The 116,743-nt window shown below is 41.9% G+C and overlaps 1 protein-coding gene across 2 annotated transcripts; it reads left to right on the top strand.

Annotated features, from left to right (window-relative positions):
* The first annotated feature begins 14,732 nt into the window (after window positions 1–14,732).
* Window positions 14,733–103,847, top strand: PTBP3 (polypyrimidine tract binding protein 3). 2 transcript variants are annotated; one of them, XM_032214686.1, is made up of 15 exons: window positions 14,800–14,864; window positions 45,077–45,110; window positions 72,714–72,789; window positions 75,825–75,994; window positions 79,874–80,020; window positions 82,225–82,389; window positions 83,602–83,712; window positions 85,919–86,093; window positions 88,641–88,718; window positions 89,322–89,461; window positions 91,413–91,446; window positions 91,780–91,872; window positions 92,606–92,822; window positions 97,753–97,830; window positions 98,256–103,847. In XM_032214686.1, the coding sequence occupies exons 1-15, from the start codon at window positions 14,857–14,859 to the stop codon at window positions 98,386–98,388; spliced, it is 1,659 nt and encodes a 552-aa protein (XP_032070577.1). In that variant the 5' UTR covers window positions 14,800–14,856; the 3' UTR covers window positions 98,389–103,847. The 2 variants fall into 2 exon arrangements, with proteins under 2 accessions (XP_032070576.1, XP_032070577.1); XM_032214685.1 differs by lacking the exon at window positions 45,077–45,110 and having other exon boundaries at window positions 14,733–14,864.
* The last annotated feature ends 12,896 nt before the right edge of the window (window positions 103,848–116,743 follow it).

Below are 116,743 nucleotides of genomic sequence, written 5' to 3' on the forward strand. Positions count from 1 at the left end.
TAGTAGTCTTGATGTAGTCAACATATATAAGATCAAAGTTCCAATTTTTTTACCCAAGTCTTTTTTCATTAAACACAAAAGAAAAGTTTCTGGTTTCATCTTTATCTTCATTTTAAGAATTTTCTGTATTAAAATATGAATCTTACTCCAAAATTTATTTGCTTTATTACATATCCACCATAAATGATAAAAGTCCCTCCTTTACTTTTACACTTCTAACATTCATTTGAAATATCTTTATACATTTTAGAGAACTTACCTGATGTTAGATACCAGTGATACATCATCTTATAACATTTTTCTTTACATGTTATTTAATTCAGTTTAGAGTCTATTTGACTTCTTGAGCATTGTTTTGAATTGTTTGTTTGTTTTTTAAAGAAAAAAATGAACTTTCAAATATAAGTTTCAGTCAAGCACGTTTGACCCTTTGGGGGCAAAAGCACAGATACCATATTCAAAACACATAAAGTAAATATTTTATTTTTCAAAATTTTTAGTGAAATGGCATGTTCCAAAAGTATTAATGTAAACTATAACTATCTCAGAAGATAAAAATGTACATATCCCTTCTAGAGTTCCATAATAATATTAAAAAAGATCATCTGCAGGTTATTTTTTTCCTCTCAGGAAGGTTACGGCCTATTGACTGGATCATAGAGAAGAATGAAGGAGAAATGCAGCTGAAGGAATCGTGGCACCTCAAGCCAATTTGCAAAAGGGTGTAGGGCCTGAACAAGTCTAGTAGAAAAAAGCTGAATTTTCTGTCAGTTCCTAATCTACATTTATCTCACTGCAGGTCTTTGGTGAACTAATAATTAACTGTTACTTGAAGGCATTAGGGATGTAGGGAACTTTTAAATTCAGTTCAGGTAATAGGAAATAGAAGGAAATTGCTGCTCATCTAATGAAGATTTTTTAACAAGAATGTAAAATGTGTAAAAATATGCTAAAAGACGGATATATATATATATATAATGGGTTCCTAGCTAATTAAATATATGGTAGAGTCCTGATAAATACTCACTTCTATGAAGAAGAATTTGAAGAGTGTGCCGCACAATCTAAGAAAACATCATCTGCTAGGGTTTACTATACTATATTTATGGAAAACTGCAGGTGGGGGTGGGTGGGCATCAGTGGCGGGTTGCAGGAGGTACACCCGGGTACAAGTGTACCGAAACCTGCCCGGAGCACCGGGTAGCATTCCAGTACGGTGCTCTGGAGGGCCCACCCGCCCACCCGAGCACCTTATGGTGGTTTAAAGCTGTCGTACCAGTTGGAACGGAATCCGGAACCCACCAGTGGTGGGCAGCCTAATGCTCCTGTATGCTACTCCAAATACTATTGTTCCCAAGCAAGCATGGGCAATAATCAAGGAAGATGAAAGTTATAGTCCAATAATATATGGAGGGACATAGATTCTCTGCTTCCCTTTACTAACTAGATTTCCTAGGATATATTTAGATAGTGGGGTACAAGTAGCTCTTGACTTACAACAGTTTGTTTAGTGACTGCTCAAAGTTACAACGGCACTAAAACAAGTGACTTATGACTGTTTTTCACACTTATGACAGTTGCAGCATTCCCATCGTCAATGATTGAAATTTGGATGTTTGGCAGTTGGTTCATATTCATGACAGTTGCAGTGTCCAGGGGTCATGTAATCACTTTATGACAAGCAAAATTAATAGGGAAGCCAGACTCACTTAACAACTGTACTAACTTAACAACTGCAGTGATTCAGTTAACAAATGTGGCAAGAAAGGTCATAAAATGGAGCAAAGTTTTCTTAACAAATGTCTCACTTAATAATATAAATTTTGGGTTCAGTTGTGGTCATAAGTCAAAGACTACCTGTATTGAACTTTTGATATATTGTTCCTTCAGAAGAAATTTTTTGAATAAAGCAAAGGATCCATATTAAAAGAGAATAGAATTAAGCTAAATATAGCATAACTATTTTTTTATGGCTGCAATGAACAAATTGATGGTCAAATGGGAAAATGTTTTGCACATGGATTTAAATATTAGGAATCCATATAGAAAAATCTCTTTATTTGGCTAACTAAAATTCATAAAATATAGAGTAAGCTTTTGAGTTTTCTTGGTCTCAGAATTATAAATCAAGCATGGAAAGAGGTAAAACAACTGGCTTTCGGATTATTACATTTTCATTTGTATGAAGTTGAAGGATGGAACTCATGTAGATTACAGACATTTAGTTTAGGCTTTAATGTATTTGGTGCTGAAATATTTTCGCCTTACACAGAAGCTTCAATTATTAAGAAACAAATAAAAGCACAGGCGTTGTTTTACAATATGTAATCTGATTGCTAACTTAGATCTTAGACCTTAGACTCTACGAGAACTGAAAACATGATAGTAAAACTAGACAGTTTTCATCTTAATAAAATTTGAAATAGATTTAAATAGTGAATAAATATTTAAAAGACACATGGTTTTATCTAATAGCTGGAGAATAGTGAGTGTAAAAAAATCTCTCCTTCCATTCATGGATACTGTTTTTGAATGCTTGCATATTATTTTCTTCTGCATCAAGGCATTAGTGGCTTACTAAAAAACATCTTCAGTCTGTATTGGGTCAACTTTAAAATTAAATTATTATATTCTTTTCACTTTATCTTATACCTTATCTACCATGATCAGAAAAACAACTCAGTTTTGCAACTCCTATACTTTCTATGAGATAAGTGGAACAAGTTGCACAGTAAGCATAGAGGGCTAACAAGAAAAGTGGGTAGCAAAATAGAATAGAGGAAACCTCTATTGCTTGCTCACTTACTTGTTTGCATGCTAATTTTGCCATACCAATTCTTCCATACAAATGTGAGGTTGGCAACATGCATTTTTAAAAGTGACAAGTACTTATATCTGAGTGGCGAACACCTTGCATAAATTATTTATTTAATGCAAAGTCTCACATTAGCCTACCCTCTTATAGTTAATTGTAAATGACTAAAACAGTTGGAAATTAACCATTTGTACAGATAATTTTGGGTTGGGGTGCTTTTTTGTTTTTTTCCCCTGTTAAATACTATATTCTGTACAGCAGAAACTCGGGATTTCTTTCTTTTGATGCTTCATTTAAATATTCTAGACCAGCTGCTCTATGTCAGCTTAATGAAGATAACTCTTAAATTAGCATTGCGAATTACAGCTTTAACATATCCTCCTTCGTTGTAAGCACACATATTGCATATACTTGCCATATTTTAGCAGATTAACATACATAATGTAAATCAGAGACATCTAACAAGGACAACCAAATATTCTCCTGTACAGGGCTAGAAAGCTAAACCAGTGTTTTTCAACCACTGTGCCGCGGCACACTAGTGTGCCGTGACATAGTGTAAGGTGTGCCGTGGGAAAAACACCCACCTATAGTCAATATAGGCACAGAGTTAAATTTTCTAATGGTGGTGTGCCTCGTGATTTTTTCATGAAAAAAGTGTGCCTTTGCACAAAAAAGGTTGAAAAACACTGAGCTAAACAATATTGTATTGGTACTATGTGCATTCTTTTGCACTGCAGAAATTAAGCCCCATGCTAAAAAAATTTACACCCACTGAGGAAAATATAATAGTGTTTTCAGATAAATAATACATTGGAACAACTGTCAATAAGGAAGACAAAATAGTCTAATAATGGATGTGGCCTGGAGACAGCAAAATAGGAGAGTCAGAAGTCAGAATTACAAGAGTTGAAAGGAACCTTGGAGGTCTTCTAATCCAGGGGTCCCCAATCCCCAGGCCGCAGCCCCTACCAGCTTGAGCTTATTGGAACTGGGCTGCAAAAGTGGTAGGCAAGAGCATCCCCACAAACACGAACAGCGGGTGAGTGCGTGCAATGCATGCTCCATTTGTGTGAGTAGTGACATGTATGCCCACTGTTCACGCAAATGAAGCATCACACGTGTGCGCTTGCCTGCCGTACATATGGAACCATCCCCTCTCCTCCCCCTGCTGGTTGAAAAGGTTGGGGAACTCTGTTCTAGTCCAACCCACTGCTCAAGCAGGAGACCCTACTGTTCCAGACAAGTGAATTTCCCCAAAGCTTGGGCTTCAGCTAGCATTTTTGAGAGCACTGAAGCCAGTATAAAATATGTATAATTATACACATGCATAAGGTGACCAGATTTTCAGATTGGTAAAGAAGGACACCTTTGACCGGGGCAGTGGGGGGGGGGGGCTTGATTAAAAATTTTATATGGAGCAACAAAAATTTTCATATAACGCAAAAATAGTATTGTAATTTTTTTATTTCAATATAACTACAATTTACAAATATAAATTGTAACTCTTGCCAAACATCAACATTTTGATCACGTGACCATGAGGATGCTGCAAAGGTCGCTAAGTGTGAAAATGGTCACTAAGTGTGAAAAATGGTCATCAGTCACTTTTTTCAATGCCATTGTAACTTTGGTCACTATACCACCTTTCTTGCCACAATTCTTAAGTAAATAACTGCAGCTGATAAGTTAGTAACATAAGTGAATCTGGTTTCCCCATTTGACGTTGTCAAAAGGCAATTAAAATGACCCTGGGACACTGAAACCATCATAAATACGAATCTGTTGCCAAACATCAAAATTTTGATTGCGTGACCATGAGGATGCTGCAATGGTCGCTAAATGTGAAAATGGTCGCTAAGTGTGAAAAATGGTCATCAGTCACTTTTTTCAATGCCATTGTAACTTTGGTCACTATACCACCTTTCTTGCCACAGTTCTTAAGTGAATAACTGCAGCTGATAAGTTAGTAATATAAGTGAATCGGGTTTCCCAAATTGCCTTTGTCAAAAGGCAATTAAAATGACCCCGGGACACTGAAACCATCATAAATACCAATCTGTTGCCAAACATCAAAATTTTGATCGCGTGACCATGAGGATGCTGCAACGGTCACTAAGTGTGAAAATGGTCGCTAAGTGTGAAAAATGGTCATCAGCCACTTTTTTCAATGCCATTGTAACTTTAGTCACTATACCACCTTTCTTGCCACAGTTCTTAAGTGAATAACTGCAGCTGGTATTTTGTATTTTGGATAGAATCTTTTTTTAAATAGTCTAAGACAATTTAAAAAAAAGAATCCACACAGAATAAATTGAAGTAAAACATTTCAAAGTATTGTGCATAGAATTTTTAAAAATGGTTTCACTTCAATTTATTTTGGATAGAATCTTTTTTTAAATAGTCTAAGACAATTTAAAAAAGAATCCACACAGAATAAATTGAAGTAAAACATTTCAAAGTATTGTGCATAGAATTTTTAAAAATGGTTTCACTTCAATTTATTTTGGATAGAATCTTTTTTTAAATAGTCTAAGACAATTTAAAAAAAGAATCCACACAGAATAAAACTTTTAAAAAATCCTATGCACAATAAATAAAATATTATTTTAAAATACATTAAAAAATAAAAGAAAAAAACCCAGTTCACTTACCAGCAGCACAAGTGAGCACTCCAAGTCAATCCAGAATGATATAGATGTTAATACAAAGAACTGAGCAAATTAAAATGGTGAAATTAGTCAGGGAAATATTTTTCAAAGAAACTTTTTTTTCACATGAGCCGACCTCCAACCTCCGTGCCCCTCCCCTTCGGAAAATCCAGGAAGTAACACTCGTGGCTTCTCTAGCTAAGCATTTCCTGGAGCTCTATGGTACTTGGTCATTTTTTCTTATAAAATGAGGTTAAAGGGGCACCGGGGGGGGGTCCGTTTTGTTGCTTTAACATTTAAATATCTTCAATGAAAGTACTGAGACAGAGAGAGAGGTTAGACAGGGTGTCTTTTGTCTTGCCCCGGTTAGGATTTCTTAAGCAAATCCACTGGGCTTTCAACATGAAGACAGAAAATCGGGACTTTTTAAAAACTCCCCGGGACATGGGACAAATTGTTATAAATCGTGACTGTCCCGCTGAAATCGGGACATCTGGTCACCTTACACATGCATAATAGCAGTAGCAGTTAGACTTATATACCGCTTCATAGGGCTTTCAGCCCTCTCTAAGCGGTTTACAGAGTCAGCATATCGCCCCCACAGTCTGGGTCCTCATTTCACCCACTTCGGAAGGATGGAAGGCTGAGTCAACCTTGAGCCGGTGAGATTAGAACCGCTGAACTGCAGATAACAGTCAACTGAAGTGGCCTGCAGTACTGCATCCTAACCACTGCGCCACCTCGGCTATTTTTTAATCATAAAAAATATTCATATTTTGCATGTTAAAACTCTTGAATTATTTTGGTTCTGAGTGGGTTACACAAAAATGTGGATAATGTACAGGTAGATCTCTACTTATGCCCACAATTGAGCCCAACATTTCTATTGTTAAGTGAGACATTTATTAAGTGAATTTTGCCCCATTTTACGTTCTTTTTGCCACAGTTATTAATTGAATCACTTGGTCATCTCATGGCTGCTTCGCCCCTGAGGCTGTGCCCGGCTCTTCGGGAGCCAGTTCTCAAGGGAGCAGCCGCCCAGCAACTCCCCCCTCTGGCCAGGCAGAATGCCACTCCCCAACCTAGTGGTATCCCGAAGGCGCCAAGCAATGTGAGCGCCTTTCTCCCCCCGGCTCCTGTGGCTTGGCGCCTTCAGGATACCACTATGTCGGTGAGCAGTGCTCTGCCTGGCCAGAGGGGGAGTTGTCCAGGAGGTTTATTTTTAGGGGTGGGCTTATATTTTTGCCCACGAGAAAAATGTGGAAAGGCTTTAGTTTCAGGACAGGTCGTATTTTCAGGAAAACACGGTATAACTATGGCTATTGAGAAATATTATCCAGCTGGGCAGAGCTCCATGCACTGACCTAGCGGGTATCCCTAATATGCCAAGCCGCGGGAGCTGGGGAGTGGGCAGAGCGCCACGTGGCTTGGCATTTTAGTGATACCCCCTTGGTCACCTCATGGCTGCTTTGCCCCTGAGGTTGTGCCCGGCTCTTTGGGAGCCAGTTTGCAAGGGAACAGCCATCTGGCAACCCCAAAACAATAAGCCCTCCCCTATAATAAGCCCAAGGCCATATTTTGTAAGTAAAAAGAAAATAAGACCCTATTGTATTTTCAGGGAACCACGGTAGTTACTTAGCAAGTATTTTCTTATAGTTATAGCTATACAGTAAGTACCAAAAGGAAATAACAATTAATCTGGCTTCTTTGCTAGAGAGCATTGACAACTTCTTTTTGTATACCAAATATAGAAATATTATTCACATTATTTTAAGTCATATTTTAAATTTAGCCTTAATAAAAAACATATGTGTTCTGTTTAAAAAAAAAACCCGAGGTCTATTTGCTAAACTTGTAAGGGAGATATTTTTAAAGATACAGAGATGTAATATATTTCTCTTTTTTTTGTGCGCTAGTGTCAAAAGCTTATTTTTTTACAAGGGGCCTCCTGAAGTGCAAGAACAAAACTAGTACCAATTACTGCTTCACCTCTCTCTATCATGAGTTTTATAAATATAAATTATAAATGCAAATTTACACATTCTTGAGGAAACATCTAAAGGGAAATTATGCTACAGTCCATCACAGCAGTTTAATCCTATGTATTAATAATTCTGAAGCTCTGATTTAGAATTTATAGCCTGATAATTGACCCAGATAATTAGCCAGATAGTTCTACCAGGTTAGTTACTTTTATTTCCTTTTCCAGACCATCCCTTACCAGGAAAAGAAAGCCAATGTTTATTTTCTAATACCCTGTTTTAATTAATCTTATCTTTGTTAAAACAAACAAATAAACCAACCTCTTTTTAATATGTTTAAATTTGGGTTGTACAAGCATATGTGCAACACCAGAAGATTAGAGAATATTCACATAAACATTGTAACAGAAAAGATGCAAAGTGTATTTACAAATATTTGTTAAATATAAAATGAAATACATCAAATTTGGCTTCTACAGTGTGCTTAATTTTGTTTCTGTTTCTACACAGGCCTTATTTTGTACTGATATTGAGTGTATTTTCATTCCCAGTTTGTATTTATCTGCTTTTGGAAAACAGTGTGATAACAAATGAGTATGACAAAAAATGAGTATGTTAATATTTAACAGTCTAATTAATTTTTAATACAGTAATATTATTAATTAATTTTGTACTCCCCATTTTTTATTCATCTGAAAAAACTAAGGAAATGTCTAACATAGTTAGTGGTTGGATGGGAAACAGCCAAAAAATCCCAGGGCTTCAAATTAGGAAGAAATAATAACAACAACAACCATAATAAAAAGTGTTTAGACAAAGGCCAAATATAGTCATATAGTCACTGCAGTTGAGTTTGACCAAAAAATTATCTTATTTTCCCCTGCTTTCTTTTGCAGTGCAGTGCCTGCTTTCTATTCAAAGACTGGTGTGGTCCAATTAAAATTGTGTTCCTTGATTAATGGTTTAAGCATTAGTGTTTTTAATTTCTAAAATGTGTTATGTTTTTTTCTACATGTTACTGTTGAACTGGTCCCATTTGGAAAAGAATAAACAATTTTTTGTCAAGAAATATTACCATTCAGCATCTCTGCTTCTATGTTTTATTCCAGGTTTGTTTATGCTTTTAAATATGGGGAAAAGAAAGTAGATACTGGCATACCCAGCTACTACCTTAGCTTGAGTGCCAGATTCTGGCACTCAAGGGGTGTGTTCCGGATTCTTTTATTGCTGGTTTGCTCAGGGATGTGCTTCGTGTGCGCGCTATGCGCACATTCGCAGTAGGCAAAAAATTTGCTGCTTTGCATGCGCAGAAGCAAAAAATAAGATGGTGTCACCTATGGCACCGCCGATAGAACTGGTTTGGATGCATTGGCGGCCGAATTACTACCTATTTGTCTGAACCGGTCCAAACCGGTAGGAACCCACCTCTGCTTGAGTCTGATTGTTGTTCAGAATGTCCTTTATGTGCCATAGTTTGAAAAGATTAAGAATATTGCCCATCTGACGATGCTAAAACCCTCAGAATATTTGGTTTGTTTGTGCACATGAACTTATGCCTTGCTTTGCATTCTTCCCACTCCACAAGTGCAAGTAAATAACAGTTTAAAAATGATTGCCATATATTTATAGCTATTGCTGTAACTATGTACACACCTTATAATCAAGCCTACATTGGCTCATGTATTATTGTTTAACAAATCACTAAAACAAATCCTAGCTTAGCATGGTGTATGAACTACATATATGAATGCTTCATTGGACTTTTATCACTCATTGGTATAAAAAAGAACTATGCCAGCAAATATTCTGAATACTAACTGAAAACTAAAAAAATTGTGATTCAGATTTTAAAACTCTAAAAAGGCTGGCAATTCTGAGAACTAAACAATCTGGTGGGAAACATTCTATACAAATATATTTTGCGATGGAAGAAATTCAAGGCCCCATTCTTCCTCTCTTACATAAAAGGTTAGGCATCTCTAATCAAAACAAACAGAGTTGGCAGCTTCAACAACAGTTTCAGACTGAAGCACCTATCTCCTTCTGTTTTCTAGGTTTAATTGTGATTTTTTTTTCATAATCCAAGAATGGATTCCTAAAACATACTAAAGCATAAACTGAAGTATGCATTATAAATGGCAATGCCTGGATTCTCATAAACAGTGTCACAGTGTGTGAATCCATTCTAAAAGTCTGTGTAAATGTCAGGAGGATAGACTTAGCATCTAGGGAGTCCGTCATAACTTTGAACGGTTACTAAGAGACCGTTCATAAATCAAAGATTAGGATATGTACTTGTTTACATATAAGTGTCCAATGAGATTAAGGTGGTGTAAAAAAATTCATAAACTAATAAAAAACGATGTTGTATAAATCAGACAAGGATGATTTGCAAACCACTAATATTATATCTTACCAAAGCATTGAAGGAACACAGCTGAAATGTCTTGTATTCTTCTTCTAGAATTTCCAGCCAATGTAGCCATACAGAAACAAATGTTTTAATAGAATAACAGAGTTGGAAGGGACCTTGGAGGTCTTCTAGTCCAGCCTTCTTCTCAAAAAGGAGACTCTATACCATTTCAGACAAGTGGCTCCAGTGATGGCGCACCATAACCTCTGAAGGAAAGCTGTTTCACTAGATAACTGTTCTGTTAGGAAATTTCTCCTTAGTTCTAGGTTGTTTCTCTCCTTAATTAGTTTCTATCATTGTTGCTTGTCTTGTCTTTTGGTGCTTTGGAAAACAGGCGGTCTCCCTCTTCTTTGTGGCAGCCCCTCAAATATTGGAACACTGCTATCATGTCACCCCGAGTTCTTCTTTTCACTACAGCTATTTCCCTGATAAATATTAGACTACACTATTAAACTGCATGCAGTTGTTGGAAGAAATGTCCATCTGGGTTCAGTTCCAAGTGGGAAGAAAGACACCGGAAACATGGAAGCTGTTTGGAAAGATAGTTTAATGGTGGACAGGACCAAATGGCTTGAGGTCCTGGGGTGATGATGTAATTAAGAGGGTTTGGGGCAATTCCTATTATGGCTGAGGGCTAATCCTATTTTTGTTGGATCTTGGGTGAGGGTATTTGTTTATGAATAGACCTAGCTATCTCTTTATTTCTTAAGTGCTGACATCTGCTGTGGGCTATTGAGGAGAGTGGGGCCTATTAAGAGTGTGTCTGCTTCATGCCTAAAAAACATGCTTCTCCATTTCTCATCCAGGGAAATATAATATTCTGCCTTTTAATATTCCCTAGAATATTTCATTCTTCAAGGAGAATGGTGGGGGCTAACTTTCTACAGTCATACTGCATACATATGTCACAGTGGTGGGGTTCAAATAATTTAACAACCGGTTCTCTGCCCTAATGAATGGCTGAATGGGTGTGGGTCAGTGGTCATGTGACTGGGTGGCCAACTCAACGTCACTCAAGTCAATGGGTGCTTCGCCTTAGCAGTTACAATGTAATAAGGGTTAACGGGAAAGGCAGTTTCTGTAAGCAGGGCAATAAAGAATAGACTAGAAATAAAACCAGAATGTTTCCTTCCTGCCTTCCTTACAGTGTAAAGTGGAAAGAAACAAAAGATTTTTTCCAACAACCGGTTCTCCGAATTGTTTAAAAAGTTAACAACCGGTTCTCCCAAATAGGTGCACACTGGTTGAATCCCACCACTGATATGTCACTATTTGCCCATTGAAATACAATACATAAATTTAACCTCTTAATCTGAGAAAGATGCCTTTTTTATTTTTTTCAAATTTTTATCCTGTCTTTTTTCATATAGAACCCATGGTAATGAACATACTAATACTAATACTACTTTTTAAAATATATATATATATATATATATATTTATTATTTATATATAAGTATATTGAACACAGTGTGACTGTCTTGGCATTTCATTCGCCATAGAAACCAAAGTGAAAGACAAATAACATATACACTACATACACAATTATACAATTATTTTTGATCAACGTATTCATTCTAATACATATATATCTCATTTCAGGTCTACTTAGCCTATTTTTCATATAGAATTCATGGTAATGAACATACTAATACAACTACTTCTATTTTCCCTAACAAGAACAACCCCACAGGATCAGCTGGGCTGAGCGAGAAAAACTGGCTCAACCAGTCACCAAGCTGCTTTTCATCTCAAGGCAGGACTAAAACTTAGTCTCCTGCTGCCTAGGTCAGCTCCCTAACAATTACACTTAACTGGGCTCTCATTTCAGTATCTTATCATTTTATCACACCTTTACTGTTATCATTTATTTATATGTATTTAATGTATTTAATCTTAAATGTAAAAATTAAAATTCTGATACCTTTTAGAAGATAATATTTTAGTGATCGTAACAAAGTAACTCCTAGATTAGTGAATTGTCCTACTCACAGCTGATAAATGGGCAGATGAAGTCCTTGATCAGAAGTGATTTTGCCTAGCTTTCATGTGCCAACAGCAGCCAGTCCTAGAGCAGCAGGATTTGGCTAGTGACTCATGTCTGAATCATTACTTGATTAAACGTGTTGCGTGCTTTTGGATGGGTTGCCTCTGTAAACCATTTGGAAACTGCAATTGGTTCAAACTGCTTCTTGTTGACTAGTGTAAGCATATTACTTGCAAAATAAATATATTGCAGCTGCTTTCCAGGAATAGTTTCAGTTTCAGTTTCACTTTATTTGTATGCCGCCCTTTTCCCTGCGGGGACTCAGGGCGGCTCACAGTTCAAAGGAGGGGGGAAGGACAAACAATTTACAACATAAAGGCACTACATCATTTAAGAACTCAACAGTCATACAATTCGAGTAGGGGTTAGAGTCTTTAACACCAGGCCAGCCGGGACAGCCAGATTTTTAGGGCGGTGCGGAAGGTCTGGAGGGTGGTGAGGGTCCGGATCTCCACGGGGAGTTCGTTCCAGAGGGTCGGAGCAGCCACCGAGAAGGCTCTCCTCCGGGTAGTTGCCAGTCTACACTGGCTGGCTGATGGAATTCGGAGGAGGCCTAATCTATGCGATCTTATCGGTCTAGTGGAGGTAATTGGCAGTAGGCGGTCTCTCAAGTACCCAGATCCAATACCATGAAGGGCTTTGTAGGTGACAAGTAGCACCTTGAAGCGCACCCGGAGATCAACAGGCAGCCAGTGCAGCTCGCGGAGGATAGGTGTTACGTGGGTGAATCGAGGTGCACCCACGATCGCTCGCGTGGCTGCATTCTGGACCAGCTGAAGTCGTCGAATACTCTTCAAGGGCAGCCCCATGTAGAGCACATTGCAGTACTCCAGCCTAGAGGTCACAAGGGCACGAGTGACTGTTGTGAGGGCCTCCCGGTTCAGGTAGGGACGCAACTGGTGCACCAGGCGAACCTGGGCAAATGCCCCCCTGGTTACAGCTGACAAATGGTGTTCAAAAGTCAGCTGAGGGTCCAGGAGGACTCCCAAGTTGCGAACCCTATCTGAGGGGCATACAATTTGACCCCCCAGCCTGAGAGATGGAACACTTGGCCAATTCGTGGGAGGGAAGCACAACAGCCACTTGGTCTTTTCTGGATTGAGCACAAGCTTGTTAACCCCCATCCAGTCTCTAACAGCCTCAAGACCCTGGCTCATCACGTCCATCGCTTCATTGAGTTGGCACGGGGCGGACAGATACAACTGTGTATCGTCCGCATACTGATGGTATTTTATCCCGTGCCGTCGGATGATCTCACCCAGCGGTTTCATGTAGATATTGAAAAGAAGGGGGGACAGGACCGAACCCTGCGGCACCCCATACGTTAGGGGCCTAGGGGTCGATCTCTGCCCTCCGACTAACACTGACTGCGACCTGTCCGAGAGGTAAGAGGAGAACCACCGTAAAACAGTGCCTCCCACCCCCACCTCCCGCAGTTGTCGCAGAAGGATATGGTCGATGGTATCGAAAGCCGTTGAGAGGTCAAGGAGCACCAGGATGGAGGCATGGCCTCCATCCCTGGCTCTCCAGAGATCATCAGTCAATGCGACCAAAGCGGTTTCTGTGCTGTAGCCAGGTCTGAAGCCGGACTGGAATGGATCAAGATAACTGGCTTCCTCCAAGGATCGCTGGAGCTGAAAGGCCACCACCTTCTCAACAACCTTCCCCACAAAGGGGAGGTTGGAGACTGGACGATAGTTGTTTAAAACAGCTGGATCCAAGGATGGTTTCTTCAGGAGGGGTCTCACCACCGCCGCCTTTAAAGCGGGGGGAAAGACCCCCTCCCGTAGGGAGGCGGTAACAACCGCCTGGATCCAGCCTCGTGTCACCTCTCTGCTGTTTACAACTAGCCAGGAGGGGCACGGGTCCAGCACACATGTGGAGGCGCCAACAGCTCTCATCGCCTTGTCCACGTCCAACAGGGTAACAGAATAACGGGGTCCCCTCTCCAATAGCCAACCAGAAATCTCTAAAGACCCAGCTTTTGCAGAATTAGGCTTTTCAAGAATTAGGAGAATTGGACGTCTTTTAAAATAGTGATCATTGTGTACTATAATTATTATGAGAACGTACTGTGCTTTGAGGTTTTATTTTAAGATTCTGTTGCCTTCCATACTGTATCAAATATTCTGTTGCATTTTACTATTCGAACTATACGGGGCATTTTTAACGTATTCCAATGTGTAGTTTTACTGTGAGGTGAAGATTTGACAGCATACAAACATGAGAAAATTGCTTACGCATATTTATACTCATTTTTTTAAAAAAAATTACTCAGTCAGGATATAAGTGCAACGAAACCGTGGAAAAACTTTCAAGATAAATGTTGCGCCACAACTTAAACTCTGTACTCGGAAGAATGTGTTTCCCTGTAGTTTACATTTCTGCCCTCATTGGTGAGGATCGATTTATCTATCCGTCGAAAAGAGCAATGACTCGCACTCCCCCTCCCCCCTCCCCCGCTGCTCTGGTTGCCGCCTGTTGTTGCTGCCTCCGAATAGCTCAGGCGAAGCGACCTCCCAGGCAGCCGCGCGCATCTTCTTGCATTTTTTTCTCTTTCCCCACATTCTCGGCACGTTCAGTCACGCGCCCAGGGCACGAGCGCTGTTCGACCAAGTCTCCAACGGCCGGGTCAAAGCCAGCTGCGCGCATTTCTCTTTGCGTGCTTCCTCATCTCTCTCTCTCTCTCTCTCTCTCTCCCCCCCCCCTCCCCCGCAACGCTCTCACGCAGATCCCGAATGCCCAGCGGAGGGGCGGGGAAAGAAGAGGCGGAGGAGAAGCAGGGCGTGGAACGCCTTGTCACGCATGCGCGTGGCCGGCAACCCCGCCCTCCGTCCGCCCCTCCTTTTTCTCGTTTTCTTCCTGAGAGAGCGGCTGTTCGGCTCCCTTTCCCTTCCCTTCCCCCTCACCCTGTCCCGTCCCTCGCCGCTTCCTTCCTCCTGTCTTGCCATGGATGGGTGAGTACCTGCCTCGCCCCGGCCGTTGCGGATTCTCCCCGCCGCTCGCTGAGGAGGAGGAGGAACAGGAGGCGAAAAGACCCCCCCCTCCTCCTTCCTTCCCCTTCAGTTTCGCGTGGCCGTCCTGCATTCGGTGGCGGCTAATCGAGGCTCCGGACGATGCACAGCTTGAGGGGTCTGCTAGGCGACGGGGCAAGGCGGAGTAAGACGCCAAGGGAAGAGGGCGAGGGAGCAAATGAGACCTCGGCTATTAGGCGAGGAAGTAAAACCCGTGGGGCGGGGGCGTCGTTCCCCCTGCCCTTGGACTACCATGCCCATCGTCCACTCCCCCAAAGGCGCGGGTGACGGAAGCTGTAGTCTTGGGAGTCCTCACCCGGACTAGGACTTTAGTGGAATCGTCGAGAATCGAGTCCCACCGCCCCTCCTTGTTTTCTTCCGCCTCCCTTCCTCGGAACTCGGGCAGCGAGCGATCCCCAGAGTTTGTTTTATTATTTTTTTAACCTCGCTCCCCGGTAGGCGTGGGAAGGCGAGGAAGGAAAAAAGAAATCCGGGTTTATAAACGGCGGTGTGAGTTTTTCCACCCCCTCCTTTGATGAGGGCGAGGCGAACATGAAGACGCGATCTTAACTTTCCTCAGGTGTGGTCGGCCGGCGCCCAGAAACCCAGCCCTTAAACTTATCGCGCAATTTGGAATTAGGTCCCTCGGTGACCTTTTGTCTCCGTAGAAGAAAAAAACTAGGGGGGGGGGTGGGGTGGAGAAATAAATGAAAAGCAAGTAAAAAGCAGGCGATCTCTCTCTCTCTCTCTCTTCCTTCCCACTCCGCTTCCTCTTCCTCTTCGATTGCGACAATAAAAGGGCGAAAGAGTTCTCTGGCTTTTTCTTCTTCCTCTTTTCCTTCCTTCCTTCCTCCTTTCCCCACCCCTCCACCCGCGATTGTCAGGTGTGGCTTTTCGACTTCATAGAGTTCTGCTTATAGGAGTTGCCGCCGGTTGGATCGTTTTCAGAGTTGTGCCCTTTGGCCCAGAGGTGCAAACAAATGTTGGTGTGTGTATAAGTAAGGGAACAGTTTGCGAAGCAGGCGAACGTGGTCTGGAGGATGGGAGGTCCCCCACCGAGAGTGAGGAGAGTTGTTGTCGAAGCATGTCACGCCTTTCCAACCACCGAAGAAAAACGCAATCAGGAAATCGAGAGCGCCGCCTTAAAGTTAAAAGGTGGCAGACAGGCCCGAGAAAATACGGCAAAACTCAACTCTTTTTCCAAGTGTGTGTGGTGGTTTTCTTCCCCTCTCCCCCCCCCCCCCCCCGAGCAGCAGCTTTCCATAGTATATTGCACTGCCGGCGGGGACGGCTGATAAAGCTTGCAAGTGTGAGCTTGATTTTTGAGCTGATGAAGTCTGTTAACTAGGAGTTGATTGGAACTCTCTCATAGCCATGAAAGTTAGACCTTTTTGGGGGGCTGATAAAATGTTTAAATACAGTAATGGCTGAAAGATAGCTGCTCGTACCTTGGTCTTTGTGCTTCTGTCTTGAGACTCCAGTGTTTTATTTATTCCTAAAGCTCCTCATCTAAGCCAAGCAACTCAGGTGGCTGACAGTTCTAAAACTATAAAACAGCTAACACAATACAACAATAAAAGCATCCAAAAAATAGCTTCTGCTCTATTGACTGTTTTTATCATTCATTGAAGTATGTATTTTAAGTTTTGAGAAGCAATATTAATTAGGTATCTCTTTCCGAGATAGGATTTCTAGTATTCTGAACATAATTTTCACACTAATTATTTGAATGTTGCTTGCCTGAGGTGTCACAGTTTTGGTAAGAAAATAGGATTAGAAACATTTGTGTAGGTGTTCTGTTCTGATTTAGTAATACAACAATCTCTCTTCACATTTATCTAAGCAAGGAAGTATCTTAAGTATAATGAATTTAATTTATTGGTAATGACCATTATTAATGGTCTAAACAAATGTGAAAATTTATTTTCAAGCCTTACTGAATGTAGGAATATTGCAAATGGTATTACTACTTTTTGTTTTAAGACTGCATTGCTATAACAATTTACTTGAAGAAATAATTAGGTATGTAATATGATAATAGGAGGAGGTAGGTATATAATTTTAGTATAGTTTAACTCCAAAACTTATTAAATTTATGTTCTTAATCTGTAATTCTTATATAGAAATTCAATGGCAGCTTGAAATTACTGGGTTATCTTTATTGCACATTAATTTCTTTTAATTGAGCATGTTGAACATTGTATTGTAAACGCATAATATTTCATATTCTATTATGAGAAGCTGGACATATAACATACCATCTTGGAAATTTTAAGGAGGTATATCTATTATATGATTAGATCATGTTGAACTTTATTTCTAAAAAGATACCAAACATTTTTTTTTGAAATATGGCATTTCCCTTTGTCATCTGGGTTTGGTATTAATGCAAACATTTTCTTTAGGAAATAGAAAACACTAATACAATTAGCTCACACTTCTTTCCTTGTTTTTTTACTCTTATCTTTCTTGCATTTCATACATGTAATATGGCAAAAAATAATACCATGCATGTTTTAATTATGCTCTGTGAGACACCCAGAGGCTACTTGACAGGGAAGTTATATTAAATCTAATAAATAATATATTTAAAGCAAAGGAAACTGGGATACTTGCAATCTGCGTGTGTAGTGCACACTCCTTGGGGAGGGGTTTTCTAATGGATTAGAATATGTTGCTTGTGCCTTTATATATAGATACACTGTCTGGTCCATGCAAAGAGGAATTGGCTGGAAGCAGGAAATGCTTAAAATGGTACTAGTTTTGCTTAGATGGCTCATTCTAAAATGTGGAATAACAACGTGACCACATAGAACTTTTTGATAATAATGATTAAACATGATTTATTAAGAATATATATTTATTTTACTAACTCTGGTACCCCGACAATCAATTTGAGACTCTGTATTTCCTGAAAATTCTAAATAAGTATACAAGCCCCACCTATATGACTGAGCAGATAGATTTTAAATATTTTCCTTTTATGAATGTGTTTTAAGATTTGTATGAGGAGTTTTAATTTCTATGATTTGGGACGCTTTTGTGGATATACAAGAAACAAGATTTTTAGTGGCTACTCACGGGTTTTGCAAATTCCTTGTCAAGGAATTCACATGTTACATTCAAATTAAATCAATTATAAAATATTTATATTTGATATAACATGAATTTGATATTTTTCACTTAGAAAAATATGTCATTTCAAATCTAAGATAAACATACTTTTTTTAGAAGTTCTGTCAACCTGTCTGAGTAAGCTTGGGTTTTGTAAAACTAAAACCCAGAATGTTTTTGGGGTGCTTTTTGTTTTAGGCCAAACAAAATCTGAAATCTTACAGAGTGAATAGAATAAGACTACTGTACCTTGCCCTTCCTCCCTGCCATTGCTGTGCCATTTGCTAATATTCTCAGTGCTTCTCTCCCCCCCCCCTCTCTTTTAACAACTGGTAACTTGACACTTTCTCTTCTGCACATCCTATGTAGTGGATTGGCCATTAGCCTTCCACCACTTAGCTGCCATTGTTAGCTTTTTTACTTCCTCCAAAACACTTTTGCCGGAATAGACATTAGTCTATATGTGGAATGCTTCATAGATTGTTTTAATGATGGTAATGTAGTTACAAACTCTACTTTCCTTTTTATATTTTCAAAGTTACATAACTTTCACACCATCTGAAATAAAACATATTTTTCTTTATACTATTCAAGGCTATAGAAATAGGTATGGTATTGTTATCAAATGTTCAGTTGATTCGATCTGTATTAAGAATTTTGCTCCTCTTATTTTCAGTTATTCACAAACTCATTTACAAATTTTCATTACATTACGTTAGTTTTTGGTAATAGCATTTCAAGCAATCCACTAATGTGTCCTATTGAGCATCTTCTGGGAAAATAAATTCTCTGTGCTCTCTGCTGAACAGCTGCTACAAAATGATTATTGTGACAGTTCTTTTCAATGTATGCCACATTGTCTTTTATTTCTAGAGCATTGAGGTGTAGGAGGTATATCACTTGAGGTATAGGAGATGCCTAATATAAGCACTGCAAATAGGGATACACAAAACATTCTGTGCATGCATTGTTCTGTATACAGAACAACTGCTTTTGGGTGCTTTGTGGCCCACCATTTTAAGTGTGCTTCAGTTATGAGGAGTAAAATAGTGTGTTGTTGTTTTTCTGGAAGATCAAAATACAATTGATCCAGGCAGAAGAGTTTGTTTTGGATTGGGGGGGGGAGGAAAGGGCCAAAGCTTGAGGGGTTTCTTTGGCAATCATATGTGTGGAGATCAGTAGCAACAATAGATTAGTAGCAAAGAGAAGGAAGGGAAGGCACTGGGTAGATTTGATAAGTAATGCATGGGACATCAGTGGTGTCTTGAGAGGTAGGAAAGGAAGAGGCCTGGAAATCGGTGGACAGGGCAGGAAGGTGTATGTGTAGCGTACAGCCTTGTTTTTACCCTTTCCATAAAATCACTGGGAACTGTCTCGATTTTGGCCAAAACGTGGAACAATCAAAACATTTGGATTTCATTTCTTTGCCATGGCTGAGTAATACTGGCTGTGCAGTACTTCTGGAATGTAATTTCCCCTTTTAAATGACCTATAACCCCATGTATATTCTTTTAGCCTGAATATTAGTTTCCTAATGCTAAATTTCTTCTGATCTTTTGTACACTGGCAATATACTCCATAGCAAACTTTTTATTAGGTGTTGAAAATTATTCTGAAACTTTGTGATAGTCTTTTCTATAAATATTCAGCAACGTACATTTCCTGATAGTATCAGTAAAGAAGAAACTGGTTCTTTCTTTGATAGACAGATATGTCGCAATGGATATTGCTCTAGCCATCCAGATATAGGTTAACTATTATCCACTAGATATTTGACTTTTTAAATTTCTTCCTTACATTTATCTAATGATTATTCTGCAATATATACTCTGTTGGGTGAATTGTATCCTGATAAGAAATGACTGAACCCTATCAATGAGATCTGCAATTTCAACTATCTGGAGAGTTGGTAAATAATCACACTAAGCAGTATTTATGAATTACAGTCCATGCTGCAATTTTATTACAAAGTTATTCATACTTGCTTCTTGTAGGATGGACTTTGTTTGCAGTGGAAGGATAAACTGCATCATCTGACATAGATGATGTAGCTGGAACACTGCTATCAGATGACTTTGAAATAGAAAACAAGCTCCATTTCACTGAAGCAGCAGTTCCAGTAGAAAGATTTTCATGCACACATGTGCTCAGAAGGTGAATGTGGCTTCAGAGAAGCCATGCTGGACCTCCAAAGAGCTTTAGCGGCAGGTTTGGAGGGGAATGCAGCCCTAATAAAAATTGATTAATATTAGAAAGTGGTGTGGGGATAATCAAGATAATGCCATATGTAGGCTCATCCAAACAAAAGAAAGCAATGTAACGATGGTACTGCTTTTTCAGTATTAAAAAGTACATACACAGATCAAACTGGAATCGTAAAATTCTTGTTTCTGTTAGATTTAAACAAAATAAATTACTACCAGAAAAGATACTCATTAAAAATAGGAGCATGTAAGATGCTTAGTAAGTTGAACGTAGACCTTGATTCTTTTCAACATTTTTGGGCTAAGGTACTTCATTCAAGCATCCAGGCCTACTATTTTATTGCTGCATTATTTGCTTTTTTTGTGCAGTTCCCTGTGTTTCCGCATAAGTAGCATATTTATTACAATTTCCTAAAAGTGATTGCTTTTATGATCTGCTACTTTGATTTGGTTTTAGTCAGTAGAAAGCTACCTTCAAGGCTACGAACTTCTTTTTCAAATCTTCTGCACTGCAGGCAAATGTATACGTCATATTTCACTTTCTATTCTTCTCATCCCTTTCATAAATCCAAAGTGTATTTCCATTCGAAATGATTTGTACCAATTTTATACCATTCTGAGTTTTCTGCATGGCCTGTATAGTGTTCTACTAATCGATCTTCAAGCAGTTTCCTTTCACTGCTGTTCCTTAGCTGATACCAATGTCCTTGACTTCAAGAATAACCAGACTGCCCCCCCCCCCCCAAATCACTTTAATGTTTCCTTTTCTCTACCTGACAATGACAGTGCTGCAACCAGTCAGGTTTTTTCCCTGGCTCTTCATTGAGCCTGCTGCCCCAAATACTAATGGACATAAATGTCCATTTGTCTGGACACAGATCACCCCAAAACATCTATTCTGAGCATGGACTGGTTCATGCATAGAACATCGTAAAAATATATAATACAGGTAGTCCTCAACTTACAACCACAATTGAGGCCAAAATTTTTATTGCTGAGCAAAACATTTGTTAAATGAATTTTGTCCCAATTTATGACCTTTTGTGCCACAGTTGTTAAATGGATCTGGCTTCCTCATTGACTTTGCTTGTCGGAAGGTCACAAAAAGTGAGCATGTGACACTGGGGCACTGCAACTGTTATAAATATGAGTCAGTTGCTAAGCATCAATTTTTCATCATATGACTATGTGGATACTGCAATGGTTGTAAGTGTGAAAAACGATGATGAATCTCTTCAGTGCTGTTGTAACTTTGAATGGTCACTAAGTGAACTGTTGTAAGTTGAGGATTACATGTATTTTCAAATATTATGCAGTGTTTTTTTTAACACAATCCTTGCTTTGAGCCTATAATCCAACAGTAAAAATACTAAAGCAAGCAAATCCAGATATGAGTTCTTAAAATTCTTTAACTGATTTTACAGTGGTCTAGTACATTATTCCTATGAAAGTCATTCGGGGAAAAAGAAAAACCAAAATGTCCGTTGATTCTAACTGATCTAGAAAAACAGGTTTTGCAGTTTGCCTTGCTCAGATGCAGCTAGGTGGAAAAGATGAGCAGCTTGAGGATACATCTGCTTCTTATAAGATTGTAAAACTAACCATATTGCAAAATGTTTAGTGTACTGTCAGTTCAATTTTGCTATCTAATTTGAAAATGAATTCCACTGAATATATTGGCATGCTAAATATGACAACTTACTTTAAATATCATTTCATTTTTCATAACTATATTTTGCTTTTATATAATCACTTTAATGTGCAATATTGAGATATATTTAATTTTATAGAGCTATAATTATGAGGCTCTTGGTAGTGTACAAAAAGCTATAAAACAATCAATGAAATATAATGGCATGTTAAAGCCAGCGTACACTTTAAAATTGGATTCCTCATAAAAGAAAACAGTCACAAGATAGTTCCATCTTAACAATAAATAAAACACTGTCTGGAAGAGCTCTGTCTTCACTTGCATCCAGAAAATTTTCAATGTGAGGGAGGTTGAACTTTCATGTAAAGGCTTGTTCAGTACTATAGGAGCCATGACAGACTTCAGCCCTCTGAATTTTAGAGAACTGAGGAATTACAAGTGTAGAAATCGGATTTATGGAGTCAGATATTGAAAATTGATTGAAGTTGCATATGATTGGTCAGAAAAAAATTAATTTGTTTCTAAACATTTTACCTTGGTTTTTGTGCTCAGTTCAATTATTTCAATAATCTAAGGCAGGGCTGTCAAATCCCTGGCCCAGAGGCCGGATGTGTCACATGCTGGCTGCGCCCACACCTGGTTTAGTGAAGGGGGAAAAGTCCTGATATGTCGTGTGACACCAATGTGACAATGTTACTTTGACACTCCTGATCCAAGGTAATTGTTAATAAATACTTTAATAACACTGTACTATAACTGCTATGGTGTGAGTGAGCTTGGAATTGACAATGTAATGAAGTGTCTAAAATACATGATGTTTAGATTTCCCTTTCTTGTTTTAGCAGTTCTGCTTATTTTTAATTGCTTGAATGGTTGAAAAGAATATTCCCAATTGTTGTAAATAACATAGCACACTTGCTTCAAAATACATCTTAGCAGCTGCAAGTCCACACTACCATACTGGTAAAAACTTTCTATTAGAATAATCTAATAAACTATTAATTGATACGATTATTTTCCTGCTACTAATTTGAATAGGATGCAGTTAGTACTGCAGAATTTATAGCAGTTTCTATTCCTATTGCAGGCATGTAGCTGCATGAATCCAGCTGTCAGGTGCTGCTTCATTTAATAATCAGGAAAGAATGTGGCACGACAAAACCGCGCTCGTCAAAATAGCAGTAATTAAACCGCGTCGCTAAAGCCGCGACGTCATCACCGCGCGCCATCACCGCCGCGACAACAGCGCGGCGACAGAAGGGCGCTTTAGATCAGATACATGCTTCGTTCTTTGCCTCTGTACCTCCAAAGGTAGCCCTCCTCCTCCAGCTGCTCCTGCTGCTCCAACAGGGGCGCCCTGCGTGGGGCTCAGCAATCCGGGGGCGCAATGCCCGTCTTGGGGGCGCCCACCAAGACCCCCGCCAGGGCGGCCGGGCTGACAGCGGCAGCGGGCACGGGGCAAAGCGGGCTGCCCAGCAGCAGCAGCCCGCGGGAAGGGTCCAGCTCAGCCGCGGGGGGCAGCAGGAAGCCTGTGGGGGGCCTGAGCGGGGCCGGCAGCAGCAGGCGGGGCGCAGGCTCCGACGCCGCCCGCCCTGCCTCTTCCTCCGGGGGAGGTGCTGGTGGCGGCGGAGGACGCAGCAATGGCGACGGCTGAGGCTCTCCCGGGGCCGGCGAAGCGGGCTTGCCCGGCGGTGGCGGCCGCCCGTCCAAGGAGATGTTGGGGAAGAAGAGGGCGGCCTGCCTCCGCTGCGCGTCGCCGCCCCGCTTGCGAACCCCTAGGTTTAGGGTTAGGTTTGGGGTTAGGTTTAGGGTTAGGTTTAGGGTTAGGTTAGGCTGAGTGCTTCGGAAGGCGCGGATTTGCCCTCCGCCCTTATGTCAGCGCGGTAAGGTCGCATTTGCTTTAGCGATTCGGCCGGCCAGATTAGCACTCGCGCTTATGTCTCCGCGGATAAGGGCTTCGCGGTATTGTGGTGGAACCAGGAAAGAAAACCACTCAACTCCATTTATTTGAAATTAAGTGTACTTTTACTAATTACAAACAATAAGTAGCGAAGCAAAGCTGAGTCTGGTTAATTGGGCACGAAAGCAGTGAATATCATGTATAGCTCAATCCCCTCCCCTTGGCACCCCAGTCCATAGTCCAATTATAATTCACCCAACTGTCAGGTGGGAGATATCTTCAAAAAACATCATCAGGGTGGAATGCTGGACAGTTAACCTTGGCGGGAAACTCCCTTCCTCCACATGTGCAATGAGATGGTCAGGAGAGCTTCTAGAATATTCCTCCAGCACATAACGATTCCCCTCCCAAATACCATGCCCCCCCTCCCCGTTTCAATGGCAGCCGAAGCAGCAGCAAGGCAGAGGCTGACATCCGGCCCTCCTCCAGGAAAGGGCAGTCAAACCTGCAGAAACGGAAGAACACAAACAAACAGACAGACAATACGACACAGAAGAGAGATACGGGAAGGGGGGGAAAAAGGAAAATTAGCAGACCATCCAAGAATCAGGGCTTGTCAGGGTAGGCAGAGTAGAACTTGCGGAGCAGACGAGGAGCTCGAACATGAGACTTGTTAACCCATTCAGTGTGAGATGGGGGAAAATGCTTCCAAGCCACAAGGTATTGGATACGGTTCCTTCGTTTACGAGAGTCCAAAATCTCACGGACCTCAAAATGCTGCTCACCCTCAAATCCATAGAGATCTCCTTCCACGGGGCTTCTGGGTGAGGTACCACCTGGAGCAATCCCTGGGGTTTTCCCGGAGGGCATTTCACCGCGGCACAAACAGGACAACTAGCTACATAAGTCTCAGTGTCTTTTCTCCATAGTGAGGGGGAGGAGTATCCAGGATGGGTTGACTTTATCCTCTCGTTGATTGGACCGAGTCATCAGAGCTCTTGGTATAAGCCTCTGGTCCACCAGGCTCCACCCAGTTTTTAGACTCAGTCCACTCAAATTGACGGTTGACCATCCTGGATCTCCGACAGGTCGAAGATATTCAAGAAAGGGAAGGAAGGAAAATTCCAGTGTCTCCCTCCTACAGCATCCCAGGCGAGCTGGCAACTCCCTGGACTGTAAGGATCGGCCAAAAGCCCCCCAGGGGGTGGCCTGCCGCCCAGGCTTCTGAGTGAGACAAGCAACACTCAGAAAGGGATTTGCTGGGCGAGCAAGAGACGGGCAGAAGCCTCTGGCAGGCATGCCCTGCTGCAAGGACCCCAGCGGCGCCGGAGACTTCCCCAAGAGCTGCGGATCGAGAGAAGGGACAGGCGAGGGCGGCGCGGAGCCCCCCACCCCCTGGAAGGGAGCCTTGCAAACGCTGCGGAGTGCCCGCCCCATTGGTACGTGACCCACCTCATTGGAGGGGGCTCACGGGCAGAGCAAGGACTCCTAGCAGCATGGGAAGCAAAGAAAACGGTAGCGGAGGTGCGTGGCAGCTCTTCGGAGCTCAAGCCGCCCAGCCAGAAGATTCAAAAGGGGCGCCTTCATCTCCTGGCACAGGCGCCATCTTGAAGCCATAAGGGACCACGTGTTCCAAGATGGCGGCGCCCAGAGGCAACAGGAGACTGGCAGGACACAGGTACTGACAACAACAGCTGGCAGTCCCACCAGGTAAGTGACCACCCCTCAGGCAGCCCAGAGAAGGGGTGGGAAGAAAGGCAGAGACAAAAAGAAGCACCTCGCCCCCGAGCAGAGCTGAAAGCGGGAGGGAGGGGGTCATAAGCCTCCCAAGCCATCTAAATAAGAAAGGAGGAGGCATTAAAGACTGGGACAGATTTGCAAGAGGGCAATTGGCCTCAAACCCATCCCACACCAGGGAAAGAAAAGAAAGGCTCCTGGAGGCCCTATAGCAGGCGGGACTACAGGGGAGACAACCATATTGCAGGCAAGAATCCCCTTTGACACCCGTAGTCCTTGGGGTCTCCCTCAGAGGTGGCAATCCCCCTCCCCCATGCTGCCTCCCTGAGATCAGCCTCTTCCCCCCCCCCCCACAGGCAGGCAGGGGCCCCCAGCCAGCAAGCTCCCACAGGGGCCCCCAATTTTCAGACATAATGATGCAGGCCTTCCAGCAATGCCTGACATTGCTGCAGCAGCCACAAATGCTGCCTCAGTGGCATCCTCATCTAGGATACCAGAAGGGCTGGAAACCCAGGGGGAGGACTGCTTTAGCTCCTCAGCCTTATCACGGGAGGAGAGTGAGCTGGATTGTGAGGAGGGGGAAGTCAGGGAGGATGAACTATCCAATGACATAGGCTTGCCCCCTCCTAAGCTGACCTTCACCGGGTTGTTCCAGCCTTTGTTATATAAATTGCTCCTTTTTAAGGGTTAAGCAGCCGCCAGGCTTGGGAACAGAGCAGCAGAGGCACCACCTCAGCAGCAGGGGTTTTCTGCGGAAACCATATCTGAGGAGCAGGCCATTGAGACTGACACAGTGCCAACTCCCAGGGCCTTTCTTGAATCGGTCAAGTGCCAAGGGGCCACTCCCACGTCGGGCCCCACGCTCACATCCACAGACAAGGCCTTCTTCAATGTGGATCAAGACATGGAGGAGGTGCTATCCCACCCACCAGGGGCGCCCCGGCATTGGCACTGCATACACCCCCGATTTTGCCAGGGGAATCTGAGCAGGCTCTGACATTGGAAGACAGGAAGGCGGACCTCACCCTCCGAAGAGGCATCAGGCAGCCGCCTGAGCGGTGAAGGCCGCCACCACCGCCTCATTGTTCAACAGGTCTCCTCTGCTCTGGCTGCAGGAGCTGCAACAACACATCCCCATTACCGAGGTCAGAGCGCACCAGGACATCAATAAGCTGGTGGCGGTCATCCAGTCTGCGGCGGATGCCTCATTGTCCGCAGCCAGGTTTGCCTCCAGGGCAATTGCTCCTCCGTTGCATCTCGCAGGCTGCTGTGGTTGAGACAGTGGCAGGCGGAGGTTCACCACAGGTGGCGCCTGGCATCCACTCCTTTCACAGGAGATGTCCTTTTTGGACCCGCTCTGGACCCCTATCTGGTTGAGAATAAGAACTAGAAGAAGGGGTTCCCCACAACCCCTAAGAGGGGACAGTTCAGGATGGCACCTTACTCCAGATGGCCCTGTTCCCGGGGACAAGACTTTGGGTCCTCCTTCTGGGGTCAGGATCCCTTCAGGGGTTCAGAGGCGGGGTACTCAGGTGCCAGGCATTACCAGGAGGCTCTTCCGGCAAGCAGAGACGCCAAGATAGGCAGCAGAGGGGCAGGCAGCAGAAGCGGCCCTTCCGAGGGAGTGGTGGTGGGGTGCCCTTTCCGCAAAAACTAAGGCCAGAACCGAGTCACCCCCCCCATAGGGGGGGCGGTTGGCATACTTCGCCGACTGCTGCGACCATGCCTCATCAGATAAATAGGTTCAGAACACCATGAGGCACAGCCTGGCTCTGGAACTCCTGTCTAAACCCCCAGGGTTTTTCCGGAGCTGCCCGGTTTCAAATAACCAAGCACCGAGATTACTGATGCAGGAGGCTATACAACTCTTGCTGGACATGGAGCCATCCAGCCTGTGCCTCTAGACAGCAGGGCCAAGGGCATTACACCATCCCTTTCGTAATCCCCAAGGCATCAGGGGGATGGAGGGCAATTCTGGATCTGAAGCGGCGGGACTGCTTCAATCGTTACAGGAGGTTCAAAATGCATTCCCTCCACTCCATCTTGGAGGGAATCAGACAGGGAGACTTCCTCACTTTTATAGACCTCACAGAGGCCTATTTACACATTCCTATCATTAGGGATCACAGGAGGTTTCTCAGGTTCTGCTATCTGGGGCAGCACTTCCACAACCAGGCCTTGCCCTTCGGCCGGTATTCCTCTCCGCGAGAATTCACCAAGGTAATGGCTGCCTTAGCAGCGAGCCGGAGGCAGATTCCAGTTAAGATTCTAGGCCACCTAGATGACCTGCTCATACAGTCATCCTCCTTTGAAGGGCATTAGGGGATCTAGATATCACCTTGCCATTCCTGAGGGAGCACGGGTTCTCGGGGAATCCGGTTAAAAGCCAACTCTACCCTTCCACTAGACTCATTCACCTAGGGGCTCTGATAGACTCAGTGGCAGGTAAGGTATTCCTGTCACCCGAAAGACAGTGCTCGCTAAGACGACTAGTCATCCAGGTAATCAAGGGAGACAGGGTGCCTTTAGCCACGTGGTCTAGATGGTTAAGCACCATGGTCTCAGCCATTGGCATTATTCCTTGGGCCTGTCTCTACATCAGAGACCTACAATGATTCCCTTGCCGTTCCAGCGAAGGCACAGGAGCTGCTCCCAGGCCAGGGTTCTTCTCCCGGCAGAAGTTCCACGCTCACTGATCTGGTGGACATCCCGGGCGATAACGAAGGGTGAATTCTTCAGAACGCCAGACCGGGTGACGGTAGCCACGGGTGCCAGCCTGTTTTGGGGGGGGTGCCCACCTACAAGACCAGATAGCGCAGGGACAGTGGAACCAGACAGAACTGACTCACAATATCAACTGGTTGGAATGCAGGGCAGTTTGCTTGACCCTAGAAAAATTTCACCACTCTGTCAAGGTCAGACACATTCCAGCCCCCCACAGACAATATTGCATCCAATGCCCACTTAAACAGACGGGGGGACCAAGTCGGAGGCCCTCATGCGTGAGGCCAAAAGGCCGGGTCCGTGGGTCGAAAGGAATGCTCTCTCCTTAAGGGCAGAATATATAGCGGGAGTGGACAATATCAGAGCCAATTGGCTCAGCTGGGCAGAAGTGGACAACTCGGAGTGGAGATTGCACCCGGCGATTTTCAGAGAGGTGATGGGCCACTTCGGCCACCCGGAAGTCGAGCTATTTGCCACCCCCCACAACACCCAGCTCCCAAGGTTTATGTCAGGTACCAAAACCAGGGGTCAGAAGGGGCGGATGCCCTCCTAGGCCCCTGGCCTCGGGGATTGCTCTACGCTTACTCACCCTTGCCCCTGATTCCCAGGGTCATCCAAAAATTCTTTGGGAGGGGGCGGAGGTGGTACTGGTTGCCCCCTATTGGCCCAGGAGGCCATGGTTGGCAGACCTTCAGTCGCTATTGGGGGACAGAGCACGGAGGATTCCTCAGGACACGATCTCCCTCAGGGAGGGGTCGCTGGAACACCCGGAACCCCAATGGCTCCAATTGACCACTTGGCGGTTGAGCGGAGCATCCTGAAGGAGGAAAGACTTTCCATCAAGGGGATAGAGCCCTTAGTGCTCATATTTCTTCAGGCAGGCCTGGACAAGGGGTTAGACCCTAACACGGTTAGGAGACAAGTCACGGCCATTTCCTCAGTGCTTCTATGCGGTAGAGCCCAGGCACTCAGTCAACAACCTTTGGCAAGGCAGTTTCTGAAGGGCGCATCCAACCTCACACCACCCACGATACACAGGTGCCCTTCCTGGGTCTTGCATAAAGTGCTGGACGCATTAAGGGGGCTCCATTTGAACCATTGCAAACAATGTCTCTAAAGTTTTTAACCCTTAAGGTGGTGTTCCTAGTGGCCATCGAATCTGCCAGGCGGACATCACAGCTGCAGGCCCTGTCTGTGGAGGACGACCTCTGCATCTTTCACCAGGACAGAGAGGTGTTGCGGCTGGACCCTTCCTTCGTACCTAAGATGGGTTCATGTTTCCACAAATTATAGGACCTGGGTGTGCCCAATTTCTGTCAGGACCCTGCTCACCCCCTAGAGAGGAAGTGGTACACCCTAGACAGAACCTGACCAAAGAGAAAGTCTGAGGCCCGGTTGGTCTCCTACCAACTGGGGTCTCTGGGTAAAAAGGTGACTTCCACCACAATAGGCAGGTGGTGAGGATCTGCATTGCTACAGCCTACCAATCCCAGGGCATGCAGGCACCAAGCCCCATCACAGCACATTCCACACGAAGTGCAGTCATCTTAGCATCCTGGGCTACACAGGCCTCATTGACGGAGACGTAGGGCAGCCACAGGGTCTTCTTCCTCACCCTTTGTGAGGAACTACAAGCTGGACACGTTTGCCTCAGTGGAGGCTTTGTTTGAGCGCAGGGTACTACAGGCTGTCCATAGGCAGGGGATACATCTCACCAGTCTTAGTTTGGCCAGGGGTCTTCAACTTATTATCCACCCTAGGGACGTTTGGCTTTGGTACGTCCCATCCTGGATACTCCTCCCCCTCACTATGGAGAAAGGGCGTTGGTACTTGCCTGATACGCCTATTCTCATAGTGGGGGGGGGGAGTATCCAGACCCCCCCCCTGTCATGATAAGGTAACGTTTACTATGTTGTAGGTTGTAATAACATGATCAAAGTAGGATTCAATAAAAAGTAGAAACCTTAACAAGGTCTGGAGTGGATGGTTCAATGAGTCGGATAGAGGAGTTCTTCTACAAACTGGGTGGAGCCTGGTGGACCAGAGGCTTATACCAAGAGCTCTGATGACTCAGTCCAATCAACGAGAGGATAAAGTCAATCCATCCTGGATACTCCCCCCCCCCCCACTATGAGAAGAGGCGTATCAGGTAAGTACCAACACCTTTTTTCAATGAAGGCCACCAAAATTGCCTCTTAACGAGATGCAGGGTCTTGACGAAACCAAAGTGTCCAGTCATGGGAGAGTCATGAGCCCGTTGGAGTACGATGGTCCTAATGGGTACAGGGACGTATAATTTTGCTCCAATCCAAGCCAATCCATCTATTATAGTGCATTCATCCATGTGTTGTTGGAACCAGTCATCCTTTGCAAGGGCCTCCTTTAGGTCAGAGATAAAATCTTTTGTGACCTCCAATTTAGAAGTTGTTTGATTTCTAGTGACAACAGGAGCAGCCTTTTTGTGGGAATTACAGGTTGGACAACACTGAGCTTGGAACAGTTGTACTGTGGAAGTCTGGACAAAGCATCAGCCATAAATTCCCCCCCCCCCCCCGGGAATGTATTTCAATGTAAAATTGAATCTATTGAAATGTTGAGCCCAGCGCATCTGTTTGGGAGAAAGTTTTCTGGGGATTCTCAATGCCTCCAAATTTTTACGGTCAGTCCACACCTCAAAAGGGTGTTTGGCGCCCTCTAGAAAATGGCGTCAGGTTGATAAAGCCCAACGGACAGCAAAAGCCTCCTTCTCCCAAATAGCCCAACTTCTTTCCGTATCAGTCAGTTTGTGAGAGGTGTAAGCGCAGGGTTGTAATTTACCTTGGCTATTTGCTTGAAGTAGTACCGCCCCCACCGCCACATCACTGGCATCAGCCTGGACCACAAAAGGCGCGTCCATGTCAGGGTGCTTCAGGACCGGTTCCTCCGCAAAGAGACATTTCAGCTTTTCGAAAGCAGCTTGACACTCCATAGTCCAGTCCAATGGTTTGCTAGGTTTGGGCTTAGATCCTCCTTTTGATTTAAGGAGGTTAGTAATAGGGAGAGCTATCTTAGCGAACGAGGGAATAAACTGACGATAGAAGTTAGCAAACCCCAAAAACCTCTGTAATTGCTTACGTGTACATGGGGCCTCCCATTCGGTGACAGCCTTGACCTTAGCGGGATCCATTTCTATCCCCTTGTGGGAGATTCGATAGCCGAGGTAATCATCCCTTTCCTGATGAAATTCGCACTTGGACAATTTGGCATAAAGTTCTGCAGCCTGGAGTTTCTTCAGGACTGTGCGAACAAGCTTCACATGTTCTTCACGTGTCTCCGTGTAAATAAGGATATTGTCTAAATAGACCATTACGCCTTTGTAAAGATGGTCATGCAAAACCTCATTAATCAGTTGCATGAAGACTGCCGGCGCCCCCTGGAGGCCAAACGCTATGACTCGAAATTGGAAGCAACCAAGGGGGCAGTTGAAAGCAGTTTTCCATTTGTCTCCCTCCTTAATTCTGACCCGATAGTATGCTTCCCGTAGGTCCAATTTAGTGAAAATCCTCCCCTTCCCTAGTTTGGCCAGCATGTCCTTCATCAGTGGTAAAGGGTAGAGGTTCTGGGCAGATATGCAGTTTAAATTTTTGAAATTAACACATAATCTGAAGGAGCCATCTTTCTTTTCTCTGAACAATACTGGCACAGCTACCTTGGGCCGTGCTGGTTCAATGAAGTACCTTTCCAAGTTTTTATCAAATGAATTTTCTCATTTCCTCCATTTCTCTAGGGGTCATTGAATATATTTGGGGTTTTGGGAGCTTCACCCCAGGTAAAATATCAATGGTGCAATCTGTGGCTCTATGAGGGGGTAATTTATCAGAAGATTTTTCACTAAAAACATCTTTGAGGTCCCAATATTCCTTTGGAATTTTTTCCTCCCCCTCAATTTTCTCCTGCCCCCTGGCCGCCAGTGTGGGGACAGTAGTAGCAGACTCTGGAGCGTCTATCTTCCCCTCAGGGGGTGTGGCAGTCCGGATCCGTAACCACCCATCTCTCCAGTTAATGCGTGGGTTCCATCTACGGAGCCAGGGGAGTCCTAAAATAAGGGGACGGTCCATCCCTGGGGCCACAATAAAAGTTATTATTTCTTGGTGGGTTCCCATCCACATCTCGATGGGTTCAGTAGAAAAATGAGCAGGACCGCCCCCCGCAATAGAGCCATCTATTTGGCAAAAAGCCATAGGGATTTTCAAAGCCTTCAGTTTTAAGCCCATTCTCTCAACTATTTCAGGGCTTATCATGCAACGTGAGCAATCAGAATCTAAAAGAGCCAGAAGTTTCTCTTTTGCTCCAGAAGAGGTCACTCTAAGCTCAACTGGGATAAGCATGGGCCCCGACCGGGAACTTGCCCAGCGGTCAGCATCTTCATAGTCACTATCGTCAGATGAGCTGGGACTTCCGTTTTTCCCCTCCTCTGGCTCCAAGCATTGAGAAGTCTCCTCCCCACCCAAAGCGGTTTCTTTTCTCTTGCCGGGAGTTCTCTCAGGTTTCCTCTCCATCCGGGGGGGGGGGGCGGAGCGGAGTGGGTCAGCTTGACTCGGCAATTCACAGCACGGTGCCCATCCTTCCCACAGCGGAAACAAGCGGAGGGCTTGGGCTTGCCTTGAAATCTCCTCTACCCCCCTTTTCACCCTTTGGGAGGGGTTTTTTAGGGGGGGAATCCTCAACTTCTCCCTCTTCCTTGCAACAAAGTCTAGTCAAATCAAGCTCAATATCTGTAGCGTTCTCATACCAAGGCTCCAAGCGGCGGGGAATGCATCTGTTTACGCACTGCTGGTAAACATCTCTATTCAAGCCATCTGCGAATCGATCCAACAAGGCTTCTTCAGACCATCCCCTCATATAAGCTGATAACTTGGAATTCCTGCACATATTCAGGCACAGTCTTTTTCCCCTGTCTGAGGGTCGTAAATTTTAACCTAGCTCGGCGCTCGGTGAGGGGGTCATCAAAACGTCTCCTCATTGCTGCCATAAAGTCATCAAAATTCCTCAGGAGAGGGGAGTTACTATTATGTAATCCGACCATCCAGTCAGCTGCTTTCTTCTCTAGGGCCATTAACACTATTCTTACTTTAGATTCATCAGAGTCCAGATCAGGCCCATATATTTGCATGTAATTCCAGAACTGAATAATAAACAGCCCCAAACAGTTAGGTTCTCCATCATACTTTACGCTTAAGGGTGGGACCTTAGCCATCCGGCGTCGCCTGCCCCCCCCCCCCCGCTCTCAGAATGTCTCTAGCCGCAGGGGGAGAGGTCGGTGCTGGGTTTTCTTGCGCACATCCCCCTTCGGCCCCTCCAGTCTCCCTTAAGCTACGCAATGGGTACCTTTTTTCTAGTTCCTCTGCTGGGTCCCTTTCCACAGCACTCTCTCGAGCCCGGTGTTTGCTCCATACCTCTTTGAGGAGTTTCATGGCTTGGGACATTTTGTAATCTTCCTCCTTAGAGCCACGCCAGACAGCAGATGGTTTTTTGGGTCTCCTCGTGACTCCAGTTAGTAGTTCCTCAGGTTCCTCTTTCTGTCCCACTCCCCAAGTCCACCTGGGTCGAACAGCAGGTTTCTCCACCCTCAGGTCGGCCAGCATTTCTTTTAAAGATGGTGCTGCCGTTGCACCCATTTCTTCTTCCCAGTCGCTTTCATGTAAAGACATTTTTCTTTTCCTTCTGTGAGGGCACCCCCCTCGGAAGGTGTTCGCTCCGGGTTGGGTGCGAGGTGAGACTCAGCTTATTGTCAGGTGCTACTTCATTTAATAATTAGGAAAGAAAACTACTCAACTCCATTTGTTTGAAATTAAGTGTACTTTTACTAATTACAAACGATAAGTAGCGAAGCAAAGCTGAATCTGGTTAATTGGGCCGAAAGCAGTGAATATCATGTACAGCTCAATCCCCTCCCCTTGGCAACCAAGTCCATAGTCCAATTATAATTCACCCAACTGTCAGGTGGGAGATATCTTCAAAAAACATCATCAGGGTGGAATGCTGGACAGTTAACCTTGGTGGGAAACTCCCTTCCTCCACATGCGCAATGAGATGGTCAGGACAGCTTCTAGAATATTCCCTCCAGCACATAACGATTCCCCTCCCAAATACCATGCCCCCCCTCCCCGTTTCAATGGCAGCCGAAGCAGCAGCAAGGCAGAGGCTGACACCAGCTGAGTTTCAAAAGGCTAATATGATTTTTTTTTAAATTATGAAAATAGCCTTTTGGCAATGATGGGTAATTAATTCCATGGTTATATCCATCTTTAAAGAGAGTCTACTGAACAGGAGTAACCTCTTTTAAAATTTATGAATATAGGCCCTAAGTAAGCAAGTTCTAACAAGTCTGTACTATAGTTGTACATGAAATTCATATTTCTCCAATATAATGTGGAATCCTCCAACAAATATGACCATCATGAATATGACCATGATGAAACTGTTCAGTGGATCAGATGGTTGCCAGGATAGGAAAACCTGTATAAATAATAATGCAATAGTATGAATATGAATTCATATGCCATTAAAATGACTCTGTAGTACAAATAGCTCCTAGGTATTTAAAATTATAAGTTTTCTGAAAATGTTTAAATGATTTCTTTAAACTTTGATGGCCAAAACATGCCATGCAATTTCTGTGAAGTAGTAAATATTTGTTCAGAAATACAATTATACTAAGTGGATGCTTTTGGAAATCCACAATTGTTTGAATTAATAAAATGTAGAAAAATGGGATACTGCAAATGTTGAATGATAAAATGAAACAACGTTGAATGACAAAATGGACTTTAAGAAAGAACAAGCATAATACAAATATTACAGTTCGTCTCCGTTCTATTGCACGGACTGATGTTTCCCTGCTTTATTCTTCTTCGTTCATCTTTGAGATATGTTAGAGTGAGAGAGAATTAAACACTTTAGTTTGTGTAACCAAAAGTGTTGAATATATTTGTATACCAATTTAAATAATTAGAGTGTTGGTATTTCTCATTCAGAAGACAAATCTCCAGAGGAAATTCTTTCTCACCTTGATTAATTTCCATCTAGGCTATACCTGACCTTCTGAATTAGCTGAACTGATATATTTTATGTTTCTTGCTGTTCTGGACTACTCCCCAATTCAAACTGTTCTGCTTATTGTATAACTTTTTTAACACAGTAACAATTTAAAATTACACAGTCTTTTTTGTCTTGACTAAAAGCCATGGATTTTCATGAATGGCTAGTCACTTCATCAGATGCATGGAATGACTAGATTAGTGGTTTTCCTGCACACTGCTTAGAGAGTCCAAATTGTGGGTTATTTCAGTCTGGTTGCCCTGAAACTGAGGAAAGACTTTTCCTTGGCCACGCCTCCAGGCGTGCCTAATCCCCAGAAATTTTCCTCAGTTTGGCCCGTTTGGAAGCTGTTTTGGGAGCTCCAGCTGAAATAGTGCTTTGCTTGGACTCTCTTTATTACTTCTGACTTTTCCGGCTGAGTATATTTCCCCTTAGGTATTCTTGCCTTTATCTTTGTCGTTCTTTCACTAATTGCTGTATTCAAGCCTCCAGGAGGCAGGAGGTAAGCGTTTGGCTGGGGGAAGGGCCTCCTTTGTCGATCTCCTCAGGCCGATCTCGGAGGCTTGCTGTGCCTTTTAAAACGGCACGAGCGGCGGCAGGAAGGCTCCAGGAGTCTGATTAACCCCTCGGGTTCCCTTTTTATTGTTTTCTTGCGAGTTCTTCGTTTTTTCAAGCCCCTCGCTTATAGGAACTGCCGCAGAGGCGCGAGTGCGATTGCCCAGGGCTAGGGCGATCACCTCATGGCCCTTACTATTCCCTTATGGCGCGGCGGCCATTTTAGGTGCGAATTTGCCGTTTAGGCCCAGCTGTAGGCCGCGCAGCCACGCTACAGCAGGGATCGCTGAGGGGCAGTAGGCCAGCAAGGGTTTCGGCCCTCTGGCCTTTGCCTCTCCTCTGTCTACTTATTTTTCGCCATTCCTGGGCGAGCGGAGCTGGTGCCTTGGCCTAATCAAAGACCTTCGCCCAGCCTGGGAGGCCTACAGTAATCCTGACCTTCTCAAGGCCCAAGCCTCCCCTCATCCCTGCCAGGCTTGTCTATCACTGACTATACGCCTGATGTTAATAAACCTCCAACTCAGGCACCTTTCTGCTCTTCGCTCTTTATTACATTATACTTTATATTTGCATATGGCCTGTTTACTGACTTTTCTCTCTTATCCTTTGTTACAGAGCAGAATATCATCTACTGCAGCTCTCTCTCATTCGGCCTGCGCTTGCTTGCTCGTGCAACCTAGGCATGGAGAAATCGGGACCTCTGTCTAGTAGACCGGGACCCTCCCAGGGACTGGATCAGGTTCCTTCTATATCTTTGGGTGGGGGGCCTAGTGGAGACAGGGCTCCCTCCCAGACCCCTCCCCTCAGAACTCCATCTGCTGCTGAGGCTAGGGACGCTGCCAGGCACCAAAGGGCGCTTGACAAGCAATTTGAAAAAAAAAAAAAAGCCCGTCGCAGAGCGGCTAAGGAGACTCCCTCAGGGGATTCCTTTGTCCTCCCACATCCCAGAAAGGATTTGACAGCCATTATGGCAGAAGAGGTTGACTCTCAGAATCTGTCCCCTGACCGGTCTTTTTCTGAACCTCCCTCACCTGCCAATTCTTGGTTCCCTGAACAAGAACCAGCCCAGGAAGCTGTTCCCCCGGAGGATTCTCCTTCCCAGGAGGAGGAGCCTTTGGGCGCTGATGGTGACTCGGACCAGGATCCCGAGCTGTCTCCTAAGATGCAGGCGATAGTGGAACATGCCATAGCCAAGGGCATAGCTGATGCCATGCGGGCACAGGATAGGCAGGGGGCTCCTTCGATTCCCAAGGCTCAGGGCGGTCCTCCCCCGGCCAAGCGGGTGCGCCATCCATCCCTGGAATCCTCCATTGTGAGTGAGGCCTCGGCCTTGGAGGCAGCGGATCCCATAGAGCAGGGTCTGTCCGAGGATGAGGATCTCTCCTCGGATACCCCCTCTTATTCCGGCCTGTTCAAGCCCACCTTGTTTAAGTCAGTCCTCCGCAAGGTGAAGACCACCACTATGGTGGGCATCAAACCAAAGCCCACTACCACTCAGACTGATTAGGCCCCAGTAAACCCGAATGCGGTCATGTTCGACGCTCCAACTTCCCAACAAGAGTTGGTTCCCGTTCCCGGGTTGTTTCTAGGCCTTATCTAGCGTCACTGAGTTCAGCCAGCCACCTTGTCCTCACCTAGCGAGGTAGACAAGAAACTGTACACAATGGAGCCTGTCCTGGAAGACCTCCTGGCTCTCCCAGCAGTGGATCCCCCCATTACGGCCCTTACTTCTAACGCCTCCTTACCTGCGGACTTGTCTAAGGCCTCAAGGCGGAGGACAGAAAGGCCGAGAAAGTCTGTCACAAGGCTCACCTGGAGGCGGCCTGGGCCATCAGGGCCTCTTCTTCCGCCTCCTTTTTTAGTAGAGCGTCTGTAATCTGGTCACGCGACATCATAAATAAGATTCCCCAAGAGGATGCCCGTCTTCATCAGGACGTGACCAAGCTCATCGCGGCGTCCCAGTACGCCGCGGATGCGGCCCTTAATGCCACTAAATTCGCTTCTAGGGCCCTAGCCGCGAATGTCACCTCCCACAGATTGCTCTGGCTCCGACATTGGCAGGCGAACCAGAAGCATAAATGGAAATTGGCTTCTGCCCCTTCAAGGGGTCCAAATTATTTGGTGAGGTCTTGGATTCTTTCCTGATCATATCAAAGGATAAAAGAAAAATCCTTCCCTCGACATCCAAGAAACAGGACCGCAAGTCCACCCCTTATGCGAGGCGGCAGTCCTTTCGGCCCTCAGAGCCCTCCACGTCTTCCTTCTTCTACCCCTCTAACAGAAACTCTGGGCAGCAGGGGGAGAGGGCTCAGGACAGGTCTTCCTTTCGAGACCGCGGTAGGCAACAGTTTGGCTTCCGTAAGTTCAATCGAGGAGGCGCCTCCAACAGGCCCTTCCGGAAGTCCAAGTGACTCCCCGAGCTCATCTCCAATCGGGGGTCGACTGCAGCTGTTCGCCTCCCACTGGGCCCAGACGGCTCACGATGCCTGGGTCTTACAAGTGGTCAGGGAGGTTCTATCCCTAGAATTCCTATCCTCTCCTCCCAGAATCTTTATCAGGTGCCCCACTCCCTCATGTCCCACCAAGAGGGAGCAGATGAACCAGGAGGTCCCCCACCTCCTGGAGATCAATGTCATCGAGCAGGTGCCCCTGGACCAGGAGGGGAGAGGGTTCTACTCTATTCTCTTCCTGGTCCCCAAGAACTCGGGGGTGTGTGTGTGGAGGGCCATCTTGGACCTCAAGAACCTCAACAGGCACATTGCCTATCGGAGGTTCAAGATGCAGTCCCTCCAGTCCATTTTGGCGGGGATCCGCCAGGGAGACCTCCTCACCTCCATAGATCTGCGGGAGGCTTACCTACACATCCCAATTCACCCCCGACATCGGAAGTTCCTGCGCTCCTTTTATGCAGGCCGCCACTTCCAGTACAGGGCCCTTCCATTCGGCCCGTCCTCGGCCCCCAGGACCTTCACCAAGGTTCTGGCAGTAGTGGCGGCCCACCTCCGCCGCAGGCCCATAAGGCTCCAATGCTAACTAGGCGACATCATTATTCAGTCGTCGTCCAGGCGGCAGGCCTTGCGGGATCTCCAGATAACCATGAGGACCCTCAGGCATCACGGGTTCTCCCTAAATCTCGAAAAAAGTCACCTTACCGCAACCACCAAGATCAATCACTTGGGGGCGGTGATAGACACCATCTCCTGCAGGGTGTTCCTCTCCCAAGACAGGTTGGAGGCCATCTCTGTACGGCAAGCAAGGCAGGTTCAGATTGTCCTCCTTTTACAACTAGTGGGGAAGATGATCTCCTGTCTGTCGATCGTCCCTTGGGCTCGTCTCCACTCCAGAGCCCTGCAGTGGCTGCTTCTTCCTCATCAGAGGGCCAACAGGAGCAACTCACCAAGACTGATTCCAGTACCTCAGTCAGTCAAGAGGTCCCTCCGGTGGTGGGCTTCTCCAGCTTTGACCAAAGGACACCTGGTCAAGGGGCCCGACTGGCTGGTTATCACCACCGACGCCAGTCTCGCAGGTTGGGGAGCGCACATGGATCATCTCGTGGTCCAAGGCAGGTGGTCCCCGGCGGAATCATGTTGCAGCATCAACCTACTGGAGCTGCGAGCTGCGAGGTTGGCCCTCCGTCATTTCCACCGTCACATATGCCACCGTCATGTCCTATTGATGACGGACAACGTCGCCATGAAGGTGCACATCAACCGCCAGGGCGGCACCAGATCAAGAAAGCTGATGGCAGAGGCGGAGGCCTTGGGACTATGGGCGGAGCGGCACCTGGAATCGATCCCTCCTACCACATCTCCGGCGTGGACAACACCCAGGCGGACTGGCTGAGCAGGACCACCATCGACTCCGCGGAATGGCGGCTGGATCCTGCTCTGTTTCAACAACTTTCTCGCCGGTTCAGCCTACCGATGATAGACCTGCTTGCGACAAAAGCCAACATGCACCTTCCGCGCTTTTTCTCCCATTTCCAGTGTTCGGGACGGATGCTCTTCGCTGCAGATGGCCTCGCGGCCTCCTCTATGCGTTTCCTCCTCTTCCACTCCTTCCCCGTCTTCTAATCAAGATCATAGAAGAGGGGGCGGAAGTTCTACTCGTGGCGCCCCACTGGCCCCGGAGGTCGTGGTTCGCCGACTTGGTAAGCCTGTCGGTGTCCCCGCCGTGGCGGATTCCCCCGGATCAGGTCTCCCTCAGCCAAGGGGCCATTGTCCATCCGGAGCCCCAATGGCTGCAGCTGGCCATTTGGCACTTGAGGGGGACCTGCTAAGGGCTGAAGGTCTGCCAGATGACGTTGTCCACACTATTCAAGCGGCTCGGCGTCCGTCGACGACTCGGATTTACGACTCCACTTGGGCTACCTTCGCCCATTGGTGTGAGGACTCAGGACTTGACCCCGTCACTGCTCCAGTGGCAAGGGTGCTGGACTTTCTGCAGGGGGGCCTTGAGAGGGGTCTCGCTCCGGCCATGCTTCGTCGCCAGGTGGCGGCCTTGTCTACTGTTTGGTCCGGCGACCCTTCTCTTCCTCTCAACAAGGTTCCCAGGGTGCGCTGCTTCCTCAAGGGCGCCTCTATCATCCGGCCTCCCACGGTCCACCGCTATCCGACATGGCAACTTTCTGTGGTGCTACAGGCTCTCACGGGTCCGCCGTTTGAGCCTCTCCAGACAGCCTCTCTCAAGCACCTTTCACTAAAGACTTCTTTTCTCATCGCCATCACCTCCGCCCGTCGGATCTCGGAGCTGGAGGCTCTGTCTATGCGCCAGGATTTATGTGTCGTCCATTCCGACAGGGTCGTTTTGCGGCTTGATCCGACCTTTCTCACCAAGGTCAACTCCTGGTACCACAGGGCGCAGGAGGTTGTGTTGCCGAACTTTTGCCCGCATCCTTCGCATCTGAGCGAGCGCAAGTGGCACAAGCTTGATGTGCGAGGAGCACTAAAAATCTACGTCCATCGCACCACCGATTTCCGGAAGTCCAAGGCTCTCTTTATATCTTTCCAGCCCGGATCGCTAGGGAAGAAAGTCTCTTCGTCCACGATTGGCAGATGGCTCAGAGCCTGTATTGCATCTGCGTACGAATTACAGTCGAGAGCGGTTCCTATCCGAATTACAGCTCACTCGACGCGCAGTGCGGCGACTTCTGCAGCTTGGGCCACGCAGGCGCCGATCGAGGAGATCTGCAGGGCAGCCGCGTGGTCTACACCGTCTCCATTCATCAGACACTATAAGTTAGACATGTTTGCTTCAGTTGAGGCGGCCTTTGGCAGGCGGGTGCTGCAGGCAGTGACTACTTCTGTCGTAACCCGTGACTCTGATTCTGACCACCCAGATGGACATTAACTTGGGTATGTCCCACAATTTGGACTCTCTAAGCAGTGTGCAGGAAAATGACCATTGGTCTTACCTGAAGGGTCCTTTTCTGCACACTGCGAGAGAGTCCAACCCACCCTGGTCTGTCCGGGGTTACGGATCGTCGTGTCAACACGGTTCCATTCTAAGGTTATCTCCAGCTGCGGCCAAAGTGTCTCAAATTTCTGGGGAATAGGCACGCCTGGAGGCGTGGCCAAGGAAAAGTCTTTCCTCAGTTTCAGGGCAACCAGACTGAAATAACCCACAATTTGGACTCTCGCAGGGTGCAGAAAAGGACCCTTCAGGTAAGACCAATGGTTATTCTCAACCTTTTTTGACCATGCCCCACCTAAGCATCTTTAATATCCTGATGCCCCTCCCCCCATGACATATATTTCTTACTTTACTTAAAAAGTGAACTCTACTCATATGGAGGAAGCCTAAAAGGCGCTTAACTTGGCTTAAACAAGGTTCAAATTGCCCCCATTAAAAATCAAATTTTTCTTTTGTGATGCATGGACCCCACGTTGGGAACCACTGGGCTAGACTGATGTCAGATTTGAATTGGGGTAAGGAGAGACAGAAAAATAGGTTGCTTATGTAAATGCACATGAGATAGAATATAAATACCTTATCAATTAACTGTTGTTAAATTGTGTTTAAAAACCCTTTGTTAAGAGCGTCTGAATTTGCCTAAAACATGTTTATGTACGCGAGTTCATCGCTTTTCCCCTCATGCTGGTGTTAAAGTCCCATATTCTTCAAAGTTTGCCATATAGTATTTTGAAAGGTTGAAATGCTCCGATACTTGTTCTTATTTGAAATCCCTCTATCAAACTTGTTTCCATTAATTATTTTGCTCAACAATTCCTGATTTGTCCAATTTAGAATTCAGAGAGACATGACTAGCAAGTGATGGTATATCGGAGGAAGAGCATGCAAAAGTACTTATCCGTGTGTGAGCAAAGCAGGCATTTGTGTTTATTGCAGGGTCTGGTTTCCTCATTGGCACCATTGACCTGGTATTTTGGTTGCTTGGGAGTTGAGTAGTTGTCTGTATTCAGTATGGGTCTGGCACCTATTGCCACCTGAGAAAACACAATGTCATTTGTACAGTGTGAGATGTAGCTTATTAATAATGTTGGAGTGGCTTGAGCTGTAAGCTGTGGGTGACAAGCAGTGGTGTTTGGTTCACTTTTCTGTGCTCTGTCTTTTAATAGGTCATCCCTGAAATTGATAAAGCTCTATTGATTTGACTACTGATTTCATTGAATGGATTCACTCTTATTGGCTGACTGATTCTGTCAGTCAAACATCTGTGTCAAGGGGGTCAGAACAAATTGGGTTGTAGTATAGAGCCTGGCTATGGATGAGAAATTTAGTGGCATGTTCTGGTTGGAAGCCATCTATTCTTCCTCTAGAGTCCACACTTAAAACTTTTCAAATATAAGTGATGGAAATTCAGAGTTAAATATCTGGCTCTTGTTACACTTTAACTTTAAATAGCAATATCAGAAGAACCAAATTTTATTGATAGTTGGACATGTCATAACTTTACACTTATGCAGTACATTCATTAATTTCTAGTTCTGACTCTGGACAAATGATCAAATTCTGACAATTATTGCAGCACATTTAGAAGTTTCTGATAGTGTAGTCAGACAGTAAATATTTATTTAATATATGGAATATTTTCTTTAATTTTAGTTTCATTATCATGGTTAAATATCTATTTCCTAATTCTGTTAAAATATAGTGTTATATTATTAACCCACTTGCTTATATTTTGATTTTTTACATAACAAAAAGAACATTCTGAGTGCTTATAAAACTGTGACCTTTTCTTCAATTTTGATGATATAAATGCCTATCTTGTCATATGAACTTCTTGCTTAATATAATGTATGTCTGTTAAGTCCTTTAATTTTGGGTAGCAAGAGCAAATTGCAAATTCATATCCTTAACAATCATTCATTTAGTGAATATTAGAAGCTACAGCGGCACTGAAAAAAGTGGTTTATGACCATTTTAAACACTCATGACTGTTGCGGCATCCGCAAGATCAATTGATCAGAATTTGGATGCTTGGCAACTGGCATGTATTTATGACAGTTGCAGTGTGCTGGGGTTATATGATCATTTTTGAGACTTTCTGACAACCAGATTCACTTAACTACTGCAATGATTTACTTAACAATTCTGGCAAGAAAAATCATAAAATGGGGCAAAATTCACTTAACAACTGTCTTGCTTAGCAACAGTAATGTTGGGCTCAATTCTGATTATTAGGTTGAAACTTCACATAATCTTCTTACACAGCAACTTTTATGTTTAATTCCTCATTTCTGTTCAAGCTGAATTTTGTTACTGTATTGTGTACACTAGAGTTTTTGGTATTTGTTACGGTTTATCTAAGCTTGTTAGGAGGCTATGTACAGACTTTCTTGAGTTAAGTGTATTGCTGAGATACTGTGTTAAATTTGCTTTAATTTATGTTGGCCATGGGATTTTTTTAATTGATTTTTTTTCTTGACAAGGTTCCATGAGTTTCTGACAGAATAGCTAATTGCTAGGGATTATGAAAGAAATAATTGAACATGAGACCACCACAGTTTGATGATACCTATTCAGGAATGTTCATTTTTGTCCAATAAAACAGTTATTTTGTCAGTGATTAAGAAAAAGATTGCATAAAAATTTGTGGAACCATAACTGAAATTACTTGTCCAGGTAATGCATACTGGGAACAGATAATCCTCTTAAATGTCTTATTTAGCAATCTCAGTAGTAGCACTGCATTGTTATGGTAATTTATATTGTATCTATGACTAATAGAAGGAAGTTAGTTGATTGATATTGGATCATATTACAGCAACTGTAATGTAAAGTGTTAGGTCTTTCAGCGTCAGATAATGATATTCTAACTAAAGTATGTCTGAAAGTACTAGTATTGACTATAGTTAATTTTATTTATCGAAGCATATTGTTAAATATGTTGCTTCCCTTTTAAGTTAGTTATATGTGGATGTAAGAAAACAACATAATGATTTCAGAAATAATTGCACTTATAAATAGTTAACATACTTAAATTGTTTAGTTTAATATAATTCAGCCTTTTTTCAACTCCCAAAAGAGGTATGGAATTACAGCCTCAGCCAGCATTGACATAGTTTTTTATTTCTGCTGAAATATATTACTCAGACTGAGCTTGGATATATTAAGAGCTGCTTTGCTCATGTGGAAGTAGATTGTATGACATTGCTCTTAATCTGTTATTTTTATAAAAATATTCACCCTAAAAGAGTATTACTACCTCTTTCCCATTGTTTATATTTACTATAGCTTTTAAGATACATATTCTGATAATAATTCAACAGATAGATAACACAAAGAAGAAATTATACCTTTTCTGTCTAGTAAATGGGACCATTCTTGCAACTGTAATGCGCAATCTTATTTTCATAGTTCATTAGATGACTAGTGTTTAGTTCTTCTGATACTTTATATGTGAATGTAGAGACTTTTTCCCAAAAAACTATGGCATATTTTATCTATATGTGTGCTTGGTAGGTAAATTAGAAAGGCTTTTTGTGTTGTGTATGTCTGAAAAAAGGAATCCTTTAAAATCGTTGTAAAGTTTTATCTGATTACTCTATCTAAGCCTCTCTTTTTCATATTATGTGTTACTAAACTGGTCTATTTCCTTTGCAAAAACACTCCATAACTCATTTCATTCTTATGATATTTTTTCTTCCTTTAGCTTTATTTATCATTGCCTGTACAATAACTGCTTTTCTAACTTTTCCATTTTCTCCCATTTGTTTTCACACAGTGTTGTTACAGATCTTATAGCAGTCGGTTTAAAGGTAGGAATCTTTTTCTGTCCTTTCATATAAACTTGTTATCCACATTTTTATTATTTCTGGATAACACATTTAAACTTGTGCATCATTTTCCCCCCTTGTGACATTGCTTTATTTCCATCCAATTTCTTTCATCATGAACTCTTTAATTCTTAAGAGTTCATAATTTATGTTTCTTCCAATTCAACTAAGGATATTAATAACTTAGAAAGCTGTTTCTCAGTCCAGCTGTAAAATATGTACTTTTCACCCCATTCCTGTGCTTGGAATGCTGTTCAAAGGTAAGTCATAAAAAGCTGCAACTCATTTTTAAACTCACTGCTCAATAGTGTAGCACAAAGCATTAAAAAAGGTGTATGTGGAGCACATTAGCCAGAATTTTACTTTTGAAAGTACTAAAGCAACCAAGACCTTAGCAAGGTTTATGTGTTTGTTGGAAAACTGTCTGTAGTTGCCTTCGCTTGTGTTTATGTGCACAGCCCCTTCACTATAGTGGTAGTCCCAGTTGAAGTCTTTCTGGGCATGCATATACAGGTAATAAGAGAGGACAATGTTCAAATTCTGTGTTTCAGCTTTGCAAAGGTTTATTTATTGGTTAAATTTATTTGCCACCCATTTCTTATTGAAACAATTCTGGGTGTCTTACAGCATTAAAACTCTAAAATCCTAAAAGATAAATATTTCTAAAGCAATAAAAATGGAAGTCACACAATAGAAATCAAATTTAAAAATAAAATAAAGGTTGCTTTAACATTTCAGGGCATAGGATTTAAAAACAAAATAAATTCTGGTAAGGAACTACAGTTTAAAGTTAAAAAGACATTGCATCATGAGCTATAGAGAGAATTGATGATTAGACTTATTATTATACTGAAACATTGATATTATAGTTCTGCTAAAGAGTAATACTATAATTCACAAAGAAATGGCATATATTTGCACACAAATGAAAGCACAAATATTCAGGTGGTATAGGGACGTATGTTTTTTTTAAATAGTAGCAGATAGTCATAGTAAAGCTGCGTGCACAATTGATATTGGCAACCACGTAAATATGTCTTCTCTAGATGTATGTACTATTATGACACCCTTGTAATGCTAAAATAATCTTAATTCTTGAGGTTTATACTGACAGCATACACTGTCAAGAAAGGGTTTGGTGAATGTGTATGCCTCTGGACTACAGGCATAGGCAATATCATTGACAGACATAGAGATAAAGCCCTCTGTTTATTTTTATTTTTCCCTTGTATATTCACACCAGGAAGTTAACTATGTGTTATAGCAGAGCTGAATTATTTAGGTTCCTTTGGTTGAATGGATCTTTACATTGAATGTTTTTAGTTACAAGAAGCTGAACAAATGGTGGATATGACTGGTCATCAAAGTTCTGGCTGGTGCAATTCCCTTGCAATCACATGTTCATGATTTGCAAACTTCCCTGCTGGCTTTTCATATAAGTAAAGTCAATGGGGAAGCTGGCAGGAAGTTTGAAGTCATAAACACTTGAAGTCCTTGTTTAATGACCCAGTACTCACTTAACAATGTTAATTGGGGACAGCTGGAATTGCCATCATTAAACAGTACAATCACATGATGTCATGCTTTATAGCTTCATTGCTTTAACATGGAAATTCCAGTTCCAATTAACATTATTAACCAAAGACTATCTCTAATTGGATTTTTTTCTGGGGGAGGAGAAGGAGGAATATTACAAACATCAAACATTGAGTTTTGTAACATATCAATGAGAGGAAAAATGTTGTGAAGTAAAGGGAGAGTAAAAAAACATTCCAGTTTAGAGTCCATTGGGGGAGAAAACAATTGGCATCAAACCTATAGGTCTGTATTTGTTGTAACTCAGGTGAAGGCAGACAATCTGGTTAGAACCTTGTAATATAGATGATCAGCAATGAAGTATCTGTTTGGACTAATCCACGAATAGTTCTGGTTGCTTGTGCCTGACAAAAAAGCTATAGATCATGCTGAAAGCATAGTTTTGAAGCCTTATGAGAACCTTCTGTGTTCAGAATTGAAAACGACTTGGATTGTTGCTGAAAGGTAGAATAACATAATTCCAAAATAGGAAGTATATATTTAGACAAAATTTTCTTCTAAATATGCTTGAGTTTAATTTTACAAAAAATGTGCAGTGGTTTCAAATAAGCCACTTTTTGTGTGAAGAGAAGTCCAGCTGTTTCTTTATTTTTGGTAGCAATATATTACTGAAATATTAAAATAAAAGGGAGAGAGACAAGTACTGAATGTTTTACTAAGCAATAGAGGTGGCAGAGACTTCAGGGACAGAAAACATTGTCTGGTGGGAAACATTTTAGCATCAGGAAATAAATAGACCCAGTCTACAAGAAAGTTTGCAGAGTTTGATGGAAAGTTATTGAAATGGATAATTTCTTACCCTGCTTTAAACTGAAATTTACAATTTAAGGAGTCCTTTGCAAAGAAAATTGGCTTAAAGAACTTGAACTTTCAGAAATTATGCATTCTCCATTGTTGGTGGAGATACCATCCAGGAATGGATTAACTCCATCTGTTATCCAATCGGACTGAGTCTGCAAACTTCAGTGTCCTGCCTCCTCTGGTAGCTCCACCCAGCTTTTAGACTCAGTCTTCAGTACAGGACATGTTATCCTTTCTCTCCTTCTCAACTTTATCAAAAACCAATCCTTTCTACTACAATTGAGGCTTGCTCCCTTAATAATATTCCAGAGTTGAGCAGCCTTTGCAATCAGCGTCCAGGGTGATTCCCTGGGATGCTGAGAGCCACGTGGCAGCGGCAAAGACGTCTTGGGACAGTGACACGGGTTTTTACCCTGGAGTGCTGACCCTGGGACTGCAGGTGACCAGCGCAGTCCCAGCGAGGCGAGGAGCCAAGGCTCGCAGAGCTTTTTACCCTGTGGCTTTCCCTAAGCTTCTCCCACCTGTGGGCCACCATTTTGAATCACTCCAAGAAGACAGGCACCATTTTGTTAGGGCGTGAAGCTGGCGGCCACCATTTTGGGCAGCAGTTCATTGTTGGTGATCTAAATTCAGTGGAGCAGGCCAGGCGAGCCTTAACTGCGGGGCTTATTAACCCAGCCGCACAACCGCCCCATTCTCCAGCACACATTACAAGGTTAGATTTCCACGTGGTTCCTGGGCATGGTCGATGGCAATTTGGGAGCCTCATCAGATGTGGCAGGTTCCTCTGAGTGTTTCTCCCCGGCAACAGGAAGCAGGAACCTCGGGTTCAAGGCTTGAGAGAAAGAGGGCGGCCGCGCCATACCAGATAAAGGGGGAATTCCAAGAAGGGCTCTAAGGCCATGGAAAAGGCAGAAAGCAGGTGCCAGAGGGCCTTAGATATAGAATTTTCCAAGGCCCAAAGGGAAGCAGCTAGGAGGGCAGCAGACCAGCACCCTGATGAGCAGGTCAACCTTCACCCCTTTTAAGAGGTGCCCCTTGTTCAGGGCAATCTCCAACCAGATGAGATGTCTCCAGACAGTGATGAGGATTTTCTCCATAGTGAGGGGGGAGGAGTATCCAGAATGGTTGACCTTGTCCTCTCATGATTGGATGAGTCAGATAAGCTCTTTGGGCAATGCCCCCTGGCCACCAGGTATTCCCCATTATTTGACTCATCCACTCACTGGAAAGGTGCACCACTCTGGACCTCTAGTAATTTACAAAGGATTAAGGAAAATAAGCTTGAACCTGGCGAATCCTGCTTCTCTACATCGCGCACAGCCTCCTCCTGCAAGGACTGGACTGCCACAAGCCCCCTGGGGTGGCACGCTGCCCTGGCCACTGAGTGAGACCGGAGTCACTCAGTGAAGACCTTTGCCGGGCAAGCAGGAGGAGAGGGCACAAGCCTCCTGGAGGCAAGCCCTTGCCGCAGAGGTTCACAGGCGCAGGAGCGCTCCCCCGTTCCCCTCAGGGGTTGAGCCACGAACCGCGGCTTGTTAAAACGCCCTGGAGAGCCTGCGCTGGCAGCGATCACCAGAGAACAAGGTGAGAGTCGGAGAGGCTCAGAAAGAGCTGTGGGAAGCGAGAGAGAGAGCCTCCAGTGGGAGTGGCAGCCGCATGGCAGCCTGCAAAGGCATAAGCTATTTCCATGTGCTCCAGCAAGGAGGAGCTTTTTGAATTTGGAGCCGGGGACCATCTTGAAACCACATGGTCCAAGATGGCGGCCCCCAGAAGCTCAGAAGTGGCCGGCAGGAGCTGAGCTCTCAGCCCTGCAGCAACAACATTGGAGGCTCTGAAGAGCCCTTAAAAGGTTAGAGACCATCGCAGAGGCATTAGCCAAGGGCGGGGGAGGCAGGCAAAGGGCAAAAGGAGGCATATCTCCATCAAGAGTGTTAAAGAGGCAGGCGGTGGATCAATCCCCCCCTCCAAGCCTACCTCCAAGATGAATCACAGAGGCAGCTGCCACAAGGCCTGCAGCAGAAAGAACCCCCCTCCCCCCACCCTGAGAAAAGATTGCCACTCGGGCAGGGCAGAAAAAAGGAACCCCTCCCCCCAGGGGAGAATTCCCTTTGGCCTTGTCATCTGGTGTTCCAGCAACCTTGCTATCACGATTTATGCAAGCCCTATTCTGTCCCTTTCTGATTGCCGAGTAATAGGAGAATTCCAGAGGCTTCTCCTTTAAGAACACTCCCCTTTAAGTAGGAGAAAGAGGGAGGGACGAGAAGGCTCTCAGCAGTTATCAGCAGGAGGCGGCAGCTCTTAGTAGCACAAGCTGTGTTATTTTTGGTTGCTAAGTCTTGAGGGCGGGGCTATGGTATTTGCCCCTCAGAGCCATTTGGGAAGAAGGGGGAGGAGAGGCCCCACGTGGCCCAAGATGGCAGCCCCCTGCAGCTGGGAGGACAAGCAGGAATCAAGTCATCGCTGTTAAAGGCTGCAGCTCCACTGGAGGGACAGAAGAACCTCCAATCAGGTTAGAGATTACCCCTGAAGGCCCATCCAAGGGTGGGGGCGACTAGGCAAAGAGCAAAATACAATGCAATGCAATACTATATAATACAATAGCAGAGTTGGAAGTGACCTTGGAGGTCTTCTAGCCCAACCCCCTGCCATTTCAGACAAATGGCTATCCAACATCTTAAAGACTCCCAGTGTTGAGCCATTCACAACTTCTGGAGGCAAATTGTTCCACTGATCAATTGTTCTAACTGTCAGGAAATTTCTCCTCAGTTCTAAGTTGCTTCTCTCCTTGATTAGTTTCCATCCATTGCTTCTTGTTCTGCACTCAGGTGCCTTGGAGGATAGTGGGGCTGCCTCTTCTTTGTGGCAACCCCTGAGATATTGGAAGACTGCTATCATGTCTCCCCTAGTCCTTCCTTTCATTAAACTAGACATACCCAGTTCCTGCAACCGTTCTTCATAGGCTTTAGCCTCCAGTCCCTTAATCCCCTTTGTTGCTCTTTTCTGCACTCTTTCTAGAGTCTCCAGATCCTTTCTACATCATGGTGACCAAAACTGAATGCAGAATTCCAAGTGTGGCCTTACCAAGGCCTTATAAAGTGGTATTAACACTTCACATGATCTTGATTCTATTCCTCTGTTTAGGAAAACTGTGTTGGCCTTTTTGGCAGCTGCTGCACACTGCTGGCTCATATTTAAATGGTTGTCCACTAGGACTCCAAGATCCCTTTCACAGTTACGACTATGGAGCAAGGGACTGTACCTGTGCATTTCGTTTATGTTGCCTAAATGTAGAACCTTACTTCATTGAATTTTATTTTATTAGATAGTGCCCAATGTTCAGGTGTATCAAAATCCTTCTGTATCTTTAGCCTGCATTCTGGAGTGTTGGCTATTCCTGCCAGCTTGAGGTTATCTGCAAATTTGATGAGTCCCCCCACTGATCAGCATTAAATAAACAGAGCTAACAGTCATTCTGGCTCCCTCTTATGACCGCTTGAGGTAACAGCATCCAACCACATTTGCAGCAGTACTTAAAGAAACAGTACTATTAGCATATATATTGCTAACCCAACTGTTAGCTTACATACCTAACACCCTCATCCAAATCACTGATGAAGATGTTGAAGAGTACTGGGCCCAACACAGAGCCTTGGGGTACTCCACTGCATACTTCCCTCCATGAAGAGGCAGTTCCATCAAGGACTACATATTGAGTGCGGTTGGTTAACCAGTTACAAAGCCATCTGGTGTGATGCTGTCTAACCCACATTCCTCTACTTTATCTAGTAGTAGGTTATGCTCTACCTTATCAGGACTTGCTGAAGTCCAAGTAAACTATATCAATGGCATTCCTCTGGTCTACTAGTTTTGTCACTTCATCTAAGAATGCAATAGGGTTAGTCTGGCATGATCTGTTTTTTTTTTGGTTGTTTTCTTTCTTTCTTTCTTTCTTTTTTTTTGACAAACCCATGTTGGCTTTGGCTTTTGATCTCTCCCTTTCTGAAGATGGGAACCACATCAGCAATCCTATGGTAGTTCCCCGGTACTCCAGGATCTCTGAAAGATATATTTCAGTTGTTTGGAGATCTCGCTTGCCAGTTCCTTCAGATCCCTGGGGTGTAATCCATCCATTCCTGGGAATTGGATCTTGTCTAGGGTAGACAGATGATCACTTACCATTTTCTTCCCTATCTCAACTTGGGTTCCTAATCTGATTTTTGTGGTGCTGTTTTTTGACAGGTTGGACTATTTTATCCCTTTGTGTAAAGACAGATGCCAAACATGAGTTAAATAGTTCTACTTTACCCCTGATGCTTGTCACCTTCTGGCCACTTTCTCCCAGCAATGGACCAATTGTTTCCTTAATCTTTTCTTGTTTTTAACATGTTGGAAGATGCCCTTTTTTGTTTTTTCTTTTACCTTTGTGACAGGCCTTTCTTTAGAGTGAGCCTCCCTCACTTCATCTTTACACGCACCCTAGGGGCTGACCATTGAACTCCGTCTGTGTTTGCTTTCAGAATATTTCTGAGCTAATCCTAGTCATAGCATCATAGCACCCTTATAGCCAGGGGAAAAGGGTCAGACAGGCCAGTCCCCATGCCAGAACCCACCACAAACTCAGAATGTAATGTCCAACTATGAGAAATCGCAGAAGCACCTCAGATAGCCCATGATCTTAGACAGCATTCACTGAGGGCAGAACACATATCGGGTGGAGAACATCAGAGCCGACTGGCTCAGCCGGACCGAGGTGGACAATTTGGAGTGGAGGCTGCAGCCAGCAATCTTTGAGTACCTGGCGGAGTGCTTTGGACGCTCTGAGGTCAACTTATTCGCCACATCCCTCAATGCTCAGCTCCTGAGGTCCTTCTTCAGGTACCAGACATGGCGGGCAGAAGGGGTGGATGCTCTGTGAAGCCCCTGGCCCAGGGGTCTTCTGTATGCCTTTCCACCCTTACCCCTGATCCCCAGGGTCATACGGAAAATCCTTCGGGAGGGGGCGGAAGGGGTTCTGTTGGCTCCTCATGGCCCCGGAGGCCATGGTTTGCAGATCTCCAGTCGCTTTCAGGGGAGAGGCCCTGGAGAATCCCCCAGGAGAGGATATCCCTCAACCAGGGGTCGCTGGAGCACCTAGACCCTCAATGGCCTCCAGCTGACCGCTTGGCTCTTGAGCAGAGCATCCTGGGGAAAGACCTCTCCCCCCTCCCCCCCGGTGATACAGACTATCCAGACTGCCCACACACCCTCCACGGAGCGTATCTATGGCTCCATGTGGCGGGTCTTTGCCTCATGGTGTAACTCCCTGGGGTACAATCCTATCCAGGCGATAGTGCCACAGATTCTGGACTTCCTCCAGGCAGGCCTGGACAGAGGGTTAGCTCCTAACATGATTAGGAGACAGGTTTCAGCCATCTCATCAGTTCTCCTGCGTGGCAGGAACCAGAGCTTGACTCGCCATCCTATGGTCAGGCAATTCCTCAAGTGGGCTTCCAACCCCAAACCGCCCATGGTATTCAGGTACCCTTCCTGGGACTTACACAGGGTAGGGGACCAATGTTCCCTCTATTTTTTTTTCAGTGTGTGCGGAAAAGTATAGTGTTTGAGCGACACATTTTCATGCCTGAGCACCTGAATTTTTTTCACAGATGTCACTAAAGACAACAACGGAATCAGTGTTATTTGAAACTCAAAGTTATGTTTATTCAAGGTACCCGCTTAATTAAAAGTGTTATATAATATATAACTATATAATATATATAGTAAATTGAGGACTACTTGTATTCAAGTTCAATGGATGACTCTCTATGGGGAAAGGATCAAAACTTCCCTCTATCCATATTTTCCATACTATGAATTACTTTATATGCTTTATACTTCCCCCCTTACTATCCAATAGTCTGCAGTGATATTAGCAAGTTCTGAATAAATTACCCATTGATGTAGATTAGCAATTGGGGTATATAAATCTATTTATTGAGTTGCATGTATACAACATTTATATATTGGCTGGCTGTAAATTATATTTAACCACTTGTTTTTATATGATGATCCAAGAACTGGAACCATTTGCTGTATCAATGCTATGGATGGTAACACCTAGCTGACCATGGCTGATCCCCCCAAAACTAGTAGACTCTTTACTGCTGCCAAAACAATCTACATGGAGGTTAGGCCAATTTGAACTTGCTAAAGAAATCTGATCAGTCACTTTTGAGAGGATGAACCAACAGAAAATAAAGTTGGTTTTCAATATATTAAATGGCTCATTTAATATACAGCCCTTTCATATGCAAATAGTATAATAATGCATGGAATGTGTGATGATTTGTAAGTACTAATTTTCAGACGTAAAAATATAAAGATGCATAAAAGATGCGAACCAATACCGTAGGTTAGTTTTCTGTTTTCTGAAAATTATCCCTTTCTTCTCTTGTGCCATTGGTAAAAAAACAGAAGACTAATTCAAAGCATTTAAAAAGAAAATACATAATGACAGCATGCAAGTGTCAGCAAAAGCCTCCCCCTGACAGATAAGGGAAAGAGGTATATGACCCTACACTTTAAGAATTAACCAGAAAGGAATCCCCCTCCCAGACTAACGTGTGTGTGTGTGTGTGTGTGGGTGTGTGTTTCGCGCCTATACTTTGCAATAGATAAGTGCAACAGATCGATTGGGATCCTGAAATCCAACCGCTTCCCCTAAGGCAGAATGCTCTAATGTGCTTCCAGCAGCCCTTTGGGGCCGGTGGTCCTGTTCACGATTATCACAAGGAAGCTCTGCTCCGTTAAGTGGAGATTACTTTCAGGAAAACAATTTGCGGACTCGCCACCTGCCTTATGCACTCAGAGCTTCAAAAAACAGTCCCAGATAGATGCCATAAGTGATGGGGGCTGCAGGTTCCGGGAGATTGAAGCGCTCCGCTCTCTCCTCAGGGAAAGAGGACGCAACCACCAGGAGCAGCCCCAGCACCCGCCAAACCACACAGCAAAAAGAATGTGACGTGCCCATCCGAACTGAGGCAGAGCCGCCACCGCCGCAATTCCCTCTCCACTGCCGCCTCCCTCCCGTCCATCACACATTTCCTTCTGCGGAGGCCGAATCTACCCCCAAGATGCTCCCGCCTTTTATTCATGACCGCCTTTAAGTTGCTCGTGGTGATTGGCTGGGCCTGCCGAAAGACGGAACTGGCTTGGCAGCATAGCCACTCCTTGACAAGCTTGAACAGAGTCCTGGGCCAGGGGTTGCTAGTGGTGGTGGCTGGGGAGGATTTTTACCTGCCGAGCTTGTGAATTCCTCTCGGTCATAAATTGCGTGGCGTCATTTTGGCTTCATTGCTCGCCCCGGCTGGGCAGTTTCATTTTGGGAGAGGAAGGCGGCTGGTAGAGCCGAGGATTTATCATGCTAAAAAACACTGAGCGGCCGTTGGGAACTGCTGCGTGGCATTTTCTTGACACGTGCGCGGCCGCGCATCCGCGCACCTTGGAACAGTGTATGGGACACTCTAGCAGGTGCTCCATTTGAGCCTTTATGAACAGTTTCCCTTAAGTTACTGACTCTGAAGGTGGCCTTTCTGGTGGCCATCACCTCCGCCAGGCGGATATCCGAGCTGCAAGCTCTGTCCACCAGGGAGGATCTCTGAGTCTTCCACCAAGACAGAGTGGTCTTACAACTGGATCCGTCCTTCAGCCCCAAGGTGGGCCCCTGCTTCCATCGAGCCCAGGAACTGATTTGCCCAACTTCTGTCAAGACCCTTCTCACCTGTTGGAGAAGAAGTGGCACACTCTAGGCGTAAGGAGGGCTCTGAAGATTTACCTCAGGAGAACCAGGCCAAACAGGAAACCCGAAACTCTGTTTGTCTCCTTCCAACCAGGGTCCTGGGTAACAAGGTAACTTCCACCACAATAGGCAGGTGGTTGTGAACCTGCATTGCCACTGCATACCAATCGCAGGGCTTACAGACACCAATCATATCACAGCTCACTCCACGCGCAGTGCAGCCACACCCACAACCTGGGCCACGCAAGCATCCCTGGCTGAAATCTGCAGGGCAGCCACGTGGGCTTTCCCCTCTCCCTTTGTTAGGAACTATAAACTGGACTCTTTTGCCTCAGCAGAAGGCTCTTTGGCCGCAGGGTGTTGCAGGCGGTTCACAGGGTGGGGCCCATGCTTCAACTGGCATGAGTGGGGGACATGGAGCCTCTGGGGTCTCCCTCCCTAGGGACGTGTAGGCTTTGGTACGTCCCATTCTGGATACTCCTACCCCCTCACTATGGAGAAAGGGCGTTGGTACTTACCTGATACGCCTCTTCTCATAGTGGGGGGAGGAGTATCCAGTCTCTCCCTGACTATGTTTGTATGACTAAGGGTTATGTTCATTGTTTATGAAGTTATATAAATATTGATGTTGAAGACGATAAAAGCTAAGAACTGAATTAAGAGTCTGGAGTGAATGGTGCAACGAGTCGGATAGAGCTCTTCGTCAATAATGGGGAATATCTGGTGGCCAGGGGCGTTGCCCAAAGAGCTTATCTGACTCATCCAATCATGAGAGGACAAGGTCAACACATTCTGGCTTCTCCTCCCCCCACTATGAGAAGAGGCATATCAGGTAAGTACCAACAGCCTTTCTACTATCTCTCCCTGTGGAAGGGAGTTTGGTCCTAGATTTCCCTCTTGTCTAGAGACGACCTCCAGCATAATAGCTCCAGGCCTGAGGCCTCAGTCACACCAACCACAACAGGCTTTGTCCCTTGCAAGTTGTGGATGCTCAGCTGATCAATATGATAGCCATTATTTCAGAGGCCATCTGGCAGGGGATTGCATCAGGTTTACAACAGCGGGCTTCCCCACAGTCCTCAGAGAGAAGCAGGACCCCGGGTCACAGGGAAGGCCGGGACTCCCAGGGAGCCTTTGCCTGCCCAGATAGACGGGCTCCAAGATCGCCGAGCCAGTCATCCCTCTCAGGCGAGGAGGATGTCTGCAGGGCTTCCAACTTTTCTGAGGACGAAGGTCTCAACCCCAATCAACCTACCTTCGTTGGCCTTTTCCGGCCTTCTCTCTTTAGGTCCCTGCTGTTTAAGGCACAAAAGTAGCTAACATAGGGACTAGTCAGCTCATGTAGTCAACCCCTTCCTGATTGGGGGACATAATGGACCCTCTCTTCTCTGAACCTGCTGTACAGAAGGAGGTGGTCCCTTCTCCCAAATTACTCTCAGATGTTGTTCAGAGACAGTGGGCTTCCCCAGGATAGGGGCCTTTTCCCAATAGGACAAGCGCTTTTATAATGTGGGTTCCGATTCGGCCAAGATCCTAGAGGTACCGGCTGTGGATGCACCTGTGGTAACACTGTCTTCTACCTTGGTCATCCCTGGTACTCCTGAGGAGTCACTTTGACCAGAAGACAAAAAGTCCAAACAGACCTTGATGAAGAGTCACCAGGCTGCCGCTTGGGTGGTGAGAGCCTCCATGGCTTCATCCTTCTTTAACACGGCTTCCATTCCATGGCTAAAACAGCTGCAAGGTAGGATCCCCACTAGCAACACCAGGACCTCAGTAAGCTCAAGGCAGCAATTGAGTTTTCTGCAGATGCTTCCCTGAATGCGACCAGGTTCACTTCTAAGTCCATACCTCCTTGGTGGTGACCAGGCGCCTCCTCTGGCTTAGACAGTGGCAAGCTGATGCCAGGAATAAGTGGTGGCTGGCCTCTGCTTCCTTTTCAGGAGACCGACTATTCGGTGTGCCCCTGGAACCCCTACTCATAGAGTTGAGGGACAAGCGGATGATCTTGCCTTCCCTCTACAGGATGTCCAAGGGCCGTTCCTTCCCCTATTATCACCATTCACCCTTTTGAGCCCCGGATGGGGGATTCAATCTCCCTCATCTGCAACAACGTTTCCCCTTAGACAGGGTCAGCAGCAGGATAGAGCAACCAGAAATGATCAGTGTTATCTGCCCAAGAGGTCCTTCAGGGGTGGAGCAGTTCGTCCCTTCTGGCGTCAAAAGTGACTGCCCAGAGAACATTCCCATCAAGGGCCGATTGGCCTTCTTTGCCAACCAATGGGAGGAGATCACCACTGATGCTTAGATCAGGGAGATGGTAAAATTTGACCTCTCCCTCAAGTTTCTCTCTTACCCCCTGAGGTTTTTCATCAGCTACTCTGTCTCGAGATCGGGGAAAGAAACTCCTCGTGGAACAAAAGATTCAGCATCTCTTGGAAATCTTTGTGATTCAGCCTGTTCCAGAGGATCAAAAGAGACAGGGATTTTACTCCCTCTTGTTCATTGTCCAAAATCCTTGGGTGGGGGGTGTTGGAGAGCCATACTTGATTTAAAACACCTGAACTGCCATATTGTCTACCAGCGGTTCAAGATGCATTCCCTTCTGACCAACTTAGGGAGTATCCAGAGGGACGTATGTCTCCCCTCAGTAAATCTCACAGAGGCATATCTATATGTGCCAATCCACCCAGCTTATAGGCAGTATATTCAATTCTGCTAACAGCGGAAGCATTTTCAGTACAGGGCCCTTTCCATCGGGCTCTCATTGGCCCTCAGGATGTTCACCAAACTCCTAGCTGCCGGGGCAGCCCATATCTGTACCAGGCCAGTCAGAATCCAGTGCAGTGGTGGGATCCTGTTCCAAACAGTTCTTTTCTGTGGATCGTTCACATCTCTGGCACACCATCCCTTGATACAACGGTTCCTGTGAGGGGCCACCAACTCTGACCTCCAATCGTTATGCAACATGGGACTTGACCAAGGTGCTGCATTTCCTCATGGGGCCCCATTTTGAACCCCTAAAGGACACTTGCTTCTGCTACCTTTCCTTTAAAGTTGCATTCTGGATGGCCGTCACATTGCCCAGGTGGGTTTCGGAACTGGCAGCCTTGTCAGTAATGCAGGACTTGTGCATCTTCCATTCCGACAAGAGTTGTATTAAGACTTGACCCTTCATTCGTACCAAAAGTCAACACTAGATTTCACTGTGCTCAAGAGTTGATACTACCGAACTTTTGCATGTCACCAGTTCACCGTCTTATATGACAGTGGCACACGTTAGATGTCAGAAGGGCGCTTCACATCTACCTCCATAGGACATCTTCGATACGTCACACGGAAGTGCTCTTTGTCTCATTTCAGCCAACCTCCATGGGACACAAAGCAACCCCTTCCTCATTGGGTCGTTGGATACCGGCCTGCATTGCGAAAGCCTATACAGTGCAGTCTCAGCCACTTCCAGGGCGCATCACCGCTCACTCCACCAGGAGTGCGTCCACGTCAGCTGCATGGGCCAGGCTGCAGGCTTCACTGGAAGAGGTTTGTTGAGCCCCCACCTGGGCCTCTCTGTCTCCATTTATCCGCCATTACAAGATAGATAGCTACGCATCAGCAGATGTGGCCTTTGGCAGGCGGGTTTTGCAGCAAGTTCACACGAGCCAGGTGACTGACCGGGACAACAACCTACCCGTGAGGATAGGCCAGGCTTTGGTATGTCCCATTCCTGGATGCTATTTCCACCAACAATGTAAAATGCGTGTTGGTTTTACGTGAGATACCCATTCTCTGGGCAGGTGGAGATAGCATCCAGCCCCACCCTGTAGGAGGTCCGGTCCTGGGTCAGCAAGGAGAGACTTTCCATTCATCACATGTCAGTCTGCAGCAACGCCTTTGTCAAAAAACTGGGTGGAGCTACCAGAGGAGGTGGGACATTGAAATTTGAGGACTCAGTCTGATTGGATAACAGACAGAGTTATTAACCCATTTCTGGATGCTATCTCCACCTGCCCAGAGAACGGGCATCTCAGGTAAGACCCATTCTCTGAACTATTTTTTATTTAACATGATAAAAAGATTCTTCTGTCTTTTTGCTGTGCTCCTTGCTTGCGGATTTTTGTGCCTGAATGGAGAATGCTATATTGTCAGAAACACACCAGAAAAAGAATACTGTGTATTTGTCTCTGTAAGTAGATTGCACTGCCTTTCAAATGATGGTAATTTATTACCAGTAAATATCAACTTTTGGATATAATAATACAGAAAAATAAACAATGGAATGTTGTATATGCAATAGCTTTTTTTTTTTTAAAAAAAACTTTTCTTGCTAAACAGAATTTTGATGGACTATCTTTAGGTCTAATGTCAGATGTACAATCCTAAAAGCTTATTTTATCTAGTCTAAAACTTTTAATTACATAGGTTCTATCTTTTCCTTGATACTATGAACTTTGTTCCTTTGATAAAAGATACATTTTCAGTCTAGATTTGCTGTTGTTCTTCAATCCATTTGTAATCTGCTTCATCACTTCTGCCTGTTTGTAGAAGAGATTTATTATAAGTGCAAATCTTAGCTAATATGGAACAGTGAACATGTTAAAAGAGTCTCTTTGTTTTAGAATTTTCATAAGCACTCGTTATATTCTGTTGGCAAAGTTGTTACCTTGTTTAATATTGATCTGTTCTGTATTGGTAGCATTATAGTGTCCTAATCTGCAAAAGAATTATTTGATGACATGGATTATTTTGGAGCTCTTGCTAAAGGAGGGATAAATAAACTTATACTCTAGAGCAGTGTTTTTCAACCTTGGCAACTTGAAGATGTCTGGACTTCAAGTCCCAGAATTCCCCAGCCAGCGAATGCTGGCTGGGGAATTCTGGGACTTGAAGTCCAGACATCTTCAAGTTGCCAAGGTTGAAAAACACTGCTCTAGAGATCCCTTAAAATTCAACTTCTGTCATGCCAAAAATAGCATGGCCAGTAGCAAGGGATTATGATTTTTGTAATGCAGTCATCTGGAAAACACATGGCACTTCTGGTGGCAGAGTAAATTAGCTTAATGTTCTCAGTGTGATTTTAGTGCTGTATGTTTAGTTAGAAGTGCAAATGTACCGGGCGGCCTCCGGGATGGCTGGGCCTCTGTGCCGAGCGACGGGAGGCCTGAGGTGGCTGAGTCGACTGCTTCGCCCCGGAGGCAAGCTAGGCCCGCGCCCCGGACTGCGGCGGGCAAGTGAAGGTGCACATATTAATACTGTGTACCGCCAATTTTCACCACCACCACGGTTCGCAGTAGTCATCGGTGAAGCATCCAGTGGTCTCATGTGGTTCTGGATTTTGTGGCGCTTCTGGCATGACCCAGATGAAGTGCTGGGTCACTTTCCATTCCCAGATCCTTCTTTGTGGACAGATGAAGAGCTAGGAATTCCTCCAGATGATGAATAATAAACATGTGGTTTCAAAGTGGCTCTTAAAATATGATAATTTGCTTAATAAGAAAGCATTAATTAAGATCTACTGTTGCAAAACAAGGAATATCACATTAAAATTGAACTACACCAGAAATGTCTGCAGTGCTATTTATTTCCCAATTGTAGGAGCATATTTCACTATCCTATTTCTCCTTGTATTTTGTTTCAACCAATTTGTTTTCCTAATAACAGTAGGAATTATTCAGATGTGGAACATCAAAATACATTTAAAAAATAAATAACAGTAAGCAGATTTTTTTAAAAAACCACTTGAATCAGCATTTAGAATATGGTCTAAAGGATGGAGTTGTGTTATGACAGTCTTGTTCAAATGCTGTTTGAATAATTATTTAAATCTACTTAAAACAGATTCATCTGAATTATTTGTCTTCATTGTTTATAGACTACAGAATATATTTTGCTTTACATTAAGTATGAATTTTAACTAATAAACTATAAAGCCAGAAAAAAAAAAAAAAAAAAAAAAAAAAAAGAAGTGCAAATGTACCCAATGAATCTATTATGAGTATGGATTGATGGATAAATCATCAGAATTTTGTTGAAGTCTTGTAAAAAAAAGCCACCATTGTCAATCTCTAAAATAAGATTTTTTAGAGTTTCTCAGGCCCCTAAACTTCTGAGAGAACTTGATGGGATTTCATGAGAGACTGAGAGGGAAAATCACTCAAACTGCATCTCGTTATCAGGGCTTCCAGGAATCTTTTTAATTGACAGGTTGTACAACCTGAAATTGTTTGAAAATTCCTTTTGTAAGAAATCCTTAATGAGCTGTCAGCAAATTGCAGTTCAAAATAGTGATTGAGATTGAAAGGGCACATTATGATTTGGAGATTTGTGCAGATGCATATAGCAGCTGTCACAAACACTGTTAAGGAGCTTTTATCTTTTTCTGGGTATCTGCTTCTCCCCTACATTTCTGAATTCATGTTCTTAGCACTATGTTGCCCCTGACTCCAGTTGGTAAAATTATTTTTGTCTAGGAGGAAAAAAGATATGTGAAATAAAACATACCCAAACATTCCTAATATATACTAGAATAGTTTGAAATCAGGATCTTAGGGCAATTTGTTCAAAAAGAATTGTAAATATTGTTCTACTTGCTTACATTTTAAGTTAATCAAAAATATGACCAGAAGGAATTCCCCATATACACAACAGGCTTTCTAGTTGTTACTTCATTTAGATAGCATTTGGTATTTATTTACATAGTAACAGCTATAGCTATTTAAAGAGAGTATATTTTCATTAATCTTTGAATGTAATTTTTATTAAAGATTTTCACATCAGTAAAAAATAAACATGCAATTATATAGAGTGAAATTAAAAAGGGAAGAGTAAAAAGTAAAAGAAAAAAAGAGGGGGGTGCAGGTAGAAAAGCTACTTCCATCCTTTATAGCAGTTGCAAACAAGTTTATTACCTCTCCTTTCTCTTTAAGGCTACTCTCATATTCAATCCCTTTTTAATCAGGAAATCCATAAATCATCAATTCCAGTTGTGGGCTTACAGTTTTTTCTTCTTTTTATGAACTTTAATCTCTTTATTCTGGTGGAGTTGGAATTGCTGAGTAGAGCTAAACGTTTACTAGCAGGATGCCCTTCCTGATGCCTATGTGGAGTTCACAGATATTTTCTCTTTCCACACTGATAGAGAAACATCTTCCACTAGCTAGGATTGAACGCTCAACCTTCTGTGGGAAGCGAACCCTCTTTATAAAACTTGTAATAAGATCCTTGAAAAGACTTCTGTTACAAGTAACCACTTGTTTGTTGCTACTCAATTGCTAAGTTTTATTAATTTATTTTCTTTCAATGCACAAAATTTTGAAGATAAATAATCAAATTGTGTATTTACAAAATAGAGTAATTTTTTCACTTACTAAAAGTACTTTCTTAAGGCAGTAAAATAAATATAAAATCCTAGCCTTACGTTGAATAACTATAAAAATACTAAGTGTCTCAGGAGGAAAATTAAAAGTCGTTTAGGTTTATTACAGAAATTGCAGGAGGTCTTTTACTTTCAATTCCTGTGACTGGTGGAAAATTTGGGAGTGTAACGATCACCTTATTGCATAATTTGGGACTAAAAGTTCAAATGAATTGGCAGAAATCTATTAATAGACAGTATAGATTTCGCCACACCAAATTAATGAAATATTGAATAAAGAGGTTTACTCCTAATACTCTATAACATACTTTTCTAATATTCCTTGGAAGAGCCAGTTGTGCGCATAAAAAAATTCATTATTTGAGCTCCTTTAATTGATTATTTGATTCCTTGCAAAGAACTGTTGTGTTTGAAATCTATGCAAATCTATACAACAGGCAACTATATTAATATAGTCTATGCAGCCAGCAATTAATACAGTTTATGCAATTGATATCTTGGCTTCCCCATTCCGGCCTTCATAATAATGAAAAAGGGTAAGGCTGAAACTAAAACAGTTGTTTAGCTGTTGGGTTTCCCAGTTAAGGAAGCATAGCCCAGAAGTTACTTTTGGAGACTTCATGAATTGATTTATGCCACTGATTCAGAAACCTATTTATTTCTTATTGTAATCAATTTGGTATAAAAAGAGAAATATTAAGAATTTTAAGCTGTTTGTGATTGACCATCTGATAAGAATTTATTGAGGATAAAGTATTTTTATTTTGTTCATCCTATTAGTTTATTATATGGATACTGAATTCATTCCCTCAATGATTGTCATATTTTCTGTGTATGTGTCTGTTTAAGACATACTGGATCCTGATACTGATCTAGCAGGAAGCTTGAGTAATTGATACATTAGACAATGGAACTAGCCATATAGAAATGGTGCCAGTGAGAAAACAAGACTGAACAGCTGCTTGCTCCCTGTGTTAAACTGAGAACCTTGTTTCTAGGGAGATTACTGATCAATTCAATGAACCTGTAGTAAAATGGGTTGTGGGTTGTTTTGTGAGGCTTGTTGCTATTTCATTTAAGTGATTTGGTGCTGTGAAATTACATTCTTTGCATCAGCTTAGCTCTTCCACAATATTTTGTTTCTAAACATTTTCTGTATAGAGTTACCAAGGTCAGATATAATACTAACCTATTTTCCTTTTCATTGAATCTATATAAATACTTGAATGTACCTCCATTTGGCCCTTCTTGTAAACTGACATCAGTTTAACTTTGTTTCTTCAGAACATCTTCCTTCCTTCCTTCCTCCCTTCCTTCCTTCCTTCCTTCTCTCCCTCCCTTCCTTCCTTCCTTCTCTCCCTCCCTCCCTTCCTTCTCTCCCTCCCATCTCAGTGATAAAGTGACACTGCAGTTTACAAAACAATAAAACAAAAAATACAAAATCAGTTAGGCATTCTCATACTTAGGATTTAATATGGATTTGCAAAGTTTTCTGGCTGAGCAATTTTGTTTATACAAAATGTTCATATCTGTGGAAGTAACACTATAATCTGTTTACATATGAAAGAGTGTCCAGTTGTCCTTCACATGGTACAAAGGTTAGTAAAGATGGAGTTTTTAAATCCAACCATATTTACTTAATTATTAGATTTATATACCCTGCCTTTTCTTTAGGAACTCAGGATCGCATACCTAGCACTCCTTTCTGCCTTAAATAAGTAAATAAATAAAAAGATTTCTGAGATATGATGCTACCTATAATCTTTGCTAATTGCCTACGTGTGCGTGCATGTGTGTATAAAGGGAACTTGGAAACATCCTCCAGAAGTTTTGAAAAGAGGATTTGGCTGTTTGCATTCTGTATAATTGTTCCAACAATTATACATCAAATCTTGCTAAAATGGATATTCCTTGACATTGGAAGTCACATAGAAGAGTCTATGAATGAACACAGTGAGAAGTGAGCTCATTTAATACTTTGTATAATCCATTGTTTGTTGCTATATTCCTGCAGTATAATGATTGTAAACTTTTAGATGATAAACATTAGGAAGATTTCCTGAGGAACAAAACTGCAAGCTGTAGGAGAATTATAATGTTCTTTTGGAATTGTTCTTTTGGAATTGTTCTGATTCTTCTTTGTCCAGAAGCTGATTCTTTGGGGAATCATGAAAAATGATACTGGTTCGTTTTCTTAGATTGAAAAAGTAGTGAGCCATGAGCAAAACTAAAATGTTCATAATTTTTTAAAGTTCTAAATAGAGAAAAAATAATTTCCTGCCTATATATACAGCAGTCCTTGGGTTATGATGGCAGCTGGGACTATGATTTCCTCACTTAAGTGATACAGATGTAAAATGCAGTGTCATGTAACCACATTAGCTTAACAACAGAAATCCTGGCAATATTGGTTACTATCATAAACCCAGGACCTTGCAAGTCATTAAATAAAGACCTCACACGATTGTGTAGGAAGAGGCAGGATTCCTAGAAAAGCAGGCCAGTGGGTGAGAATAATGGGATGGGTGCAGTGTTGCAGGCACCAAGGGAGCACAGAACTTTTCTCAGCATGGGACTTGAGGCAGCATTCCTCAGTGGTGGCCTTCTTCAACAATCTCACCCTGCCACTGCTGCCCTGGACTGCTGCTTCAAGAAGTCACCTCAAGTCCTGTGCTGTAGTTAAGCCCCCTCTGCAGGCTTCGTGCCTCAGCAGTCCAGGGCAGCAGTGGCAGCCACAAGTCCCAGCACTGCAGCAGACCTCCCCCTCCCTCCACCATATCAAGCACTCTAGTGGTGGGTTGCTAACCGGTTTACTACTACTTCATTCGTGCTCATGTACGTGCTACACTTCTGCACATGTGCAGAAACTTCCTCCCGCCGCCACTATCAGCTACAAGCTCACTTATAACTCTCACCCACTTGCTTGGGTGAGATCTAAAGTATAAGCTATCTATCCTTTTTCTCAAGTGAATAAGATGACGGTGAGCTGGGGATTGCGGGGCAGGGATATGGTTGTAAGTGCGGGGTGTGTGTGAATATTTATCACATGACCGGGGGATTACTACAACAGCTGGAACTTCAAAAACCAGTCTTAATTCCATTTGTTCAGTACTGTCATAACTCTGAGCAGTCATGAATAGGCATAATTTAAGGATTCCCTGTAAATAAACTTGGAATGTTTTTGCATATCTCCTATCGTTTTATTCGTTGACTATAACATTTTTGAGAGAGACATGCTATTTTTTTTAAAGGACATAACCTGGAACTTTAAATTGTTTTTCACTAATTTTTTCTCCAAAATACTTCTCCAAAATATTTTTATCAGAATATCTTGGAACATTCTGATTCTTTTAGCCTATATTGTTTTAAATAATTCCATAAAATTAGGTCAATTTCTTTGTGGTTGCATATGTTTTTCTGTTTTAATTGAAGTATGCAATATACTTGCTCCTAGAACTCTGTTGGCTAACAATATTAAATATATTATATGGAAGCATGTATGCCTTGTGGTGGTCCAGTTGAGTCTTCAGGATGTAGCAGTATTCTGTGGTGATTTTTGGAGACTTAATTAGCAATAAGTTATTTGGTTTATATTTTAAGAAATAGTTATGCATTTGACCACGTTAATTAAATCTATATTAATAGAAATTGCAAACCTTAAAGTGACATCTGCTAATAGGATATAGATTATTTAGAGCAAACAAGGAAAAAAAAGCAACTTCATCTAATGACTTCTGTTTACTTTATATTTTTCTTGAATATAAAATTCCTAAAATTAAAAAGAATTTGAACCCCTGGAAAGAGATTGTAACAATTTTCTATGTGACAATACATCAGATTAAAGATTTGAAGACTTTTAACTATTTAGAAATAATGCTTTGTAAGCTTCATGAGATAGCATTGCATTTCATCATTTATCAGTGGCTATGACCAGAATTTATAATTTTTTAATGAATTGATCAACAAAACTAAAGACTGTAGTGATTAGATCTTTCCCCAGATTTTCTCAAGCAAAATGGCATGGTACAAACTGCAGCCCAATTATATTTGTAGCAGTTTATATTTAATTCTTCATAGCAGATAAGAGATTATCTGTTTTACTCTGTACATTTCATATTCTTCAGATGCTTTTATTGTATGGGAGCTCAACAATTTGCACCCTTCTTTCTATCGTTGGAGTTGGGGTATGTGTTTGTGGGGGGAGAGACCCTCAGTGCAGAATTGTGTAGTTAATCTGGCATAATTCTGCATCTTCAAAGTTGGAAGGTGTTTGATAACCCATGTGGTTCATCTGCTTATGAATCTTGTCTTTTTCTCAATCTGTTTCTGATTTACATGGGGAAGTTGGCTGGTACTGCAGACTTGAATTCTTTGTCTTATTTTGACATATAGCCTATACCTCTGATGGCAAACCTATGGAATGCATGCCACAGGAGCACGCAGAGCCCTTTCTGCCTGCATGCCAGCTCTTGCCCAACCCAGCTCCACCATGCATCCGTGCACACCTCCTGCTGGCCAGCTGGTCTTTGGGTCTCTGCTGCGCATGGGCGGAGCACATGTGCAGGGTGCATGCGTGGGGTGGGGCACACGTGCAAGGGGTGCTTGCATTGCATTTTGGGGGTTTTGTGCACCCACATGCCCCCCACACCCCATTTTAGGCTTGGAAGGCCTCCTGTACCAAACTGGAAGCCCAAACGAGGTGCAGGGGGAACATTTTGGGCATGGAAAGCCTCCTGCACCAACCTTGAAGCCAAAAATGGGTGAGGGGGCAGGGGGCGGGGTGCATGCAGGGTGTGTGTGCTCATATTTCATTTTGGGGTTTCACATGCACGCTTTGGGCACTCAGCACCAAAAAGGTTAGCCATCGCTCGCCTATACCATACTAAAAGGTTAGGTGTAGTTCATATCCTCCCCACCCCCCACAGCAAACCATAATCTTTGTCATTGATTAGGTGTGGGCGACAAGTTAAGCTGCAACTTTGCTTAATATTTATCCTGCTCAATATCTGGCTCCTTTAGCAAATAGAATTACTACTTAAAGGTTGCTGTGTACATAATTCTAATTTGTATCTGTCAGGACATGCTGGAGAGGAATGTTAAATCCAAACAATCTGTTGTTTTTGCTTATCTTGAGAGGAGTAGGCAATAACAATGCACACTAGACAAATTATCTTTGTTCAATATTAAACAAATTATTGTTTGGTAAAGCTAATATCAAGCTAGTATTGTGTATATGTGTGTGGCAGATTTCAGCCCACGTAGATTTTATGGTGCTGCTTACGAATGGCTTGAGTATTAAAGTCAACTGCTTCTTCAAATATAAATAGGGATCTCTCATTTATTAGCAACTTTGCAACAGACTTTTTTCTTTGGTAACAAATAATAATAGTTCATTTTAAATTGGATTTCTTTCAATTAAAAATAACATTTTGCAAACAATATGTATTTTATTAAATCTGGAAATGTTAGTATAGTATCCTCACAATTAATGCTCTATAAAATCAATAATTTTGCTAAATAAATTGAATTATAAGAGGGTCTTCTATGACCAGCTTAATTGTTCTTCAAATAGCAATATTTTATGAGGGTTTTTAAGCTTAGTAGGCTTGTGATTACATAATAAATCCCAGTGTTCTTTACCATTAGTCATATTGTCAGTGACTGCTTTTTATGATAGATCAGGAAATTCTCTATCCTTAATTGGCTTTCAAACTGTCATTTTTTAAAAAACTACAGTAATGAATTTAAATAATTCATTAAATAATTCAGACATTACTTTGACTATCAGTGATGCTCATTCAGTTTTGTTTGTTTTGCCTGTATATGTGAGAAGAAGGATGGGCCAAGATAGAACTAAACAAAAGTGGGCAAACATTGGAAAACAAAAGAAAACTAGTATGTTTGCAGATTGCTGGTATTATTACTGTAGGCCAAGAAATTATCTATAGCTATGTATGCAAATAATGCTAAACTATAATTCTTTGAAATGCTGACTTGTGCATGATGACTGAAGATTAAGGAGACATATAATGTATCAATGGAAAAGTTAGGGTTAATCTCATTTAAAACAACTTTCTTCAGGCAGATTTAAATCCATTCTATTTTGCAGTGGGGAAAAATAATTTTCTTAAAACTTCAGCTTTTCTAGTTAACTTCAGCGGGCAACCATTTGACCTTCCACTGTTATTAATTGTTGTGTTTCCCAGCCAAATGGATGTGTAGCAGTTGCATCGTTATATAAGGGACTCCTGCCACATTCCAGACAGAATAGAGAAAATACAGGTTGCTAAAAGGAGGGCATTCACTATATTACTCACTCTTATTGTTGTGGAAGATTTTAGAAGTCTCATATGCTGATTATAAATTTGAAATTTTGTATCTAAATTCTATAAATCTTACAGATATATCCAAACATGAAAGCTGAAGCTTTCTGTCTGCAGACTGGACAGAAATCACCACTTTGAAGACTCTTAATAAAAATGCATACTTACGATATAATAAGTAGTACTATAAAATATGGCAATAATGTATTTATTGAGAATTATTAACCAAGACAAAGTTTAAGCAGCTGGCCAGAGAGGAGTCTAGCAATCAAAATTAGGAATTTTATCAAACCTACCATGGCAAAAATATCACCTGCCCTTTATTTATTTGTATGATTAGTGCTATATTTAAAAAAAATGAAGTACTGTATTTTTCGGAGTATAAGATGCACCGGAGTATAAGATGCACCAAGATTTTGAAGAGGCTTTAAAAAAAAAAAAAAAAAAGGTTTGCTGGTTTGTTTTTCAAAAAAAGGGCCTGAATCCCTTTAGGAGGCTTGTAGAGTGCTCCTGGGAGGGGGGGGGCAAAAACGAGCAAAAAACGGGCCCGTTTTTTTTTATCAAAAAGGGGCATGGATACCTTTAGGAAGCTTATAGAATGCTCCTGGGGGGCGGTTTAAGCAAAACATGGGCCATTTTTCGCTCATTTCTGCCCTCCCCAACCCCCAGGAGCTCTCTGAAAGCTTCCTAGAGGCTCTGCATGGCCATTTTGGTGAAGGGGCGGGGTTTGGGGGGGCAAAAAAATACTGTATTCAGATGCACCCAAGATTTTCAGCCTCTTTTTTGAGGAAAAAAGGTGTGTCTTATACTCTGAAAAATATGGTATGTTCACTTAGGATTTAGATTTTTAAAGTAAAGTCATGCTTGTTATCAGATAAGATTTTGATCAAAATAATTACTGTGGTCTGAGAATAATCTCTGTACTTTAATTTAGTCAAAGGTGAGCCCTTTATGGTTGAAAGTATTGCCATGATGCAAGTGATTATGCATTTTAAGTTTAGTTTTAAAAGTTGTTTTGATAATATAACAATGTTTTTTTAATCATTTATATATCATTTTAGGATTATAGATATTTTTCTGTGCATTAATGGGAATTACAGTTGTCACTTCTATACCATTGCTGAATAAACAGTCTGATTTTATCCCAAACATCTTTAATTTATTGAGATCAAATAGATAACTCTACCAAATCTTTTGAAAGTGTATTGATGCTAACACGTGATTAGAAATAACACTGTTTGACTTCTCTGTGGTGCTATTACTCAGTTTTCCTTGAGGAAAAACTTTGAATGACCCACGCCTTTAATTATAACAAGTGAAACTGGATTCTTCCTTTTTAAGTTTAATGATATCCTCCAAGAGCAAATTTATTATGGCCTTAATTTTCTCTGAAATGCTAAGGAATGCCTATAATTTTTATTTAATAATATGTAATAAAAATCAATTCATAATTTTCACATGGGTATCACAGATATCACGTACTGCAGTTTATTGCTACTTAATTTGGTGAATTTGGGATATGTAATTTTAGTTTCAAGCATTGAACCTTTCCATATAACTGGTGTCAAACTCGATTTCATTGACGGCGTTATCAGGCTTGTGTTTGACCTTGGGGGGGCAGCGTGGGTGTGACCAGCTCAACGTCACTCATATCAGTGCCTGTGGTGGCCTGGAGTGCTCTGCCAGCGAAAATGGTCTCCCGAGCTCTGTTTTCAGCTGCGACGGCCTCTTGCAATCCTCTCGAAGTGAAAACGGATTTTGGGAGACTGTTTTTGCTGGCAGAGGCTTCACAGGCTGGTCCTTCACTGTTTCCAGGGTGGTCCCATGGGCCAGATCTAAGCACCTCATGGGCCGGATCCGGTCTGCAGGCCTGGAGTTTGACAGCCCTGCCATATAAGGTCTTTAAAAACATGAAATGCCTGTCCTGTATTTTATTAATATTTACATCCGTAAGAATTAAAGATGACTAATGACATAAGTAGTACAGCAGCAGCTGAACTGACAAACAAAAGTAATTCCCTTGTGCTGATTTTCCTTTCCCATAGCATGTGAAGTTAGATTTATTATTGTATAATAGATTTCATCACCTGGGATGCTACATGATATATTGTTTCTGTTTCCCTAAAGCGTTGGCAAATATTTTTTAAAAAAATTCTGAAGTTTTGCTTTGAGTTTTGATGCATCAAGATATTGAAGAAATGTTTTTTTTACAGAAAAAGTAATTGTGTGATAAACAATAGCTACGTCTCACTCTACTTGATATTGATCAATATTTTGTACATCATAGTAATGTTTTGTCATGCTATATCAAGTAGATGTGCCTATTTTTATAGTATATCCAGTTTTATAGGATATGCAGTTCCCGTAAGCTATCTACTGCTAGTAGTGCATATACCCCGGATGGCAATTTTTCAGAGCACGTGAGGCGTTGCCCTGTCAGCTGGCCAGCGCGCATGTATGGCTGGCTAGCTGACCAGCCTTTCTTTGAGGCCATTTTTCGCACTCCCCAGGCTCCAGAGGCTTTATAGCACCCTGGGGAGGGCGAAAACAGCCTCCCCCCTGGAGGCCCTCCGGAGGCTTCAGGAGCTTCCCTGAAGCCTCCAGAGCTCAAAAAAACTGGCCCTATGGGCAAACCCAAAGATCAGGAACAGACTTCCGGTTTGCTCGTAGGGCTGGTTTTAGCCCTCCAGAGCCTTCAGGGACTTTCCGGAGGCTTCCCTTAAGGGTCTGGAAGGCAAAAAACGACCCTATGAGCAAACCGGAAGTCTGTTCCTGAACTTCCATTTTGCCCATAGGGCCATTTTTTTTGCACTCTGGAGGCTTCGGGGAAGCTCCTGACGCCTCCGGAGGGTCTCCGGAAAGCGGCGGAGGTTGTTTTCGCCCTCTCCAGACTTATATAAAGCCTCTGGAGCTTGGACAGGGCGAAAAAAGCATGCAAAAAATGGGGAGGAGTGCTGGTTATGAGGGCATGCATGCTGGGGTCGCGCATTGCATTATGGGTGTGGCACGCCCATGCACGACCTCCCTGCAGTCTTCCCCCCCCCCATTTTTTGGCATGCGAGCCAAAAAAGGTTCGCCATCACTGGCATATACTGTACTGGAAAAAGTTGCTAGCAGAAATGGTAAATCAAATGAGTCAGAATTCTACCATACCCCTGTACATCTCGGTTTTTTTTTAAAAAATGGAAGTGTTGTCCATTAGCTTGTCTTTAATTGTGTCTGTGATCCCCAATCAGATGTATTGGTAAAAAGAGTAGGATCTCAGTAATTTAGAAAATAGTTTTGAAATACAACATACTGCTAGAAGAATGATTCTGGAATGTTTTGACTGACTTAATCATGTATAGAAGTTGAACAAAGTGAACAATGAAAAGAGAAAGTGGTAACAGATGTGTAGCTGGGGTAGCCAGTTGTTTGAAAATATAGAGCTATGATCAGTTAGCTATCGTGAACCAATAAATAGAAAAAATATATTAATGTAGAACCTATTTAGCAAGTATTGTTCCTGAAATATTTGCTTTTATGTACTGTTCATATAATGTATTATATTTTTTCAACTTAGTATCCTAATTATCTTATAATGCAACACACAACGGAATAAAAATAGATATTTCATTTATGTTTAACTGCTTTTAATGTCTTTTTAAATTGTATTTTTAACAAAATGTCCATGCCTAAATGAGGATCAAATATATTTACAATTTTCTTTTCAGCGTGGATCTGATGAGCTTCTTCCTTCTGGTATCACATACGGGACTCTTACGATGAGCAATCCTACTCCTGCTACTGGTATGATTAAGAATGCATTTTGTATATGCTCCTATAAATGTTTTCTCAATAAGTTAATGTAGGGACAGATAAGGATGGTTGCAACCATTTCTATCAATTTTTTTTAAGCAGATGGGTTAGAACTTGTGATTTTTGTGATTTTATTAAGAATTTATATGCCGCCCTTTTCCCTGGAGGGACTCAGGGCGGCTTACAATAATGAGAACTGTGAGAATAAGGTCTTGCCTGCAAGAATAAATCAGTGACCATGTTTGCATGTATCCACTGTTTGTTTATTCCATCATATGAACCGGACACTGTGGCATGTTTTCTTGAGGTAATTCAAAATATGAAACTGTAGCTTGTTCTTTTGTTTTACAAGAGGAACATATCACAGTTCCTTAATTTATGAGATGTTAACCATGGAGTGAACTGGCTGGGCTAATGTAGCAGAAAGCTGATCCCATAAAGTGATACTCTACATGGTATCGGACCTGGCTACCTGAGAGACCGCCTCCTGCCAGTTACCTCCCAGAGACCTATAAGATCGCACAGACTAGGCCTCCTCCAGATTCCATCTGCCGGTCAATGTCGGCTGGTGACTCCCCGGGGGAGGGCCTTCTCTGTAGCTGCTCCGGCCCTATGGAACGATCTCCCCGTTGAGATCCGGACCCTTACTACCCTTCCGGCCTTCCGCAAAGCGACTGACCTGGCTGTTCTGGCAGGCCTGGGGCTGTTGATTTATCCAGCCCCATCGTAAGTTATGAATGTTGTGGAATTTTTAATGTTGTTTTTTTATTTTTTGTATGTCCCCCCCTTCCTTTTTTACCTGTAAGCCGCCCTGAGAGTGGGCGGCATACAAACCAAATAAGTAAGTAAGTAAGTAAGTAAGTAAGTAAGTAAGTAAGTGGAAGGTTTGAACTCTCAAGCATTCTCTCCCAGAAGCCCTCTTGAATGTTCACATCCTGTTTCTATCTCCTGTTTCTGATAGCAGCTTAGTAGTTCCTGCTTTCCCCATCTACTTTCCAGAGAACACTTATCTGGCATCCTCTTCCTAACCTTAGTATATATGAGTCAGAGGGCTACCACAGCCTTTAGTGCCTTTCTGGCTATTAGAAGGTAAACAAAGCAGAATTATTTCAATACTGTCGCATAGAGATATTTGCCTAGATTCTTCAGTTCACATTTCTTTCCTGGGAAAACAGCAATAAAGATTTTTTTTTAAAAAAAGAACTAAAATGTAACACACACATCCCATTTCAACTTTAAATATGAAAGTGCAAATAATTAATATTGGTAGGTATAAACGGCATAGCTATATGTATCCCAGTGGTCCAATTTTCAGCTTGAAAGAAAAACTATATTCATATACAGTGCTCTCAGCAGACCCCCAGATAGCAATAGGTGCATACAAGTGGCATGTTCTCCCTTCAGAGGGAAAATACTGCAGTTTAATATTGCAGAGTACAGAAAGATTATAAATAAAATATTTATCTTCATGCTTAGCCTGAAGAATGGGAAGAGGTTTCACACACACACACACACAAATGTGAACACCAAACATGACTTAATATCACAAAGAAAAGAATCTAATTGAAATTTCCAGCTAGATCACTGCCAAAATAGCAATTTGCTAAAGCAAAAGGTTCATCTTGCTTCATTATTTTAACGTACTGCAGCTTTTAAGCAGCAGTTCAAGCAGAAGCTGTGAAAGAGATGATAACACCCTGCCTCAAATTCAGCCTCAGTCCATGGGTTCCTGACTAAGTGTTTTCCTTCAGTTCTGCTTCTGGTTTTTTTCCAGCAGAAAAGCAGAGGTAACCAGACTCTATACATGACCCGGAGTGTGCATCTCTTCCACAAGGGAATGTCTGTTGCACACACAAGCCTAGGGAAATACATATGGGTTTCTGTGATCACGGGTTGTGCAGGCTACAATTACGACGTGAGGATTCATTTTCTGTTTTCTAAATTGAAATTACCAGTAGATGGAATGTTGGTTTGAGAGTTTTATGACCTGAAGTTGTCAGAATTTTGAATGTACTTGGTTTGGGAAAAATGTCTTTCTTTAACCTTGCAAATTAAATAAGGGGAAAGGAAAGTGTCTGATCCACTTGTATCTTCACATATAGCAAATATTATATTTTGAATCCTCTCTGTTAACCATTTCGAATGTTAAAATTTGACACAAAATGGTTTCTAAAGTTTCCGGTTTGATCCCAGGATAGATTAGTCTGATCCTGTCAGACACATGTATAAACCAACTTCCAACTTCCAATTATTGTATATATTCCTCTATAATTTGCTAGCCAGTTTCCTAGGCAGGTTGAGTAGCAAATGGAGACATGTTCATTTACATTGGAGACTTTAGAAATGGCAAGCTATTTCCTGCAAAGGTAACCTGTGATTACTGTCCATGTGCCAGCTAAGGGATCTGGATTATGCATTTTTGGCAAAAGCTGGACAATGCTTGCTATTGTATTCTTTTTCAAGATGTACTAAACCTCATCCTAATCTGTTGGCATAGTCATACTACTGTATATATATCTTAGCAAATGGCTATAAATAACATTGCTTAATCACAGTAAATTATTTTTGGTTTTCTCATTCTTAATTTCTAGATCTTTGATCCTTACCAGCATCCTTCCCTATGTTTTGTATAAGTCCCCAGAAGACAATCAAATCACTAGGTCCTGTACTTGTAAATATTTCTGTAGAAGAAGACTACTAGTATCTGATTCTGCTTTCATATATCTTCTGACTGTTGGTTCAGTCTCTGTTTGCAAACATGCCAAAACAAAAAAAAATCAGTGAAATGCACCATGTAGCTTAACTGATCATAACTAGAATTATAAATTTCCTGTGTTAACTTTTTTCCTAAACCAAAGCAAAAAGAAAAGGTGAATAAACAGAAGATTAATAAGCAAATAAAGTACAAGTTACTATTACTGATTCTAATTAATTTGAAGTCATGTTAAATTTTGGAGCTCACACAGCAATCTCACTTTGTACTAGGTATACTTTATATGATGAAGCACTTTGTATATATGTTTTAGCTAATGGGAATGACAACAAGAAATTTAAAGGAGACAGATCTCCCTGCTCCCCTTCTCGAGTTCTTCATCTTCGTAAAATTCCAAATGATGTCACTGAAGCAGAAGTAATTTCTCTAGGTGTACCTTTTGGCAAAGTAACTAATCTCTTGATGTTGAAAGGAAAAAGCCAGGTAAGTGCATGTTTTATATCATATAAGCAACCATAGAAAATAATGTGTGCAATATATGATGAATTTGTCTGATAAACTTTGGAATTACTAGATTTCACTATCACATCATCAGTGGTACATAGGTTTTGGCTCAGATATAAGTTAAACATTCTTAACCTAAAACGGGGAAATAATTTCTATTTCTAAATGAAACTTCATTTTATAAAATTTTATCTATTTTTACTTTATTTTATTTTATTTTATTCAATTTGTATGGTCACTCATCTTCAAAAAGTGACTCCAGCCAACAAATAGTCATAAAAAAACCCTGAATTATCACTAAGTACTAAAAATTAAATACACAGCAGCCAAGGAAAATATTACAATCTTCAGACGTTAACATAAGCAGGAAATAGGTCCCTTTGCATACTTGGGACCCGCCCATCTGGGCACATTAGCAGCTTTTAAGGCATTACAAAAAGGCCAAAAGGGTCAGGGCCTTCTTAATATCCGGATAGAGGATGTTTCAGAGGGCAGGCACCACAGCAGAGAGGCATGCCTCCTGGTTCCTGCCAGCTGACATTCCTTGGCTGGTGGGATTTGGAGCATGCCTATCTTGCCAGACTGGATTGGGCATATAGAGATAACTGTGAGAAGGCATTCCTCAGGTAACCTGGTTCCTGTCTTTAGTCTTTGACTTACAGGCATACTTGAGGCCAGAATTTTGGTTGTAAGTTGTTTCGGTAATTAAGCAAGGCACCCACACGGTGGCTTTGCTGAATCACTGCAATCCTGGTTCTCCTCATTGCAGTCATTAAGCAACTGTAAGGCCATTATGTGGAACACATAGTACAGGGGTGGTGAAGGTGCTTTGCAAATGAAAAGATGCTTTGCAAATAATATTGAACGATCCTTTTTCAAAGCATTGAAGCAGTTGCATTGTTTGGAAAGCTCTGTGGTACCTTAAAGTTTCTTATTGGCTCTTAGTACATGCACTTTGTGTAGAGTGCACAGCTGCTTCAATTTGATGGTAGTTTCAGGCAACTCAGTAAAACATCCATGCAAAACTGCTAAAAGATTTAGTTCCTTTAATGTTTGAAAAGGGGCAACTTCACCAATGCCTTGAGAACAAATATTTCATATACTTCACACTGCCTTATTTATTTGGAGGAGGCTGGATCCTGATTTACACCCAAACGTTCGTTTTGATTTTGTGAAAAGGTGTCAGTTTTGGCATAATTATTTGATTTAAAAATAGTATTATATACTCTAGCCCAGTGTTTTTCAACCTTGGCAACATAGTAAGATGTGGATTTCAACTTTTAGAATTCCCCCCTGGCATGCTGAGGAAATTCTGAAGTTCACATGTTTTAAAGATGCCAAGGTTGAGAAACACTGCTGTAGCCAATCAAATAAATGAGAACTTTAAATCTAATTCCAAATTAGGCCAAAAGCTAATCTAAGAAGGTATCAGAATTTAGCAGCTGCTGCAAATGACCCTATTAAGTTTATTTTTCTGAAACACAGTTCCATTAAAACTATTACGTGCTTTTTAAGTCTAATTTGTAAACATTTTAGTTGCTAAAAGTTAACAGCTACCAACTTCACAAACTATTTACTGTTTTTTTCGGAGTACAAGACACACCATTTTCCTCCCTAAAAGAGGGTGAAAATTTGGGTGCATCTTATACACTGAATGTAGCCCCACCCATCCACCGGCCCCAACCCTTTGGCCTCTGCCTCCCAGCAATTTACCTCTTTGCAGCAAGGAGGGGGGGGGGGGCTTGCAGAGGCTTCAATAAGCTATAGCAATCCCTGCAGCCTGAAACAGCTGATGATTTGGAGAAATTGAAAGTAAAACTTGCTGTTTGCTCCAGGAGGCAAATTGCTGGGAGGTAGAGGTAGATTTTTTTTTCTTGTGCTAATCAGTCTATTTGCTGCAAGGAGGTAAGTCAACAAATATAAATGCCTATAGAATGTTCAAATTATTAGATTTATTTTTTAAAGACTGCTTTATTATTATTATTCTAGACAACAAAATGAAGAAGCTTTTTAAAATAAATGCTTGATCTGAAGAGGCCCAGTGCTATTGTTTTAAAAAGTGCTATTCTTTTAAATAGCAGAGAATAACTATACTTCCAGAAAGCACATCAATTTTAATAGCATCTGTACAAGTATAGTCTGAAATATAACATTACAAACAGTATATATTGTCTGTACTGTTTGTTGCAAGGAGGCAAATTGCTGAGAGGCAGAAGCAGATATTTTCCCCTTGTTTTCCTCCCCAAAATCTAGATGTGTCTTATACTTCGGAGCATCTTATACTCTGAAAAATACGGTAATTGTATTTAAAATATTCAAACTAAAATAAAAATACCACAATTCATGATTTGAGGCATTCTACGGGAATAATTACAAAATGTATTTTGTACATTTTGTATTTTGTACAAATGTATTTTGAAAGATCTTAATTAGAATGTATAAAACATCGGGTAGATTTCATACAAAATGAGAAAACATGGCTTCATACAATTCATGCCCTCCAAAGCTTAGCATTGAACAAATCTCAGATCGCCTGATTGAGATGTCACATGATATTTGATTGGTTTAATCTTTAATCTGTTATTCTTTCTTCCGGTCTACAGTAGATGAAAAACATGGACACCATCAGTTCAGTATTTCTTAAAAGAAATCTAGGTTTCTTGTATTTAAAATATAAAAGCAAATTTAAAAAGTTTTGCCAGATCATTTCTGTTGTTGTTTTACCATTTTGAATTATTTTTTTTTTTTAAAAAAGTCCATTAGTTTTTGGCAAAGCCCTTTTGCAGCATATTATGCATTTAAGATTGAGGAATGAAAGCAGACTGGATTTACTAGTAGTTATATAAATGTGTATTTCCATAAAAACAGGCTATGTGGCGACATCAGTTTGCTAGATGTGCACTTGGCATAATCAGCTATTGGCTTGGTCAGGTTTTACAGCTTTATCATTTACACCACTAATAAAGAACTGAGAGTCAGTTTGGTGTAGTGATTAAAGCACCAGGCTAGAAACATGAAAACTATACGTTCCGGTTCTGCCTTAGACAGCAACCAGCTGCGTGACTTAGGGCCAACCCCTATTTGCCAGCCCTAGAAAAGAGGCAATGGCAAACTACCTCTGAAAACTGCAGGAACTAATTCAGGTAGTCATCAGAAATCAACACTGACTCAAAGTCAGACTCCCAGCTCCAACAGCCCCCACCTCCAAACCTTTTTTTAGGCAATTACATTTTAAAAGGGTAGTAATACTATTGTAGTTTTTGCTACTTTATAAGTTTTATTAAGCCTTTCTTCATTCAATAATCAGGAAAGAAAACCACTAGACTCCATTTGTTGAAATCAAGTGTACTTTTACTAATTATAAATGAACAGATGCGAAGCTAAGCTAAGTCTGGTTAATTAGGCGCGAAAGCGAATAATATATTGTATAATTCATTCCCCTCCCCTTGGCATCCCCGTGCACAGTCCAATCATAATTCTCCCAAATGTCAGGTGTGAGATAACTTCGAAAGGCATCACCAGGATGGACCGTTGGCCTTGGCGGGAAACACTCCTCCTCGACATGCACAGTAAGGTTGTCAGTTCAGTGTCTAGAAACTTCCTCCAGCACAACAATGATTCCCCTCCCAAATACCATGCCCCCCTCCCCGTTTCAAAGGCAGCCGAAGCAGTAGCAAAGCAGAGGCTGATACTGCTGTTAATAAATAAATAAATAAATAAATAAATTTGATTTCTGGTATCTTAAAGCAAAACAGTATCATACATAACAGTACTGCAGATGGCACATATATGTATTACATATTTGCCAAGATAGGGTAGTGGTTTTCCTGTCAAGACATTTCTCTGTATTTATTTCAGGCTTTTCTAGAAATGGCTTCAGAAGAAGCTGCTGTTACTATGGTGAACTACTACACTCCTGTTACTCCTCACCTTCGCAGTCAGCCTGTTTATATTCAGTATTCCAATCATAGAGAACTTAAGACTGACAATCTACCAAACCATGCTGTAAGTATGCTACCTCTGAGTAAAGTACATGACCTTGAAATTCAGTCTCAGCAAACTGGAGTGCTATTGGAATGACAACATACAAACATGACATTATCATACAAATGTTGCCATTGAATACGTGCATTCTAATTTCTGATGCAAGTAATAATTTGTAGCATTAGTGTGATAATAAAGTCATGCATGTTACATCCTTTCCACCCAATACCCATTTTTTATTATTATTACTATTATTATGGCCACTTCATCTTAGAGGTTATTATAATTGCCTAACTTGTAAAATAGCCCAAGTTCAAATCCCAGTAAGGGTATCTGGGAATAAACCTGCATCAGGAGAAGTGTTATTCTATTGTAACTGGTCTGAGAATAAAACGTTAATCAGTTTCCTATAAGAAATGTATGTATGTGATCCAGAACATCTCCATAGTATACAGTTCCTATATGTAGATGATCATCTTTGCACTCAAAACAGCTGTACTCCAATTGCCTCAGTCACATACTTATTAAAAGCAAACTGCATGGACATATCTATTCAACTCCGCAAACAGACAAACTGTAAAGACTTAAAGTGTTAAACAGTGAAAACAATTTTCTTTCAATTCAAGGGTGAACGTCCTAATAGTATTCTTAAGAATTCTGTCCTCTTCGCTCTGTAGATCTTTTATGTATATATTTTGTTCATTTGTTAGAATACTATCCCACTTTTCATTCTGGAGCTTAAGGTGGCATGTAAAGTGCTCCCTCCTATTAAATTTCCCACAACAACTTTACTAGGAGGTAGTAGGTTGGGTTGAGAGAGAAAGATGTGGGTGATGTGGGTGATGTCACTGACAGTCACCCCAATACCTTAACTACAGGTACTCCTTGATTTACAACCATTTGTTTAGTGAACAAATTCACAACAGCACTGAAAAATGTGATATATGACCGGTTTTCACACTTGCGACCATTGTAGCATCCCAGTGGTCATGCAATCAAAATTTGGGGACTTGGCAATTGGCTTGTATTTATGAGAGTTCCATTGTTCCATGGTCATGGGATCACCATTTGTAATCTCCCTAGCCAGTTTTTGACCAGCAAAGTCAATGTGGGAGAGACCAGATTTGCTTAATGACCATGTGATTCGCTTAACAACTGCAGTGATTCTCTTAACAATTGTGGCGAAGAAAGTCATAAAATGGGGCAAAACTCAACTGCCTTACTTAGCAACAGAAGCCTTGGTTATGTTGAGGACTAGCTGTGTGTTACACCCATTAAGCCTCTGTTATGTTAGACTTTGAGAAACAAGAATATTGCATAATTGGTATTGGGAACTGCTAGAGGAACCATGACAGAATAATGTGGAATCGTACTTCCAATTTCAGCAGGGAGCTTTGCATATGTTTCTGTTCAGGAACAATTTATTCTTATTAAACTTTAGATAAAATTTGTACCTTGGCTATGGTAAAAAAAATCCGATGAACAATGAAGTTCTATATTTTCAGGAAATATGATGAAGCATAGTTAAAGCTATTATGCTGAAGGGAGTTTTGTTATTTGTCCTTGTATCCCATCAGTTCAAGAGAAAATGGAATTTGGAGTTTGAGATAGCCTTGAAATTCATGCTCTGCTGGAGTAATTGTCTTATAACAGCAAGTGTTTTTGGCAAGAAACCAATTGAAGATGGTGGATCATAGCAGTCTCTAAGATGCATCCACTATAGCGACGTCAAGATGATGCTTGGAATTCATTATGGAAATGGAACAGTGTATCTAGCAGGACTCTGACAAGTCTATTTCTTAGCTACAACAGCAGCTCTTATCATCTGTATCCATTTTTCTTATGACTTCCTTGTGTTTTGTTGATGAGAATGTAGGAGAATGGTGCTGTTGGGGCACACTTGAATAAACCTTTGAGTGAATCTTATCTTGTTTTTGGTTAGTATTTTTAAAAGAAACAACAATATGGAAGTAGATTTACTTTAACTTATATAGCTATTCAATTATTCCAAAAGTTTACAACATGTTTTAGATGTTTCTATAAAACTTGAGATGCAGCAGAATGAAAAATTAGCAATCTGCACTATTGCTGAGGTAGAAAAAAGGAAGCATAAGACTATCCACTGGAGACCTACTGATTCCTGTAGCATTTTGTTCTGAGCATAATCTGTATGTAATGTTTTTAACATATGTAATAGATATATCAAAATTTCATCTTCCTCTCAGAGAACTCAAGCTGCATTGCAAGCAGTGAATGCTATGCAGTCTGGAGGCATGGCCCTCACAGGTGCTCCAATTACTGAGAGTGGGCTGCCTCCTGGTCAGAGTTCGGTTCTTCGAATTATTGTGGAAAATCTCTTCTACCCTGTTACTCTAGAAGTGCTATGTCAGGTATAAACAAATGTTTTTGTTATAGTTATTTATTTGGATATATTTAGCATTAAAGTATGGCTATAAGTTGTGTTTTCCCCTTTGCCAAATATCTTAAGTCCGGAATGATTGTCTTTCTTCTTAATTCAAATAAAGAAGTAATAAAAACCAAATATTTACTGTAGGATAACTTGCATGCTGTAACAGTACCACAGACAGCACTAGTGATCCAGCCAGCAGGATCATGCATACCTATTTCTTCTCGATTTCTTGTACACTCCATCTTAAATATTTGCTTATGAATATGAATTCAAGTCAGGGAGGACAATAAACACATAATAAAGATTCCATAGAATTGAAAGAAGAAACGGGAATGAATAAATTTTGTTAGATCATAGCTTTATGGTACATTTAATCCCAATACTGTATTAATGTGGCTTATTATGGTGTTGGAAAGCTTTTGAATGGCCAGGTTGCAAACATAACACCTCTCTTTGGATTATGAAAGCAGCCATGTCTTTTGCAAGGGTGGCATGGCTTTCTTGAAAGCCATTTCTGGCTATCTCTGCCTGTTTGTGTACACACAGCCATTTTGTTTTGTTGCTTTTCAAAAAGAAAAGCTACTTTTCCCCTCCCATGAAGCCTAACAGATATCCACACACATACATATGGAAACAGCTAGGAATAACTTCCAAAACACCTGCATAAGCCTTGCAAAGGACACAGCTGCCTTAGCAATTCAAAGAGAGATGCTATGTTTTGTGTTGCAAAGCAACCCTTTCAAAGGCTTTATGCAGCCTTGTTTTGTCATTTGTGCATAATGTGACAACTGTGGTACTGTTTAGTCTTAGTTTCTTTATTGTGATTATTTATCTTATTTACATTAAATATTGGGGGGGAAAGCCTTTCAAGCTTAGGTGATATTTTCCTTGCAGCAAAAACAGTAATGTAACTGGCCAGTTTAATTAAATTATATTTAATTATAATTTGTACATATTGAAGAAAAATCAGTCTTTATTATTTTTGTTTTTATAGAGAGAACTATTTCACTTATAAAATTTGTTATAACCCCCAGTGTGTAACATTAACATTAATATCATGTTCAGAGTACTACACTTCCAAATTATAATAAAAATTCCCACGCCTGTAAATTTAGATTGTTGGAAATAATCATATCTCAAATTCCCAATAAAGTATTAATGCATGAATTGACTGTTTGAACTTTTTATTTAGATCTTCTCCAAGTTTGGAACAGTTCTGAAGATCATAACTTTTACAAAGAATAATCAATTTCAGGCCTTGCTTCAATATGCTGACCCTTTGAACGCACAGTATGCCAAAATGGTAACTTTGTGAATAGATTTCTAATGTGTTTGCATTGTAACAGTTTACTGCATATAAAATGCCTTATTTTTCTGGTGCTATGTTACACACGTATTATGCTGCAATTTTACAGTACAGAAATAATGTTTGCAGCCCACACCAGAGCAATAATCATTTTATACAGTTATTTCTTTGCATTACAGTATCATATATTACTTTGAAATTCAGAGACTGCATAAGAATTTGTGATGGACATAATTGTACATTATAAACATGCTTCATTTAAATGTTGGTAGGCCAGTGTGCAGAATGCGGCTTTCCAAAAAGGCCTATTTTATTGTCTATCAGAGGTGCCTACAATTTTCTTCCATCCCCCACCCCCCTTTACTCTGCTACTGCTGTAAATAAAAGCCAGATGCTAATGTGACTGTTCCAGTTTTGAAAGATTATTCTGGTAAGCCTTTAAGAGTGATAGTAAAAAATTTTCAGAACTGCTCTACAAGTTCTAAACAGGTGCTCCACGAAGGCTATTTGGTTAATTATTCAAATCTTTCAAATCATCTAATAGAGCTGTGCACCATTTGGTAGCTATATTTTACTAATTTGATAGCATGAGTGATGCAGCATAAGCATGTTGTGTAGTCTCAAAGAAATGCAATTTCAAAATGACGTTTGTCGTTATACGTATAATTTAAGTATAACAAGAGTTACAAAATTCTGGCAATATGGTTCCTTTATTGTTTACTAGCTGATAACCGAATAACCTGATATTTATAGGGGAGAAATGTGTGGACCAAACGTTAATTTCTAATGTTGGATTTTCCCCCTTACCAGAGGAACCCCCTTGTGGAGTACTGTGAAGCCATTACCATGGCAACTCCACTGCGCTGTACAGTAGAAGTTAATATGGCAATACGGCACAACAGGCTGTATCTTAACAGAACACACACCCCGAGAGGTGTTAGAGGTGTCTTACCCCCACAATATTTTTCCAGAGAGTAAGTCATCTGTGTAGCAAGTTTGGTTGAAATTGTTTAAGGCCTTCCAGAGTTATGCTGGAAAACACACAGACACAAACAAACAAACAAACAAACAAACACAGATATATATATATCAGGGGTGGGTTTCTCGCCCCGTTCCAACCGGTCCGGTTGGAATGAGGCCGGCGGCGTCCTCGCGCGCCGTGCGCACGTGCATGCGCGGCGCACGCATGCGTACTAGCGTCTGTGCGATGCTCCAGCTGCTCCTGGAGGATCGCGCAGGCGCTGTATGCGTCCTGCGCATGCGTGGAAGCGCAGAATTCGGCAAAACCGGGTAAGGAGCGGGCGCGCGCGGGCGCGGGGGGAGGCCTTCACCGTTCCTGGAAGTTACTTACTTCCGGGTTCGGCGACCAACCGGATCGCAGGGACCGCCGCGAACCGGTTGAAACCCACCCCTGATATATATATATATGTTTTCTGAGGTTTTCGCGGGTGTTAGTATGTAGGTCTCTAGTTGTTCGGGTTTTCTCCCGCGTAGAATTGGAGATGTCTTGGCGACGTTTCGACGAAGTCTCATTCGTCATCTTCAGGCTGCTTCAGACTACTTCAGGCTTGGTGTCTCCGAAACACCAAGCCTGAAGTAGTCTGAAGCAGCCTGAAGATGACAAATGAGACTTCGTCGAAACGTCGCCAAGACATCTCCAATTCTACGCGGGAGAAAACCCGAACAACTAGAGACCTACATACATACATACATACATACATACATACATACATACATATATATATATACACACACATACATACATACATATATACATATATACATATACATACATACATACATATATATATATACATACATACATACATACATATACATATATATATATATATATATGCATATATATATATATATATGCATATGTATGTATGTATGTATGTATGTATGTATGTATGTATGTATATATATATATATATATATATATATATATATATATATATATATATATATATATATACACACATATATATACATACATACACACACACACACACACATATACATACATAAACAAAGCACATAAAACAATGGGCCCAGGCAACATTGAAAATGTGAACTCATTTGCCCCTTTGCGTCAACCAGAGTATATGTCCACACTACAACTTTGCTTGTATTTATGTGATCTAGATTACAAAAAATCCTGGAAGCATTTCATAGCCTCAATTTTTTTTCATCTCCATAGGCTCTAGATGGTCAGAATATCTATAATGCTTGCTGCACTCTTCGTATTGATTTCTCCAAGCTAACAAGCCTTAATGTAAAATATAACAATGATAAGAGCAGAGACTTCACACGTTTGGACCTTCCTTCAGGGGATGGGCAGCCTTCACTTGACCCTACTATGGCTGCTGCTTTTGGTAAGAACTCTTCCTTTGTAGTTGAAGAAACAACAAATTGCCCCTGCCTTCTATCATGGGCCACTGAGATTTTTCTTTCCACAGAGAGACATTATAAAGCAGTAAAATGCACATCCCATCATTTGGAAGAAGTGGCTTTGAAAAATATTGATTATTAATATAGGTTATGATGTTAGATTAATTATTATTATTTTTAAATTGCAACACTGCAGCTTATGAAAGCTGCCTTTCTTATGAAATTATTAAGATCCAAAGTTGAGATTCTCTTTTTTTAGCTTTTGTGCCCTGTGCATCATTGATGATGTGAAAGAAAATTTGTCAAATTTAAAAAGGACATTCCTCCTAGTGTATTGGAAATAATTGGCACAATTACTTTTACAATTATGCTATGTTCTTTTTTGCACAACCTTTTACCAGCATTTTTTGGAAATCACTACCAAACTTTTCTTCCTTAGCTAACCCAGAAGAATAACGAAGATAAATTTTGCTTCCTCTTATTTCAGGGGAAATTTTATTTGTAAAACGTGAAGGAACACTGACACTTTACAAAGCTCTGATAAGGCTATCATCTTACAATGATGTTACTGTACTCTAGAGGGGAATTATTATTGTAGAATCTGGAACAGAAGTATTGATGGGTTCTTGCTGTCCCTGTCCATTTCCAATTGGAACAAAGTCTTGAGTCTAGCATTAAACTCATGAGCTTTTGGTACTGTATCAAACTTATCTTTATCCATACATTTTCAGTGTTGAGCAGTAATCACTGTCAGCAATGCCCCGAAAGGATACTTTTGAAAATAATCAATATACTGTATTTTTATTATGTTCGATATATTGGGGTCTAACATATTGATCATAAGATAGCTCATAATAAAACATTTAAAAAAGATTCTGAGTATTTCTAAAGTAGGCAGAGAAAAAACTTTCTTCTACAAGTGCAATGGAAACCATTCCTCCTTGTAGAAAGGTATTCTTAGTTCTTTTATATGAAAACTTTCTCTTATAGTTAGCCATGGTATTCTTTGGGGCAGCACATTAGAAATTGAGCTCAGGAATTTAGGAATTTAATCTTCAGAACTAAAACAGAACCAGACTATTGAAAATTATATTGATCTCAAATTTAGCCTAGCTTAGCTTTGTAGTTTTCTCATTCATCCAGGCAGGTAACTGATTGTTACAGATCCAGATGAGCAATGTTCAAGCAGAAATTTGTCTTGGAAAGAATTTCCAAAACCTTGCATTTATATTTTTGTGAACAAGGTGCACTCTGATTCTAGACATTTTTGCTCATAATAGATGAATGCAGGATTTTGGGAATTTCCTCTCCTGTTTTTTCTATAGCTTTTTCTATCAGTAATTATCTAAATACACAAAACAGCTTCGGTAAACTCTGAGCCTAAGCTTTAAAAATTAGAAGAACAGGTAAGTGGTAGTATTAAGAGGAGAAAACATTCACTTTCTCTTTCAAGCAGCCATATGTTGATCCAGTATCAAGTGAATTAATTAGTTTGTTAGGATATCCATTTGTGCAGTACGGCAAAGAGAGTTTACATCCTGTATGCAAAACCTCTTTACTATCCTTGGGTAGAAATACAGGGTATTGTATGTATTTGATATCAGTATTCACGCAGGCCCTATCTGGCTGAATAAGCTCTTTGTTGCTAGCTGTTTGCATAATGAATTATAATGGAGAGCAGAAGTGTGAATTAAATGATGAATGCCTATATTGCCAAATACAAGTCACAATACCAATGCATGCTGTATTATAACTATAAAATATATAGTGTTTTGCAGTATTTGTGTAACTGCCATATTGTGACTAAAGATAAGAGGTTTAGGAAGCTATTGAGTTGTAAAGGTTGTAGACCTGAATGTGGCAATTTCCTGCTGTTTCTAAAGCACCATAGCTGTAGCATGTGAATTGGTCTCATGAAATAGAGCCTACTTGATTTCTTTGCTCAGTGCTTATTTCTGCGCATCATATTCTACATTTTGTACAAGTTGCTGCAACTGTTTTTAATGCCATAGTTTGACCTAAAAGTTGTAAAAAGATACTTTCAATCAGTTAAGTAATCTTTAGAGACTAAGCAATTGATAGCATGAATCAGCTGCTGTATTTTTCCTGCTATCTTATTGAAGATGGGAAAAAATTAAATAGCATTATATAATTTAACATAAAAAGAAAAAAAGAAGCACTGGGCCCTGATTAATAAACTACAGAAAAAGTATTACATTTGTACAGGTTATTTGCACTTGGGGTTTGGTTCTTTAATGTCCTGTCAGAGAAATAGATCCTAAAATGCCTATTGGAATTATACCAATATTGAGGGAAAAGATTGTACAGCTATTATTCATCGCTTAATTGCCAGAACAGTCTTCAAATAGAAGCAGAGCAGAGAATCACATAAACTGAACTGAACAGGGCATATATTCATCCCATACAATAAATCTTAAGACAAGAATCTTTCCTTTAGGGGTTGACTAACTTTTTACTTTCTCTAGAAATTAACCACCTGAATTCTGGTCTAATTTGTTTTCCTTCTTCAGGCACTCCAAGTATCATCTCCTCACCATATGCAGGGGCAGCTGGCTTTGCTCCTGCCATTGGCTTCCCCCAAGCTGCAGGTAAAGACTTTTTTAGTATAGTAAAGATCTAATTTTCTGCCTTTAATATTTCATTTAGGTTTGTTAAATATTTATGTATGTGTTAGAACCAAAAGCTGACAAATATGTTGGCAGTTTTTTTTAATGGTGTGGGTCACGTGTTATTGTTTTATTTGACAGCACATTAACAAAGCATTTAAAAACAAAGCTTTTAATATTGCTTGACTATTTTTCTGTTCTGGATTTTTTGAATTCCAGTTAGAAAATCAAAGATAGATATTAGATTGCAATTGGGCAGGAGAATATAAGAGAGTGTTTTATCCATATTTAACTAGCAGGATTAGTGGGAAACACAAGAATCAAGGCCTTGGGTAATACGCCATTTTGAAGGAATCCTTCTTCCATAAAACATGGGGAGGAGATTCAAAGATTGGGATGAGAGTTTGATTTGATTCAGGTTGCTTTTTCAAAATGGAAGGAGACATGAGCTATGACATTTAATCCAGTGAGGAGAAATATATTGACATGCATTTTCAGATTAGATTTACTTTTAACCTGAGAAATAAAAAATGAAGTTACCTTTGTTTTTACTGAAATGCTTTTTGGAACTTTTGGTTGTTCCAGGTTTATCGATCTCGGCTGTTCCTAGCGCACTTGGCCCTCTTGCAATTTCCACCTCTGCAATGACTGGGCGGATGACTCTCACAGGAGTTACAGGATTGCCTGGAAATTCTGTGTTACTTGTTAGCAATCTCAATCCTGATGTAAGACTAACACATGTTTGCATATGCCACAACTCAAATATAGCTTTTGTTTTAATCATTTTTATTCTGTTGCAAAAGTCATAATCTGAAAAAAGTATGTATATCTTACATTTGTAAATAAACCCCCACTCCCTATATGTATACGCTAGTGACATTCATGTCCTTAATTAACACCTGTCAATGCACTTGAAAACAAGAAAAGGGGTTAGTCAAACATAAAAACTGATATATACAGTCCAAATAGTAAGTAATCCTCCTGCGTCTGACTCCTACTGAAATGTTCGCTCAAATAAAGAAAAAGAGGTAAGCTCTTTGTACCACTGGGTAATTCACTGAACATGAGAGTCATTCCAACCCTGTTAGTTAGTGTGTGTGTGTTTGTGTGTGTGTGTGTGTGTGTGTGTGTGTGTGTGTGTGTGTAAAAGCATGCAGTGACATTTTCCACTGCTTTCCTATTACTTTCTGAATGGCTGGTAAAAGAATGTAAGCATCCTCAAAAACCACTGATTTCTGTCAGAACAAAATCTTATTTTCAAAAGGGAATATTATAGTACCTGCTCTCATTGTTAATAATCCCCGTTGCGTTTTGAGCATCACATCCTACTATTAACTGAACTTATCAGTTTTTTCCTAAAAAGATATGTACCTAAATTGGAAGATATGCAATAGTATTTTTAAATTAATTGTAAATGTGTAATAATGTGACATATGTGGCCAGAATGGCCTTTACAGTATTACACTGGTATACCAGGCATTCTAGTTTCTTGTTCTGTATCTCCTTATGCTCTTGACTATCTGATAAAGTTATGGCAGGTTACATAAAAAGAAGTTGTTAAACTTTCTAGTGCCAGAACAATTCTCTTTTCCCAATAACAATGCCTTTAAATTCAATCATAGATATATAACAGCTATGGCAAACCTTTTTTGGCTCACGTGCCATAAGTGGGGGGAGTGCAGGGAGGTCATACACGGGTGTGCCGCACCCATAATGCAATGCGCAACCCCCTTAGTGTGCATGCACACATGAGAGGCACTGCCCCCCATTTTTTGCATGCTTTTTTCGCCCTCCCCAAGCTCCAGAGGCTTTATAGGAGCCTGGGGAGGGTGAAAACAGCCCCCCCGGAGGCCCTCTGGAAGCTTTAGGGACTTTCAAGAGGCTTCCCAGAAGCCTCTGGAGGGCTTAAACTGACCCTACAAGCAAACCGGACTTCCGGTTTCTCGTTGGGGTGTTTTTAGTCCTCCGGAGGCTTCAGGGAAACCTCCTGAAGGTCCCTGAAACCTCTGGAGGGCTTAAATCGACCCTATGAGCAAACCCTGAAGTGACTTCCGGTTTGCTTGTAGGGTCCTTTTTAGTCCTCCAGAAGCTTCAGGGAAGCCTCCTGAAGGTCCCTGAAGCATTTGAACCCGCTTAAACTGACCCTACGAGCAAACCGGAAGTCTGTTCCCGAACTTCCGGTTTGCCCATAGGGGGGGGGGTTTGTGCTCTAAGCCTCCGGGGGGCTCTGGGGGGGAAGGCTCTTTTCGCGCCCCCCCCCCCAGGCTCCTGTAAAGCCTCTGGAGCCTGGGGAAGGCGAAAAATGGGGCCAGCTGACAGGGCAACGCTTCACATGCCCTGACAAATGGCTCCGCGTGTCACCTGTGACACGTGTGCCATAGGTTCGCCATCCTGGATATATAACAAAGCTGGTTTTGACAATATTGCAACAGTATTTCAAAGATATTTGAAATATCTCATTTCAAACTTAATTGAACTGCCAACTATTATAATTAGATTTATGCTATTTGTTAAAATCTAAACAATCATATGGTCTTTATCAACAAAAGAATGGCTAAATGATGTGAGTTATATACAGTACTACAGTATAGAATGTATTAAAACAAACATACACAGTAACTATATGATAATTCCGGATTTACGCATTATACATTATTGTTGTTATATTCTGTGCAGGCAATCACACCAGATGGGCTTTTTATCTTGTTTGGTAAGTTTAATTTCTATATACAGAATATACATAATATTGTCTGAGAAACTACAAATTGTAATTGGTTTGTGTTTTTAAAAATACTGCGTGACATCTGTATATTTGTTGGTGTACGTATAGGAACTTGATTCTTTTGTAAATAATAATTAGAATATATTTGACTTGCAGATTTTCATATCTGTTCTCCTGGTTCTTGCACAGTTCTCAGATGTGCTTAATATATGTTATTTTTAAAGCTTCCCTTGGCATAGCACATGCATTATAACATATGTATATATAACTGGAATGATCTTGCTGCAGAAAATGAATTCAAAATGTGTTTTATTTTTGCAGGTGTTTACGGTGATGTCCACCGTGTAAAAATCATGTTTAATAAGAAGGAAAATGCCTTAGTTCAAATGGCAGATGCAACTCAAGCCCAATTAGGTATGAAAAGTGCTAATCAAATATAGTGTGATTCCATTGTATAAATTGCTCATTTAATTTACTTTATAGTAAACATCTATTGTAATTTTCCTTTTAAAAAAAACGAGAAAAAACTAAGAATGGAAACTAAATGCTACTGCTACTTTTACCTCTGCAACAGGATATTGATTTTCATTTGATTAAAAATTTATTTGATTATTTTTTCGACTGAAGTTTCTTTAATGTGAAGTTAATGCATGTTTCATTTTCTATACTTTATTAATTGTGCATAGTGATTTCCTGCTCTCATAAATAATAATTAGAGTATATCTGATCCTAATTCAGAAACATAAAATGAAACAGCCATGGTGGTGCAGTGGTTAGAAAGCAGTATTGCAGGCTGACTCTGCCCATTGCCAGGAGTTCAGTCCTCATCGGCTCAGGTTAACTCAACCTTCCACCTTTCCAAGGTTGGTAAAATAAGGACCCAGATTGTTGGGAGCAATACTCATTCTATAAACTACCTAGAGAGAGCTGTAAAGCACTATGACGAAGTATATAAGCCTCAGTGCTATTGCTATTGCTATTTTTGCTGTAAATAGCATAATGAAAATCAGTGTAGTTGAAAATTAGCAAAAGGTGAATCTAATATACTGACTGAGTATTGGAACAGATTTTTTAAAAATACTGCTTGGGACAGTATCTTTTTCTTTATTTCCCCCCAATCTTAATTTCGTTGTCTTAAATACTTCAGCCATGAATCATTTAAATGGACAAAAACTGTATGGGAAAGCGCTCCGTATTACACTTTCAAAGCATCAAACAGTACAGCTCCCTCGTGAGGGTCAAGAGGACCAGGGTCTAACCAAGGACTATGGTAATAGCCCTTTGCATCGCTTTAAGAAGCCTGGCTCCAAAAACTTCCAAAATATCTTCCCTCCATCTGCCACTCTTCATCTCTCCAACATTCCGTAAGTACATCCAGATATAAAGAAGGCTTGGTCAAGAGAGCTGTTATGTCTCCCTCCTTCCCATTCAGTCTAAATAAGTGATTTGTTGCCTTCTTCATCAGATGTTTGAGGGAATCTGCTGTATTGTAGGCCAGTTCAGGATATGAGCAGTTGACTTGGTAATGGTACACGCTTCTGAGTTTGCGATAGTGGCAAAAACGGAAGCTTCTGAGTTTTAAGTGAGCTTTCTTTTTTTTTAATGTTTCTTATTGTATTGGAGCAGATAGAGACCATTGTATTGTTGTCCTGCCAATTTTATTACTAGGATATGAATTTGATTGGTAGAGCATGTTAATATTGCTAAAAAAAACCTTGAATTTATAAATTTGCACATGGGGTCATTTGAAGTTTCTTTTTGCCAGTAGCAGTTTGCATTTATGAGAGGAAAGCTATTTTTGAAAGCTACAAGTATCTGAATTTCAGAATTCTTGTGCCTGTTTATAAGTTGTAGTTTCATGTGCATAAATTAAATAATGTGTAGAGTAGATAAAACACATCAGAGCGGTGACATCATTAAACCCAAGAACATTTGTTTATTTTTGCTCTAAATACAACTCAGCATTGTCTCGTTGCAGTGTTGTACCATAAAATGTATTTATAATGCCACAAGCCTATAAAAAGTCTTAATTATCTGTGGGACAATAAATACAACTTCAGAGGAGTTTATTTATTTATTTATTAGTTTACAGTCAAGGACCAAAAGGAAAGCAGTAAAACAGTATTAGCTAATAAAACTAGATGAGAAATTGGCATATTAGAGATGGTAGACGTAGTGACAATCATAAATGTTGACAGTCTTTTGTGCAAGACACATTTAGCCAGAACATAATTCAAACCCAGCATCTTTTAACAGTAATTGCACTTGACAAATTTTGAGAATAGAGATATGTCACTAGATTGATCTATGAGGAAATAAGATGCAACTTCAATATCAGGCTAACCTGTACATTTAGTAAGTAGGGAAAAATCAGCTTGGAGTGTCAAGTGCTCCTATGATATAAAAGGAAGCACAATGAGACATTTACAATTGTCTAAATGATCTCATTCCAATTGTGCACTCTGAATGTGTAATATCTTTTATACTCTTACCCAATACATGCAATGGGTAAGCCTTGTTAGTGTAAATATTAAATGGGAGAGACTGGTGGAGAAAAATCTAGGTATAGCAAAAAGTCTACTATAGAGGCCCCATTTGTAATGGACTGAGACTATATCATTCTGCATATCCAATTCAAATACTCTTGTTTGACCTGTTTCCCTGGTCTAAACAAGTTTCACCGGTTCAAGGTTGAATCATCCTTCCATCCTTCCGAGGTCGGTAAAATGAGGACCCAGATTGTTAGTGGCAATATGCTGACTCTAAACCGCTTAGAGAGGACTGTAAAGCACTGTGAAGCAGTATATAAGTCTTAAGTGCTATTACTAGTGCTATTAACGGGGATTGAGCTGAAACCTTGACCTTGTATTTCTCTTGGGGCAGTGGAGACGTGATATTGATTTAAGGGGAATAGAGACCTTGCCCTTGTCATGGTCAGATCACTCCTTGCTGAGGCTTGACTTCAGGACGCTACTTCCCCATTGCAGGGAGGTGGAGCCGATTAAGTGGTTCCGCCCCAGGCGCCTGATGGACCCGGAGGGATTTCAGAGGGAGGTTGGAGAGATACCTGACTCCCTTGTCCGCAATCCGGCCAAGTCTTTGGTCGCTGCCTGGAACATTGCGGCGGCTGGAGCATTGGATCGGATTGCGCCTTTGAGGCCTCTCCGCGGCAGTGGATCCAGGAGGGCACCTTGGTTTACTGAGGAACTCCGGGAGATGAAGCGCCAAAAGAGATGCCTAGAGCGACATTGGAGGGCTAGTAACTGAATCTCATCGATCACTATTAAGAGCCTTTATTAGGACTTATCTAGTGGTGATACTGGTGGCAAAATGTACGCATTTTTCCGCTCTTATTGCGTCCACGGAATCTCGCCCAGCCGCCCTGTTTAGGGTGACCCGCTCCCTCCTGAAAGATGAGGAGGCGGGGGAACCCCTGCAGGGAAGAGCTGAGGAGTTCGTTCAGTTTCTGTCGGATAAAATCACTCAGATTCGGACAGACCTGGACTCCGCTTGGACAGTACCAGCCGAGATGCCGAGGGTTAGTCTTAATCGGATTTTCTGGGATGAGTTTGAATTTGTCACCCCTTGAGGAAGTGGACAAGGCCATGGGAGCGATGAGTGCCTCCACCTGTTTATTGGACCCGTGCCACTCCTGGCTGGTTTCAACCAGCAGAGAGGTGACACGAGGCTGGCTCCATAGATGCAGAAGGGGTCTTTCCCGCAACCATTAAAGGAAACAGTGGTAAGACCCCTCCTCAAGAAGCCTTCCCTGGACCCAGCTATTTTGAAAACCTATTGTCCTGTCTCCAACCATCCTTTTTTGGGGAAGGTTGTTGAGAAGGTGGTGGTGCTTCAACTCCGATGGACCTTGAATGAAACGGATTATCTAGACTCCTTTCAGTCCAGTTTCAGGCCTGGGTACAGCATGGAAACCGCTTTGGTCGCCCTGACAGATGATCTCTGGTGGGCCAGGGATAGAGGACATTCCTCTACCCTGGTGCTTCTTGACCTCTCAGCGGCCTTCGATACCATCGACCATGGTATCCTTCTGCAACGCCTAGGGGAGGTGGGAGTGAGAGGCACCGTTTTACGGTGGTTCTCCTCTTACCTCTCTGACAGGTCGCAGTCAGTGTTGGTCACGGGGCAAAGGTCGACCCCTAGGCCCCTCAAATGTAGTGTGCCACAGGGTTCAGTCTTGTCCCCCCCCTCCTATTTAACATCTACATGAAGCCGCTGGGTGAGATCATGCGACAGCATGGGGTAAAGTACCATCAATACGCGGATGATACTCATCTGTATCTTTCTGCCCCGTGCCAGCTCAGTGTAGCGGCGGACGTGATGTGCCGATGCCTGGAGGCTGTTAGGATCTGGATGGGGGTGAACAAACTTGTGCTCAATCCCGATAAGACTGAGTGGCTTTGGATGCTGCCCCTGAAGGACTGCTTAGACAGTCCATCCTTAACCCTGGGGGGCGAAAACTTACGCCCCTCAGAGAGGGTTCTCAATTTGGGGGTCCTCCTGGATTCGCAGCTGAAACTGGAACATCATCTATTGGCTGTGACCAGGGGGGCCTTTGCCCAAGTACGTCTGGTGCACCAATTGCGGCCCTATTTGGATCGGGAGGCACTTCAAACGGTCACTCACGCCCTTGTCACCTCGAGACTGGATTATTGCAACGCGCTCTACATGGGGCTACCCTTGAAAAGCGTTCTGAGACTGCAGTTAGTCCAGAATGTGGCCGCGCGAGCGATATTGGGTGCACCGAAGTACACCCACGTTACACCTGTCCTCTGCGAGCTGCACTGGCTACCAATTGGTCTCCGGACGCAATTCAACGTGTTGGTTATCACCTTTAAAGCCCTACATGACTTAGGGCCAGAGTACCTTCGAGACCGCCTACTGCCACATACCTCCCAGCAGCCAGTAAGATCCCACAGATTGGGCCTCCTTCAGATGCCGTCAGCCAGACAGTGTCGGCTGGCGGGCCCTCGGAGGAGAGCCTTCTCTGTGGCTGCTCCGACTCTTTGGAACCAGCTACCCCCAGAGATCCGGACCATACCCACTCTCATGGCCTTCAGGAAAGCTGTAAAAACTTGGCTGTTCCGGCAGCCCTGATTAGAATGAATGTATGAGGTGTTGCTGTTTTAAACTGTTTCTTTCGTTATGTGTTTTTTTTTCTCTTTATTTTTGTAAGCCGCCCGGAGTCCTTCGGGATTGGGCGGCATATAAATGTGGTTAATAAATAAATAAATAAAGCCACAGTGAGGCAAATCCAGAAGGAGGCAAATGTACCTATAAGGATTAACTGAATGAAGAACCTACAGCAGAAAATTAGTTTTAGTCTATATTGCATTTTCATGCTGACCTACCAAGAGCCACAGCCCAGTTACAGCCGAAGAAGTGCATTTGGCATGGAATGGGGAACATTAGGCATCCTTCTGATACATTACTTAGTGCCTTAGCTCAAGATAATTTGACTTCTGCAGGAATTAAGTTGTTTCCATTCTTGGCCTTCATACTCTAAAGACTATTGTTTTATTTTCAGAGCAAAATGTATTCATTTGATGCAGTAACAAAAAAAAATCTAGGCAACTTTAATTCTAACCCTCTATCGCGTCATAAACAGTCGTGGATTGGCATCACTCGGTATACCTGATTCTGTAATGGACCTCTGAATTAAAATGCTATCTATTCATCCTTGACTTGGCTCAAAACAATGCTGATATATGCTGTCCCAACAAACCAGCTTTTCCCAAACATGACATTTTCCAGATGTATGGACTTCCAACTCCATAGCACTTACGAGACTTCTGAGAGTTGAAGTCTATACATGTTGAAGATGCCAAGGTTTGTGTGCTAGACACTGCCCTAGACAATTCCTATCACTAGGGAGGGTGTTTTCTGAGTTACTGCTTTTCAGAAAATAATTGAGTTATTAAATAATTGAGTTATTGTTCAGAAAAAAACTTTTCTGATTTATTGCTGAAGGGTGTATGAGCAGGCCAATTCTTATAGGCAACATGATTCTCCTTTCAGTATCTCACAAACCAGTAGGGAAAATATCCACCAATCTGCAGCAGCAAAATTGGCATGAGTCTTGCTGGGTTTCACAGGATTCACTTCTCTGCCGTTCAGGGTAGCTTCTGGGGAAATAGTCACTCTCATCCAAGAAGCTTCTTCAGAAAGTCCAGTTGCCTCTTGAAAAAGCACCTCTGAGACAAATGGGAAGAATATTTCTCTTTTTAGATTCCATGAATATTTGCTAATGTTGGATACTTAATTCCATGTTTACAGGCCTTCTATCACAGTTGATGACCTGAAGAATCTTTTTGCTGGTACTGGGTGTATTGTGAAAGCCTTCAAATTCTTTCCGTAAGTTTCTGCACTTTGTGCAAAGAATGAAGGATATGAAGGATAATTGATCTTGAATTAATATTGATTGATCTTTTTTTAGGGGGGACGGGACGACATAGTTACATAAAATTAAAAGCTTGGCTATATCTCTGAATTTCCTTTTCTGAAATTAAAAGCATAGGACTGGAAAGCTGCAGCTGAAAAGTGTTTGCTTTAAAAAAATTAACAGCAAGTTTTAGCGCACTGACATAGAAGAAGAAAAAATCGGAGTCTAAATAACAACCAAGATTTTTAGCAGTGTTTTTCTCTTGCAATGTAAGCAGAATGAGAGTTTCTGAAGATTTTCCAAAATAAGTACCATACAAGCAGAATGTGAGAGTTGTGGTAGTGAAGATGGTGCTTTATAAATATATGAACTTAACTGTTAACCTTTTTGCTTCTAGAAAAGACCGCAAAATGGCTCTTATCCAATTGGGCACTATGGAAGAAGCAATCCAAGCCCTTACTGAGCTTCATAATCACGATCTTGGAGAAAATCATCACCTCAGAGTTTCCTTTTCTAAATCTACAATCTGAACCTGATGCATTGAGGACCTTTTGGAGTTCAGCGTGTGTGCCCATAGTTCCAGTAAAAATTTCAGGCAGAGACTGTAACAGGCCAAACCAATGCTGCATCCTTGAACAATGAAACTTGTGTGATTCATGTGTAATTCTAGACATTGTAACAAATAATGGGTTTATCTTTTGCTGTAATGGCAAATAGTCCTCCACAAAAAAATTCTGTTAATAATCTACCTTCTTTAGTAGAACCCATCTTTTCTTTTCCTTTTTGGTGATTTCAGGAACATAATCAAGCTTTTATTCCCAAACAATATTTGTCTTCTTGTGTTCAAACAATGTGATCGATGGAATGTTTTAAAAATAATTTTGGGAAATTACTTTATACATCAGTTACATTCAATATATTTTTGTTGGGAATAGGTGTTTTTTACCAATTAATGTTTTAATCATCCTCTATTGAAAATATTGGAGGAAAGGCCGTGCCTTATTTCTCCTTGGAGTAATATAATGATATCCAATTAATTCTGTAACCCACACAGGCAAATTGTCCTAAGGTGACCATGTTGACAGTTCTAACTAGGCATTACATCAGAGTGTGAGAGATAACTGTTGTTACTATGGATGAAGTGTAATAAGATATTGGAGAAAATGAAAGAAGAAATAGTCCTGATTTCAAGTTTTGTACATTTCTTTCAGAAAAATAATTGTTTACACTCCTAAGGAAAAAAATCAGGTCTGTCATATGGTTTGACAAATTTTTAGAAAGGTTATTTTTTGGTAAGGTCTTGTTTAAATATAAAATTAAACCTCAAGGGTTTTTTGTACCACTATAATCTCTAATACTTAAATCAAAATTATTGTGAATTTACTTAATTTCTTATGTGCCTTATTATGTGCTTATAATGATATAATAGTTTAGAGTTTTATCTGAAGTATCTTTAACTGTACTGTGGCTTTGTGAAATTTTTCCCCTTTGTCTTAGTTTTTAAACATTTGGTGATTTTAAAGATGTTTTTAATAAGTAATAGTCAAATCAGATTTTGGTGCTTTGGTATAGGGATGGGTAGGTTGGGAATGAAGATAACTCAGTGCTCCTGCATCTAGGCCTCTTTACAATATTTTAGGGGTTGCAGTTGAGTGATGCCCTTGTTGGGCTTTAGAGAATGTTCTCAGTTTCTGGTTGTTATGTAACAGTTGAGTTATTGACTCTGAGAATATTTTGCCTCAGGATTCTTTTCACCCAACAGTAATGGGCTTGTTGTGCTCGGTGCAGATGGGTTTGCATTCACAAATGTCAAAACTTCAGGAGTGAATGTTCACTCCTTTTAGATGCAATCTTAACTATTTTTTTGTGAAATATAGGTATACTCAAGTTATTTCTATGATTGTAATACAATGTTTTTAGAGGGGTCTCACGATGTTACGTCTACTGAAAAAAAATGCATTGTTTTATAAAATATTCCTCTTGTCAGTAAGGATGGTAAATCCTTTCCATTGATTTGAAAATGGAGATAAAGATTTAGAAGAAAAAAATGGAACATGATAATATGACGTGTGCTCATTGTCTTTGGAACGTTTAGTAAGTCAGGTTGTTCTGTGAATACCAACTTTTGCTTGGCAAAAAGAATTTCACAGCTTTAGATCAATCTCTAAACTCCTTTAAAATGACAAAATTATAAGTTACCTTTGAAATGCAAGTTTCTTACTAACCTTGCTGTAGCATGAAAGGATACGCAGTGAGACACTGGCTGCCTTAAATTTATGTAGTTGTGCGTGGAAGATAGTTGATAATCACAATTTGGACACTTGATTAGCATGTATTTGTTTTGTTTTGTCAACATGTTTGTTTCTTCATGTAAAGCTACATTAGTGTCCAGTAAGATCTGATCCCATTTTAGCTATGACTTGCAGCTGTTTGAAAATAATAAGTCTATTAAAACAAGCCAACTCTAGAGTAGCAACATATTTTCTTAGTTTAGCAAACTGATTAAAACAAGTGCCTGATTCTATTATGGCACATGAGCCTTAGTGTTTCCTTTCATTCTATCAATTTTAGTGGACCATGGCTCAAAATAAGTATATTCAGGATTAGCCCCTTAAGCCATTAAATAGCTTCTTGGATTAGAGAACCAATAAATTTGCCTTGTATTGTAACTTGCTAAATTACTTTTAGGCTTGGTCACCATGTGTTTAATGCTGCTACAGAGGGGGGATGTAGTTGGACTTGATGAATGTAACTGAAGCAGGAATAATGAGACTGAGCATTAACATGTATAATATCAAGAGTGTTGTGTATGAGTGTGTGTGCGCATGTGTATGATGTGAAATACCTTATGTTTTATGCTGATAAACATTGCAAGCATTTAATTTATTGATTTTACTAATCTTAAACAATTTTGTAGAGTTAAGAAAAATAAATGGTCAATTTAAGATTTTTAAAAATATCATAGTTCCTATAAAAGTTCCTACTTTCAGTCTTGAGTTTTTAGACCTATGATTATAGTTACATGCTGGCAAATGGTTTGGATTTTATTTTGGATATATTCATATATTAGTGAGGTCTCATCATAATTACATTATATTCTGTATAAATCATGGTTGTAGTGTATGTGTGTTTAACATTTTGAGTTTGATTTTACTTGGCAAGCTTGTTTTTTCCATGAGTTGCAAATATAAAAAATGGCAGTACAAACTTTGCGTTTAAAACAGGAATTCCATTTATAGCAATAGTTAGCTTAATTTTCTCCTTCTGTGGAATGTTTTAGAAGGCAATCTCTTGAATTTGGATTAAGATGAAAACAGATAGTACCATTTTCTTGTCCTTTTATTCCTTTGCTGCAGAACATTAGCAACAAATAATGTTATCATAGAATACCAAGTGGTTTAATTAAGGATGTGGTTATTGGGTAACATAATTTTTTGCAGATATTGCCTTATCAAGCACCCTAGTATAGGAAATTATTTGATCATTCTCACCACTTTTTGTTGCCTTATCCTTTATTTTCTGTTAAGCCGTAAAGCTCCGTGGCCCTTGCAATTCCTTTGGAAGTGCAGTTGAAGTAACAATCTTCCTTGTCAGGCATTTTTGTGATCTCTAGTATTTGGGTTGAAGAATTGAAGGTAATTGGTTTTTAATCATATTCATACATAACAGCAGTAGCAAAGGTGCTTTTTTAGTAAACCAATTAGCACCTTTTATTAAGAAGAATTTGCAGTTCCATAGATAAACATTTGTGGTGAAATGCGTTCTAAATTATGAATTGTGCCACATTCCTCATCTGATAGCAATGTAAGAGAGCTAAAATTCCTTCAGAAACAACCAGGTTCAAACCTCAGGTCTGTGGAGAGGCTAATTTGAAATAGTATTGGCTCAAGTTTACAATCAAATAATCACCCACAGTCCTTAGGATTTTTATTCCTAGAGGAAAAGCCATAATAGTTTAACAGTGAAATGCAAACTGGCTGTATTTGACTATAAACTAGGAAAAAAATAGACTGTTTTTTCTTTCAAAATTGGCTCCGGAAGGTTAACTGCAGTATGTATCCAGCATACATACAGAGCTGCAATCTCTTACAGTCTCTTCATACCATACATTCTGTCTTTAATAATAATAATTGGTATATATACATGCCCAAATTTGAATATGGTTTAATTTAAATATTGAGCCACAATTTTTGTTTCTATCCGATATATTTGCAGGTTTCTGAATGTCAAAGCAACATTAATTTGAAGCTTTGTCCTAACTTGGTTGCCTTTCCTGTTTCTCACCTTTTGTACTCTTAACTCTGCTTGAAGGATACTCTGTAGGCTCTGTGTGCCTATATTTTCAAAAGTAGCCTTGAGTTGTCTGTGTAGCATCTCTTCTTCCAGACTGAAAGGTTCCACCTGCAATGGATACTTACTCTAAAGTTTAGCATGTGGGGGGCATTTTGTGAGCCAAATCCATTGCTGCCTATTTAAGTATGTCCGAGGAAGACCCTGGTGGTACTTCTGGGAATAGCAAATCTAAGCTGTGCCGTTCCAATCTTCATCCTGTCACACATATATTGCTATGTTCAAAGCAGACCTGAGTAGATAACTGTATTAAAGCCATTTTGTTTGCCTTGACACTTTTGTGGACTGGTAACTTTAATTACAACTGCCAGATTTGAATTGTGCTGAAAACTGTTGAAGTTTGCACACATATGTTTTTGAAGCAAACAAACTCCTAATTGTCTTTGCAAAAATCTGTATGTAGTATATAAAACTGTTTTTAATTTTTAAAGCAAATTTTAACAATTAGAAATTATTTTTAAAAAAATGAAAGATTCATAAATCTTAATTTCAGGGTTTTACAAAGAAGAAAACAATGGGACCAAAGTTTATGTGCCTTCAGTAGATTTCTGGTTTTTTTCCCCTAATCTTTCAGTCTTTAAAATCGATACTCTTGTGTTCAAGGAAATGTGTATTTATATAGACTAAAATACCAAATGACCCATGAACATATAATGTCTTTATGTGCAGTTGATTGCTTACTGTTTCAGTCAGTTTATAGCTCTTTTGCTGTCTACCATTGTAACATGAATCATGCTGTACCATACAGGAGTTCCAGACATCTGGCTTTACGGTTCTCACAGTAACCTGGAAAATAATAAATGAGTGAGGAGGATATATACTTCCTCTTTTATAAGTGAGCTCTTGCAGAAAATCCCATTCTTGGATTAATGTGCATCATTAGTGAGGATAGGAGGAAAACACCCAATCAGTTATATTTTTAATTCATCTCTTTAATTGTGGGTTTTTTTTTCCTTCCCCAATTTGTTCTCCAGTTTCTGAACAAACAAGCCTCCCACTTTCTCAAGATACGGTTGTTGACCAAACAAAATGTTGCATTATTAGATTGTCACCTCATTTGCAATGACCAAAGATTGCTTGCTCCAGTTTTATTGAAACATCTTGCCAGTTCTGTCCTTGAGGTATTTTTCTTGAAAGACTCCATGTAAAGTGGCCTTTTATCTGATTGTGGGTGGTGAACAGACTAATTAATTAAACAAGAGATAAGATTTTCTAAAAATGTGAACCAAATAAAATGGTCTAAGGGAAGGGGGGGTGAGTGGATATTTAATACTGTATTCAGACAAATAAAGGCACACAGTTACGGGAGCCAGACATTCCCTAATTTTTCATGTGTTCACAAATCCCTTTTTAAGTTTGTAAAAAATATTCATCTAACACAAGAAAATGCTGTAAATATTTGTAACAACATTTTTTTACCTGGCAAAAAAAAAGGTTTTTGGGAACAAGTATAAAATGGTTTTTATATTATTAATAAAAAGAACATCAATTGTCTTGTATATTTTGATAAAGCAACAGTACCAGCTTTGTTTGTTAAGCAGCTTGTGGCATTGGAGGGGAGAAAGGATTCCGTGTTGTTGAGATGACTTGATGTTATAAATGCAAAGAAGTTGAAATATTAAAGAAACCTATTTTCTAACTGTGTAGTGCATGGTTAATTTGAATTTCTGTACACTGCCGTTTTATTTCATTTCTTTTAAGTTTTGTGTACTTGCTGATTATTACTCGAGTATCTACTTAACTCTTTTTCTAAAACTCTAGTTGTAGCATGCCTCTTAATAAATGTCATGACATCTGTACTCTCAAATTTTCTGCGTTCTTGTCTATTACTTTAGGTTTCTCTTTTTAATTGTTAAGCTAATGTCTGTCTCTTTTATTTGTCTTTCTTTCTTCTATTGGCCATCTATACTTGCTCTCTTTGGATTTTGTCTCAAGTCTTTGATAATCGTGTTTTCATGAAACCACCTTATAAAAAGTAATATATAATTGTAAGACAATGTACTGTTTTGTTTTAATTTGTTCTGGGACAAATACTCTTAGAACAAATAGTTATTATGGCCTACTATTATAAGTAGGCCATCTGAGCCTACTTAACAGACTTAGCAGAGAAAGTATAACAGCACATAGCTCATCAGCTACAAGTTATCACTTGCCACCCCAAGCCAGCAAACATGAGAAACATTTTGCCACAAGTAAAAAACATTGTGACTTTTTTTGTCCTTGTTCATTCCATCAAGTCAGAATACCATTGCCAACTCTTTAATTCTAATCTGCTTCATTTGGGGGAGCGGCTGGAGGAAAATAGAGCAAATCTTTTCTTTGCATTGACATTAAATTAATTCCCAACAGACATGATTTTATAATCTTGCCTCTCTCTCTCTCTTTGGATACCAGATTGGCTTGCCATTTCACTAGATCAGGGCTGTCAAACTCGCGGGCCGGAGGTGCTGGCCACGGCCATGACTGGTTAGCGGGGGGGGGGGGGGGATTCCCGATACATCATGTGAGGCCACAAGTTTGACACCCCTGCACTTGACCCAAGTCATGCTATTGTATTTGCTGTTAGACCACAGCAGCAAATAGTTAAAGCACACAAGAATAGCTGATTAATATATCAATATTCCAAAGGTCATAAAAGCATTTTAAAACAGTTAACAGATAGCAGTGATGAGCAAGCTAGGAAATGTATCAAATGCCATTGCATTATCCAGCTGTGGTCACAGGAGATTGCAATGATGGCATAGGTGGAGTGACATCCTCATGCAAATGCAGCAAATACATATGTCCTGTTTCTTTTTTGTCCCCCAGCACATTCCATTATCTCTTTTCTCAACATTTTTATTTTATCTCCAAGCCCTTGCATATGTACCCTGACTATTTAAAAGTAGCTCTGATTGTAAATGTGGTGGTGCTTTATTTCTTTCCTAATTCACTAGTTGTAACTTGATCCTTGGAATTCTATTCTGAAATTACTAGGTGACTCAGTCAAGAGTCTTTCCTCGTTCTATCTCAGAGGTTGACTGAGGTTGACATTACAACATCCCTATGAAGGAGATGGGCAGTTCACAAATGTGATAAAAGAATCCTGAGCTCTTTGGAGCAGGATGAAAGGTGTGATATAAATATCAAGGACTGGAAGTTCAGAGCCAATTCCTCAGGAGAGGGGGTTACTATTATGTACTCCGACCATCCAGTCTGCTACTTTCTTCTCTGGGGCCATTAACACTATTCTCACTTTAGATTCATCAGAGTCCAAATCAGGCCCATATATTTGCATATAATTCCAGACCTGAATAATAAACAGCCCCAGACCGCTGGGTTCTCCATCATACTTTACGCTTAAGGGTGGGACCTTAGCTACCCGGTGTCAGCCTCTGCTTTGCTGCTGCTTCGGCTGCCATTGAACGGGGGGCATGGTATTTGGGAGGGGACTAACTGTTGTGCTGGAGGAAGATTCTGGAGTTTGAACTGTCCACTTTACTGCCCATGCGGAGGAGGGTTCCCGCCAAGGCCAACAGCACCGGCATTCCATCCTGGTGATGCCTTTTGAAGTTATCTCACACCTGACACTTGGGAGAATTATGATTGGACTGTAATTGGGATGCCAAGGGGAGGGGAATGAATTATACAATATATTATTCGCTTTTGCGCCTAAATAATCAGACTTCGCTTTACTACGCTTCTGTTCATTTATAATTAGTAAAAGTACACTTGATTTCTATCAATGGAGTCTTGTGGTTTTCTTTCCTGATTATCCAATGAAGAAGTGCTGACAATTAAGCGAAGTCTCACAATACACCCCACCAGGAGTTTCAACCTACCGTACTCACAAGAAAAAAGAAGAGAAGAATGTCGTTGCATGCGAGCGATGAAGAGACTGAAGGGGCAACTGCAGAACCATCTTTAACTGAAAGGCTGGCTGGCCTAAGAATTGAAGAGCCTATTGTTCGCCCTCGATGGACTTTGGTGTTGGGCAAAAAGAGGAATCTGAAGAATTGGATGCAGGAGTCACCCGAAGGAGACTGAAAAAGAAACCAGCTGAATGGGAGGAAGCTGGGGTCAAGGATTACAGATTGTCCCAGGCAAAACGGCTCCTTGAGGAAGCTATGTCCGAGTGAAAGACCCGTGGGAGAGTGATGGAAAGGGAGCAAATGGAGGAATTTGAACAAGGGTACTCCATGCATAGATTAAGGGAGGGTGAAGAGGCCGAGGGAGGTTGGGAGCAAGGAAACCCAGAACCAGCCTCCCCCCCCCCAGCCAGGGCTGCTGCCAGAGTAGGGGGCCCCCCCAGGAGACGCCAAATGGCAAAAGTCCCTCCCTTAACAGTAAAATATAACGGTAATCCCAAGAGGTTGGGGCTATTCGTCATTCAAATTTGGAATTATATGGAAATCTATGGTCCAGATTTAGAAACGGATGAGATGAAAGTGAGGATGGTTTTACTTTCATTGGAAGAAAAAGCGGCCGATTGGATGGTGAGCTTACACCAGTGAAATTCCCCTCTCCTGAGGAATTTTAATGACTTTATGGCTGCACTGAAAAGGAGGTTTGATGACCCGCTGATAGAGAAACGCGGGAAGGTGAAATTTATGGCCCTAAAGCAGGGAAATAGACCAGTGGCTGAATATGTTCAGGATTTTCAACAGCTATCAGCTTACATGAGAGGATGGTCAGAAGAGGCTCTCTTGGATCAGTTTGCCTTGGGATTGAATGAGGACATTTACCAGCAATGCGTTAACAGACACCTTCCCAGACGAGTTGTTGCTTGGTACGAAAATGCAGCAGATTTGTCTAGACTTCAATGCACGAAAGAGAGAGAAGTGGAGAGGTCGCCCCGCCCCCCAGCTCAAAAATCCCCGGTTCGCATCAGGAGTGAAGGGAGGGGAAGCTTCGCCGGCAAGACCAAGCCTTTCACGTGCTTCCGTTGTGGGAAAGAAGGCCATCGAGCCGTGGATTGCCGCGTTAAACTAACCCAGACCGCTCCACCCCCTACCAAGAGGGAGGGGAGGGCAGGCAAGGCCCCGGGGAAGAAGAGAGAGGCTGCGTGCGCTGCTGAAAATGTTCCCCAGCATTTCCGGAGGAGGAGGAAGGGGACGTGACCACCAGTTCCTCTGATGAATCCGATGACGACGCCTCGCATCGTTGGGTGAGTTCAAATAAAGGCCCCATGTAAAATCCCAATTGAGTTAAGAGTGCCACCAGCTGGTGAGACGGAGAAGCTTTCAGCTCTCTTGGACTCCGGCTGTTCCAGATGTATGATTAGTCCAGCAATGGTTGAGAAACTGGGATTGAAGTTGAGAACTTAAAAAACTATTGTTTTTTGCCAAATTGATGGTTTCATTGCAGGTGGGGGCCCAGCCCATTTTTACACTGAACCACTAGAAATGAAGATGGGAACCCATCAAGAGTTAATCTCTTTTATTGTGGCACCTGGGATGGACAGATCCCTTATTTTGGGATTCCCCTGGCTTCGTAAATGGAACCCTCGCATTAACTGGAGGGAGGGGTGGCTGCGCATTCGCACCAGCGCAGTCCCAGACAGGGAGGTCGAAGCCTCAGAGCCTACTGGCTCCAACCCCACTTTGGCTGCCAGGGGGCAGGAGAGGATCGAAGGGGAGGAGAAGATTCCAAAAGAATATTGGGACCTAAGAGGAGTTTTTAGTGAAAAATCTTCCAATAAGCTTCCACCCCACAGACCCACTGATTGCACCATCGAGATTTTGCCTGGGGTGGCGCTTCCAAAACCTCAGATATATTCTATGTCGCCCAGGGAGATGGAGGAGATGAGAAAATTTATTGACAAGAACTTGGAGAGGGGTTTCATTGAACCAGCCAGACCCAAGGTGGCTGCCCCTGTGCTATTCAGAGAAAAGAAAGATGGCTCTCTGCGTTTGTTAATTTCAAAAATCTTAATTCCATCTCGGCCCAGAATCTCTACCCATTGCCTCTGATGAAAGATATGCTGGCCCACCTGGGGAAGGGCCGCATTTTTACTAAACTGGACTTACGGGAGGCATACTATAGGGTCCATATTAAGGAGGGAGACAAGTGGAAAACAGCTTTCAACTGCCCCCCTGGGTTGTTTCCAGTTCCGTGTAATGCCCTTTGGCCTGCAGGGGGCACCTGCGGTCTTCATGCAGTTAATTAATGAAGTTTTGCATGACCACCTCTACAAGGGCGTTATCGTATATTTGGATGATATCCTTATTTACACGCAAACACGTGACGAACACGTCAAGTTGGTTTGTACAGTACTAAAGAAACTCTTAGCCGCAGAGCTTTATGCCAAGTTGTCCAAATGTGAATTTCACCAGGAAAAGATAGACTACCTTGGCTATCATATCTCCCACGCAGGTGTGGAGATGGACCCCGCTACGGTCAAAGCGGTCACTGAGTGGGAGGCGCCTCGTACGCGCAGGCAGTTGCAGAAATTTTTGGGTTTTGCCAATTTCTATCATCAATTCATCCCTTCTTTTGCCAAAATAGCGCTTCCCATCACTAACGTTAAAGTCCAAAGGTGGGCCAAAACCCAAGCCTAGCAAGACGTTGGATTGGACCATGGAGTGTCAAGCTGCTTTTGAGAAGTTAAAACGACTTTTTGCCGAGGAGCCGGTTCTGAAGCACCCGGACATGGACAAGCCGTTCGTGGTTCAAGCTGATGCCAGCGACGTGGCGGTGGGGGCTGTATTGCTTCAGACCAACGATCAAGGTAAATTACAACCTTGTGCATACACCTCTCGCAAACTCACTGACACAGAAAGACGTTGGGCGATCTGGGAGAAAAGCATTTGCTGTTCGTTGGGCTTTAGCCACATGGCGCCATTTCCTAGAGGGCGCTAAGCACCCGTTCGAGGTGTGGACTGACCATAAGAATTTAGAGGCTTTGAGAACTCCCAGGAGACTTTCCCCTAAGCAGATGCGCTGGGCTCAGCATTTCAATCGTTTTAATTTCACCCTGAAGTACATCCCGGGGGGGAAGAACTTCATGGCTGATGTGTTGTCCAGACTCCCTCAGTACAACTGCTCTAAGCTCAGCGTTGTCCAGCCCATTGTTCCCACATCAAGAATCGCTGCTCCTGTAATTACTAGGCAACAAGCACGTTCTAAGGCAGACGTGTCTCAAGATTTTCTTTCCGATCTCAAGAAGGCCCTTCCTCATGATGACTGGTTCCAGCAGCATCAAAGTGAATGCACCATGAGGGATGACTTGCCATGGATTGGGGCAAAGCTTTACGTCCCTGCCTCTCTTCGTCTGGTGGTTCTCCAACGGGCTAATGATTCTAGGATGGCGGGGCATTTTGGGTTCGTGAAGACGCTGCATCTCGTGAAACGGCAGTTTTGGTGGCCTTCTTTGAAAAAGGACATTGAGCTTTATGTCGCCAGTTGTCCCGTTTGTGCTGCCGCTAAACGCCCGCCTGGAAAACCACAGGGTTTGCTCCAGACTGTTGCTCGCCCTGTCGCCCCGTGGAAGGAGATCTCTATGGACTTCATTGTCGACCTTCCTGAGAGCCAGGGACACACTGTTATCTGGGTGGTTACTGACTTGTTCTCCAAGCAAGTTCATTTTATACCTTGCCCCAAGATTCCTTCTGCTAAAGCCCTCGCAAAAATGTTCATTTCTCACATTTACCGTTTACATGGAGTGCCTGATCGCATCATTTTGGATAGGGGCGTACAATTCACCTCAGTATTCTGGAGGGAGTTTCTTAAACGGATTGGCTCCGCCCAGGGCTTAAGCTCTGCCCACCACCCTCAGACTAATGGGGCTTGTGAGAGGACTAATTCTGTTCTGGAGCAATATTTACGTTGTTTCATCAACTACCAGCAAGATGATTGGGTGGACTTGTTACCGCATGTGGAGGTGACTTATAATAATTCTGTGCATAGCAGCACTGGCTTCACCCCTTTCCGGGTGGTCTCTGGACAGGATTTTGTTCCTATTCCCAAAGTTCCTCGGGAGCAGCCGCAAGTTTCATCGATCTCTGAGTGGAGTGATCGTCTTCAACGTGTTTGGCCTTTAGCACTTCGGACTTTAGACGCTGCGCATCGCGCACATAAGAAACAGGCAGATAAGAAACGTGCTCAGCCTTCTGATTACAAAGTGGGTGATCAGGTTTATCTGTCCACAAAGTTCCTACAAACTACGCAGAAATCCAAAAAGTTACGGCCTAAATATGTTAGCCCGTTTCCTATTGTCAAGGTCATCAATCCTGTTTCAGTTCGCTTGCAGCTGCCTAAGCACCTCAACCGTGTGTATCCTGTTTTCCATGTTAATCTCATTAAACCTCTACGATTTTCGTCTTTACGTCCGCCGGTAGATCCGCCTCCTGCCCCCCTGTTGATTGATGGTGAACAACATTTTGAGATTCAGGAAATTTTGGACTCTCGCAGACGGTGGAATCGTGTTCAGTACCTGGTGGCTTGGAAGCATTTTCCCCCGTCTCATGCTGAGTGGGTGGACAAATCACATGTCCGGGCCCCTGAACTGCTCCGCCAATTCTATTCTGCTTATCCTGCCAAGCCTTAGTTTTTCCACGTATGATGACTTTTTCTCTAACCCCCCCCCCCCGTTTTCACTTTCCGTTTCTTGTTGTTCGTCTGTTTGTTTGTGCTTTGTCATTTTTCCAGGTCTGACCGCCTTTTTCCGGAGGAGGGCCGGATGTCAGCCTCTGCTTTGCTGCTGCTTCGGCTGCCATTGAACGGGGGGCATGGTATTTGGGAGGGGACTAACTGTTGTGCTGGAGGAAGATTCTGGAGTTTGAACTGTCCACTTTATTGCCCATGCGGAGGAAGGTTCCCGCCAAGGCCAACGGCACCGGCATTCCATCCTGGTGATGCCTTTCGAAGTTATCTCACACCTGACACTTGGGAGAATTATGATTGGACTGTAATTGGGATGCCAAGGGGAGGGGAATGAATTATACAATATATTATTCGCTTTTGTGCCTAAATAATCAGACTTCACTTTACTACGCATCTGTTCATTTATAATTAGTATAAGTACACTTGATTTCTATCAATGGAGTCTTGTGGTTTTCTTTCCTGATTATCCAATGAAGAAGTGCTGACACCCGGCGTCGCCTGCCCGCCCCTGCTCTCGGAATGTCTCGAACCGCAGGGGGAGAGGTCGGTGCTGGGTTTTCTTGCGCACATCCCCCTTCGGCCCCTCCAGTCTCCCTTAAGCTACGCAATGTGTACCTTTTTTCTAGTTCCTCTGCTGGTTCCCTTTCCACAGCACTCTCTCGAACCCGGTGTTCACTCCATGCCTCTTCGAGGAGTCTCATGGCTTGGGGCCTTTTGTAGTCTTCCTCCCTAGAGCCACTCGAGTCAGCTGCTGATTTTTTTGGTCTCCTTCTCGTGACTCCAGTTAGTAATTCCTCAGGTTCCTCTTTCTGTCCCACACCCCAAGTCCACCTGGGTCGAACAGCAGGTTACTCCACTCTCAGGTCGGCCAGCATTTGTGTTAAAGATGGTGCTGCCGTTGCACCCATGTCTTCTTCCTGGTCGCTTTCATGTAAAGACATTTTTCTTTTCCTTCTGTGAGGGCACCCCCCCCCCCCGGAAGTTGCTCGCTCCGGGTTGGGTGCGAGGTGAGACTCAGCTTAATGTCAGGTGCTGCCTCATTTAATAATCAGGAAAGAAACCACTCAACTCCATTTGTTTGAAATTAAGTGTACTTTTACTAATTACAAATGAATAGTAGCAAAGCTAAGCTGAGTCTAGTTAATTGGCGCGAAAGCAATGAATATCATGTATAGCTCAATCCCCTCCCCTTGGCACCCCAGTCCATAGTCCAATTATAATTCACCCAACTGTCGGGTGGGAGATATCTTCAAAAAACATCATCAGGGTGGAATGCTGGACAGTTAACCTTGACGGGAAACTCCCTTCCTCCACATGCGCAATGAGATGGTCAAGACAGCTTCTAGAATATTCCTCCAGCATATAATGATTCCCCTCCCAAATACCATGCCCCCCTCCCCGTTCCAATGGCAGCCGAAGCAGCAGCAAGGCAGAGGCTGACAAGCATGTTCATTCCCAGCTCTTGCACTCCAGATGTTAACTGCATTAAGAAAAGTTATGGAAGGGGAAATAACAGCTGAAGCATGATGGGGCAATACAGTAATTACACTGCACAGGATGTTCCTGGTGAGAGCTGCAATGATGTAACAATTGCATCCTACTTTCATAAGCTATACAGTATGTTCCTTTAACTTGTGGGAAAGTTGTAGAAGTTTTGCAAAATGTAAAAGAAAAGAAGAATAGAAAAGACAATGAACTGGGGATTTCTGCAATATACCTAGCCCTTGTTCTGGCAATAGTACACCATTTTTTGAGAAGAGGACAAAACCATGGTTTCTGTTTTAGTTCAGCTGTTCAAGCCTTTATAAATTATTATACAAGTTTAGGCACTTTCAGCACACATACAAAGTGCACATCAGGAGATAAAACTGATGAATCATCTTCTTTTTGCACACACGTGCCTTTTGTCCCAACATCATTTTGAAAAACCTCCACAGAGACAAGGCATCATCTAGGAGAATGTTGAAAAAGGGATATTTCTATATTTAGATCGATTGCCTTTATTGGAGTAGCAATGGTCTCTTGAGAGCTAGTTTGGTCTAGTGGTTAAGGCTAGAAAGTGGGAGACCATAAATTCAAGTCCTGTGTCAGCCTGAAGCCATTTTTGGAACATCTTCAGGGCTACCAGATAGCAGGTATAGCTATACTGAGGGAAATGCCAGTTTCTAATGACTATTAGGTCTCTATGGTTACAGTTCCTGCATCAGCATCATTAAAAAAAACACCCCCTCCATGCTCTGAGAGAGGAAGAACTATGGTGAAAACAGGAGGAAATTTGAAATGCACTTATAGAATGCTATGTCCAGCTGTCCCAGTGTTTAGATGCGTATATCCCATCTTAGGCTACAAGCGAAGGTTCTTAATAGCTTTGCTGCTGTGTCTGGTTTTGCTTAATCTTCCTATATACTGTAGCATCAATAGCCTCCTTTTTCCTGTAGTGTGCTGGTTTCAGTTGCCGGCTATTTCTACAGTTTTAAGTTCAGTTTAGCATGAGCAGCATGCTAAGAAATAAATTCTATCCATGGAAGAGAGATGTTTGCTTAATATTATAAGGGGTGCTGTATTCCCTTTGCGGTCAATATTATTACAAGAAAAATGCTCAAGCACAATAACCACTAAAGCATTTTGATGAGAACCAAGACTCTAGGCAGTTCCCCCCTTCTCTCTATCTCTCTCTGTCTCTCCCCCCTCCCTCTCCCACACACACAGTTTTTCATTTCTATCTGCTCCAGCACACTTTATTGCTTATGCTTGCCTGGTTGTCTAATCAGCAAACCAGGAGGCAATTGTTAATTAATCTGATTACAACCAAGCCAGAAGGACAGTATTTGCTCTCTATTTCATGTGCACAATGGCAGTCCTCCATCATGCTCCGCTGTCTCATCTTAGCCCTTCAGCAGGAAGCAAATGACAGCAAAGCGTATAAAAATAAATGTAAGTTCCATTGTGAATGGGTAATCTGTATTAATTGAGGCTCTGGCCTTGCTCCCATTTATCCGAGTTGAAGACAAACAATTTTTATTGCATTTTTTTTTAAAGGCAACTACTGCCCAAGCCGTTCACGTCTTTCATATTTATTTGGTTGCTTGCAATGTAGAGATTTATGCTTTTTTTGTTTAGTTTTAGGTTTGTTTTTGCTTGGAAGAACATAAATTGTAGAAGGGCGCAAGAGATATTGTTAAACTGTAGTATTCTTTTAAAGATGAGACTGTGATAATGTTTGAATAAGTTTTCTGCAGATTTCGGTGCTAATGCTCTCCCAAGACTGATTTCAAGATGACCGGTGTTTACTTATTATAGGGACCTTTGAGCAAACTCGAGAACAAACCCCACTCCTTACTAGCCCTGATGATGTTACTTAGTTTGGGTAATGAAAGGTCTTCAAGCAAACAACCAAGTTCAGAGAACATCAAGGATCCCCCAGGGATCTTTCAACATGCACCTCTAGAATGTTAGATTGAGCCTTTCACTGGCCAGGCATTTCTGTTAATGGAGGGAGAGACACACATAGAGTTAGCATTAGCATTGTAAAATAATTCTGCTCCAGTGCAATATGTCATGAAACAATACAAGAGGATTGGGTTTCACTTCTAACTATTGATGAAGGATATGAGGGCTTTATGGAATGTTCTACAGAAACAGAGGTTTAGTTGGTAGAAAAATAAAAGGAAAATAGAATATGCAAAGATTCTAAAAGAAAATGGGGAAACTGCTCCTTTTGCTATATCTCCAAAATAAGGCCATCAAGCCTGGTTGGTAGGTGGTTTCCTGCTGTCAGGAAAGTCAAGGTGTCAAGGGCTAAGAGGGAGTCGTAATTTTCCTCAATGTCCTCTTCTCAAGCAAAGATCTCTCTCTTGCCATCTAACACTAAATCCTACCCTTACTTCCATCCTTGCTGGAAAGCACTGCTTTTACCCTAGGTCAATTCTCCCAAACTCCTTTAAAAAAAAAAAACACTGTAAAGCAAAACATTCCTACCCACTCCCTGCCAGTGACACAATATCACTTCTTTGCCACCTGTACCCCCTTGTTTCTGAGCTGTGAAAGGGAGCCCTTCCATGAACTTCACCAGGATGGGGCTTTCAAAAGCGATTAACTAGTTTCCGGCATGTGGAATTCATTTTTTTTTTCAAGGCAAAAAAAAAAAAAAACCCTTGAGGGGATAGTGTCCAATTCATAACAATCCGATTCCAACCATCAAAGATCAGTTTTATGATCATTTCCTGTCATTACATGAACCTAATGTTCCTAAATTGTCACACTCAACATCTCTTAATGGTAGCCAGGCTGGCTGAAGTTGCTGAGAGTTGTAGTTGAGTAACAGAATACCCCCCACCCCCGAACTGGTCCTTCTCAAATATGGAAATCAATGCTTCCATTTAGAATTTTAGACCTTGGTCCTAGTGGCTTTGTAAGAGCATCTTCACACTGTTATTTTATTGCTTTTATTTTTAAATACACTTTTAAAGTTTTTCTTTTCTCCCCCCACCCTTCCTCTATCCTGTATGCTACAAATACTTCTGTATTCATGATGTAGAACAAATAAAAAACAATGATCAGAACTACAGGAGTAAAAGGGAGTCTGGTTATGCTCTCCAATGCTCACAGTGGAATAGCACTTGGGTGTAGAAAAAAATAGCTCAAAGTGAAATGGGAATCTGAAATCCATACTTTTCCCTGTGACAGTCTGTGAAAGCAAAAGTTGGACATTTGAAGAAGCAGAATAGAAAGTGGGTTCATGCTTTGTGGAATTTGGTGCTCAGGAGATCTGAAAATACCATGGATAGCTAAGAAAACAGATCGTTGAACAAATCAATCCAGAGCTATCATACTTCAGAGACCTCATTCCTCCAACACACTATAAAAAGACCTTGCTCTCTGGAAAAATCTATAATGCTGGGAAAGGTGAAAGAAAAGAGGAGAAGGCAACCAAGAGCAAAGCTTACAGACCCAGCTACAGTGGAGATAGGTGCACCATTGGAACCCCTGAAGGATCAAATTGGGGACAGATCCTGCTGGGGAGAAAAATCTACAGTATATGCTCACTAAGAGTTGGCACTGACATGATGCCACCTAAGCAAGAAAGCAAACTTTAATTTATAGATTTATCTGGAACATTGTTCCAGATGACCACCTGACTAAAACTTTTCCCACCATCCAGTCAGAGCTGAAGAAGCTTTTTGGATGAGAAGCAAAATGCCTCCAACCCCCCCCCTCCCCCCCCCTCCCCCCCCCCCCCTCTAGTTGCCTCTTGAAAAAGCACCTGTGGGACAACCATAACCTGGATGACTGACAAGGCCAGATTGGGGAATCCATTTGTAACTCCCTTGTCTCACATTTTATTGAATTATTTGTGGAATTCTTTGGTTTTGACGCTCAGCAAAATGCTAGCTGCACCATTCAGACAGCATGCCTCTGCAAAGATTGTAGGCAGATCTTTCTTGGACAACTACTCAGGTACCTTACCTGTAGAGAATAAGGGCAGAAATATGTAGAAACTCTTACCTAATCAAGGGTGCTTAAGCGTTTTTTAAAACCTAGGAAACAAAATAATATTCAGAAGTGGTTTAGGCAAATACCTCCCTGACTTCTCTCCCTCCCTGATTCCTGAAAGAGAAGTACAGCACAGTTAGACTTGAAAATTCTGACTTTGTAGCCTATCTCAATAAAGTGTAATTCTACTCTTAACTGTGGAGTTGATTTTCTGCTATCATTTTCCTAGTGTGGCTAATGTTGCCTCTATCTCTACAGCTAAAGACTTGTCAACATGAGCTATATTTAGGAACTAATTGTAAAAAGTAAATGTAAAAACTGCTTCCAGCTTGTAAAGGGAGAAAATGTTGCCAAAGGCAATACAACAGATGCATCAGGAAATTACATTAGAAGCCTCAAAATTGTTTGTGTTACATCAGAATCCTCACTCCCTTTCATTGGATTAGAACTGCACTATTG

This window comes from Thamnophis elegans, chromosome 3 (assembly GCF_009769535.1).
Source record: "Thamnophis elegans isolate rThaEle1 chromosome 3, rThaEle1.pri, whole genome shotgun sequence".
Taxonomy (NCBI): domain Eukaryota; kingdom Metazoa; phylum Chordata; class Lepidosauria; order Squamata; family Colubridae; genus Thamnophis; species Thamnophis elegans.

Excerpts from the sequence above, each read along its gene's own strand:
- PTBP3 (XM_032214686.1), top strand. Across the intron at positions 86,094-88,640 it reads TACTATGGCTGCTGCTTTTG|GCACTCCAAGTATCATCTCC; the intron begins GTAAGAACTCTT and ends TTCCTTCTTCAG. Across the intron at positions 97,831-98,255 it reads AAAGCCTTCAAATTCTTTCC|AAAAGACCGCAAAATGGCTC; the intron begins GTAAGTTTCTGC and ends TTTTGCTTCTAG.